General features: G+C 39.5%; 4 protein-coding genes across 21 annotated transcripts in view; 2 read left to right on the top strand and 2 right to left on the bottom strand.

Annotated features, from left to right (window-relative positions):
- The first annotated feature begins 968 nt into the window (after nucleotides 1-968).
- On the top strand, nucleotides 969-46249 carry prima1 (proline rich membrane anchor 1). Of its 2 annotated transcripts, none has more exons than XM_079887322.1 (4): nucleotides 969-1597; nucleotides 2576-2726; nucleotides 23874-24006; nucleotides 42711-46249. In XM_079887322.1, the coding sequence occupies exons 1-4, from the start codon at nucleotides 1517-1519 to the stop codon at nucleotides 42811-42813; spliced, it is 468 nt and encodes a 155-aa protein (XP_079743448.1). In that variant the 5' UTR covers nucleotides 969-1516; the 3' UTR covers nucleotides 42814-46249. The 2 variants fall into 2 exon arrangements, with proteins under 2 accessions (XP_079743448.1, XP_079743447.1); XM_079887321.1 differs by having other exon boundaries at nucleotides 969-1778.
- A 447-nt stretch (nucleotides 46250-46696) lies between these two features.
- asb2a.1 (ankyrin repeat and SOCS box containing 2a, tandem duplicate 1) lies at nucleotides 46697-76103 on the bottom strand. 17 transcript variants are annotated; one of them, XM_079887303.1, is made up of 14 exons: nucleotides 75646-75866; nucleotides 68378-68657; nucleotides 66390-66509; nucleotides 64458-64589; nucleotides 63380-63549; nucleotides 63128-63283; nucleotides 62607-62852; nucleotides 62356-62527; nucleotides 62145-62186; nucleotides 58653-59253; nucleotides 58416-58569; nucleotides 58227-58326; nucleotides 49457-49663; nucleotides 46697-46835 (listed from the first exon to the last, which is right to left on the bottom strand). In XM_079887303.1, exons 2-13 carry the CDS (start codon nucleotides 68647-68649, stop codon nucleotides 49495-49497), a joined length of 2334 nt encoding a protein of 777 aa, XP_079743429.1. In that variant the 5' UTR covers nucleotides 68650-68657; nucleotides 75646-75866; the 3' UTR covers nucleotides 46697-46835; nucleotides 49457-49494. The 17 variants fall into 17 exon arrangements, with proteins under 17 accessions (XP_079743429.1, XP_079743435.1, XP_079743434.1 ...); XM_079887308.1 differs by lacking the exon at nucleotides 46697-46835 and having other exon boundaries at nucleotides 48741-49663; nucleotides 58653-58746; nucleotides 64464-64589; nucleotides 75646-75868; XM_079887312.1 differs by lacking the exon at nucleotides 46697-46835 and having other exon boundaries at nucleotides 48741-49663; nucleotides 58653-59214; nucleotides 64464-64589; nucleotides 75646-75865.
- A 14564-nt stretch (nucleotides 76104-90667) lies between these two features.
- Nucleotides 90668-98494, bottom strand: asb2a.2 (ankyrin repeat and SOCS box containing 2a, tandem duplicate 2). The gene is made up of 10 exons (XM_079887320.1): nucleotides 95080-98494; nucleotides 94646-94876; nucleotides 94422-94526; nucleotides 93825-93994; nucleotides 93586-93741; nucleotides 93252-93497; nucleotides 92994-93165; nucleotides 91832-92402; nucleotides 91439-91592; nucleotides 90668-91321 (listed from the first exon to the last, which is right to left on the bottom strand). Exons 2-10 carry the CDS (start codon nucleotides 94867-94869, stop codon nucleotides 91194-91196), a joined length of 1926 nt encoding a protein of 641 aa, XP_079743446.1. The 5' UTR covers nucleotides 94870-94876; nucleotides 95080-98494; the 3' UTR covers nucleotides 90668-91193.
- An 11379-nt stretch (nucleotides 98495-109873) lies between these two features.
- The window catches only part of ppp4r4 (protein phosphatase 4, regulatory subunit 4), a 21032-nt gene continuing 9009 nt past the window's right edge, over nucleotides 109874-121896 (top strand). The window contains exons 1-8 of the mRNA XM_079887301.1: nucleotides 109874-110756; nucleotides 111763-111836; nucleotides 119533-119635; nucleotides 119765-119912; nucleotides 120550-120623; nucleotides 120742-120848; nucleotides 121021-121128; nucleotides 121550-121671. Of these exons, the coding sequence (XP_079743427.1) occupies nucleotides 110652-110756; nucleotides 111763-111836; nucleotides 119533-119635; nucleotides 119765-119912; nucleotides 120550-120623; nucleotides 120742-120848; nucleotides 121021-121128; nucleotides 121550-121671 (841 nt within the window). The 5' untranslated portion in view covers nucleotides 109874-110651. The remainder of the gene's footprint in view (nucleotides 110757-111762; nucleotides 111837-119532; nucleotides 119636-119764; nucleotides 119913-120549; nucleotides 120624-120741; nucleotides 120849-121020; nucleotides 121129-121549; nucleotides 121672-121896) is intronic.

Genomic DNA, 121896 nt, shown 5'->3' with positions numbered 1-121896 from the left:
TTACCATTTTCTAAACTATAGCAAATAAATTGTGATGTGAGAAATGTTAAAGATGTCTGAATAAATTTTGGTTTGACTGTATATATATATATTATATATATAAAATATACTGTTATGTATAGCTTATATATAAACGTATATATACATATAAACAAACATCTTTGATTTTTTTTTTTTTTTTAAAGATTGTATTAGATTGGAAAGATTGAAAGTATTATTGATGTTGTGCAAGCTAAATGATTGACATCCAGATACAAAACAGTACAGCCATACAGACTGTATGCTGTACCTCTGTACATTTACATTTAAGGTTGCCATTTCTGGTACAAAGTTATACATTAACAGAAAATATACATAAATGAAAATGTTCATATAAATGAACAGAATGTAATATCAATGTTCAAATAGTAGCCTATGCTGTGTTGCCTCCATGACCTAATAATTCAAAGATATAAACTTATGTAATATCACAAAGCACACGTTTTGCACTGGTCTAAACTAGTTTTAGCACCAATGCATTATGTAAATTAGACTGTATCATACAGTAGCCTTATTAGAAAGGACCAATGCGTTTGTTCCATCAACCAAAAATCATGATTCAGACACAAGCCTAATTGAACTAGAAGTGTTTATTTGGACTACTAAAACCTGCACCTCCTGTTCGTGACTTTACTACTTTGCCACTTTTACTGCCATTTACAATTGATTTATTTTGGCTTTCATGTCATTTTTAATTTATTGAAGTCTTTTAATTAGAACTTTGTTTCTGCTGTTAATCAAATCCCATTTGGATGGTAGGCTAATACATAGTATGGACACACACACACACACTAGCTACGTCATTTAATTTACCACGCAAGCCAAGCTAAAATTAAAATTCTGCCACCTAAACAAAAGCTGTGGATGGCAAACTGCCCCCCTCCCCCTCGGCTTTCTCCCTTACTGCCTCATGTGCTCTGTGTCTGTCTACTCTGCAGAGTACATTCAACTCGCCCCGAATACATGCTCACTGTCTAACGCCGTGACCTAACCAAACGTAACCCTTAGGGTCCTCGTTAAATAAATCTCTTTAGCTCAATCCAGAAGCGATAGAAAACGTGTGATTTCGTCGCTAATGTAAATGGCTATCACATTAACAATAGTGCGTTATCTTGACGCCCGTCTCTCACTGGACGCCTTCACGTCAGCTGGTGCTATAGAAGTAATGAAGAGGTGAATCCACAGTCTAGGGACCTATTTGAGCACCGGCGTCCGCGCGATTCGCCGAGTCAACGTATGTTCTCCGTGCTGTTTTGAGTGTCCGTAACTTCTGTGCCGTGTACTGACATCATTTCATCATGCCTGGCAAGAAATGAATCCTGATTCAACGCTCGACTCACATAGAATCGCGCGCGGAGAGAACTTTGCTTCGCAACTCTTGTGTGGATACGGCACGCGCCACGGCAGCGCGCGGAGGATCAACAACTTTCCTCAGAAACAGCGCTAGCGTCCTTCCTATGTCGCTTCAAACCCTTCCATGTCACCAATTATTGTCGCTCTAATTGGACGAGCATGTTTCAGACACCATATCTGCTCAAACTCGGGGAAAACATCGTTGGTAAGCCTTGAGAAGCGGATAATAAATGACTTTTATGCGCCTCAGACTCGCGTCCTCACCAGGTGGACTGTGAAGAGACAGAAGAGGAATGTTTATCCGAAATTCATTGCCGCTTAGTTTGGGTTTTTTGCCGCTTTTGTTCAGTCACTGTTTTCTCTCAGTATTTCTTCCGTTATTGCAGGTAAGTTGGAATTAGCAGTTCAATCGTTGATGATAATTCATAGTGAAGTACAATAACGAACCGTCGCGAAAATGCACGTGTGGATTATCTAACGTTACTGCGCTGAGATTGATCAGATTTATAAATATATAGCTATTATCTTATAAATTTACATTTAAATATATATATAACATTTATATTATATAGTTAAAGTCATTAGCCTACGACAGTTAAATCAGTATGCTAAGGTTTGGGGAATAACGTTAGTGTTTGAAGATTTCACTTGAATGCACTTGTTTTATTTTGATTTTATTCATCTAATAGTTGTATTTACTACTAGAATACTTTTTATTCTACTCTCCTCTCAGTTCCAGCACTGGTTAAAGTCATTGAAATTGAACTGTTTTCTGGAGACTTGGCTTTTGGTCCTTTACTACTGTCCCCTGTGACAACAGTGCTCACAAGACTAGCAAAAGTGTTTCCAGGATGGCCTATTAGGGGGAGGCAGTGTCAGGGTTCACCCCTCAATACTCCCACTCCTCCGGGGGTCCGAGGCTCTGCGGTGTGGGTGGGTGCTCTCTTTGAGAGACCTCAGCCTCCACACACCCTTCATTCTCCACTTTAGTGGGAGGGAGCTCCCATTCGCCAGCGTGCCGAGAGAAAAAAGAGAGTGCTTGTGGTGTTCTCTTCATTGTAAATTCTAAGTACTATTGCGAAAAATCTCTTTTTACTATGCAAGTTTTTGCTGCACTATACATGGCATGGTGATGAAAGTGACAAAAACACTAATCTAATTTGTGCTGTTTTCTTCACCCTAGTTTGCAAGAGGGGAGCTCCAGAAGTCATGCTCTCGAACCACAGTGGCACTGCTGGAAGGAAGCTGCCAGTTGCCATGCCAGTGTAGGCCCTACCCACCGTTACCGCCTCCACCCCCTCCTCCACCACCCCCAAGGCTCCTGGCACCAACTGGTGAGTAGCTCTGCCCTGTAATTATGTCTCTGCAGTCCTGATTCATAGTTTTCAGTAACGTGAGACCTGGAGGGCTAAACATCCATAGAACTGCTGCTCAGGCCTGTTAATTCTACATATGTTTCAAGCCATGAATATTTAGATAACCTCTCTAAAGATGGAAAATAAAGATATGTGAACAAACTGCAAGTTTTGTCCACATACAGTACCTGCCGCAGTATTTCAATCACTAAAAACAGCGCAAAGTTCTTAAACGCTTAACGTGGCATAATTTACTAAAGGTGCAGTCACATTTACCTTTGCCTGGTGAAATTTCACTGGTGAAATCCAGCGGGAGAGGGAATTTTGTGAACATTCATGTTCAAGTTGGTCATGAGATTTGCTGCATGACAAATAGAAAGCTGCTTGGTTTGAAAGTGACTTCATACATCGCTATGCTATAGACGGACAATAGATCTTTTTTGCCTGTAAAATTTTGCCTAGATAAATGGATTTAATAGGGCCCTAGTTAACCTAGATAAATGTGTGCTATTATTTGACGCATATCCAAGTGTTTGGGGGGAGTGTTGAAGCTAAAGTATTAGCGTGCTTGCACGACATGGAGGCGCTGTGCAATCATTTGTGTACTTTTATTTGTGTAAACTCACATCAACAACAAAACTTTGTGCTTTTTTCATTTAAAGAAAACAAACAAGATGTGCTTTCTGCCGTCTCAGTCTCAGAGCTCATCACAAAAATGAACCGCAATTCAGCGTATAGGGTACTTGCCTCACACACATGAAAATACTCGTGATATCTATAGAAAGCTTGAAATGTCTACTTTTAAACGAACCAATTCGAATCGAAAACATATACTCTCTGGTTATGGAATCCGTATGAAAGTTGCATTTCCTATGCATACTGAGTGTCCACTATATTGCGGAGTTGGTGAGTCAGCATCGTCAACTTTATCTTTGCAGTCGACACTGACTAAGAAAACACTAGTTTATTAATAAATAATTAAAATGTCTCCTTGCTATTTTTTTTCAGACACATTCATAATCATTACTTTTGTCCGTGCTTTGCGGCAACCTTTATGCGTGGGAATAGGCTATTATATTATGCCTATATATAGCCTATTAAAGGCTCATGGTTTAGTATCCCAACCCCTCAGCATATGTTTAAGTTATTTAATTAATGTAAACATGCGATTAGTTGACCAATGGCTTGAATTAATGACTACTAGTCTTTGGCCAGGGGCAGCCCTAGAACACAGTTTGTAAGCTCAAACACATTTCTCTGCATCACCTCTGAAAGGTAGCTTTCTGTGTCTCTCAAATAAATCTTGCAATCTAGGATTTCCTCTAACAAGTGTGATTTTTATCTCAGTTGTCATGTTGTCAGAATCTGCAGTGAGTTCAATCCCCAAAATGAATGAATTGGCTGTGGCTGCACGCTTTGCCAGAAAGACGGGCGAGTTCATTTAATCATATTTTTTCGCCTTCCTTTTGAAGGTAGCTTATAAGCAGTTTAATAGATTGCTCTTCTTGCTGAAACAATTTTCATTTCCTGACATTTCCCGTTTTGAGAAATGGACGTGGCCGGAAAGTACGTTGCTGGGCGCAATTGACACAAAGCTCAATCCGCTTTATTACAGGGGGAGGAAATTTTAGATTTGTCATCAGGGTTCCCAGTCAGGCGCTCAGGAAAGCCAGATCAATGAGGCCTTAGCATTGAAAGGGTTGTGAAATCAATCTGCCTCTAGAGTTTTAGCCTTCTTGTTTAAGCCTGAGTAATGTACTCTCACAACAACAGCAAGCTCTTTGGGAAAGAGAATTTTCATAAGAATTTATGAAAAATAAATTAGTATGTGCCTTGCATCGATACCTGCCTCATGCATACATGCTTGATACATCTTCAGATCTGAAGCGAACAAAATCAATGTTTACCATGAGCAGCCTGAAAGACTTTTATGTTTTCAGTCTGTGACATGAAATGTTTGAGGGCGAAATGCAACATAGCTATTAACAACCGTGCAAGGGCTGAGGATTTAACTGTAAAAGGCGGTTTTGATAAGTAACCAGTTGAAGGCTGGTGACAGGCTTTGCCTTTAGGGGCGAAATGACTTTAACATTAGCTTATTAAAATTATTCATGAGGAAGTTGCATTTAATGAGGACTCCCACACCTGTCGTTATTGAAGCAGTGATAAAAGGTTTAAACTGAGCAATGTATTATTTGTGCAAAAGGAAAGGCAGCTTCAGAGGGCCCGATTGCAATAAGAAGTGTTACCGCCCTAAACCTAATAGTAGGATTAAATGTCAATTTGACTTTGAATGAATATTGGTGGCAATAAAATAACAAGATGGTTTTTTTAAGTCGCCATTTATCACACATCGTCTTAACCAGTTAGTCCAATAATTTTCCACAATGGATAATGCAACGCTGTATTGCTCTATATTGTATTGTCTTCATAATAATCCTTTTGGAGCAGACACATAGTACTAATTGAACCCAGAATATTGCCAAATTGTACACATTTTTATCTCAAGATTAGTCTGAATCTATTTTTAACAGAACTGCTGAGGATGTAGATGAGGGGAAGTAGATTAGATGGAATTGCTCCTGGGCTCTTGGAAAAGAACACACTCTTTTAAGCCCAAAAAAGGGCATGTGTGGCAGTCAGAAACGCATGGCAAACTCAGCTAACCTTTCAGATGTGCTCATAGACACTAGGATTGTCGTTGTGACAAATTATAGTAGCCTAAAAGCCCGAAGAGCCCGTCTTCACAGGCTTTTACCTTAAGCTGTGAAGAATTTGATATTATTTTTATGGTGCTAACCTTTGTGCCAATCAAGATGTGGTTTGCAGTGGCAGTAGTGGTCGCAAAAAAGGAAGTAGGATTTCCTCTTTTTGACCTTTTCCATCATCTAACACGCACTAACTTAAGGTTAATCTTTAAAAACTTTAATAATAATAATAACACTTTTAAATGTTAATCTTTAGCAAATCTCAAATTGTACATTACAATGTTGTGATGTCTAAATTCACTTATAGCATTTAAAACAAGTGATTTTAGATTTTGTGTTTTTTTGTTTATTTATGAATTTTTTACAAAAAGTTGCTGCCTAAAAACAACAGGATATCACAGAGAGCTTTGAAATGGCAAGTACTTCTTTGCTCTTGTCAGCCGCTCTCCCTCCGGGCCTGTCGACTTGACTCCCCCTCCTGACAATCAAAGTAAGGGAGAGAAAAAGCAAAGCCTATGTCTCCCTGTCCGGAGGGCTGTTTTGTCTTGCAAGTGTATCTGCCTGTTTATGCTAATTCAAAGCATGTCAACATTAGTTAAGCGTTTCAGTATCTTTGGAATTAATTAAGTGTAGCCAAATCAAAAACACATTGTGACACAAAACACAAATAAAGCGAAACAAATTCATCTGTCAATATCTTCTCATCAGGTGAAATCATGGCAGGTGACAGCACATTTCTGAGATAACCAGGCAATGTTTTTGCTTGTACAGCATGACGGATTGCAGAAAATTCTCCCGCGTATCACAATTCTGAATTATTCAAATGTGTGGAAGTAGGATAGCTTGCTATAGGGAAAATTGCTGTGTCAGAAATGTAAAATTGTTCTACACAGTGAGAAGGCAGTCAGTGGCTCTGCTTCTGTGAAGTGCTACAATACATAACAATGTAAAAGAATAGGTGTACAGTTAAAGATTGGCATACTTAAATGGGCCTTATTATGCTTTTCGACTTTTTCAACTTAAGTTAGTTTGTATAAAAAATATCTGCAAGGTTGCAAAGCTCAAAGTCCAGTCAAAAGGGAGATATTTTATTTAACAGAATCCCCTTTTCAAAAACTATGACTTGTTTGGACTACAACATTTTCCGGCTCTTATGAAGTCACAATATTACTAATTTAAATAATCTGCCCCACGAAATACTCAAAAAAAGGCTGTTAGGTCTGGTTGAGCTGCATTAGAGCAGACACTATTTTTTTCCACAACGTTTCCAAAACTTTTTGTTTGTCCTTTGTTTTTTTTGTCCTTTCTAAGGCTAATGAACTTAGGGCCCTGTTTTTACTTTCTAAGGCTGATAAACTTAGGACCCTATTTTAGCGATCTAAGCACATGGTCTAAAGCGCATGGCACAAGTGCACTTAGGGCGTGTCCAAATTAGGGCTGTCGCGATAACCGCAAAATTGTAAAACCGCGCTACTGAGAAGCCAACCGCAGAGGAATGCAAGTAACCGTAGCAACCGCGATTTTCGCATGTTTTCTTTTTTCATAAGGCTATACCCTTCTTGTTTTGAACTTTGTGCTTGTGTATTGAATGTTAAATAAGTTAATAATGATAACAAGACTGTTTTTATCATGGTGATTTGTACAGAGGCTTCATTGATTTGCTCTTAAGACTTACAGACAGTAAATGAGAGAGATCGACTGAGCGCGTGCGATTACCTGCGTCTGTATTTGAGGTCAAGTCATATGCGTGAAAAGCTTTCCGTGTCCAAGGAAAGCGAAATATTTGTCGTGTCATCCTCTTAACGTTTAAGGGGATTTACCATGAATGGCATCAGCAACAGCGCTGGTCAGCATTCCACAGCGCGAGGAAGCCGCGGGAATCAAAAAGCAGCGAGTCATGCATTGAATCAATACCATTTAAGCGTCAGCTTCAGCGTTACCCATGCGACGCATTGCTGGTCAGCTCAGCCTTGAAAAGTGGAGCTTAACTTGTTTCATTACTATCTTTTAAAGAATAAGCGTTTTTGAACGTGTTCGTTGAATGAACGGTTTAATGATTCACTCAAAGACAGTCCATTGCCGTAACAATGTAATGCGTGCTGATTGACAGCCTTTCAATGCGCAGAGACGCTGTTTAGTTTCGATTACATTGGTTACTGAAAATGTAGGTTACTCGTTTTTGTGCATGCTGACCACATGGTAAAACCTATTTATATAGCAACAAATAAATATAAATATATCTAAATAAATGGCGATAATACCGCATACCGTGCTATTGAGCCACTCAAAATTACTGCAAGGGAAATTCCTTCACCGCGACAGCCCTTGTCCAAATCCACTTTTGCTAGTTTAATGACGGGAAAAATGGTCGGCCTAACCGGCACATGGTTGTCCCTATTTTCTAAATGAGTTATGGGTGTGTTTTGGGCTTAACGTGCAAAAAAACAATCAGAGTCTCATCTCCCATTCCCTTTAAAAGCCAGTTGCACTCGCGCCATGGCGGATTCGCTATTTACATGGTGGAGTTTGCAAGCGGAAAGACTGAATGCTTCACCAGAAATGAAACAGACCTGCTTGTGCGAGAGGAAAGTGCGCAAGCAGACTATCTACGGGACAAGCCGGATTCCACCATATCTTTATGGACACAATATTAATCTTTTACATTGTAATCCTTTTATTTTTAATATTTGGCTAGTTTGTGTGCTGCTGCGTGTCCCTGTGTGTAATAAGCGGAGTGTACGCGCGTTGTGGATCCGCCTATAGTCACATATTACAAATGCGCCCTTTAAAGTCCCCATGAAATCAAAATTGACCCTATTTACTTTGTTAGCGCATATTACTAGTCTTGTGATGAACAATTAATCCGTGCAAGTAAATATAAAAACATTTTTTTTTTTACCATGGTAATCTTTAATCAAAATCTGAAAAGTTACTTCCGGTCTGGAATGGCGTCTTTTTCTGATGACGTAGGTTTGACGGCTTGGTTTGAAAACGCTTAACCACTCCCCTCAAACCGTTAGTCTGTTATGAGCGAGAGATTGAGAGGAGGAGCGCTAAGTAAAACCCTGCCCTCTGTTCAATATTCCGTTTCACTTGGAAATACGTCACAACACTGGAGAAAAGTCGTTTGCAACTTCCGGTTCATGCGGACTTTAAATAACAAACAAAAATGCGCCATTGAATTTAGACCCGGATTTTGTTGGTCAATGGCGCAGTCTATTTCAGTTGCCTCAAAACAGCAACGCACCAACAATGCGCCTGAACACACCGCGTTCTCAGACCAGCACGCCCATGGGCGCAAATGCATTTTGCCATTTAAACAACGTGGCGCAGGACGTGAAAATGATAACTGCGTCAGACTGAAACTAGCAAAAAACAATTTACAACACACTGCATTGTGCCGAGTTTATGATAGGGCCCTTAGAGTGGTTAAAATATTTTTTTAAACACTGTTCAGGAACATTTATAACCCCAACGTTTATCTGTGCACTGCAGATTTTATGGAGAACAGCTTGTTTTCTGTTGCTTTTGTAAGCTATCGCTTTTGTAAGATGGTTTACTGTTTTTTTACACCACAATTAATCATGAAAACATATTCTAGTACACCCCAAAAACAAAATCAAGACTTTGTAAAAGGGCATAATAGGACCCCTTCACTCACAGTAAACTATTTTAGTGCCATTTTGTTTTATTTCTCAGTGAATGTGTAGTATTTGCAGCTGAAAGAGTGTGTGTGTGTGTGTATTTACAGTGTTTTCCAAGATGTAGAAATGGTCATGTATGTTGCCTACATTTTACATCACTACATTTTGGCTAGCTCCGATTCCTGTTGCTGCAGTTCATAGATTAACCTTCTTTACTATGTCAAAGTGTGGACTGCAATGCAGATGCTGGTGAGCCAGGCTTATTTTACACTTTTTGATTTAATTTCAATTTTGGGTTTCAGATGTTTCATTCTAGGGTTGTTCATAAATCTTTTCTAACAGAGGAAATTTCAAAGCTACCTTTCTTCATAGACACAAGATCTTGTCCGCTGTATGAGTACTGGACCATAGTGCAGGAGGATGAGGGGTGTAACTCCCGCTGATTTTTTCGCTGACTGTGAAATTGAGAAATTCACCTGGCATAGAGTAGAGAATCTGATGATTAAGGAGCCATTCACCTCTACTCACACACTCGTACATTCACCTTCCCTTCTGTCCAATGTGTTGTCAAGCTTATCTGCTAATGTTACATTGGACATTGGTAATTTGAGGAGCATTAGTAGATTGACAATCATTGGCTGAAAGCCATGCAGTTGTTGTATGCACAAGATGGAATGCTAAGCTGCAAATAAGTTCAAGACCCTCGAATAGTCTTAGCTTCGAGGCCATAAAGCTTTTTTATGTACTGCTGATGAATGCTTTCCAGTTTAGGTTAATTACATAGTAGAGAAGCTAATCACGATTCTCATGATGCAGCAGTTTGCATTTAGTTTTACTGTTTTATTTGTAGTGTGCCTTTACCTGTACTTAAATGCTATTTGAGAATATAATAAAAATCATAATAAGGTGTTTCATCAACTTTCAGATTATTTTCTGCAATGAAGAATCAATTTTAAGTGTCATATTTAGGGCTGCATGTTGCCAACTATACTTCACAATACAATTTATGATACAGGTGTGCAGATCCTTATAGTGTAGAGCAGGTAAAGCCCTAGGAGAAACATAATTGGATTTTAAAACCGTTGCTTTCAACAGTGCTATCTGGGATAGGCACATATCTTTGCAGATAAAACGAACTGCTCCCCTTTTAAGAATCAAGATTTAATGTTGTGAACTTTGTACATTGTGTCATGTCTTGGCTGAGTTGTTTTGCCACCTGTGTGAATCATTTAGTCTGCTTAATCTCCACCCTTTCTTACTATCGACCTTAAGCTTGCATTCAGATCTGCCTCTATGTCCCCAAAATCCAATCAACACCCGATGGATAGAAGTCCTCGCTCAACCTTTTTTTTCCGATAAGTCGTTTCACTTGGATGTACATCACAATATGAAAGAAATGGAATCTATCCTCAGATAGATTATCCGATTCATGATTTTGATTTCATGACATTTTAAATTCTAGTTAATAGAAAAAATCTGAAAAATCGCCCAGCCCTAGTGCACACACATCAGGAGCAGTGAGTGGTGAAAACACACACACACACACACACACACACACACACACACACACACACACACACACACACACACATACACAGACAGACACACACTGCAAACCGTGGACACCCACGGGCATTCAAAAAAGAATTCCCAAAAGAATATCAATAATCAAACCTAAAATAATAAATAAATAAAATTTGTTAAAGAGAACTAGAAGCATGTTGCAGCCATAATCACAAAGAACTGATAGAGTAAAATATTTTTTGAATTATGTTAAAATTATTAACAGAGGATGTCTGATTCAGTTGGGAGTGGGATCTCTGTAGCTACTACCATAAGGCTGATTGGTCTGTTGTTTGGATGTGGGTGTTACATTTATTTATAATGTTAGTATATAATTAAGAGAAGGACTCAGTTTAGACGAGAATCGTTACCTTCTACTAAAGTGGCTATTCTGAGCTGTTTCCGGGATCGGGCTTTCCTTATTGATTTAATTAGCTTTTTATGTTGGAAAGGATGCCAGCAGGCAGTTGAACGACCAACTGTTATTTCACTCAGAAACTTGGCAAAAGGTCTAAATCAATAATGAAAATGCACCAGGCAGCACAACGAGAAAATTAGCTTACGGTATTCACCAGAGGTCAAAATAAATTAGAAAAAAAATCCAGTCACAGACATTTCTATCTGGGTGGGATTAGATTTCAGTACTGTAGTCTGAGATGTTTGAAACATTTAGCATGCAAATTATGTAAAATAATATTTAACTCAAAACTTGACAATAAGTTACTGTGAGAAACATTATTTTCGTTGTTTTGAAAATATATTTTTTTTTTAAATCTGTAAAATTCTAGTATGTGCACGTGTGAACAGGAAACATTAAAGTCACGCAATATCTCTTTCTTGCTCTTGTTCTTCCTCTTGCACATCTAGCCCAATGCCGCTGAAAATGTCAGGAGTTGTGGTGGAATGTCAGGAGTCACGGTCTGGCTCAATCACATCCCCTCAAATGAACGGACGGGACGTGCTCGCCGGTCTGGCCTTGCACCAGGCTCCTAGCTTTAATTAAAGAGTGCTTTAGGATGTGTGCCAAAGACTGGAGTGTCGCCTTCATCGATCACCCTCACCGTCTCATCTAGCTTTCCACACCCCCACAGCTTTTGAATCATCTTTGTACATCTTTTTTATTTTTTCATTTCTCCACTCATCGTCATTGGATGATGGAGTGATGTTTTCCCGTTGATGACTAACTAGGTAGGATGGGGGAAGCAGCAGTTGCCTGCAGGCTCTGCACTGACCTTTGCTCGGATGCACTTTGTCATGAGTGTGGATGAGCCACCCACAGGGATGGAGGCCCACGATTGCTCCTTCCCTCCGCCTGCAGACTTTCCCATTGTACGAGTAGAGCAGAGGCCCTCTCTACCTGCGCTTGTGATCAAACGCAAGAAGTCTGTGGCTCGGGTGACAGAGGATAAAAGTGGGCACACTGGGGGCTCTAGTTCTGCAGAACGAAGGTCTCGGCATCTGAATATATGCAGAATCAAAGCCAGTGATATCCACTTCTTGCTTGTGGAATATCTGAGACCATTCAAGTACAAGCAGATGGTACTGCAACCAAAGAGAGAGTGAGAGTAAAAAAATGTGAGCCCATACTCTAACTGAGCATTAAGAATTCGTCTGGAGTTGAAAATTCTTGTAAATTACTTAAAAGTCCCTGACACTGCTCCTTGTTTGGCAGTCTACCAGAAAAATGTGCAGAGCTCAACTCAGATGGAGTTATTGTTTGTTTTTATATCTGGAAGCCTGTCAGTCCTCTTATTTTAAAATCAGTTTTGCCCAGGCAATCCAGAGCCATGTAACTCCATTAAACAGGAGAGCAGGTACAAAAATAGCCTAATCTAATAGGCCTGGTTCTCTCTGTCTTCATAAGACCAACCCTCTGATATGTCTGCTGCTCCTTTATCATCGACAGGAGATGCTACTATTCACAGTGTGCACGTTGCATCAAAATTTCACATGCATTAACATTGAATTAAGAAATTGTTTTCATTTGTGGTTTTGCTTATAAGACATTAAGTTTAAGTTTTAGTGTAGCTGTTGAAACATGGATTGATCAAATAAATGCAGAATAAGAAACTTATTTCAAAAACATAAAAAAAAATTGTACCTACCTAAAATTTTTAAATGGTAGTGTATGTTTACACATATTAGTAAATATTAAATTTTATGCAGTGTGAAGTAAATGGAAACGGATGTCAATTGAACATGCAATCTAATTTTATAGACAGTGATGCATTTGCTGGCATTTTATCGAAGTTTAAAGGGGTAGTTCACCCAAAAAAGAAAACTTATCCTCATGTTGATCCAAACCAGTATGGCTTACTATAAAAATAAGATATTTTGAAGAATATTTTTCCTTTTGTCCATATAATGGGACTGAATTGACTTTCATTGTATGAACACAGAGATGTTTGGATCTTTTGGTTTGACATGAGGGCGAGTAAATGATGATAGTATTCATTTTTGGGTGATCTGTTTAAGAGTCTAAAAGGCTCCTATTGGATCACAGTGTCCCTTTTCCCATGCGTGTCCACTACATTCCCTACAAATGCACAAGGATCCAATTACTGAGTTCATCCAAGCTAGACACTCATTTCCACTGGAGGTCATATCTTTCGGGCAGCCATCTTTTCTCGGTAAGAACATAGTGTGTGTTGGGCCATTTGAGACTAAGGAGTCTTCAGAAGACAGGCCTTGTCTTCCAGGCAGCCACTACACTCATTACCGAATATTAGTCATTTCACTCTTTGCTGTAAGTTATCAGACTGAGAGCATGTGCAGAAAGACACTGAGGGCCTAGAAGCAGACAGATCTTTTGTTGATATCAGAGGAAATAAAATCACTGCTGGAAAATGTGCTTGATCTTTGAAGTCTTAATGTATTGGCATTAAAGTTGTGTAATGAACCAGTATACATTCTTATGTAGATGTTTTAAAGTCACTCTGTGGTGAAAATCAAGTTTTTAAAGTTGTTTATATGTCTGTGTGGTGTTTTTAATATGCTTTAAGACAAACCATGTGCAAATTCAAAGTCAACACCATTGCTGAGCATTTTCTCTTTAAAACTGCAATGAACTACAGACAGTCTCAAAAAGGTTTGAAATCGCTGGTGTTTCTGACATCACAAACTACCTAGGAACCAATCATGTCAACGTGCCGGCAGGCTTTAGCATGTTGTCATTATGCTGCGAAGCAGGGGAGTCTCAAGAAAAGCCAGGTTATCCTGGTATATTTTTCTGTTAATATGAAAAATTGTAGTTTTAGCAATATAGCGGGTGTATGATGTATATTATGATGTTATAATCAACTATATGCCTTTCTCCACTGACGTTCTGAGTTGTTCAAAGGGTTTCTGATGATTGTTGGAACGTAGCTGCCTGACTCTGAGATATGGAATAGGAACATGGTTTGTGTAACATTAGTAACACATTATTAGCTGTTTGATAACATAGTCAAACAAAAGGCTAATCATATTAATTGCCGTTATGTGTCCGACATTGTAAAAGACCAACACCATTGTGCAGCGTTTACCTCAGTAAGTTGGCCAAGTGAATCTCTGAGCCGGTGTGAGTGAGTGGAGGTGGTGGGGCTAATTTTCATATTCATAGATCCGCGTATACTAAATGTAGCAAGGGTGTAGAGTTACATCCAAGCTATTTTAAGGCATGAAGAATTTTTTTTCACAGGAAAAAACATTTAAAAAGGTTATTTTGGTGATCAAAGATGAGTTTTAAGGGATACAATTATTGACTACAGGGGGACTTTAACAAATGGGCAAATTCACTTTTATATTTAAATGAGGTCACTGAGGCCTTTCTTTCTGCCTTCTTTATAATGTATTTTGATTTCTGGCTGTGTCATGGTTCATCAGTAAAGAATCTGACTTGATCAATATAAGAGTTACTTTCTGCTCTGTTGAATTATTTTCACAGTTATATGTTTGCGTTTTTCTGTCCGTTTGGGGTCATCGATCAGGATGATAAACCGCAAGAGAGAAGCCAATCTGAAGTTGCTGATGCATTGGTCTCGACCCAAGGGAGAATTATTCAGTGATTTATACTCCAAAGCTGCTGGCTAATACCTCACAGCCTTTTATTTAATGGGAGGTTTGAGCGAATGAGGAATAACAGAGCGATGTTTCTAGTATTTCTCCTGTGTAACAGTGTCACAGTGTACCAGTGCTCTTTTCTATTGAAATAATGCTGATTCCCGTGCTAAAGACTAAAGAACTCCTCTAAAGAACTAGAGATGCACCGCTACTTCTTAATCAGGAAGTTAATGAATGTCAAATTCTTCCCTCAGATATCAGACAGATTATTAATCGATACATGTTAAATAATTGGCAAGAAGAGTGGAATATATGCTAGAATAATAAACTATATGAAACTCATCCCGAAATTACAAACAGACTTTATATCACTCTTAAAACTAGACTTGATCAAGTGGTCTACACCAGATGCCATATGCTTTTTTGCTTAAAGGTGAAGACCCAAATTTGTGCATGTTTGTAAGATTCCCCTATCTGTTAAACATATTTTATTAGATTGTCCTGGACTTGATACAAGTAGAATGCTCTTTATGAAGTTACCTCACTTAAGGACTTAATTGTAAGATTAGGCTATGCCTGAAATGGTTTGGGATTTTTTTATCATATGTTAATTTAAAAAATCTTGTATAATATGACTTGCTGTTTTTGTTAGTTTGGTTTTTATTGTTTATGATATTTGTATTTTTGTAATTTAATTTTTGCCATGAAAATAGCTTTGAATGCTGACATGGCACTAAATAAATTAATCTGAATCTGCACCGATACTAACTGAAATGATTAGTCAACATTATCAACAACATTGACTTTTGATCTCGTATGACCTATTTGAAGGGCCTGCAATAACATGGATTGACCAGTGGGGCACTGTTGCGCAAAACTGTAATGCTGCCCTCCCGGATCCAATCCAATAGAATAAGACGCGGTGCTTTGTAGTGAAAACGAAGTCTAACCCGTAAAATGTGGGAAAGTTTAACATAACTACAAAAAAACGCTGTCATATGCAGGGCCACCAACTCTCACTCTTTGTTCCAAACTCACTCGCTGTTCTCACGCCACATGTCCCATTTTCTCACACAGTGCAAGATGCATCGTAGAGCAAAGAGAACAGACAACTCGTTGACAGATAAGACTGAACAGGTTATTTTTTATATAAAACAAAGTCTCAGCTTTTAAGTAGTCAGTTTTACTAAAATTTAAACAATACATGTGGTTTTGGCGCTCTTTAATGCAGTGTGACAGATTGCTGTAGCGCCCCATGTTGAGCGGCACATGAACCTATCATCTCTTCCTCTTTTCTACTATTACATCACAAAATAAACATGAATGAACATCAATAAGTATGTTGAAAGATACAGTACAACTTATTGAAATGAATCATCTCTAATGTAATCACTTAATCAGTTTCAACCGCAGAAAGACGTCAATAAAACAGCTTGCAAACAATGTCACAAAATGTTACATTTACCCCAGGTATACCAATAGTTTGGTTTTCTTAAGGAAAACAAAATCTCTCCCAACTAATGCGGTAAACTATACAAGGAACCCTCTCATTTGGTAGATTACAGTAATATTATAGGTTAAATTTAACAACAGAGCCCAAACTGTTATATTCAACTGCTATTTATTTTCAGATATAATAATTACACAAGTAAAGACTGAAATGTTTTATACGACTCATTTGGACATATGGTAGTTTTCATTAACTTGCTTAACAATGACGTAACTTATTCACTTATTGTTATATTAACTTATTGTTACTATGTAACCTGCCCACAAAAAAGCAAGCTGCGTCATGGTTTGTTTATAGGATTTGAGAACATCTAGTTATGAGCCTTTAATATGTCTATAGGCGTAATATATAGCCTATTCCACGCTCAAGTGCATGCTTAAAGCTTGCTGCGAAGCACTGGCAAAAGTACAATGCCGGTGTCAGAATAAATTTGTGGCAAAGAAAAGGAGACATTGCAATTATTCACTAATAAACTAGTGATTTCTTAGGCGGTGTCGACTGCAAAGATAAAGTTGACGATGCTGACTCACCAACTCCGCAATATAGTGGACACTCCTTTAGAGAGAAATGCAACTTTCATACGGATTACGTCATTACGTAATCAGAGAGTATGTTTTCAATTCGAATTGGTTTGTTTAAAAGTAGACATCTCAAGTTTTTGTGACGTGCTCCAGTTCACGGAGACTGAGACAGCAGAAAACACGTCCTGTATGTTTTCTTTATTTTACAAAAGCACAAAGTTTTGTTGTTATTGTGAGTTTACACAAATAAAAGTTTACAGTTTAAAATGATTATCTTATCTGTATGACCAAAAATGACAGAGTATTTTAAGTTGTTTCCACTGTTATCAGGAAGAAATGCAAGTGATTGCGGCGCGAATCCACGTCATGAGGTAAGCGCGCTAATACTTTAGCTTCCACACTCCGCACAAACACTTGGATATACGCCTTCTAATAGCACACATTTAATCTAATCTAACTTTAGAGTGAGCGGCCATTTAAAGTGGCCACTACTTTCATGTTTCAAATGATAAGCCATATTTCAAAGTTTATATACATCAAAGAATCCTGAAAAAAAAAGTGTCACAGATTCCCCAAAATCATTAAGCAGCACAACTTTTTGCTGCTGAAAATTCAGCTTTGCCACCAGGAATAAATTACATTTTAAAATATATTAAGATGTAAAACAGATATTTTAAATTTTAACAATATTTCACTATATTATTGTTTTTACTGTATTTTTGATAAAATAAATGGAGCCTTGGTAAGCATAATGTAATAATGCCAATGCAAAAGGGGTAAAAAAGACTGGTGTTTTCATTCCAGTCGCTATCATACAGACAGTATTTGAGCTACTGAAAGCTATTGCATGAACTTACTAGTAAATTTGGTTGTCAATCCCAAACACTTTCAAAAACCTTGGTTTAATAACAAATACATCTGAATCTGAGGCTTAATTATCAAAAGTATTTAGACAGAAAGGCAAAGAGAGGCAGAGAGGGAGGTATACAGTGGTTGAAAGTGAAAGACGAAGAGGTAGAGGAAGGAAGAGTGAGAGAGAAGAGGCAGAAGCCCTGTGTGCTCATGAGGGCAATGAACTTGTTAATTAGCATTCTCCTGTGGATTTTTAGAAGTACCATTTAAACTGCTCAGTAAAGCAGGGTGCCACTATCAGTTCTCAACCAGAGAAAACTCATCTGAACTTTAAAGTGGTGGGGAAGGTAGAGCAGCCTGAAGCACTAATATGTTTCTGGATGAAACGGCTGCGTAATGGTCCAAATAAAGCGCCTCTCGGATATGGAATGATAAATGGAGTAGAGCAGAATGCTGCAGCCTTGTGATTGGGCCATCAAGCTGTATTGGTGTGAGAGACCAGTTTGAGAGTGATAATAGTAAAAGTACTGTTCTCTACATTAGGGATGGGTGGGATGATCGAAAATAGCTAAGATACACTGCTGATCCAAAGTAGGGCTGTGCGCATTGACTTATTTGACAGTTGTTTAAACAAAAGTTTTGTAACCCGATAAGTCTAAAAGTAAGAACCCCTCTAATAGGGCTGGGCGGTATATCGAGTTTGTACGATATATTGTTTTTTGTTGTTGTTTTGTTTTTACACGATATGGAATGAGGCAATATATCGATACAGTAGTTTGATACGAGCACATCTGAAAAATAGCGGAGGACGCAGTGTGAGCTGCTGCAGTGAAAGTACATTTTGCAATTTGTCCTAAACATGACAAGCTTATATTAAGGGCTTCAAAATAACTGGTAAGATATAGTTACCAAGTTTAAAGCAGCTTGCCCTGTCAGATGCTCTGACAGATACTGTTGCTGACTGACTGACAGATAAATACTTGCACTGTTTAATGCGTTTGAGATGTGGTGCTTTCCACAGTGCTTAACTTACATTTCACAGGTATATTCTCCATCTGTAAATGTTAGAGAGTCAAACAAATATGTCCATTTCACTGTCAGGAGAGGATGAACCTTCTGCAAGTGAATTTCCGCTAAAATTAAAGCTTCCGTGAATTGCATTGCGCGTGCATGCGCGCCAAACAGACGGAGCACAATTGAATAGTAGCGCAATAATTCTGACTAAAATATACATATTGCTAAAATATTTGTTGTTGGGCAGGATGTGAAATAATTTCTTTTTTAAAATAAATACAGATTTTCTTTATCCAAATAGAAAAACGTAGAAAGTACCGAGATATTTATTGTATATCGCCATTTAACCAAAAAATACAGAGATATGATTTTTTTGGCCATATCGCCCAGCCCTACCCTCTAAAGACTTGTGTGTATATATGATCCATTTGAAACACTTAATCTATGAATCAATATAATAAATGCCGCCAAACGCAGCACACTTGACGAATAAAGCTCATTCTGATTGAGATTCTGAAGTTTAGTTATTTTTTCTGAGTTGAAGTGAATACGCAATGGGCATTTGCTTGCTTCGGCTATCACATCTACGTGCATGTGCTGAATATGGTTATGCAAGACTCTAGTTGAATTATGCCAGTTTGAAATGGCACAGCTTACATAAAACTTTTCTGTTTTATTTCTAATTCAAAATACTCCCGCACCTTGTTTGTCTTTTGAGCAGTCATTTCTGTGCTCTCTGTGACTGACACAAAAAAAACCGCATGGGATCTGAGGTAAAATGATTAGGCCCTACCTCTTAAGGTATTATTATTCCAAGTGTTATATTTTAATGTGCTATTTAAAATGCTTTTAAATATAAATGTAACACAGTTCAAGGTGCAGGGGAGAATGGGGAACCGGTGAACTGTAAACAGAAGTTTTAAAATAAATAAAACAAAAGTAAACGACGTGTGCTTCATAGCCGACTGCCGCCCATACGTAGACAAAACTCAATTTAAATGTCCCAGGCCTGGTCTTCTCTCGTCTTCCACTGTTGTTACTCCTCCTCTTATCCTTTGGAGCTCCTGGGACTCCAGACTGGTGCAGTGCGCAGTGACGTTCAGTAACACTTGTGCCACCGGCCTCAATCCTTTTCTACGGTACGCGCCCGGCAGTAATTTGAACAATGAAATATTGTGTATTTTTTTCTGTGTAATCACCTATTGTTTTCAGTGTCTAGTAGCAGCTGTACCGTTTAGTTGACTAGTCGACTAATCGTGCACATCCCTAATCCAAAGCCTGAAGTCTGGAACCCATGGACATCACCAAAGACTTGGTTTCCTCCTTTGCATTTGCAGCGTGTTTTGGGTCATTGTCCATCTGTACTGTGAAGCACCGTTCTCGAATCAACTTTGCTGCATTTGGCTGAATCTGGGCAGAACGTATATCCCTATACACTTAGGATCAGGGATGGAAATTAACTTTTTTGTCCACCGGCCACTGTGGCTGGTGGATTTCAAAATCTACCAGCCACTCAATGTTTTTACCAGCCACTTTCTTATTTTTAACCGACAATGTGTAACTGCATGTGAAAATTAATACCACTTAAAAATGAAAATTCTGTCATCATATACTCACCCTCATGTTGTTTCAAACCTGTATGAATTTCTTTCTTCTGCTGAACAGAAAGGAAGATATTTAGAAGAATGTCAATAACTTGACAGTTTCTGGTCTCATTGACTTCCATAGTAGGAAAAAAATATACCATGCAAGTCAATGAGACCAGAAACTGTCTGGTTACTGACATTCTTCTAAATATCTTCCTTTCTGTTCAGCAGAAGAAAGAAATTCATACAGGTTTGAAACAACATGAGGGTGAGTATATGATGACAGAATTTTCATTTTAAAGTGGAGTATCCCTTTAAGCAGTTTATTTAATCTCAAGTCTCAATGAAATACTGACATTTTCTTTTTCTCTCTTATACACTCTTTCTCTCTTATATATATATATTTCTCTTTTTTACCTGGATGTGGCATTTGGATGATTCGCGGTATTTTATGGCTTCCAGTTTTACGTTTTTAGTCCCAACAATGAAACTATTAGGCCCTGTTTACACGAGAACGCTCGCGGGTGAAAACGTAAAAATATTTTATCAGATGTGCCTTTCGTTTAGACGGCGACGGCGTTTTTGGGGCTTAAAAACGCAAAAAAGTGAAACCACCTTTCAGAGTGGAAATCTTAAAAACGCTCCACCGTCGCGTTCCCGTCGGTGCGTATAGCGCGTCCGGCGCGAGTGATTTCAATGTTAAGTTAAGGCAAAGATGTTTTCTCTGCAGACCTCTTAACCAGCTCTTAACGCCTGCGATGTAACGCCACATTTTTTTTTTTTTTTCTAAAAGTGTCCGCCGTCTGTGTGAAACAGTATGCTATTTTTATTTACCCGCCACGGTGGCCGGTAGGTGAAGCGAGTTTACCCGCCACAACACAAAATCACCCGCATTTGGCTGGTGGCGGGTGCTAATTTCCATCCCTGCTTAGGATTCATCCGGCTGCTTCTTTCTTCTGTCACAACATAAAAAAACACCAGTGGCCCAGTGCCATTGGAATTGCCATGCATGCCCATGGTGTCACACTGCCTCCACCGTATTTACGGATGATGTTGTGTGCTTTGGATCATGAGCTGTTCCAAGCCTTCTCCATACTTTTTTTCCTTCTCCATCCTCCATACCTGTCATTCTGGCACAGGTTGATCTTAGTTCATAGTCCAAAGAATTCTTTTCCAGAACTGGTCTGGCTTTTTTAGATGTTTTTTTTTCTATTCTTGAGGCTTATTAATGGTTTGCACCTTGTGGTGAACCCTCCGTATTTGCTCTTGTGAAGTATTTTCTTGATTGTAGACTTTGACCATAACACACCGACCTCCTGGAGAGTGTTATTCACTTGTCTGGATGTTGTGAAGGTGTTTTTTTTGTTAGTTTTGTTTGTTTGTTTTTTTAACCATGGAAAGGATCCTGCAATCATCTACCACACAAACTGTTGGTTTGGCCACTCCTGATGTTCCTGCTATATCTCTGATTGATTTATTTTGTTTTTGAAGCTTAATGATGGCTTGCTTGATTTGCATGGAGAGCTCTTGACAGCATGATGTAGGTTCACAGCAACAGCTTTCCAATGCAAATTTTAAATGGGGCTGGGCATTGACACAAATTTCACAATTCAATTTAATTTGAATTCACAAGCTTGCAATTCGATAAGATTCAATTTAATTCAATATCGATTAGGGATGGAACGATTACCGGTTTCACGATAAACCATGATAAAATGTCCTGACGATTAGTATTATCGTTCATAATTTAATTATCACGAAAACAGTGTTCGATTATCGCGATTTTGAAAACAAGGTAAGTTATCAGGTAAATCCTGTCCAGGCAGCATCAGTCTGACGCAGCCGCAATGGAACATTGTTGTTTTTTTGTACGAGAAAACATGGCTGAAAGCAGTGACAGCGCTCGGGAGATTTATCACCCAAAAATCTTCCCCGCCGCGGCTGCAGCTTCTCAGTGACGTCTAACGATAACAGCGAATAGTACGTACTATTCGCTGTTATTGTTAAGCCCCACTAAAGATATAAAAAATATTGTAAAGCACCATAAAGTTTTCGTGCACTATATTCCAAAACTTCTGAAGCCGTTCAATAGCTTAATGTGAGGTACAAATGGATATTTAAATTGCCAAAGTTAATGGAAACTCATCTCTCCTCAATCCTCATTCTCCATTCAGCATTCAAACAGCGCGTTGCCTTCGGTTACGACAGTACTTTACGATAGTACAGAAGTAACGTTACTTTATCTCGCTGGAGTTTATGTTTCTAAATCATAAGTCTTTCTCCCGGGTGTCAGATCACACTTGAGTAGAGAGCACTATGAATTGTTCTTCACGCACACAGTAACTGAAATTTACAACTGTTAAAAGAAAAGGCTTGATAAATTGTTGAATAGATATGATACACTAAGCATCAACATCTATTCTCTTCCCCTTGTTTTCTGAACTTTTCAATGCGAACTGACTCAGTGTTGCTTCAAGCGCATCATTCTGCGCACGGGATGCGCTCTGGCACTCTATTGAAGCCTTTCATATTAGGCCTATAATACTTTTGTCCAATAAAATATTAATATTATTAATGGTCTTTCTTGTTCTGTCCTATCTATCAAATGTTGTTGCCTCATGAAAAAGCTGCGCTATACATTTAAAATACATTTCTTTTCATTTATATGTAAATACATTGATGAAAAATGAATGTATTTTATAACAATACAAAGAGCAAAGTGGAACATTTTACCTTTTATTTGTTCCAAACTAAATGTTTTTTTTGTTGTTTTTTCACTATAATAACATTTGCTGCTTAATTATCCACTAACCTCATTTCTTCTTGAAGATTTTCATCTCATTTTAACAAAACCGTGATGATATTGATAATCATGATAATTTTGGTCACTATAATCGTGATATGAAATTTTCATACCGTTACATCCCTAATATCGATGAATTGGTGTAGATCAGGTTCAGTAGATGGCAAATTTTCTCAAGGAAAAAAATCTCTTTTAACTAATGGTGTAAACAGGGAACCCTAGTTGGTACATCACTATAATATTAAAGGTTAACATTTACTAATTTGTTGGCTACTTGTATTTAAATTGCACATAAGGGAGTTTTTATAATAACATTATAAAATACATTTTCTTAGTTTCTGGGTTTTTTTTTTTTAATAAATAAATATTTAAATGGTGCTGTCAAAATCATGACGAATTTATTCAGAAATAAATATTGAAGAACAGGTTAAGTAAAAGTACAATTAATATGCAATGTAGTGCATATATTTAGCAAAATGCTCTAGATCATTTTACCAGCTGGCTAATGAGTTTTGAATGGCTTACGTGACATTGTTTTCATGCTGTTTTATTGACGTCTTTCAACATACCTTCTGATTTTCATTCATGTTTATTTATTTTATACTTTTTGCTTGAACTGAGGCGTGATCTGTCATGCCATGGATTTAAAATCTGATCCTTTGTTTCATATCAGAATTGACAAAGCACAAAGCTTATTGCGATTTATTGGGTGGGAGGGGAGGTACGATACAAATCTTTAATTCATCAGCTGAAAACAGCAGAGACTGAAATATTCTTGGGATTTAAGAATCAATATCGGTGCTTCAAAATGAGAATTGATTATAATCGAGAAATCCATTTTTTTTAACCCAGCCCTATTTTTTAACACTTTGTCTCTCTTCTAGTGGCTCCCTCCACTGTATCCCCCATAATACCCTGGAGGAGAGAGATGGAGATCTTAGTACTGGGGACAGTAAGCTGTGCATCTGTGGTCTTTCTCCTCCTGACTGTCATCATTTGCTACAAGGCCATCAAGAGGTAAGACTCAATAGTTTTAGATATTTTATGACAAATGTGTTAATTTAGTTGATTTTACTTGTCTTTTGTTCTCAGAAACATGTAAATGATAATTGGGTCAATATAAAACATTGACTTTCATAGTATGGACAATTAAGTTTTTAAAGCCTACAGGTAAACAAAGAAGATTCCATTAACGTTTTATCTGTGTCAGCTTCATGCTTCCTTAATGTAACAAGATAACAAGGCTGAGAAGATGATATCTTCTTATCTGAAACATGAATTGTGAATGTTGTTTTAGTTGAACTGACATGAAGCTGTCGTCTTCCTACATTAGGAAAAACAATGACAATGATTTATTCACCTCTGTCATGGTGAAGGAATTTCCCTTGCTGTGATTTTGAGTTGCTCAATATTGCAATATGCGATATTATCAACATTTAAAAATATATATATTTTTTTACTATATCAGTAAGTGTTACAATGTGATCAGCACTCAGGAGGACGAATGAGATTCAAAAACAAAACAGGCTTTATTAATGATCCAAACACTCTGAATGAACCCGCAGGAGAATAACGCAAACCACACAATGCATAAACGGGAACTGACCAAGAACATCTGAAACACAGGACTATGTAAACAGGGGTTGTACAAAAGAAAGTAAACTAGACCGATAACTATAGAAACAAACGAGGATATAATCAGTAACCAATGACACTGAAAACTAAACAGAGCGGCGAAACAGGAACTAATGGAAACCGAACAGAATGTCTAAATTAGGGTCCACATAACAGAACATAATCCTGACAATAAGCTTGTTGGGCTATATGTATAACAGTTCCAATCATCGACTCTGACTGGACGAAAGTCTTTGTAAAACTGCTGATATTTCACCAGTATCAGCACTGCTTGTCTTTGCGCTTTCTAGGCTGTCAGTCAGTGCAGGTTACATAGTAGGTGAGTGAGTCCATTAAACCATTCATTCAACTAATACGTTCAAAAATGCTGATTCATTCATTAATGAAACAATGTGTTGAAATTATTTTAAGGCTAAAGCGACCAGCAACGCATCGCCAGATTAACGCTGAAGCTGATGCTTCAATTATTGACCAGCACTGGTCATGGGAAATGCCCAAAACGTTGACATGATGCTAAGACAAAGATTTTGCTTTCCTCTTCGGAAATGGCAAACTTTTTTTCACAAATATATGACTTGACCTGAAGAAGGACAGACGCAGGTAATCGCACTTGCTCAGTTGAGCTCTCTCTCATTCGCTGTCCGTTTAGACTTGTTTAATGCAAATCTACGGAGCCTCTGTACAAATCACAATTATACATGGAGTGTTAAGTAAAAATGAGCCAGTTGGCAGAAAAAATACATTTCTCACTATTGTTATCATTATTTGCTTATTTAACATTAAATACACATGCATGAAGGGTAAATCAAGATCAAATCACTCCTCTGTGGTTGGTTTCTCAGTATGGCGGTATTACGATATTGCGGTTATCGCAACAACCCTAATGTGTTTTGCACTGATGGCGCAGTAGAAAGCATTGCGTGGTGTGCCAGACTTAAGCTGCTCTTTTGGTCTGGTACCAGTGACATGCTGTCAAGGGAAACCTGAGAGGCCTGTCAAATCAGCTGCAGACAGGGAAATGGCCTCAGACAGCCCAAATCACTCACACAGCAAAAAAGGAAAGAGGCTCCCAGACTCTCTTTGAAACACCCAGGGCAATACTACAATAACACATAGATTTCACAGATTTATTGTTATTTTGCATTGTGATGTATCATATCTCTTTTTCTTTTAGGTAATCATAAAAGCTGTCAGGTTGGTGTCACAGCATTTTTTATGGGAAAAAAATGGACCTTTAATATATACCACTATATCACTTTCTGCAGTAGCTTCAACACTTTTTTGTCTATTTTTTTATGAGCTGTAGTGTTAACTCAAAACAATTTTGGCTACATCAAATTGTGAAAACCTGTCAATGTAATAAAATCTCATAAGATGTCAAGCCTGGCCATAATGAGAAGTTAGACACAAGAGAGCAACTGAGCTATATCATGGAGTTTTATTTGCAGTAGTACAGCATGTCATTGGAACTTTTGACCATTTATTATTAGGATTTATCGCTACAGGTGTTACAGCAACTAGAGCTGCACGATTCTGGCTAAAATGAGAATCACAATTTTTTTGCTTGGAATAAAGATCACGATTCTCTCACGATTCTGAAAAGCTTTATTATTTGAAATATCTACAAATCTTGAACATTACCATCACCAAACAAGATAGAAACAAAATTAAACATAATAATACTCTTGCATCAGTCAAATTTAAATAAATGCAGTAAACAAAAAGAATGTAATATTTAAATAAAAAAAAAATGACAATTAAACATTGACAACATTCAAAGGTATTATGCCAGGCTAGACCTATTAAAGATTCTTAGCAAGAAACACTATCAACATTTTTGGGTATGGTGTTGCGTTGAATAGCGTTGCTTTTATAGACGTTTGTTTCGTCTGGCCGCTGGTACTTTGTGATTGAGCAGTTTTGTTTTTAACCATCTCATATTGTAGTTTAAGATAAGTTTTTAATTGAGATAAGTTTATAATAACTTTGCTTTTCATTTATTACTTAAAGCTCACTTGAAGTTTTTCGATAGCTACTACATTAAAAACTACTAGCCTAACTGATAAAGTTCACACATTATTTAAAACAAGTGAACAGTCAGTAATAAAATAAGAACAAATACACAATACAAATTACAAGCAGAGATGAATACTAAATAACAAAGTTTACAAAGTCTAACAGTATATTCAGGTACAGAAATTAATAATTATATATAATATTAAGTGTGTCACTTTAAGACCGACTGCACGGACCGAAAAAAACTGACAAAATTAGTTTCTTTCTCAGCTGTTCACATATGACATAAACGAGACAATACTTGTCGAGACGGTCATTTAGACCGGTATTTTGACAATTTTGTGTTTATGTGTTCAAGGGCAAGGAAAAGCGAAAGAAGAATAAATTCTGCATTTGAGAGCTTTCTGACACGCGCCTTGTGTAATGATGGTTAAATTTAGCAGTTAATCCGCGAATCACGTGTGCCGAATCGAATCTAGTGCGATCCGTTCCATCCCTAGCACGTTATCTCGTTGAATATCATTGGCAGAATCATAGAAATGCAGGATTAAGATCGCGTGGGGGGTTGAATCGAGATAGCGATCTTTTAACGATTAATCGTGCAGCTCTAACAGCAACCAAACATTCCTCAGCCTTACACACGCTCCACCTATGGGCACACTGCTGACACAGATAACTGATCTAACACAAAATAGATTTCTTTATGTACATAATTACTGTATGCAGGAAATATTAAGCATGAACGTATATATGGGATTATTAGCATAAATTGATACAATAAATATTACAATGCATAAAAGGCTGATTGTTATATTTCACAAATTGCATTCAAATCCAAGGTTTACCATGCATCATCTTGCTCGGAGTAACAGTGTAAATGCTTGGAAATAAAGCTTCATATCTTTAAATGGGGATGTCCCGATACCGATACTGGCATCGGAGATCGGGCCGATACTGTCCTCATAAAAATTCGCCGATACCACGGACATTTTGCGGCATAGGAAAGTGTAATGTCGGCGGTTTGGGCTCATTTTTACATGGTTCGTACAAGATGCATGTGTATAGTAACATAGCTGTGGTGTGCGAGCTGATAAGAGAAAAACGCGCAGTGGATTAAGTGCGCAACGACACAGACGCGCGAGCTGGTCGAGCACATCCCTTTAAACAGACATCAGTGGAAAGTTTGTTCAGTCGGATGTCAATGGCAAAGAAAATAAAACGAGGCATGCAGCTTATTATTAACGTTAACTGACGAGAGAGCGAGCGAGCGAGCGCACTTCTGTTGAATGCTCTTGATTGCTGATCGTTCACTCATGACATGTTATTTGGATTAAAACTAAATCGTATATGTAAGTAAAGTAAAACATGAACTGTTACCTGATTTATGTATAACGCGTGGTTCCCTACATTATTACAGTACGTGTGCAGCCTGAGGTCAAGAAGTTCCATGAACGCAAACATCCAAAGTGCGCGCCCTGCAAACCAGCGTCTCAGCGTGCGAATACTGAATTAAATTCTCTTTCACGTCTTGCGCTTGTACGGACGAATTCACACAAAATTAGGTAAAAACGCCCGTCTTGGCGAGTATCCTATAGTAAACAAAGTCGGTTATTTCAAATGAACGTAGCCATGTTCAAATGCGGTCCGAGCGTTCGGTCTTAAGGGGCAGCAGTTTGATAATCCTGCTTCTGTGTTTTAATGTTAATCAAACAAAGGACAAAGAAATTACTCACTGCTCTTGACTAAATAGGCTACCCTTTTCAACTTTACAAAAATATCCATCTATATATAATTTATACAGTAATGAATATGCTTTTTTCACATTTGATTACTTTATTCAAATTTCTGTACCTGTTAGATCTACCCGAAAAACTCTAAAAACACTGTTTATTTCATTTGTAGCCTTTCTTTGTTCTATTGTATTTATTTGTCCCATTTGTAATTCGATTGTTTGTTCTTATTTTGTTACTGACTGCTTACTTGTTTTAAATTCACATTAATTAGGCTGCTAGTTTTTGTTGTAGTATCAAAATTGGATTAAATAATTGATATTTCACTGGTTTTGACAAACATTTGAACCGCTGACCCGATCCTCAGCACTGAGCCCTGCTGAAGCAGCTCTAAATATGTGCTGTACTATTAAATGAAAGATACAATCTGATAGAGCAATAGAATGAACGGTGACAGTAACAGAAGCTCATACAATGCATTTTAGCAGGCTTAATTAAGCATGAAAATAACTGAAAGAAATATATATATTTTATGAACAAATTAAGCCAACTAATATGATTTATATTCTTTTGGTTTATCTACTAATACATTTTAAAATTACATATGCAGTGAAAATTCAGGGATCGGTTACGGTATCGGCGAGTACCAAAAATGAAAGTATCGGACTCGTTCTGCAAAAAGTGGTATCGGGCCATCCCTATCTTTAAATCAATATTTATTTTTGTTTCTCTGAATAAGTTGTGAAGTGTGTATATTATTTCCTATTTTGTTGTTGGCCAACATCCACTTCAGACTCTTGGAGATTTTGGAATCTGTTAAAGAGCCACAGGTCAGCTCAAATCCTATGGCTTTTTATTAGCATGACAGTTTTAATTAAGTGTATATGTGACCCTGGACCACAAAACCAGTCACAAGTCGCACGGGTATATTTGTGGCAATAGCCAACAATACATTATATGGGTCAAAATGATCAATTTTTCTTTTATCCCAAAAATCATTAGGATATTAAGTAAAGATCATGTTCCATGAAGATATTTTGTAAATTTCCAACGGTAAATATACACTCTAAAAAATAATTCTGTGGCTTAGTAAATATCACAGTAATATTTAACTTTTATTAACTTAATAAAATCTCTGAATATCATTTACTTGATTGTTTGAGTTAAACATACCAAAATAATTGACTAAAAATCCAACAGTTAATTTTATCTAAAATTATTATTTTTTTCACTAAAAGAGTTTAGTATTTGAATAACCAATTATTTATTTACTATACACTTAATATATTTGTGAAATTTCTATCAAAATATTTGAGAATGGAAAATTAAACTGATTTGTTTTAAGAACCACAAATATTATGTAATTCAAATCAATATTATTAATATATTTAACACACTCTTAAGAAATTGAGTAAGTTTACTCAATTAAAACAATGCACCCCTCCCCCACCCTCTGACGTGACGACAACTCATTGGTTGAGTGAGCGCGGGCGGCCATGGGCTGTTTGAACTCTCTCCAGTCTCCAGAACAGTTCTCTCTTCTCTTCTCAGCGTCACAGAACTGATGCATTTCCTCTGTGAAATTCAGGTGTGTGTATGTTTTATTTTGTTTTATTATATAAAATCATTACTGTGCTTTAAATCATTTTATTTAATGCAAAACAACATACTGGGATGCAATGTGAGTCACCTAAACAAGTGTCTGTCTTTTCGCTGATTGAAATGCCTGATGGCTTGCATAAAACACAACTTTATTCCTAAAGATAATGAATATAACTAATTTGAATGATAAAATGTTCTCAGAACTGTGCACTGTTTGTTTATTGGCAGGTTATGGAGTCGCAGCATCTTTCGGATATGAGTGAAACGCAGGACAGCGGTCTGAAGTTCGAAGTTCACCTGTAGAGCGCAAGTCCATCTCCGGCACGAGAACCAGCGCTGATCCGGTGGAAATTGGATAACAGACCGGTTGATTACACATGAATTAGGCTACCTGAATGTTTAAATGCTTCATTTTTACTTCTAAAATGTTTGTTACATGAGTTTAAATGTAGGCAATATTGTATATATGTTAAAACAGTGTAAAACATGCTGTATTGATGTAACGTTACTCATCGACAATAAAGGCCAGTGTCATGTATACCGGTGGTTGTATGGAATAGTAATTTACAAAGGTTTAGAGAAAATAAAAAAGTTAATATTACTCATAAATAAAAACAGTTAATGTTACTCATAAATATAGTTTTTTTTTGTTTTTCCCCAATTATTTCTTCTCAGTTTTATTTGTTAATGTACCAGATGCTGTCAGATCTACTTAATTTTTTTGCTTACATTTACTCAGTTTTTTAAGTGTAAAAATGTTTCACCAAAAAAATTTAGTAAAACTTTTTAGAGTGTATCAAACATTTATTTTTGTGAGTGAATGCAGCACAATCGCAAACATAAATGGACAACTTTAAAGGCGATTTTCTCAATGTCTCGATTTTTTAGATAAATAGTTGTATCTCGGCCAAATATTGTCCTGTCCTAACAAATCATACATCAATTGAAAGCTTATTTATTCAACTATCAGGTGATAAATAAATCTCAATTTCAAATAATTGACCCATGTGACTGGTTTTGTGGTCCAGGGTCACATATATTGATGATCTTTTTATAATTTGACTAATGTTTAAGTCGTTATCTTTACTTTAAAATTTGTTAACAAATGAGGTATCTCATCTGTCAGCTGATCTGATATCCGCTGCTATAATGAAGACTCAACTTTTAATAAGTAGGGGAAATTCCTGATTTGTAAGAATGTACAGGGAGACTTCAGATATAAAAATGCTGACTTGCTAGGTAATGTTTTCATTCAATTCAGATGGTTTCCTATTAATTACTTGGATAGAATGTGAGGAAATAATCTGGAATACCAATATGGTGCAGTGGCTTCACTTTTTATGATGTCATGAGCAATCCAGCCATTTATAAGTTTAGAGGTTTTGACCCTTAATTGACCCTAAGGTTTTGACACTCTTTATTTGGTGGGCCAACACAGGAGGCAACCAACAGATATAAAACATCACAACTCATGTGAGTCTCATGCACGTGATAAACAGGTTATTCTCATGACCAAAATGGAGAGAAATTACTGCATTAATTATTACTGCATCCAAGGCCAGAACTGATTGCTTCACCCCAAAAAACAACCACCACCAGAATCCATGTGGTAACTATCGCTGGACTATATTTGGCCTGGTTCATGTCATCCTGAAGCTACTCTCATTAAATTGATACTATTCAGATTTTCAAGTGAAACTAAGTGGAGGTGGAATCCAAGCTGTTAATGTTAAAACATTCCAGTCTTCTGGAAATTAATCTTTTATTTATGAAAGCTGTGGAACATCCCCTCCTGGCTATTAAATGGGGACTTGTTATGAGCTCTCTGTTTTGGAATCATTTCACTTGGTAAATTCGTTTGTTACACATTGCCTCTTTTTTGCCTGAGAACTTGGTATAAGGAAGCCAACTCCCAAAGGAAAACCCAGCTGGCAGCTATTTCTCCGCTAATGAGCTTGCCCAGTCTGCCAAAATGAAGAGAGAGAGACATGTTTAATGCCTTCCTTTATATGCATGCGAACACATCATTTAGCTATGCCCAATGACCGATGCACCGCGAATGGTGCTTCTTCAAACACTCGGTAAAATGTCCCAGTGAAGGCTCGGATTATTACCCCAATCATTGCTTTATGGCTTCTGCATGCTGAAGACCGGTGCGGCTCACTTATTGTAATGAGTTTAATGGAATTAGAGGCACTGGAGGGGAAAGCTAAAGCAGTTTTGTTGAACAGTTGCTCAGTGCATATAGTGAAGAATAGATCTTAGAGGAGAGAAATGGGGTGCTTCTTGAATTTTTGACCGCTTTAAATGAATGATAAAGCATCCCGGTCATTGAACGTTAGTGCAATTATGATAACGAAGACTCTAAACAAATGGACTTTCAGAACCCTCAGTCTGGATAGGATGTGTAAACACAACTTCAAGCTGTCTTTTTTCTTCTCTTAGCTCTGCTGAACATGCAGCACTGTTAAATGCTGTCATGCATAGTTACAGTCAATACATCCTAAAATAACTTTTTGGGTGAACTTAAGTCACATTTGAAATGCTAATTAGACTCAGGCTTGGATTTAAAGTGCTCTAAGAGACACTAGGGCTAAGAAGGCTAAAATTGCCTTTGTAATATTAATGTTCTTAACAATAGTGCTGTGATAATGTGTAAAATGTATTTGCAAAATGATGTACTATCAGCCTTTGTTTTTATCCCCTGCAGGGTAAAAATGTGCGCATACACCATGGATGACTTTTCTTATTAATATTTAATATTTGAGTGTATTAGTTTAGAATGATAAACGTTTCTAGGCATTTCTAAATGTTGTTCTATTGGGCAACTTCTGTTATGCAGTACCTTTTGAACTCTCTAACTTCTGAAAAAAAATCTTGTGTTGTAAAACAGAGACCGTGTACTGAAGCTAAACCCCTAGACATTTCAAAAAATGTCAGATTTGTCAACATTCGTAGCATTTGTGGACAGTTGTCTAGATAGTGATTGTAAACCAAAGGTAAAGAAAATTACGTTGTGTTTATGAACGGGGATCAGTCGTGCCAACATATGAATTGTGATATTGTGATAAATTACTGATTAATATGATTAATGACATCTTGAAAAAAATGGTTACATATTATGTCCACTTTATTAAAGGTCCCGTTCTATGTGATCCCATGTTTCAAACTTTAGTTAGTGTGTAATGTTGTTGTTAGAGTATAAATAATATCTGTAAAATTATAAAGCTCAAAGTTCAATGCCAAGCGAGATATTTTATTTAACAGAAGTTGACTACAAAAAACGGCTGGATTGGACTACACCCCTCTACTTCCTTCTTTAGTGATGTCACTAGAACCGTAACCTCCGCCCACAGGAACACAGGCGTATTGATGGCGAAATGTCAACAGACGTGGTTGATGTTTATCTATAATCGGATACCGCAAAAGTTTAATTTGAAGTTGTTAGTTTGCTCTGTCCATTTCACCACGGACTGTTTTTCTAACCTGGAATAATATCAAGCAGACTTCTCTCAGCGTTTCATACTGACGAAGGGGGCAATTTAAACTATATTCCAGCAAGCGGTAAGTAGTGATTTAATATGGAAGTAGCGATCACTCTTCACATCGTTCGTTTCTCTTAGTAGGATGAAAATAATCTTACTTAAACTGTGATTAATATACAGAAAGCGATCAAAGAACAATCCCTTTCCAATCGCCCAAGCTGTCAATCACACAGCGCGAGTTTATCTGGACTCTTGCCAAAACTCGTTATGAAATCAATGCCGCTGTTACACTGCACAACGAAGCTCTTACTGTATTTATATACCTCATGTTTGCATTGGTGAAATCATTAGTGAGAGTGCAGAAACTGCGTTGCAATGATAAGATCTTTCACGCGATCAACAGACTGTCATCTGCTCAATGCTCATCATCACTGCAACCTTTTATGTGATGGGAATAGATCTAAATACTTAAAAAACTTCTCACGATTCGTTAATCCAGATAGCTGTAATAGTAAAAACGTATGATAGCTGTAATGGTAAAAGTTTTCCAGATAGTTCCACATGTAATGCCAGATATTTCATATGCAAGCATGTCAGCCAATCACAGCAGAGGGCGTTTACACTGAAGTCTCACAGCAGACACGCCCCTTCAAACAGAGTGTTCAAACCAGGGAATGAAATCAGGCTAGGAAATATGCCTTTTATTTCTAAATTATAACAATTTTTGATCTAAAAAACATACTAACATTATAAGGGCACCCCTGGAAACATTATAAAATAATAAAAATAATCCATGGAATGGGACCTTTAAGATATGATGAGGACATTACCATGTACTGCATAACAGATCATTTACAGTACATTATCCATTGAACCTACTGTCATGTGGCAACAATCTCAGCCCGCTCTGTTTATTTTCAGAGGAAATGAATACATTCTGATGCATATTCCAAAGAGCAACGTTATAAAATATTTACCTCTACCTGTAATGTTTTGTGTAGCTCTTCGCCATGTGTGTACTACACGTCATGTATTATTGAGGGCCCAGTTCCACATTTGGAGGTGAGGATGTGGCTGTTTTTGGTACTGCAGCGATATTTTTGGGCATATTTTCAACAAGAAAGGACAAATTTGCACCACCGAGCATCCAACCATGTGTTCACCAAACAGGAAACCTTTGAGTGTATAATCATTTTTCTTTGTATTCAAAGAAATGTTTTTTTTTTTTTTTTTTTTTTGCCTACCTTGCATCCAAACCTAAAAAAAGGAAGTTGCACAGATTTCTTATCATTTTTATTTCACATTATAGAAATATTTACAACATAATTTGTTGACATTTTACATTTAATTTTCATCTCATCACAGCATGTCTCTAACCAAACTTTAAATTCTTCAAAATCAAATAGGAAAGGCTGAATCAATAATTGCTTAATCTCTGTCACTGCCGTATAAATAATCTACAGCATCTACTGTACACAGGAAGAGAATGGCTCTATAAGATATGACTTGTTTTTCTAACTTCCATCCAGATCAGCATTTATTTCAGTCCGAGAGACATTTTCGGCCCACGTTTTCCCACAGGATTTATTTGTCGACCTCAGAGGAGAGGTCACGTAAGATCCAGGCAACCGAACAGTGTACTGAAATGTCTGGGGAATGGCCACGAGGACCTCTCAGGTGCTGCTGTTCATCAGTGAGAAAAGGTGGTAAAGAGAGCAGAAACAGAGCGAGAGAGGGTGTGCGAGTGAGTACGCTCAGTGCTGATTCAGGGGAAAGATAAAAGAGTTTCAGCTTCCCGTCCTGGCACGTTACATAAGTGGTCCACAGAGAAACTGGGCGACTGTCAGGGCATCTGCACATGGTGCAGTAGAGCAACACGACTCGAGGGACATCCACACGACTGCTGGAGTTGCCATGAGCCTTTAGCAGGTTGGAGGGGGGACAGAAACAAGCTCTCAGTGGAAAATTACTGTTGAGCTGAAAAGGCATCAACAGTAATTGTATGCAGTAGACTTCCAGACAGAGTGTATGTGAATTAAGAAGACTTGCATGATGTGATCAATCCAAAGAGTCTTTTTTACCTGGAGATTCTTGACTGTTCAGTATCGAGTCTACATTTTCCATTTCCATCGAATTGTTCATCAGTTGTCTAGCGGTCAAGCGTCAAACAGACGAAGACCAGTCCTTAAGTGACCTCGATATGCACCCAAGGATTATGTGACTGTTTTATTTCTCCCCGAGTGTTTATCTCTGAAAGACAGAGGGAAGCAAGATCTTGTTTTCTTCCCATCTCCCTCTTCCCCACTCCACCCCTCAAAAATCAGATGAGGCAGAGTTTTTCCCATGTGTAAATCATGCAAAGCGAGAGGATGTCTTTATAGGAAAGCCCTGCAGCCTGGGGCATCTTGTGACAGATGGCCCCTGCAGAGCTACGGGATTGTCTCATCAGTCCTGCCCAAGAGACAGAGACTGTGTTTATCACAACAGATGAGCGCAAGCTACCTCTAAACATTTAATCAATCTTGAAAAGACTTGGTGGAATTCATTTGAAGGTATAGCTGTATTTTTTGCTCAAGGTTTGAAATACTACAGGGCTCCAGACTAATTTAATGATAAGGGATTTTTAATCATAAAGGTAATTTAATCATAAAATGACTATTATTTAGCACTAATAAGTGCAGTAACTAATAATATTACTTGTTTATTTTTTGGAAATGCACATTTGACAGTAAAGCAGTGAGCATGAGTTGAGATGTTTATAATAGAGAATTCTCTGCAGCAATTTGAATGCTTTTCACTAGATCTTGCAGCAATGTTATTAATAATGCACCTAATTCGAACACTTTTCACTGGATCTCCCAGCCAGCGCTGTGTAGTAACTGTGTCATGTGATCGAGATCGACTGGCGAGTAAACCTGTTCTGAGCTCGCATTACACTGTCTAATATTGGTCCGAGCTGATAAACTGTCCATGCTGCGCAGCTCAAATGAGAAGTGTGGTTTCATTCCGCTTTCGTTTTGTTTGGCGTTTGATGTTTTTCATATGCAAGAGAAATAGCAGCTCTGGGTGGTGGCATTTAAAAAATTAAAAAACATTTACATTCTGGAGCCCTTTAATAGATCTTTTCTAGAAGCTGAAGAGGATGAAACTAGGTCTATGTTCAATCCATCAACATAGCAAATAGCCTAATTATTATTTAAAGGGATTGTTCTCACAAAAATTTATATTCTGTCATTTACTCACCCTCTTGTTGTTCCAGAGTGTATGGCTTTTTCTTCTTCTGCAGAACATAAAAGAAGATATTTTAAAGAATGTTTCAACTTTTTGCCATGGGCCCTATAGGGAGAAAAAACTTTTAGACAGAAATTACAATTTTGGTGTTTTTGAACTATCCCTTTCAAATTGTTATACTATACATTGCCATTCAAAAGTTTTTTTATGTTTTGGAAAAGTCTCTTTTGCTCACAAAGGCTACATTTATTTAATAAAAAAAACCAGTAATATCGTTAATTTAAAATATCTGTTTCCATATTGTAGTATGTTGAAAATTCAGCTTTACTGTCAAATTCACATGATCCCTCAAATAATTTTAATATGCTGATTTTGTGCTCGAGAAACATTTCTTATCAATGTTGAAACCAGTTGTGCCTCTTAAATGTTTTTTGCAGGGTTATTTGATGCATGTTGATAAGTTTGAAAGAACAGCATTTATTTGAAACAGAAATTATAGAAGTCTTTACCGTCACTTTTGATCCATGTAATGCCCCCCTTTGCTGAATAAAATAATTCATTTCTGACCCCAAACTTTTGAACAGTAGCTCACATCCAGGGGTCCATCGGTGGATGTGGTTGCATCATTGCTTTTTTGCATAAATCAAGTTGACAAAATTGTCAACTCCTGATGAAAATGAACACCCCTTAGATCATAATTAATAGGTTTACAGTCATTCTGTCTCTTTGATTTAAATTTCACAGAGACAGTTCACTATGTATGTACAATATAGCTCAGGCATGGCCTTGTCATATCGATAGAACACACAATTTATCACATTCAAGGGATGGATGTTGAAGCCGTAGCTCAGCTCCACACTCAAATGACATTTAATATGAGTCAGATGAAAAAATGCTCTTTATCTTATTCTGTCTGCAAAAGCAGCCTGCCTTCAACAAGTTGCTATCTCATATGTGTATTTCTCTGGAAGAAACAGGTCAATTTTAATGAGCTCAAGCTCTGTTTATGAAATTAGACTTGTCCTCTAGACAGACCCCAGAGATCTGCAGACAGTAGAGATGGGCTTTGTAAAGGTCAGGTTGTTTTCTTTCTCATGATCATTTTCATTTTTTCCTGACCTAATCGTTAATGTGATGTGGAATCTCTCGTATTGGTATTTAGAATTTTTATTCATTATTGTTCAAGTTTTTGGTGAGTTTACTGTTGAACTTACTAGCCGCACACTTTTTATGGGTTTTGGCATTGTTGAGTGTACCAAGTTACCAAGTCATTATTTACTGTCATTTAATTACTTTTCCTTTGAAAAAGTAAAGTAAGGGATTACTCTTAAATTTACTGTAATTTAATTACAGTATACTTCTGATGAAATTGCATTAAATACTTTATAGAACAATTCTATATAAAACAATAGTGAATTTAACATCAATATTATGTTTTTAAATGTTTTTAATTTAACCTTCTCCCTTTAAATATTTTGGTCAGTTCAAGAATAATTTATGCCATTTTATATTATTTATTTGAAAGAATTAAAAGAGCAGTTTTATGTCTATCATTGTATTGTTAAACTGGTCAAGGTTGATATGGGATAGTATATAGAAAGTAATAAGTAATGTAATACTTTTTAGAGAGATTTATTAGTACAGTAATCGAATTATACAGTTGAAGATGTAATTAGTAGCTAGTAATTAATTCGTTTTAGTAACTCAGTAACTTGGCCGACACTGGGTTTTGGAAGCGTTTTCATCTAATTCACATTTATTTTCTCCACAAAGTTATAAGCCTTGAAACCCAGCCATCTCTGGTGGAAAATAAAAATTAAATTATATTTGTTTAACAACACTTTAATAAATGGGAGGATCTTTGAATACCATATGTACCGTATGTTAATAATTGTGACTTCAGATGCAATCATGCATGTCTTCCCATAGAACATTAAAAAAAAAAATGTTTTATGTAAAGTTGGCTTTTGCCACAAAGTTTGTTGGCTATTGCCACAAATATACCCGGGCTACTTGTGACTGGTTTTGTGGTCCAGGGTTACTTATTACAGAAGATTTCTGTTTCAAATAAATGCTGTTCTTTTGAACTTGCTAATTATACAGTTTCCACATATTAAGCAATACACAGTAGTGTATATCGTAGTATTTATTGCATTGTTGTGCTGTGTTATTTCCTAGTTAGAAGTTTGATAGAAATTTCAATAGTTTGTGAATTTAGTGAGATTCACATTGTCACTGCATTGTCAACTTTAGTGTCGTTTCCATGGTAAAAGGCTTTTTAGTGGATTTCACTTAAACTAATTCAGATTTTCTAAAAAAAGGAATCGGACTAATGGCTTCTATATAGGCACACGCTAGCACTTAACCTCTGAGTTATATTAGGGGTGTCTTGAAATATTTATTAGGTATTGTTGAAAATCATTTTCACAATGGAGATTCTGACTGGCATCTTCACTTCTGGAAGCCAGCCGTTGAGCCCTATTGTACGGACGTGTCTTTCTAGAGGTGACGTGGTTGCTTGGCATCAGTGTACTCCATTAGCTTATTGAACATTGTTGATTGCTGCATTCATGTCTGCTTTTCGTACATCTGTTCCATCAATGCATCCTGACTTTGTGAATGCTGAAGCATATGCCTGAAAAATGTGTATCCCTAGCATCCATCTCTCAATATAACCAGCTTTTATCTCAGGCCCTCTCTACCAATAAGTCAATATGTAACATGATTTAACAAAATCTCAACAGATTGAATCTGCATGCTCTGCTGTTTGGGCAGCTCTGGGTTTTAATGCAGTTATGAAGGCAATTGGCTGCAGGCAGGTTGTATATTTCAAATTGTAATAAAGAATGGACAGGCCGGGTGCATACCACAGCTTTTTAAGTCTAGCAGCCATTACGGCTTGCGGGAAGTCATTTAAACTGCAGAATAACTCACTTTGATAACCTGTGCTGCTGTTTATCAACCCAGACTTTGTTAGTGTCTCAAGGAGGGTCCAAAAGTGCCACATGCACTTAGGCTTGCAGAAAAATAGAACAAATACAGTACACAGAAAACATTGTGATTCAAATTTAACCTGCTTTAGGTCAGGTAAAAATGGGGCATGATGAACCTTAAAGGAGAACAGCAATCGATTGTCGAGTTCACGCGCGTGATCATAGGTAACTAAACCTATGCGCGTGAACTCGACAATCGACTACTGTGGACTTCGACCGAAAACAGGAAGAAAAAACAGGAATGTGCGCTGGCTGAATTAACATCACTTTTATTAATATCTTTCACATCTACTGCAGTCAGATTCACCCGTGTTCACTCTGAAGGAATCGCTCACATGGCTGGGCACTTGTAATGACACATTAAGGATGTTAAGAGGCTTAAAGCAGGTTTAAAACTTGTCAATAAGTCAATAGGGTGCAAATTTTAAAAAGAGGATAACAAGGTGTAGGCAACACCGATTTTTGTCGTTGTTCTCTGTACTGACAGCACTCCAAATTTACAAAAAAATGAGCTCAATGTTAAAATTGACCAGAGTTCTCCTTTAATTTATTCCCTTGATCATAGATGGCACAAAATCTCATCTCAACACTTTTAAAATATAATAGTTAATGTAATTCATGGGGTTATTATTCAGTAATGGTGTATATTTCAGACATCTTTGCTTTAAAAACTATAGGCTAATTATTCAATTTGAATTGTTGCTATCATGACATATCTTTGTTTAAAATTGGCAATTAAATATGTAAATATTCACATGCAAATGTTGAATAAGTTTAATAATTGTATAAGTTTCATGATTTCAATTAATTAGGCATGCTTTTTGATTACTAAAATATTTATGGTGTAAAACAGGTCTGGCAGAGAGCTTTATTACTCAGCTTCTGAAGACTATGACAACACCACGTATCCGTAACACGCCCGCTCCACGACACGAGTAGTTTCGGGGGTCTCTGAAAAAAATTGTTGGGGAAACACTGCATGCCTGTATACAGTGGGGAGAACAAGTATTTTATACACTGCCGATTTTGCAGGTTTTCCCACTTACAAAGCATGTAGAAGTCTGTAATTTTTATCATAGGTACTCTTCAACTGTGAGTGACGGAATCTAAAACAAAAATCCAGAAAATCACATTGTATGATTTTTAAGTAATTAATTTGCATTTTATTGCATGACACAAGTATTTGATACATCAGAAAAGCAAAACTTAATATTTAGCACAGAAACATTTGTTTGCAATTACAGAGATCATATGTTTCCTGTAGTTCTTGACCAGGTTTGCACACACTGCAGCAGGGATTTTGGCCCACTCCTCCATACAGACCTTCTCCAGATCCTTCAGGTTTCGGGGCTGTCGCTGGGCAATACAGACTTTCAGCTCGTTCCAAAGATTTTCTATTGGGTTCAGGTCTGGAGACTGGCTAGGCCACTCCAGGACCTTGAAATGCTTCTTACGGAGCCACTCCTTTGTGCTCTTACTGAGGGAAGGAGGTTGTTGGCCAAGATCTCACGATACATGGCCCCATCCATCCTCCCCTCAAAACGGTGCAGTCGTCCTGTCCCCTTTGCAGAAAAGCATCCCCAAAGAATGATGTTTCCACCTCCATGCTCCACAGTTGGGATGGTGTTCTTGGGGTTGTACTCATCCTTCTTCTTCCTCTAAACACGGCGAGTGGAGTTTACACCAAAAAGCTCTATTTTTGTCTCATCAGACCACATGACCTTCTCCCATTCCTCCTCTGGATCATCCAGATGGTCATTGGCAAACTTCAGACGGGCCTGGACATGCGCTGGCTTGAGCAGGGGGACCTTGCGTGCGCTGCAGGATTTTAATCCATGACGGCGTAGTGTGTTACTAATGGTTTTCTTTGAGACTGTGGTCCCAGCTCTCTTCAGGTCATTGACCAGGTCCTGTCGTGTAGTTCTGGGCTGATCCCTCACCTTCCTCATGATCATTGATGCCCCACGAGGTGAGATCTTGCATGGTGCCCCAGACCGAGGGAGATTGACCGTCATCTTGAACTTCTTCCATTTTCTAATAATCGCGCCAACAGTTGTTGCCTTCTCACCAAGCTGCTTGCCTATTGTCCTGTAGCCCATCCCAGCCTTGTGCAGGTCTACAATTTTATCCCTGATGTCCTTACAGCTCTCTGGTCTTGGCCATTGTGGAGAGGTTGGAGTCTGTTTGATTGAGTGTGTGGACAGGTGTCTTTTATACAGGTAACGAGTTCAAACAGGTGTAGTTAATACAGGTTATGAGTGGAGAACAGGAGGGCTTCTTAAAGAAAAACTAACAGGTCTGTGAGAGCCGGAATTATTACTGGTTGGTAGGTGGTCAAATACTTGTGTCATGCAATAAAATGCTAATTAATTATTTAAAAATCATACAATGTGATTTTCTGGATTTTTGTTTTAGATTCCGTCTCTCACAGTTGAGTACCTATGATAAAAATGACAGACCTCTACATGCTTTGTAAGTGGGAAAACCTGCAAAATCGGCAGTGTATCAAATACTTGTTCTCCCCACTGTATAAGTCAGAATACATTTTCCATTTCAGATTAACCTCTTTTATTGGGATTTTGTTTTGTTTGACATTGGTTATTCAATTATTTAACTAAATTGTCAAAACAATTTTAAATAGAATAGTCGATTTAGTATATAACGTTAATGACACTTTAAAATATATATACATGTTAGTAAAAACAAATGCTTAATATAATTCACATTTTGTGCTGTGACTACTTAGCAAATGCTTCCATTCATTTTCCTTAACTCACTGGCTGATGCATCAACCTCCTGCACATGCTAAACTTGCGTCTAAATATGAAAGTAAATGCACATTGATCTTTAGGGGGCCATCTTAACCCTACTATTGGCATTTTCTATTCCTAGTTTTCCGTTTTGCCTGTTTGCCTTTGAGATGTTGTATGTCATTTGACTTAGCTCAGGCCTCTACAACCGATCAATAGCATCCTCACTTTGAGCAAAAATAGTTGTTTGAAGTGTCCTCTTTTTGTTCTCTTTTCCAGGAAACCCCTCCGAAAAGAAGAGAATGGCACAAGCCGAGGGGAGTATGCCATGAGCTCACGCTGTAAACAGCAGGTAGTGGAAACCAATAACACTGGAGTATAGTGGCCATGTTACAGCAAGGCATGTACAGCTGAACATTCTGTTCGCTACAGCACCACCGTCTCTCTGTTTGGGTTTATGAGAAGGACGCAAGGTATATTATGAATTTAAGAACTGTAAACCGCATGGCTGCCCTTCTTGGGACATAGAATGATGTTTAAAGAAAAGACTGTATAGGCAAGTATAAGCAGGCTTTGAGGAGACTTGGAAACTCCTAGCAATGTTGGCAGCTGCACGAGTATCACGAGACTCAACCTGATGACAATATACAACACCAACAAATAAAATAAACGCATGCACTTTCTGTTGAATGCAATGATGTTTTTAAATTCTTGTCTTCTTTTGTCTTTAACTCTGTCTCTGCAGTGTCCCTCATTGAACATTAAGGGTTCTCTCACCTCATGTAGATTGTGTAAATGTGTTGAATGGATAAATTACGCATTGGCCCCATTGTTTTAATAGAGTCTGTTAGAGCGTCCAAATGGATTGGTTCATCCTTCACTTGTGTACCAAATATACAATAGAGAACAAGAAAACATCCAGAAATGTGTTGCGGTTTGTGTTACTATGCAATTGGAAAGGATAGAGTTTTTGAGGTGCATGCTGATAATACAAAAACACAATGCTAGCGTTAGCATTGCTATTAGTTAGCTGATTGAAGTTTGATCATTCTATAGATATGTATACATTTTAAACAAGCTAAATATGGCTGATGTAGCCTACATGTGAAAAATATCAATCATGTTTCATGTTATGGCTGATAAATAGCTGATATTAAAATCTATACTTTTTTTGTCTAATTATAAAGATAAAAGACACCAAAAACTGAAATGTATAGTTTTTGTGAATGTCCAAGCAATGTCTGGCTGCTTAGACAACATTATGTACAGTATGAAATATGGATTAACTATTACTTTTGAGATGAATAATTGTTTGAGTAGTTGAGATTTTAAAGGTCATAACATAGGTGACCTCTCTAACTTTTTTAATAATATAGAAGTTTGGCTTTCTGTGTTATATATTTATGTAATGGACACAATATGATGGATGTCCAGAATCAGTTTACCTTTCAGTAGCCACACATTCCCGTTCTCAAATATGTAACATTTGTATATGAAAGTGGTCCATAATTTTGCACCAATTAGATATATTGCAAATGGGAAGCAAGAAATAAAATGATAAAATGAAATTAAACACTTTTTAATAAATGTTCAATTTCAACTTTAAATTATTTGTTTTTTTCTAGAACTTAAAGCAATGAGGAATATATACATTTTTACATTAGTCATTTCCTCTAACAGAAATCAGTGAGGTTAATATTACAGAAAACAGTGCTCTAGTGTAACTGGATTTGATAATCATGTCATCATTTGTGGCCTGTTGTCCATCTCGAGTCTTGGGGATGCTTGCAAATCATTCTAGATTCACATCAAGTCCCTTCTTGACCCCTCTGGCAACTCTTAAAATCTAGGATGGTACTTATCATACTTTTACTAAGATGGTTTATAGCTATTTTTGAAGTGGTTAATACTGTGATTTCATGTGGGTTAGTGGATGCTTCAAAGATCTATCAAGGTGATTCATCAAACAAGCTTAACCCTAAATTTAGCTTGTAATGTCACTCTCAATCAGACCCTCTCTATTGTTTATTTTATTTTATTAGAACTGTATATCCAGTGTATCTAAATATCTGTTTTATAGACAGGAGCTTGTTGTATTTAGAAAACAGTGATGCAATGTTCATGCATAAAGTAACACTGAACTATGAATCATAATATAAAACCATATACAACTGAGCAATGATGTTTACATAAAATACAAGCTTATGTAAACAAACATCTCTCTTCATATCCTGTAAAACATTCTCACACTCTACTGTACAGTCATTCACCCGTTCAACAAGATATACGTACTGAAGATATATGTGTATTATACTGTACAAAGATACTCAGAATTGTATTGCATGAATGTACATATCAATATTTGCCTTCTTGACAGTCTATCGTGTGTACAGAGTAAGAGAAAATGTTTATAGGGATAAGTATAAATCGATGTGTCGTCAGAACAGAATAAGTGTTATTGTTTGTCTGGAACAAGCCATTAATGTATATTTGAGTAATCAGAGGTTGTTGCACAATGTATGCATCACATACCAAAATGTAAAACAATTATATATTGTGCATTGAACTAATTTAATTGCAACTTGCTGACTTTTTTTAGTTTTAAATAAAATTGTACTACTGAATTGTATCTTGTGCTTATTTGTCTGCAAAAATCATTTGGTCTCTAAGTTAAACTGGAAGAATAATTCCATAATTCTGTACATGTGCATCTTTCCAGACTGAAAATAGTAGATAGGCTATAATATGTCAACAGCGTATGCTTATAAATATCTGATTTCATTACACTGTTGATGCCTGATATCTGTCAACCTTGGAACGCTTTGTGGTTTTATGTAGTGGATAATTATATTCCATTAATTGCTATCTGAGATATAATTATCTCTATATAATTATTGTCCTAAAAATATCCTATACCTAGCAACAACAAGGCCTGGTTGGACTCTTTATAAAAGAGAGATTTCTCTCGCGCGCATATAAAACGATTTCTTTTATTCTTTTTCTATTTAGTAGAAAATTTTCCTTTAATATACTATTTGGGTGTATAATATTTGTTTTTCATTTTATTCAAGTTAAAGTTCAGCCAAGACAGTTAAAACCTCCATGTCAGGCAAGGGTGAATCCGTTGATGGAGTTAAATGAGAGAAACTGTGGGGAGAAAATGTTATCGGCTCACCTCTGTCTGCCGACACACCTTGCTTGACAGGTAGTTTAGAAAAGTGGAATATCAAGATGTCTTTCCAATAAGAACCACAGTGTAAAGATATTTTCTCTGTGCTGCCAGATAAATTACCCCAGTGTGGATAAGGATGATAAATTGCTTGGAGAACCTGAAGGCCGAGTCTGCTGTCTGTCAGTCAGTTTCACGTGAAAAAGCTGATGCTTTACAATGTTTACACTGTCAATTAGTCAGGCACCAGTGCGGCTTCTAGTCAGTCAAAGTTATTTGTCCGCGGCTTCATATTATTCAGACCCAATGCTCTCATTGTACATCACAGGTCTCTGAAATGTATGTAAAACACTGAAACTCAGAAATAAACAGTTCAGGTTATAAGCCATTTTCATATATACAATGTTAGAGAAGATTTCTATTTTTTTTTTAACTTTCTATGAATCCTGAAAAAAGTAGCATGATTTTTAATTCAAATAGAAAACTGTTATTTTAATTTTAATTATTCAAATATCTTCATTTTAATAATATTTCACAATATTACTATAATAATTTACGCTTTTTTGATCAAATACATCCAGCCTTGGTGAGCATAAAAGACTTGCATTAAAAAAAAAAATCTTACATTCTGTATACATATAAATGACTAACAATAAATAGCCTAAATAACTCATAAATAAATACAAATATTTATGAAAGTGCCTTAACAACGATACCTTATATTATTATACATATATTATAATAATTATTTATTAAATAAATAAGTGTGTTTCAGTGCAGGCATTCATGAATTCATCAACAAGTTTTCATGTGCATAGCTCCTTTTCCTCCAGGCAATCATGCATTTGCCGCTGGCAGAATGAGTAGTTGATTCTCTCACCTTTCAAAGCTTCCTCATAATCGCCCTTTATAATAGGTGACCCAGTATTAATGCAGTGCTGATCTCAAGCCGTTCCTTGAGATTGAGAGGACATATAACATAGCACAAACCCATGAAGATAGTTGAACATATACACAACTATCTAGGTGCAGAACATGTTAATAAGAGAGGCATCTCTAAATGAGAGAAGCTAGGAGAGCTGTTCTCTAACTTCTCCATCAGACGTGCCATTTGAAGATAATGCAATGAGACGGCTGGGGCCATTTGGAGCACTGATGCGTCTCTTCTCCACCGAGACTTGACTTACACGGGAACAAAGCCAACCCGACAGCCTGTAAATCGCTCTACTCAGCTCCTGCTCATGGGAAGAGAGAGAGATAGAGAGAAAGGGGTCCACTTTTAGACGATGACACAAATCTATAGATATATGACTTCATCATGACAGCCCTGTAATCGATGATTCCACCGAGAAATCATATGAAAATGATAGATTGAATTAAACTTTGCTCAGTGTGCATGCACAACATTTGTAATAAGTAAACAGAACACTAAAGAAGCTTTGCTTTTCTGTCCGTGTCATTGTAGAGAGAGCACTGACTGCGCATATTATATTGTCAGGATTTGTAGCACTGCATTCAGCCTGAGTTGGGACAATAACAAACTCAACCGTGGCTCCAAAGCTGTGGCACAGCTGAAGCTAAGGCCTTTTGGGCCATATGGATCAAATGAAATGGACTGGAGGGGATAATCCTTCTGCTGTCCCCATAAACAAAACCAATGCACCACTGCTAATGTGGCTGCACCCATTTGCATCTCATTGGTCCAAGCCTCAGAATCAACAACAACAACATCTGTGAAAAATGCACCTCTCTGTTGTACAGGCTGTTCTTTGAAGAGATGTTTTCAGACTTGTTTCAATGGTGAGAAACCTCAACAAGGTTACCATCAGTTATTGGTTTCAGTTCAGTCTTTTTCCACCCAGAACCGGGATGTAACTATACTGTGCGTTACGGCATGCGTTACAGTTAGTTCTATTGCACACATTTGATTGTATAAGCTGATATAACAATGGGCCATTGTCCATTGTTTTTCTTTAGTTGTGTCCCGAATGACACGCTACACTATGCCCTTATATGCTATATGAAGACTTCAGAAGCAAAAACCTAGTCTAAAATTTTTCTTTTATATTAACATTTTTATCAGGCTCCTATGTATAGGTTTCTACCCAAGTACCGGCATTTCTGAATGGGCTGAGGCTGGGATTTAGTAGTGAAAGTATTTGATGAACGTATACTCAATATTATTATCTCAGAGGTGGCTTTTAGAGGCTTTTGCATGGGAGGTCTTCATATACAGTACTTAACCATGTATTGTATGATAAGGTTATTATTTTGTCATTCAACAGAGTCTGACAGCCCCTCCCTCTCCGCTACATATATTAAAGCTGCGACAGTGCATGAAGTGTTTTTTTATTCCACTACCAGTTAAGTGGTTAAGTCAAGGAATCATCCACTTGACTGATTTGTTCAGTAACGATTAATTTAAAGTCAGTGGTGAAAATCAAGCTTTTAATGTTGTTTATATGTCTATGTGGTGTTTTTAATATGCTTTAAGACAAACCATGTGCAAATTCATAAGTCAACTCCATTGCTGAGTATGACTGAGTGTGTTTCTGACGTCACAAACTACCTTGGAACCAATCAAGTCAACGTGTGATCATCAACGAGTGGATCTCTGAGCTAGCGTGAGTGAGTGGAGCCGGGGCTAATTTGCATATTCATAGAACCGCGTATACTAAATGAGGCAAGGGTGTTGTAGAGTACATTCAAGCTATTTCAAGGCATTAAAAAAATTAGGGAAAAAACATTTAAATGTGTCATTTTGGTGATCAAAGATGAGTGGATAAAATCATTGACTACAGGGGGACTTTAAGAACGAAACAAGTGATGTGTGTTTATGAGCTAATCATTGAATCATTCATTCAAACTATTCGTTCAAAATTACTGATTGAGAGGAATGAAACAACCTGAGTGAGTCGAGTCCTCTCAACTGATTTTTTCAATACCTCTGATTCATTTAAGAATGAAACAATTGGACTGTCTTTATAAGCAAGTCTTTGAATCATGCACTTAAACGATTCATTCAGAAATGAAAAACACCTCGTGTGTTGTTCAGGAACGCATTTGCTTTGGCTTAGTTTGGAGCTATTTTTATTAGCGGAGCAAAAATATAGTGGGCAAAATTTGCAACAATGTGAAATACTATATATCTTGTTTATTGAACTGTTGAATAAAAGCAATAGCCTATCAGTCTCAATCTGGATAGACAGTAAAAATGTTTTATTAGACAATAAAACATTTGACGAGAGCAGCCCTGTAAAAATGTACACTGTAAAAAATTGTAATTTTAACTTTAAAAGGCTGTAAAAATGCTACAGTAAAAACATGTTAATTGGTTAACAGTAAGTTCCCTTACAGATCTAACTTTACGTAATTTTACAGTAAAGCACAGTTAAATGTGCCATTTTTGGAAATAAAAAAGAACACAATCAAATAATTGTCATTCCCAGAATTCCCTGTAAGATTTTAATTTGAATAATTATTAAGTATTTATTTTTGTAAATTACAGTTTTATATTGTAAAATGTACAGGTTGTGTTGTAAATGTTTACATTTTACTGTATTTTTACAGAATTATTCTGGGGACAACAACAAAAAACAACAGGTTTTTTTCTACAGTGTATGTTTTGAGGTAGGTTTAGCTTTCATTTCATTACCATTTGACTGCATGAAATAAAACCGCAGTCACACTCTGCAGTTTTGGATGCCTGGGGAAAAGTCAGCCCTTAAACAGCTCTAGTGTCAACCGGTGCCAGAGTGTGATGGAGAGCCCTACAACGCTCCTGCCTCTTCTGCCAGCACTTTTTGAAGATTTCTGGCCATTTAAAAGAGTTTGCACAAAACAAATGGCCACTTACCCCTCTCCCCCATGCCCCTCTGACAGCGAGGTGTGTAATCAATGTTCAGCGTTGACCTTTCTAAGGCCATTCATCCACATAAATGCCGCAATGGAAAACTGATGAACAAAAACAAAGCTCAAGACCGAGTGTTGTGGTTTGGCCCATCTCACAAATTTTAATGATAGTGGGCAGTTGTGGGATAGAGTGATGACGGGTTCCTGGGCTCTGAAAGGGAGAGAAAAAGAGAGGGAAAAAGAGAGAAAATACCTATAAATCAGTGATGAAATCATATGTGCTTTGTGTTAGTTTCATATTTCTTCTAGGTTAAACTGAAATATGCATTTCTATTAATATACAAAGAAATATTACACTATAGGCTATCAAATGTTCTAATATATTCAAATATTACTACTAAATGATAAGCATACAATACACAACAAATGTCTTTACTCATGCATCAGTGCAGCAACACCAATTGTCTTATCTGGACCCTCTAGTTTTCTCAATTTATTAGCTATGGAGTTACATTGCCACCCTGTGGTTATTTTATAAAGACATTAAATAATTACCAAAAACAAAACCTGTGAATAGTGTTCACTTTGGCTTAAATATATTTCTAAAATAGACTTTTTTTTTTAATAGTCATTGAGCCTGGTCCAACATATGTGATTTAAACTAAATTATTAAGGCACAATTTCTGTCGCACATATCTTTTAATTGCAATCAAATATAATATAACCAGTTTGTTAACAGCTGAAAACTATATTTAAAATTGTATCTAGCAATGTCAATTCAATTTTTTGTTTTGTTTTATATAATATATCTGAATTTTATGTAATATTATATTTAATACGTAAAATTAGATTAGAAACCTCATACACAAACACAATAATAATAAATAAATAAATGAATACAAAGTAATATAATAAATAAATATGATACATTTAAACAATCCGAAAAGTCAGGACAGAATGTTGATGTACATGAGATACTTCAGGAGGAACTTCAAGCAGAGCATAGCATTGGCTGGAAAAGGAGTAGACATACTGGGAATCTGGGCAATGCCATCAGTTCTGCTCTCAACAAGCAGTCTGGCCATCTGGAAAGAGCCTTTTCTGGCTGACATCAAAACTGACCTGAAAAAGTTCAGGTCGGGGTAGCACCCACCTTCAAGGGCATACAGACAGCTTCGGTGTTACTATTACTGACAACATTATGTAAATTAGTAACTAGTAAAAAAAAAAAAAAAAAAAAGTATCTATTTACTATTTATTTCATATCATAGCACCCACGGGAAAAACACGTCTCCAATAATTTTAACCAATCAAAAATATTGATTGAGATTAAGGAGGCTCTGATTGGTGGATCATCTCACATCAGGTTCTGGCAGTAAATACATAAATAAATAGCAGTTTGGATGCTGGATTTCTGAAGTCACAAGCAATGAATGAATGAATGAATGAATGGATGGATGAATGAATGAAAATACTGAATAATTTCCCATACGTGACGTTATATGCTACTCTGAATCGTTTGAGTTTTTAACGAACAAGTTTTTTTAAACGTTTTTAACTAACACGTTTTCTTTTCGTCGCCATACATTAATTAACACAAATTAGTTATTAAAAAAAAGTTACTCTATATTTAATGTATTATTAATTATATTTTGAAAAAGGTATGTAAAATGCAGGGGTATTCAATTAGGTTAAGTAGTTTGAGTAAAAGAACTGGAAGAAAAAGCTGTAGGCCAGCTTTTCTCAATTTGATGAGTAAAGGGTAATATTTCTGTTCAGGTGATATCTCCCAAAAATGAATATTTTATCATTCATTTACACGAGAACCTGTGATTTTGTGTCAATAATGTGAAAGCAGATATGCAAACAGTAGCCTATGCTTTAACTTGTAGTTTAAAGGTACACCATGTAGGCTAACTTTTTTTCTTGCCCTCATTCTCTGTGGTAAGCCTATTATAAGTGTTTATAATTTAGACCTAGTGGGATGGTGTACCGTCAGATCCGTAAATAAAGAAAAGTTGCTCCGGGCCACTTGGACATGTGTATGGTGTAGGAGTGGCATTGAAAATATGTAGCAGTATATCAACATTAAGTGGCATAGCATCTTACGCACAGAAGCCATTGGCAAATGCTGCTGTGCTTTGTGGCACGTCTGGATTTTATTGGCTTGTGCCAGTGGAACGTCAAAAGATGCGCTTGTGCCACTAAATCATGTGACGTGCCAGTGGATTGCATCATGCGATACTTGTACATGTGCCAGTGGATTGTGGCATGTGCCACTAAAACTTGTGACGTGCTGATGGATTGGGTCCTCCTCCAGTAGTGACTGACAGAAGAGTTGAGCAGTTATACTGATCTATTTGTAATACTAAATCCTAAATAGCCAAATTTAGTGATTTAAAAAAAATATATATAATTGTACTATGTAAATATATATATAAACAAGCAACATATTATTAATTAAATGTCATACTGCAGTTAAGTGCGTATGTTACACAATCTACATAATGCTCCGGCAAACAGCGGCATTATTGGGAGGTGCCATAACATATGGCGACATGCTCCGTAACAATGTCAGTGGCACGACGCAATCCATCGGCACGTCACAAGTTTTATCCACTGGCACATGCCAATGACAACCGGATGTGCCACTGAATGTGTCACTAAGCATAGCTGCATGTGCCAGTGGTTTCTGTGTGTAAGATGCCATGCCACTTAATTGTTAATACAGTTTCTTTGTCACATTCACAATGACAGAGAATAGCACGCTAAATATCGAACCTTCGGGGAATCACGTTGTTGTTGTTGTTTTTTTAACGCCTAATAGAGGAGAGTCTACTGGCAAAAAAAGAACGCAACAGTCACAGAGCTCGTAATAAAACGAGAATCAGCATTGGCTTGGCTTTCGGAGATAGCGAGAACTGAGGGATTTTAAAAGTGTCACGGAGATGGTGTTTTTTTACTCAACGGGTGAGTAAGGAATTTCATTGAACAGATAAACTGTCACATATAGCTCTCCAGTGTTTATCCTTGATAATTTTTTCGATTATTAAAGGAGAAGTTCACTTTTAAAATGAAAATTCTGTCATCATATACTCACCCTCATGTTGTTTCAAACCTGTATGAATTTCTTTCTTCTGCTGAACAGAAAGGAAGATAATTAGAAGATTATCAGTAACCAGACAGTTTTTGGGTCCCAATGACTTCCATAGTAGGAAAAAAAATACTATGGAAGTCATTGGGACCCAAAAACTGTCTGGTTACTGATAATCTTCTAATTATCTTCCTTTCTGTTCAGCAGAAGAAAGAAATTCATACAGGTTTGAAACAACATGAGGGTGAGTATATGATGACAGAATTTTCATTTTAAAGGAGTCATAACCTGCAATTTTCACTTTTCCACGAGAATCAATGTATGTTATGATTGCCTAACGATTATACACTGGCCGGGAAGCCGATATTTAAAAGTGAAGCGTTTGTTTACCTCAGGGTAAATAAACCAGCGCGCGTGCACGCGCACTCAAATACGAGATTTTGATTTCAGCCCCGTCTTGACGTCATGACGGGGCAGGATATACCATATATGGACACCGCAAACCTATGCCGCGGGAAGCCCGCCCCTCTCCCCCTCATATTCAGTTCAGTCGAGAAAGATGGAGAAACGAGTACACACCTGAGTTGCTCTGTGGTTGACTGCCACAAACAACATGTAAATGTGTTTTCTCTACCAAAAACGGACCAAACTATCAGGGACCAGTGGATGAAATTCATTTTAATGACGCTGTCCCAACAACCCTTTCAACTGGCTTATCGTTAGGAGTCTGCGCTAAACAGTTCACACAGGAATCATACACAAATTTGGGGCAATATCAGGCGAAGTTGGCCTCGAAGCTCTGTTTGGAAAAAGGTGCAATTCCAACCATCAGAGACTTGCCTGAAATTGAAACGGTAAGACTGAGTTTTTATTGCTCTACTGTGTGTAACAAACAGCAGCTAACTGCTAATGCGGCTATTGTATGCTAGCGGGAGTATTAGCTTCGAGGTAAACATGGGGAATGGCTGCTAACGTTACTTTGCAAACAACAAATGACTGAGATCATCATGAATTCGGCTATTGTATATTGATTGCCTAACGCTTATATATGAGGCACCGTCTAGTTTGTGTGTGTGTGTGCTCGCGTCTTATACGAGTATGTGCGCGAGTTTGTGTGTGTGTGCTCGCGTCTCATATGAGTATGTGCGTGGAGAGTTCATATACATGTATGTGTGACTACTTAGTATGTATGCAAGCGTGTTTCATATATGTGTGCGTGAATGAAGTTTGATTTAAGCTCTAAACGGCGCCTCATACTTATACACTGGCCGGGAAGCCGGTCGCGGCCAGGTCGGGTTCATTCACAACTTGCGCCATGATGTCATTTTGGAATGATATGCTAAAGCGTTACCTGCGGCGTCAACCCCCCTCCTTCCTGCCACCAATCAACGCGCCCCTCATTTGCATTATTAAAATGACCGTCCATGACAGCCAAAATATCGCATCAGATCTCGCGAGACAATAATGCCTTCAGAAATAAGGGTCTGAGGAGCTCTGTGTTTATTTTTTTTCCACTTTTCTTTTTTAGAAGGGCCTAAAAGACTATAATACAGCAGTATGTATCCAAGGTAATACTAGGTTATGACTCCTTTAAAAGTGAACTTCTCCTTTAATAAAGCTCCACATGCCCCACAGCTTTGAGATTATAGAAGAACCAACTTGTTTTCTCTTTAGTTGTAAAGGAATAGTTCATCTAGATATCAAATTTCTGTAATCTTTTTTTGTAAACAGTGTTCATTGTAAAGTATTATATATTCTATTGTGAAGGGTTATTTCATTATGGGTTGTGCCAGTAGTGCTGTACTGTAATTTATTTTCAAGGAAGTATACTGTTCCTATTACAGGGTTGCCAACTCTCACGCATCTGGCGTGACAGTCACGCATTCAGCCTCAATCTCACGCTCTCACGCTTAACAAAGAAATCTCACGCTAAATTAGACATTCTTCTGTGCTGTATTTTTTTCCACTCGTGTGCACTAAATTTCAGAATTGCTATAAACAATTCAGGCTCTTAACTACTGGATGGACCACTATTTATGGCGAAAATTAGTTAAAATCTCCCGGAATCTAGAGCGAGCACGCATGCGAGACAGAGACTAAACCGTAGCGCACACACGGCGTACGGCAGCGTTGAGCATTGTAGCCAATAGGCCTATATCACGAAAAAATTGAAGACCGGAAGTACGTCTTTTAGTAGGGATACGGCTCTTCCGGTTAGCTCTTTACAATGGCGGAGTCCGATAGATTCCGCTGGACCAAATCTCTCCGCAACCTGCCTGAAGTCACATATGATGATGTGGTTCGGATGGTAAATGAAAACTCTCAAGTGGAAAAGCGTGAAAGCTGAGTTATGGCTGTCTGTGTCCTGACGCAGAGCAACCCGGTACACTACTACAACAACAGCGGTGGGCCGTTCGCCAGTTAGGTAAACGTTTCTATGGTAACAGCGAGTTGGACCAATCAGCAGACGTTGCTGCTACGCTTAGGATTGTGGGTAGTGTAGTTTTTTTCATAAGATCGCGGATAAAACATGTTTTTCTTAAAACAATGTTGATTTCATACGAACTTATAGCTTCTACAGGAGCAAAAACCTTCGTTTCACAACCTCATAGCTCGTGGTCATTCTACCTCGGATGGTTTAGACATTATGGCTGATAATCTAAATACTTATGGAGAAATACTGTTGACCGGAAGTTCTGAATCCCTACTCCGCGTTCCGGAAGCAGGAAGTGTGACATAGGCCTATCACTGACATGTCTGTTGAACGCATTGGCCAATCAGAGGCGTTTAAATGAGTCGCTGTCCTGAAGATGTGTTTTGCGCGAGCTCACCGAGTTCTACACTTTCGCAAACCTGTCATTATTATTGCCTATAAACTTAAGATGCAAATAAAAGATTCACTGCAATGTATTTGATATTCTTGATGCTGTTCTGATACGCACCGCTCTGTTTAGGACGACTAAAAGTTCAGCGGTCTAGCTCTTCAATGTCAGAATGATTAAAGAAGTGAACGAATGCCTGGCAAAATGTAAGTGGAAAACATTTAATATGTGACTGTTTTACAATAGAAATGTTCAACTATTTTGAACATAGTTGAAAATGTCCCCCCCCCCCCCCCCCCCCCCCCCCCGTTGGAGAAGTCTCACTCTGAGCTAAACTCAAAAGTTGGCAACCCTGCTATTAATGGGTATAGCTCAGTGGTTCTCAAACTTTTTGGCCACGCTGGTGCTCCCCAGCCCACCTCTGACTACCAAATATTTTCACAAAAAATTATAAAACACCTGCAATTTCACTTTGCAATGCCATTTAAACTGTCACGATCCCTGTATCATGGTTCCTTGTTGTGGACTCTTATTTTGAAATGCATTTTCTGCTCTACTTATATCATTACTTCCCCTTTCCTGTTTAGTTCCTGTTTACCTTTGTCTTGTTTGTTACCATAGTGATTCATTCCATTGATTCAATTCCACAGTTTTAAGTGTGCCTTGTTAACCTGTTGTTATCCTGTGTATATATTCCCCAGTGTTTCACTCTTGGTTTGTCGGTTGTTGTCTTTGCATGTTGTGTGAAGCTGTTGAGTTCCTGCTCTTTTAATTATGGTTCCTGCTCCTGGTTTTGACCCTTTTTGGTTTCAATAAATACTGCTACAGCTGTATTCTCACCTCTCTTTGTCCCTGCTGCCTACACGTAACAGAAACATTGAAAAATATTACAGCAAGAGAAAATAATAGATCAGAACATAACTTTTAATTTAAATAAACAAAAAATTTAAATACTGCAGTGATGCTTTGTATGAACAATATAATCAGTGGCTGCAATGAGCTGTTTTGACAGCGTCTCACGAGCTCAGCTTCTTGTACGTTCTCGCCGGAACACAGTAGCAGCTAGTGAAGACCAAAAAATACTATATGTAATTTTTATACTTTGCCCAAAAAGGTAGAGAAAAATGAAACTCTATGCTATCATTAATCAAGTTGTTCAAACATATGCATTGTCACAACTAATAAAGCACTGACTGAATCAGGGAAATTGATCCCATTTAAAATGTAGGCCTACTGTATATAGAATTTAAAGTTTGAAGAGTGTGATGCATTACTGAGTATTGGTTCGTTTTGCAAGCAAACAAAACATTAAAATTCTAGAAAAAAAATTACACCCAACTAAGAAAACTAGTCAAAAGTAAAAATACAAAACTATACACAAACATCAAGTATATTTCTTAATACAAAGAAAATATCTCAACCAGGGGTGCATCTGGTACTCACTAACAAAACTATGGGTGCTCCAGAGGGGGAACAAAATATAAAAAATGGTAGATGGATCCTGTTGTAAAAAAGAGAAGAAAATCCACATCCAGGCACTCACATAGTTAGAAAGGCCTTTATTGTAAGATAGGGCTACATCTTAAAAAACACCAACGCGTATCAGCCCAAACAGGCCTTCGTCAGGGTGCTAGACACTAGAGAGTAAGAAGTAGCTAAATAGATACACCTGTGATCAGGGTTTGAAATTAACACCCGTGGCAAAACGAGTTGCCCAAAAATCAACTGTAGCGAGTAATGCTGTCAAATCACTAGCCAATTTTGCGTGTTACTTATGTTTACTTACTTTGCTGGGGAAGTTTGTGTAAGCCAAATCTGCACAGATTTAGCACAAAAACCAAACTTGTGAGTCATCATGATAAATACAGCCTATTGTGCAGGATCTGTGCATATCTGGCTTACTTGAACATGCACGTCACTACGCAACAAATACCGGCGCACTTGTTCATTTGCATTTAAGAAATAGCGAAGATTAAAAAGCATTTGGTTAACAGAAAAGACACTGTTATTTTCCAAAGTCCTACATTTTTTGATGTTCTTTGGGATGTGGGATGTTTTTGGTGAAAAGGATGAGGATGAAAGAGGAAGGGAGGAGATTGCTGGATGACAGGATTTTGTTTGAATAAGAAATGAATGTATGAAATCCTATTATATATGTATGAAATTTTATATATAAAGCTGTGACATAGTTAATTTGGTGTCTTTTTTTGGGGGGGGCTAGAAGTTCTGAATGGCCGGTAACCTAAACAATTAGTAGCCAAATTGGCCGGTGAGTGAAAAAGTTAATTACAAACACTGCCTGTGACTATAGATGTTCAGGATATGACAGTTTTAACTCTCAAGAGACATCTAGTGGTCAGGTCCTAAAATGTATAGTCACAGGTGCATCTAGTGCCTGGATGTGGATTTTCTTGTTTTACAACAGGATCCACCTACCATTTTTGATATTTCTTAATACGTTCAATACATTTCTACTACATTGCAAATCTGTCATTTTTGGCACCAATAACACCCCATATAATTGTTTTTTTTCTAAGCATACATATATAGACAAAGTACTATGTAACCACTAAATTTATTTAATAAATGTTCCGTAAAATTCTGTTTATGTCTGATAAAAACATTGATGGCCTTTTTCCACTATTAAGCAGCACATTTGTTTGTTATACTTGTGCAAATATTTACTCAGAATGTAAATGGCATTTATTCTATAAATTAAGCTCAGTGCAAGTTCTGTAAACAGAAGTTTATGATTTTCTAATGTCATTGTTCTCTCTGTACTCTGTGTAAGAGATAACACTCAAAAGCAGGCTTAAAATTCTCGCTCTCGTTCTTGATGATTTATGAATTTGATCAACCTTGGAGGAACTGGAAGCTTGCAAATTTTCTTCAGTCTATTGATACCAAGCAGTTTGCGGATTTTCAGTCTGCAGAGCTGCATGAGTGGGCGTGGAGGCACTGCAATCAGAACCAGCAAATGAATACACAGGTGACTAAAATAATTTGCATATATGAATAATTTAAGCAAAAGATATGGGTGCGCATACTTGATTTCTCTTTGATGCCTTGCCACTCGTGATAACTGTCCAGATGTTCAATGAGTCGTGCACAGAGTTTCACATGCCCAACATAGTCAAGCAGCACATCTATAATCGGTCCTGCCCAGCGGGAGTAGGTTTCGGTGGAGATCACCTCACAGAACTAGTAAAAAGGGTATAACATGTGGTACTATACACAATTCAGAATAAAAATTATACTGTATGTATTGGCTTCAGGCCACTCACCTGAACACAGGTATTTTCCGTAGTTTCATCTACATCATATCTTACGTTACGCCTAGTCTTTATAGGAGGATGAGGATTGCTGCCATAAACACAACTGAAACATGACAACGCATCACAGCCATTATCCATCAGATACTTCAGTAAGGTCAGATATTTCAAACAGAACATAACAGCAGCTGGAAAGGTAGTTGGGTGAGTTGGGATGTAGGCATTGACATTAGCACCATGTTGCACCAGCAAAGTCACTGTCTGTATGCAACCCTGCCTCAGGGCCACCAGGAGCGGGTTGAACGTGTCCAGGTTTGGGTTAGCACCAGCCTCCAGAAGCATGGTGGTAGCATCAATGTTGTTGTTCATGACGGCGGAGTAGAGAGCTGAGCTGCGTCGATCTTCATACATCATAGAATGATCATCAGACAATGTGGCATTGACATCAAAGCCGGCCTCGATCAGTAACTCGAGGATATCATTTCTGTTGCGCTCCGCTGCTAAATGGAGAGGGCTGATACCTGTACGTCTCACTCTGGCCTTACTTGTGGCTGGGATCAGCATGGCTACAATGCTAAAAACGAGACGTTTTGTGTTCTTGAGTGTTGCCTTGCTAGTGTGCACCAAAATACAATTGAATGTCATGTTACAATTTGACAACATTAGGGTGAAATAACCATTATAAAATGGGAAAATTATTTCATAAGAAGACTATTAATACATGTAAACCTTTTAAAAAAGCTTGTATGTATAGTGATTAGCAATAATGAAAGTTTAGAGAACCAGTTCTAGGGTTGGGAACCGAGAATTTGTGTAAAAAAAAAAAAGAATGCAGAAGTGGACGACATTCGGGCTTATTAGGGGCCGTTCACACAGTTTTTAATTCCATTGCGCTGCATTTCCATTGTTTTTTAATGTAAACATTCATGCACAAGATGGACGTGTCTGACAGTTGCACTCTCATCTTACATCTTTTGCAGTGTCTCGTGCGTTCTAAAAACAATGTTTGAGTTCAAGTTTAGAAATTCAACTTAAAGTCCCCATGAAATCAAAATGGACAATTTCTATTTATTATAAATGATTTATTCGTGCATATCTTTAATCAAAATAACTTGCAACGATGTCTCTTGTGCTTTCTGATGACGTGTCAACTGGCACGAGGATGGGACAACTCAATCAGATCATCCAAGGTAGATGCTATTTCCAGAACATAGCTTTCATTCTGTTTACGGTCAGCCAACCCATTCAGGAACGTCCCACGGTGCCTCCTCGTTCCAGTTGCATTGAGCAGCCAGCTTGCGAAACACAGATCACAGATTGATTACCTTGTTGCAGCTCTGCCAACACCCGTACCGCTTCCAGAGACAGCCCGGTCAAACACCTTCTTCAGTTCATCGCGGAACAGGTCATCCCCATTGAGCTGCTCGGCCAGTCAGCAGCGTGTTCACCAAAGCCACTCTAGAGCCCTCTGATGGGAAGGCAGACGGCTGGAGAGCAAAAAACAGAGAGCACTTAGCCAGAAATGAACGGCACGATTTTGGATCACCATAATAGGCAGATGATGGCGGTAGTTGAGGTTCGCTGTGACGGGCAGTAAGATCTCCGATGGGAGGAACTGACATTAGGTTAGGCGCAGTGAACGGGTTAGCTGCCTCTGTCTTCAGTTGCTGGAACTGGGCAGACAACTCTGCAACCTGTGCTACCAAAGCCTGAACCCTTCAACCCGTCGCCATGATCTGATCCTCTTGGCGTTCCATACGAGCGTTGTTGCTGTCTCTCAGCTCAAAGCACTCACTGGATCCATCTTGGTCAGATCGTTACTTCAAGGGAAATAACAATTGGATCCAGTAGCAAATGCAGTCAAGTAGGGTGTTTATTAAACATAAAATAAATACAGAAAACTGAACGTAGATGGTCAGGGGTTGTAGAGCCGTGATGATGAAGTAACAGGCTTTGGCAGCACAGATCAAACTGTAATGGGATGGAGAAGCAGACTGCTGACCAGTAGAGCCAAACAGAAATCCAGAAATAGTGATGACAACAGGTAATCCAAACAAGAAACAAGAACACAAGAACAGGGAACACTAGACGGCAAAAGAAACGGCAGGACATGAGCAACAAAGATCTGACAAAGAATGGCTGCAAACACAAGGGTAGATATAGGGGAGAACGAAATGAGTACCAGGTGTGGTTGGCCTGTCAGCGCAATGAGTTGCCGGCAACACTGACAGCCAACCAGGCCAGAGACAGAAACACAAAAAATATAACACACAGAAACATGAACCGTGACAATGAGATCACAGCAATAGCAAACCACAACGATTCAACAATTCAATCAATTCCTGATGTACAAAACCAAGTTCGAGAAGCTGTTTAACTCGGATATACATTACAATAGGGAAGAATAGATTATCGCAACTTCCGTTTCATGGCGACTTTAAAAACGCATGTCTCACACTAGACTCTGCAAAAGACACAAGACGGTCAAAGATGTCAGTCTAGCACATGTTTACATAAAAAAACAACAGAAAAGCAGTGCAGTGGAAATGCAAAAACACATTCTGTGTGTGAATGGCTAGACGTACCATATAGGTTATTATAACCAATATAGGTTACTTCACTACTTACTAGTTTCCTTCACTACATATTCAATGGCGCCGCACACCTCTACTGAATCTACAGGGCAAATAGTGAATAGAGTAGTTTGATTCCTATGAGTTGGTTCTAAAAACATCCAGTGCAGTGTAGTCCAATTCCTAAACGAATGACTCTTATTGGGCAGTCTTGGCCTAATGGTTAGAGAATCAGACTGGTAACCCGAAGGTTGTGGGTTTGATTCTGAATAGTGGCAGGAAATGACTGAGGTGCAATTGAGCAACACACCTGACCCTCAATCACTCCCTGGGTGCCACAGCAAAATGACTGCCCACTGCTCCAGGTGTGTGTCCTTGGTTTGCAGTGTGTGTGTTCACTACTCTCTGACTGCTCCTGATTTATGTGCCCTAACTTGGATGGGTTAAATGTAGAGGAAAAATTCCAAGTATGGGTTACCATACTTGGCCTTCAGATGTCACTTTCGCAAGAATTGTTTAACATGTATTTATTGTGAACATTGTATAATCATTTGACAGTAAAATGCATTTCTTTTTTCAAATATATATTCCTTAAATATACTAAAATATTTGTTAATGGAGTTGTTAAGGAATTTAAATTGTTAAGAGGAACCAGAACCCGGGATCATTCAATTCTTTACGATTCCCATCCCTAAACATCTCATGCTATCAGGAATTATGCTATGGGATGATTAGTTTAACTGTTAGGCGAGAAAAAGACCCTACACACAATAAACTAGAAGAGTTAACAAGACATGAAGAAATTATCTTAAATGGTATTTTGCAAATAAAACCATTTACTACTTGAGTTAGCTTGAGTTTTCAGGTGATAGGTTACAGGATTAGCACCCTCTTGCCACAGCATTGCTGTAAAGAACCCATTGAGACTTACTTAGTTTCCCTGGCATTTTTGTAGGTACACCCGAGGACTTTGCTGAAAATTAATGCAAGATCATGAGATATACTAAACCTAAACTCTTAAGAACCAATGGCCTTCGCATACAAATAAGTAGTTTAGATAAACTATGACCTGAGAACATTTCTCCCAAAGCAAATTCATTCATTCATACAAATTCCTTATTAAGTGAATTCTTAATTCATACCCATCATTGCCACGCTGGGCAGCAATATGGATTGGCATCAGTCCTGTTTTGCCCGGCTTGTTGGCGTCTGCATTTTGAGATAGAAGGAACTCTACAACGTCCTCATGGCCATTCTTACAGGCCTCATACAGCGCTGTGGCTCCATCTGCAGCCTGGCTGTTGAGATCTGCACCTGATTAAGTTGAGATGCATTACATCACAAAGCAACAATGAAATAGAAAGGAAAATGACAGTGAAGTGAAAGATGTTACCATTTTTTAAAAGCATGCGAAGTGCATCCACTTTTCCACTTTGGGCAGCAACAAAGATAGGAGTAATTCCATACATGTTGGGCATGTTGACTTTGGCTCCAGCTTTCACTAGCATCTCACAGATTTCCACATTGTTTCTGCAAACACTCTCATGGAGAGCGGTCCAGCCTTGAATACAGTTCTTATTCACAGAGGCGCCGTAATTCAGTAACATGGCAACCATTGCTGGGTTCTCCTTCTCACAAGCTACGGACATGTATAGAAATGATACAATTTCCATCACACCACTGAAGGTCTTATTCAATGTAAAACAAAATATATTTTTGTGGATCTGGGCTGGTATGCCAGGCTTTTAAACCTAAAAAAAAAGTAATCAATGTAAGGAACTAGAATTAACAAGAATTCAAATAACTATTTTTTAACAAAAAAGCAACATCAAGATTTAACTAAATGTTTTGGGGAGGAAAAAATCTTGAACTTTGAAGGGTCAAAGGCCATGGATGGATAGATGGATTGGATACCTTTGTAAAGGGGAGTCTCCCTCTCCACATTGGCAATATCAGGATCAGCCCCATTCTCCAGAAGACTCTCCACACATGCAAGGTGCTCCATGGTCACAGCTAACATTAAAGGAGTTTTCCATTTCAAAGTGCGGTGGTTAACCATGCCAGGTTGAGCTGTGAGAATAGTGTTCATGATAAAAGCCAGAACAATCAGTTAGAGCATGACTAAAAAAAGTTAAACTGAGTAATTTTCAAATGAGCACACTCTACCTCTCAGGAGAATTTTAATGCATTGATCTTGTCCACAATATGCCGCCTCGTGTAAAGGAATCCATCCATCTTTATTTGCTGTAAGAAGGTTGCAACTAGGTTGCTTAACCAATAGCCTCACTGTTCCTACATCACCGTCCAAAATGGCCTTAACAATAGGCTCAAGCTCCCTAGAGAAGACACCGCTTTTATTTTGATGCATGAATTGCTGCAGGTGAGATGATATGCATTGTGGTAAATATTAAAATGTATATAACATATCAACTGTTCCATGTGCAGCCTGATGTCAATAGTTATACCGTTAACAAGTTTGGAGTCAGTAAAAAAACAAACATTTTTATTCAGCAAGGATGTATTAAAATTACCACAAGTGAAAGTAATGTTTTTTAATGCTTAAAACAAAAGTTCTCTATTTCAAATAAATAATGTTCTATAGAACTTTCAATTCATTAATTTAGGTTTCCACAAAAATATTAAGCAGCACAACTGTTTTCAACTCTGATAATAATAAGAAATGTTATATGATATTAGAATGATTTCTGAAGAATGAGACTGGAGTGAAGTCTGCTGAAAATTCAGTTATGCCATCAGAGGAATAAATCACTTTTAAGATATATTAAAACAGAAAACAGTTATTTTAAATTGTAATAATATTTCACAATATTAGGGTGAATTCAGGTTGATTAGGACACTTTTTCCAAATCAACTCAATGGCAAAAAGTGTCCCACTCACCCTGAATTCGTTACTGTTTTTACTGTACGTTTGATAAATAAATGCAGCCTCAGTGAGCATAAGAGACTTCTTTCAAAAACATAAAAAAAATTATACTGACCAAACTTTTGAACGGTAGTGTACATTTTTGTACATTTGGATATACCATACACTGAAACATACAATTAGGACATTCTGACCACAAAAGCTAAAATGTAAAACTATTAGCTCTAGAAACGTAAAATCTTTCATGAATCCTTTATATTTAATATAATATGTCTTCTGCTGTTGTAGCCTATCTGCTTCAAGGTACAACATATTCTGCATACCTCAGTTGTAACGAATGATTGTTTTAAAAAAATGTACTGTTGCCTTTCTATCAGGTCGAACCAGTCTGGCCATTCTCCTCTGACCTCTGGCACCAACAAGGCATTTTCGCCCACAGAACTGCCGCTCACTGGATATTTTCTCTTTTTTTCGGACCATTCTCTGTAAACCCTAGAGTGAAAATCCCAGTAGATCAGCAGTTTCTGAAATACTCAGACCAGCCCATCTGGCAGCAACAACCATTCCACGTTTAAAATCACCTTTCTTTCTCATTCTGATGCTCAGTTTGAACTTCAGCAGATCGTCTTCTTCTTCTCTTGATTAATGGCAGATTGCAAACAACTTTAAGGTGCATACCGCCACCTACTGTACAGGAGGGTGTAACATCATGCTATTTTAAGTGTTCTCATATTCTACCCATCAACCCTTTAAGAAATTTAAAAAGTGCCATTCTGGTGATTCTTATCCCTTGTCCCTCTCCTTCTGTTCCCAGTATCCCCATCAGATTCCACTCCCGCCCTGCTTCCTGAACCCCATCTTGAAACGCCTGTCTTTCCATCTCATATAATATACAGTGCAATTTGACATGTTCAGCATTTTCTTTAACCCCACAGTTTTCACAGTATTCACTATTCCTTTTCCCCATTAAAAACAAGGTGTCATTCAATCCTGTGTGATCCACTCTCAGTCTTGTCATTATAATCTCCTCCCGCCTAGTCCTTTCCTTATAATTTTTAATACTGACAGATTTTTGTATTTTATGATATCCCCTTCCTTTCGTGTCTTCTTCCCACCATTATGAAAGTAAAATAAAGACAAATGTTTTTGAAACAAAAAAAAAGCTTGTTGAATTGCACTAATTGGAAAAAACTAGTCATTGCATTAACCGTGCTTGCATTTTAATGCATTGTATTTTTAGGGCTTGCATTTTTATGGGCTGAAATTCAACATGGTTGAATATTTAAGCTGTGAATATTTCAATTCAAAACATTTCACACATATTTTCATTATTAAAAATTCATTTTCACCTTTCAGATTTCACTTCAGAAATGTTCATTCTGTTTAAAATACAAAATATTCGACAGGCAATTTTCAGTCCATTTTATTTCGCCTTACAAATTCGCTTCCACAAATTCAGTGGTTCAAATTCAACAGCAAATTCGACATTTGACATCTGGGAATGGCAGGAATAGCAGTAGATTACCGACTAATAATCTCCACAGTGATATAAAAGACCAAACTTGCACCTTATTGGGGATATCTACAGGCAAGCAGAGTCAAAATATGAACGTAACGTTCCCAGATGTCAAATGTCGAATTTGCTGTCGAATTTGAACCACTGAATTTGTGGAAGCGAATTTGTAAGGCGAAATAAAATGGCCTGAAAATTGCCTGTCGAATATTATAGGTTGTATTTTAAACAGAATGAATGTTTTGGAAGTGAAATCTGAAAGGTGAATATGAATTATTGAATTTTTAATAATGAAAATGTGTGTGAAATGTTTTGAATTGAAATATTCACAGCTTAAATATTCAACCATGTTGAATTTCAGCCCATAAAATTGCAAGCCCTAAAAATACAATGCATTAAAATGCAAGCACGGTTAATGCAATGCCTATTTTTTTTCAATTAGTGCAATTCAACAAGTTTTTTTGTTTCAAAAACATGTCATTATTTTACTTCCATACACCATTTATGCCATATTCTCATACCTTTCTTTCTAATCACTGCTTTTCTAGCAGATCGCCTTGACCATGTCTACATGCCTAAATGCACTGAGTTGCTGCCATGTGATTTGCTGATAAGATAGTTGCGTTAACAAGTAGTTGAACTGGTGTACCTAATAAGGTGGCCATATAGGCTATAATATATTTATCAGCTTCTATGAAAACGTACAAATAATCACACTTTTCTTTACAAACGTTATAATGAGATCATACTGTCATGTGGGTAATTAGGTTATCACTCACTCTTCAGGCTCAGGTGCGACCTGCATAGTTCCATCATATCTTCGATACGCCACCATTCGCTTGCCAGAACCAGTCACAAAGTGACTCACCGAACACACACCCTTTGGTTTTATTGTTTCGCTTTTGGAGAAAAAAGAATTGCATTCAGATGGGTAAGGTTAATTTAATTAAATCTCCTTAAATCTCTACCTATTGCACAATCACATTTTCATAATAATGTTCATAATTTCAAATTAAATTACCTTTACATGTTATCTTTGAAATTAAATCAAAATGCACAACTGGAAGCCTAGAGGTGGATGCAGACAAGTAGATTGGGGCACAGCAAAGGATAGTGTCTATTTTTATGCATAGTGGCATGTGAACTTGAACTATGCTTGCACTTTATAAAGTTTGCCTTTAAATGAAGAGGAACAGGTGTGAAGCAGTTGTGTCAGCCATTGAAGAAGCTGCAGTAGGCGTCTGTAAGTGATCTTGTTACTCTCCCCATGAGCTGCATCATCAAAACATGACTAGAAATTTCATGAAGCAACATGTGTCTCTCTCTTTTACATTTAAATGTAGTCTAGTTGTTAAGTTAATGTATTGCATAAATCACATACTGAAATATCTAATCTACACTATATTGCCAAAAGAATTGGGACACTCCTCCAAATCATTGAATTCAGTTGTTCCAATCACTTTGATGGCCACAGTTGTATAAAATCAAGCACCTAGGCATGCAGACTGCTTCTACAAACATTTGTGAAAGAATGGGTCGCTCTCAGGAGCTCAGCGAATTCAAGCGTGGTACCGTGATAGGTTGTCACCTGTGCAACAAGTCCATTCGTGAAATTTCCTCACTACTAAATATTCCACAGTCAAATGTTAGTGTATTATAACAAAGTGGAAGCAATTGGGAACAACAGCAACTCAGCCACGAAGTGGTAGGCTATGTAAAAAAACAGAGCAGTCTCAGCGCATGCTGAGGCACACAGGGCGCAGAAGTCACCAACTTTCTGCAGAGTCAATAGTTACAGACCTCCAAACTTCGTGTGGCCTTCAGATTAGCTCAAGAACAGTGTGTAGAGAGCTTCATGGAATGGGTTTCCATAGCCGAGCAGCTGCATCCAAGCCTTACATCAAGTGCAGTGCAAAGCATCGGATGCAGCGCCGCCACTGGACTGTGAGTGACGAATCACACTTCTCTGTCTGCCAATCCGATGGATGAGTCTGGGTTAGGCGGTTGCCAGGAGAACGGTACTTGCCTGACTGCATTGTGCCAAGTGTAAAGTTTGGTGGAGGGGGGATTATGGTGTGGGGTTGTTTTTAAGGGGTTGGGCTTGGCCCTTTGGTTCTGGTGAAAGGAAATCTTAATGCTTCAGCATAGCAAGACATTTTGGACAATTTCATGCTCCCAACTTTGTGGGAACAGTTTGGGGATGGCCCCTTCCTGTTCCAACATGACTGCGAATCTGCACAAAGCAAGGTCCATAAGTCTGGTGTGGAGGAACTTGACTGGCCTGCACAGAGTCCTGACCTCAACCCGATAGAACACCTTTGGGATGAATTAGAGCGGAGACTGCGAGCCAGGCCTTCTCATCCAACATCAGTGCCTGACCTCACAAATGCACTTCTAGAAGAATGGTCAAAAATTCCCATAAACACACTCCTAAACCTTGTGGAAAGCCTTCCCAGAAGAGTTGAAGCTGTTATTGCTGCAAAGGGTGGGCCAACCATTTTTAACCCTACGGATCAGGGATGGGATGTCACTAAAGTTCATGTGCATGCAAAGGCAGACGTCCTAAAACATTTGGCAACACAGTGTAGTATATTTATCTGATATCTAATATCTAAAGAATTTTAGCTTGAAGCCAATTTGAAAATATAGGCCACACACTAAAGGTCAGTGTGAGTAAGATGTTCTAAGCGCTGGTTATTTTTATACTGGCAGTGAGAGTTGATTTATGATGGTACCTCATTTCAACTTGCAACCACATCAACTGTACCTGGGTGGATTGGCAGGACACGCAGTTGGTTCTAGTTGCTGCTGGGGACGACGATGTGATGGTGGAGCTTGGCATGGTAATGTTGGCATGTTCAGAGCAGCAGGGTTATTAAAGTTTTCTGACCCCGGCCCAGAGCTCTGGGCATCAGAAAGGCTCCGCTCGATTGCCAGCTGCATGAGCTCATTATCGGACAGGTTGCTATAGAGACTGTAGTCAGCAAATTCCAGGTTGGTTCCTGTGGTACTTGGCATAGACACATGGGCGACTGCCATGATGGACCCTAAGACAACCAAAACATTCATTATGTAATGAAACTGGACTAACGTGTATTATTGCATATTTCATTTGCTTGATTAGGAGATACAACTAAAGGATTTAAAGCTACAATATGTAAGATTTTTGTAATAAATTATCCAAAAATCACTTGCACAGTGTGATATATTTCCTGCAGTTGTGTACTTACAATATCCCAAAAGTTCCCAAAGATTTTTAATTTCAGAGAAATTCCAATTTTAAATAATGGCTCGTCCCTGTCGCACTGTCCCACTTGTTGCCTCTCAATGACGTAATATCCGCATTATCCCTGGTTTCCGCTCGTACTGCCACAGTAACCATGGCGACAGACGTGGACAACTGCGTAATATCTAGCAGCACGCTCATGCTGTTGTTGTATCGTTCAAACATTATGGACCATGGCTAGCAGACTTTGGGACAAAAGGAGAACTAAAACGAGGATCAATATCAGCGTGGCGTTTTCGAGATGCCAAGAGCTCCACGTCCGCGACAAACTTCAACTTGACAGAGACACGCAAATGTACATAAAACTAATCAGTATTATATAGCTCAACATGATGAAATGTTAGAATATGATCAGTATATTATTCTAATGTTGATCTAGCTTACTGCTAGTCTCATACAGATGAACTAACACATAGAATAACATTATGACTTTCAACACACTCAAATGCAGTTTAGTGTGATACTGTAGACCAAGTGAAACAGCGCTGTGTTACCTCACAAGTTTAATCTGTCATATAAACTGACCTGTGTGAGTAGGAATTCAGCACTTGCGGGTAGTTCGGTAGAATGAAATGTCCTTATTCCTTTATATCCGCGGGACTCGCGTGTGGCGCTGATATCTGTCTCTTACTAGCAATCGCGACCTGCTTCATACCACAGTCATGTTAAAAAACATGAATGTTTTCACTCATCCATAAACATTATTAGATCCATCAGCATGATAGGAAGTCCCATCATTCCGCTTATCACTGCGTCATCAACCTACTCCTTTGTTATTGTAAGAGGTTAGTGACCCCTAGCGGTGGAAAAATTACATATTGTAGCTTTAAATCTGTCAGATTTTATTTTTTTAGGTAACACTTTACAATAAGGTTTCACTTGTTAACATTACCTAACAATGAACAATACTTCTACAGCATTTATTAATCTCAGTCAATGGTAATTTCAACATTTATTAACACATTTTTAAAATCTAAAGTTTTATTTGTTAACATTTGTTAATGCACTGTGAAGTAATGAACAAAGAATGAACAAATACACAGTTCTGTAGATGGCGCAGGCTAATAGGTTCTAAAGGCCCCGATATACTTAAAAGCGAAAACGAAGTACGAACTGCTATGAAGTCATTTCAAACAAAATCAGGCCAAAACGAACTTTGTGTGGAGTCCAAAAAAAGTTTGAAAAGTTTGCTACGGCTGGTAAACGCTTTGTAGTACCATTGGTCCGTGCCGTGTGCACTGATGCTCCGCCTTCTTTCACGTGTCTTTTCCATATTTTTCAGTCTTTTCCAGTTCATTTCTCCTCAGAGTCAGTTGAGATTAGACGTGACCCATGATTGAAAACATGAACACACTGGAGAGCTGCTTTATAGTAGAAAATTAAGTTGTACTTCTGTTTTCTCAATTTTGTTTGAGATTGTGTTTATTTTGTTATTGTGAGGAAAGCGTGCAGCACATATTTACATATTCATCTAACCGTCGCTCTCAGCAGTGTGGGCGGCGTCAGATGTTCGATAACAGTATATTGCTGCTCACGTATTTCGAATTTCGTTTTACCACTAAATGAAGAACGAAAAATAACTTTGCCTTGAGTATATCGGGGCCTTTAGCAATCACATCATTCTCTCTAGGGCACAGCTGATTGGTTCTTGCTGTATCAGGCACAGCCGATTGGTTCTTGCTGTATCAGTAGCCAATGAGCTCGCTACTCAACCTTCAAATACTTGGTTAGCATTTGCTGTAGCAGCGCAGCGCACTTTCAAAATTCCTCTGAAATTCAACATCTAAGATAAGTGAACGGTCATTCTCGTGCTATCACATTATTGCGTGGTCTGCCTTATTAATTCTTCATGAAGTTCATACACAAGGTTTAAAATCATGTGTCATGTTAACAGTCCTGTTTTAATGCTTTGAGTGAATTACTAAACATATTAGCAGCTAGTATTTGCTATAAGGAAATCATTGCCTTGAATATTTTTTTCGTTTGATCAGCAGCAGCATGTAGCCTATAGCAAATTCAGATTGCAAGCAAATATTATCAACAGCAATAGCACGCTAGCAGATGTTGTGGTGAAGTATAAAAACACTGCTGTGTCTTGCTTAATTGAGTGAGATGAGTCATGTGTTGGCTAACAAGTTGATCATGCAATGTGAACATTTATCATTTCAATATGTGAACAAATATTCACTTTAATTACAATACGGAAGTATGCAATCAGCTGCATTTCCATCAGAATTAGATTTTGGCCATATATACAATCTCACAACTACAGGACAAACTTGTTGGATACTTCCATCGTCAACATATTAGTAGGCTAAAGGTAAGTAGATCATCCACCCACATAGCAAACAGTCTTGGCTTGAATGCGGCCTCATGCTGGCACTGCTCCTGTTGGCAGCGGCATGTGTCCTGTCAGCCAAAGCTGGTCCAAGTATGGCAATGATGGCACAGCATGGATAACAACAAACAACATGAGGGCCGATTGTTGATGGAAGGCAACAAAGTAGCCCAATGGCCAGTCAAAAGAAGCCCAAAAATAGTCTCAGACTCAGACGTCACGCCCACGGACCATTGTCTGAATGTCTGATGCATATGGCACACTTTTCTGGAAACACTTCAGGAGTTTTCGAAAGGTCGCGATCTGATTGGTTGAATTCTACAGGATGTCCGGGAGGCGTGTGTGTCAGGTTCTTTATCGGTCCACCCGAAAACAAATGCCGTGACGCCAAAACCCCTCGTGGGAGAAGAAAGCCGTTGTGTTTACAACTGTGACAATGAGCGCTTACCCGGCTCAACTAAACGCTGGATTTTCAAAGTTTGCGGCTCCATTGTTGCAGTAAACTTGCATAACATTCTTGAATGAATAATTTATTAGATGCACACTGGTCTGTTATTGTAGGGACATCGACATTATATTGTCACACCCCTAAACATGACGCGGAACAAAACGAACTGTGATTGGTTGCATGTCAGTCAAACGTCCTCTTGGGTGGTCCTTGGCCAAGAAAAGCTGCGATAGAGAAAGTCTGGCTACGCGAGACTACCCCAAAAATAGCCCAATGCTAATATTATTTTTTTCTCCATTGGGCGCTCGAATTATCCATTGAATTTGTAAGTCTGGGGGGTGTTTTGGGGGTGTTGGATTGGCGAAATCGTACCTACGGAGGTGGAAATGAACTCTTAATTAAGATTTTTATTTTTTACCCGCAGTAACAACTTAAAAGTAGCCTGATACCGTGGGAAAACCGTGGACTTGGCAACACTGGTTGAAGATGTGTGGCACAGATCAGTCAAGTTATCATGTGGCCCAAATCAGGCTAATGACCATAGGGACACTTTTTAAATTATTATTTTTTAAAGGATTCCAAGATTATTTCTTATGAGAAAGAGACATATTTTAGCCAAACATACTGAGAATAATTCATAATTAAATGCATATTTGAAAAACAGAATAATTAATTGCAGTTTAAGGCAGATGACTGATTTACTTAATATGAAATGATATAATTTCATTCAAATAACTCAGACTACACTTTAAAATCTTAAAATTAATAAAATGTATGTAATCATTAAATGTTATACAATATTTATTTTGTGGGACATATAAGGAATTTTATGAATATGCTGTGCCCCAAAAATGACCATAAAATACACTGCAAAATTGTATTTGTGCGCTGTAATCCAAATCTTCGGAATCAATGTGATTGCTTTGTGTGAGAAATGGACCCAAATTTATTCAACTATCTTTGTCTTCATCTTCATCTTCATCTTCAGTAGCGATAACAGTCAAATCCAGCACTCATTAAAAGTAAAACATTTGTTCAGGGAGCGTTTGGACAAATTAAATGCGTGCTTTCACGTGTCTGAAATCGCCCCATATACTCTCATTCCCTATTCCCTACATTAATGTAGTTCACTTGAGTGAGTGAATGAAAACGAGTGAGCGATCTATTCAACGTAGTGAAGCCTCTCCTGTCATAAGTCACCTCAGTTTGGACTTTCCCTGCGTCTCAATGTCCATGCTATCCATCCTAAACAGTATGTGAGATTAAAAGTGTGTCCTAAAGCATAGTGTGTTGAAAAGAGTATGCCAGAAGTCCCCGGATGGTCTACTATTTCCGGTGGATTTTCGAAATGAAATGTGAAGGATTTTATCTTTGACAAGATGATTGACAGGTCCGTTTGCGTGACGGGATGAATGTAACTAAGTGACAGAGAGCAACCGTTAAAAATTGTATGACGTGATAGTATGTCCTAAAGCTTGTCTACTCTTCTGCTACACACTCAGAAGTATGCACTCACAAAGAGTACATACTTTTAGGGCGTAGAATAAGTAGGCGAATTGAGATGCAGCATGCGTTTTCATTTGCACCATTTCTCCCTGCCTTGTTTGTTGTCACAGTTACAGATTTGATTTCGTCACTCAGTTCAGGTGTGCGTGTTTAATCATTATTGTTTTCAGCTGTATATAAGTTCTTGTGTGTTCTCCTTTGGATTTAGTTGTGGATGTTATTAAACACTGTTTTGAACTTGAAGCTTCTTCTTTGTATGCTTGCTACTACACAACCGTGACAGAAGACACGACCTAGAAGTGATTTACGTGGTGATATCTGTTTCAATAATATTTTCCCCTCATCTTGTGTGTTTTTGTGGATTTTGAGTTTTTTCCCCCTCTCATCGTAGATTCTCCCTCATTTCAGTTATTGTGCCTTGAGCATGGAGATCCCTCCCTTGAGGCACACACAGTATGGAAGACTTCCTCGACCTTGCTCATCAGTTGAACTTCCCAGACAACTGCCTTTGTTCTTTCCTTTTCATGGGACTCAACATTGTGACAAAGGCTCAGTTGTCCGGGGAGGGTCCTCGAGGGAGCTTCATTGAGAATGTGGAGTTGGTGCTGGTATCCTGTGGATTATCACTGACCGTCGGACCAGCTGACGACGACACCAGCCCCACTCCAGATCCAGTGCCCAGTCAGATACCGTCCCACTGCGAGAAGCAGCAGCACGAGCCCACCACAGACAACGAGTCCGAGTCTGCCTCAGCCGTGATGTGAGAGCCAGCGCCAACGGAAGTGACCGAGCAGAACATCACCTTAGCTGAGTGTGTCTGACCAGGTCAGGTGTGTGACCCGACTGCACCATCCATTGCTGTGGGAATCCTTTTGGAATACGAGTGTATGGAAGTGATCACTCCCAACCCTCCCGCCACTGAGAGTGAGCATCTACTGGACTTGGATTTGGACATCTACTGGACTTGGATTAATGAACATTTGTGTAATCACTGCGGCTCTGTCACTGGCGCCAAGGTCTTTGGCATCTTCGTCTGCGTGGTGGACTTCTTCTCCAATGTCACAGTCACCTCTGCTCGTTCCTAAGGTGGCGTCAGAACTCTCTCCACTACGGCTCCTCCCTCCAGCGACACCGCCATGGATCACAGTTCTGGCTGTGATCCCATCTTTCCCTGCTCAAGGCCATTCCCTGGATCACACCACCTGCACCACCCTGGTCTTTCCGTTTGAACCCTCTCCCGGACTCTCGTCCTCCACCTGAGCCTCCCCCTCCAGGCTTGATTTTATAAATAAAAATAAAATGTTTTTAGATTCTGTGTTATATTGGGCTAGATAAGGCACAGGTGTGGCTCAGTTTTGGGGTTTCTGGTTAAAGACTGTGAATCGGTACCAATATTAAAACTTGTTCTGGCCCAGTCCAGGGCTAGTTAATGCATAGCTCTTGTCTTGTATTGAGATCTGGGCCACCCAAGGACCATAATTCATTGCTGTATGTGGGCCGAGCAAAAGCTGGTTGTGTGGACAGGAGTTGGGCCAGAGAAAAATTGCTATGTGGGCACTATATCAAGAGAGGTAATTAATAGTGTCAAGGCAGTTTTCCAGGTTTCCTCAAACGAAAGCAAGAGCACCCTCAGTTAATACTGTAATATCATATTGGTGAAAAAGGTTTGTAGAAAACGGTGCGTATTTGTGTTTGCACTCCAGAGAATGTCAGATTTTTCTATTTGCGGTGTGTTTTGCGAATATTTGCAAAGAAACTAAATTTATGAGACCTTTCAAATATGACATTTAATTGTAAGCTTTTTGAACAGCTTTTGAGAATTTGATGTTTCCCCATTCAAAGAGATAGGAGTTGTCCTTGCATAACTTCTGCCTGAGAGGCATTTCAAAGTTGGCTGTCGAGTGAAATGACTTGTCTTAAAGGGACTTTGCTGCGCATCAGTTCAGAGTCATGCATGCATGCCCCCTGTTCATTCATTCATTGCTCCAATGGCACATTCATTACTGCTAACGCCGTAAACTAATTAGCAGAGTGTTTTTATAGCATTGAAATGAATGTAACTGTATAAAACAAGTATTAAAACCAAGCGTCGTGTTTTACAGTTTTGCATTCCATGCAGAAATAAATTACAAAGCATTTAGGCTAAGCAGCAGCGATTACATTATCATGTTTATACAGCAGCAGCAAGCATTTATGTAGTTGCTGTGAGAATACAGCAACAAAGCATTGTGGACATGAGAAAACGTTTAATTTGTACACACATTCAAACTTAATAGATTTCTCAAAATATCATCTTTTATAGAAGAAAGAAAGTCATACAGGTTTGGAAAGACATGAGGATGAGCAAATGATGAAAGTATTTTCATTTTTGGGTGAACTCACCATGTTAAGTTTATATATCTTAACACTATAAGATAAATAACAATCCAAAGCAAACAACAAATAAAAAAAGCTTACCCCCTTAAAATGTTTTCCCCTTCCTTAACTCAGTCAGATTTCCAAACAGAGAAGTTTTTTTTGTTGTTGTTCCCCAGTGTCTAGTGGCACACTCGACGCTTGCGCTGGGACTTGTTTAGTTCTCTGCAGAGAAGCCTTTGACTGTCACCCCACACCAGACTGTTTAGAGAATGTTATGGAGAGGACACGTGACATGTGCTAAGATTATCAACCTCTTAGCTAATACTGTTCTTGAGGAGTAGCAGACCTGCAGTAGATTACAAAAAAAAGTCTGTGGGCTCTGCTCTGACTACAGCAGAAATGTGCTTCCAGACATATATTATCTGAAAATACCCAGTATAAAATTTCTTGATTGGTGTGTGGATTTATTAAGATAATAAAACAAATTTATCTTAGTAATTTAAGACTGTATGATGTAGCTGTAAATAATCTTAGAACTTACCTTCATACAATGGCTTTGTCTAATGAAGCCTTTAGTGCCTAACTGGGTTAAATTGTAAGGCTGTTTTTGCTGTGTTAGGTTACAAGTGCGTCAAGGCTACGAGACAAAGTGGACATGGGATTGCATTGTGTGAATACCTTATTCCTTATTTATAGGTAAAGCTGTTATGTTAATGTCAAGCACACATAATCAAGGTTATAAACTCACATCATACTTTTGTTTGGGCTGATGTAACAATTTAACCCTTTTTAGTTGCCATTTTGGATAATGGATGAATAATTTGACAAACATTATCAAAAAGCAAGAAGTTTGAGGAACATCCACAACATCCACGGTAACATCCGTGGTCAGTCTGCAGTTTGGCACTTTTGCATTTGTGTCCCCTTGTTTTATTACAAGGCCTTTAATGGGCCAGAAATGTCTTGGTTACTATTGCAATCTCTGTTCCCTGACGGATGGAACGAGACGTGTTGCTGAATGCTGACAATAGTGGTCACACTAAAAGGAGCAGGCATCCACTCATTCAGGTTTGTGCTGAGGAGTCGAGAGTGTGTCCCGGTCCCTGTGGAAAATGGCACAATTGCTGAACTGATTTACGAGGTAACCAGATGGGAGAAAGAACAATACAGAGACCATTAAAAACTAGACTTTTATGCATAGGCTGGCAAAGGGGTGGCCAAGGCTACTTTAGGGGGTCCATAGAGCGTGAAAGAATATTATGTGTAATAATTACTTATTTTCATTGTTTTGACCCATGTAACATTGTATTCTAATAAATAAGCTGCCAAAAATTTTAGATAACAGTAAAATTTCAAGATTTCACAATTCTTGGTTTCAACCACAGCAAAAACTACAAGCCTAACTAATATAAATTTAAAACATTATTGTAGAAAAGTGACACGGCAGTAATAAAATAATAATAATAATAAACAGAAACAGTAATTCAGGTCATCATCATAGCTGTCCATCGTTTCCGATGATGACGCTTGCTTCGGGGTTAGGGAGGGGATCAACGACATTGCCGTTGGTGCCACTTCTCGTGGGCGTTGAGGCCGATCCTTGAGCCGCACACTCGTCCGCAGGTGGAGCAGGGGAAACCAAAGGACAGAGGAGCCCCAGCTGCCCTCTGGTGTCTTTGTCTGCGTCTCTCGGCTCTCCGCTGTTGGTCTTTGTTGTGGATTTGTGAAACTACTCGGGCACAGGTAACCTGCCAGGCTGATCTGTCCTGTGCCAGAGCTTCAAGCTGCATGGGGTTGATGTTGGAATGCTTTAAAAGTCCCTTGGTGTAGTCCTTATAGCGCTTCTTTTGTCCACCAGCTACTCGTTTGGCGCCTTGTAGTTGGCCATAGAGGACTTGGCGAGGCAAGCGGTGGTCCGGCATACGGATGGTATGCCCTATCCATCGTAGGTGTTTCTTAGCCACAGCGGCTTCCATGCAGATAGAATTGGTACTCTGTAGGATTTGCGCATGTTGGACTCGGTCCATCCAGGAGAGGCCGAGGATCTTCTGGAGGCAGCGGATGTGGAAGGATTGCAAGAGTGGGATGTGTCGGCTGTATGGAGTCCATGTTTCCGCCCCATAAAGCAGGGTGGAGACACACACAGCATTATAGACAGCAACCTTGGTGCTGACCCTCAGATTTCGGTTTTCAAAAACCCTACTACGAAGGCGACCGAATGATGAAGAGGCTTTTTTGATACGGGTGTGTATTTCCATATCAAGGGAGCAGCAAGAGGACAGAGTTGAACCAAGGTAGGTGAACTGATCTACATTTTTAAGTGGAATGCCGTTTATATGGAAGCTGGGGGGTGAAGAGGTTTGAGAGAAGATTTGGGAAATAACTTCAGTTTTTTTAATGTTAACCTGAAGACCAAAGGATTGGTAGAGACTGGTTATTGTGTTGAGGGCATGCTGCATGGATTCAGGACTATGTGCTAGAATCGCGCAGTCATCAGCATATTGTAGTTCAGCTATGCAGCAGGATTTGGTCTTTGTGTAGGCCTGCAACCTCCGGATGTTAAAGAGGCTTCCATCAAGGCGGTATTCAAGAAGAACACCATCCTTGTGTCCTAAAGCACAATGAAAAAGGTGAGTGACGGCAGAGAGAAGGAGGTTGAAAAGGACTGGAGCCAAGACACAGCCCTGCTTCACCCCAACATTTACATTAAAGAACTCTGACTGAAGTTCTCCTGTGGTGACTCTGGCTTGCATCCCATTGTGCAGCTGCTGTAGAATGGTGAGGAACTTGGGTGGTACCCCAAGTTTGGAAAGTTGTTTCCAGAGCATCTCACGGTTGATAGTGTAAAATGCATTACTGAGGTCAATGAAGGCTATGTGGAGGTCTGTGCGCTGCTCTCTGCTTTTTTCTAGCAACTGCCTTAAGACAAAAATCATGTCAGTGGTGGATCTAGTCTTCCGGAAGCCACATTGCGTTTCCGGAAGTGCAGCTTCTGAGATGTACTTAACTAGCCTATTGAGCATGATTTTTGCCAGAACTTTCCCTGCGATGGAGAGGAGGGAGATTCCACGGCTGTTGCCGCACACGGCTCTGTCCCCTTTTTGTTTATAGATGACCACAATATCGGCATCCTTCCAGTCTTGTGGGAGGGTCTCACATTCCCAGATGTGACAGATGAGGAGGTGCAGGCGGCGTGTAAGGAGGTACCCTCCATGTTTGAAGACCTCTGCCGGAATGCCATCAGGTCCAGCACTTTTATTGTTTTTAAGACTCGCAATGGCTTGGCGTGTCTCCAGGAACTGAGGGGGATTGTTGAGGTGTGTGACTAGTGATAAGTCGGGGATGTTATCCAGGATAGAAATGTCAACAGGGTTATTGAGGTTGAGGAGAGTCTCAAAATGGTTTGCCCAGCGGGTAAGGATCTCATGGCGGTCCTTGAGGAGAGTCGAGCCATCAGCTGAACGAACTGGAGCAATCGCTCTCTTCCTGGGGCCGTAGAGAGTTTTGATGGCATCATAGAAGCCCTGCGAGTTGTTGCAGTCTGCCATGCGCTGTATCTCTTCTGCCTTCTTCACCCACCAAGTGTCCTCCATGATCCGGAGGGCACGCTGGGTTGCAGATCTCGCTGCATTAAAGGTGGCTTTCAAGGTAGGAGATCCAGGGCAGGACAGGAGAGCTTTATGGGCATCATGTTTTATTTTGAGGGGTGTCTGTATCTCAGCCGAATTGCTGTCAAACCAGTCCTGGTGATGTTTCCTCGACTGGCCCAATGCCTCTGAAGCTGCACTGTGGATGGCTTGGCGCAGAGTTGGCCAATCGGCTGATTCCTCCGGGATCTTTTTGAGGTTATCAGCGAGGAGCTGTCGAAGGAGGTCTCGTGAGGTGGGGCTACTGAGTGCTGAGCAGTTGATTTTTTGTTTTGGAGCTGTCCTCTGACCACGGGGGCTAATACTCATGAGGAGTTTGGATCTGACCATGCGGTGGTCAGTCCAACACTCTGCTCCGCGCATGACTCGAGTGGAGAGGACATCTTTCCGGTCATTTTGACGGACTATTACGTAGTCGAGGAGGTGCCAATGTTTTGAGCGTGGGTGCTGCCAGGTGGTTTTGAATCTGTTCTTCATCTGAAATATGGTGTTGGTGATGACCAGTTGGTGTTCTGCACAGAGAGAAAGGAGCCGGAGGCCGTTGTCATTCATCTTCCCAACTCCGTGCCGGCCAATTACCTTATCCCATACCAGGTGCTCTATGCCCACTCTGGCATTAAAATCTCCCATGAGGATGAGTTTGTCTGTGGCTGGTGTTTTTCTTATGGCAGAGTCGAGGGCAAGGTAAAAGTCCTCTTTGATGTTAGACTCGGCAGCAAGCGTTGGTGCATAGGCACTAATGAGGGTGGCAAAGCATCCTTTTGCAAGGGGGATGCGCCAGGTCATCAGCCTCTCATTGATGCCGACAGGGGATTCAGGGATAAGCTGCAGCAGTTTGGACTTCACTGCAAAACCAACTCCATGGGTCCGGCGAGTTCCTTCGGGGACCCCTTTCCAGAAGAAAGTGTACCCTGCACCAACCTCCGTCAGGTCTTCACCTCCATGAAGTCTGGTCTCACTGAGGGCTGCAACGTCGATGTTGTACCTTGCTAGCTCTAAGGCCACAAGTGCTGTTCTACGATGAGGCTTGTCAGGTGTCTCAGCCAGGTCCAACAAGGTGCGGACATTCCATGAAGCAATACTCAGGTGTCTATTTCTTTCCTTCGTTTTTCGACCGCATGGTGGGATGCTCCGGCGGTTGCGGTATACCGCCCGGAGTGTATGGGGCAGACATTTTTTGAACCACCTTTTCCAGGTCCTTCCCCATCTCAGGGGTGAGCAGCGTGGTACTGCTCAGTCGCAATAGAAGCTGCCGAGGCAATGTGCTGCTCCATCCCACAATTGCAACGACCATCACTCCATTGCCGCCTGTGTGCATGGTTTGGCTAGGCACTCCTAGCCACATCCTTGGCCTGTGCCTGCCACCATTCCACATCGCCACAGGACTTTTAGGGGGGTAAAGGTGGGGGGGAGCAAGGGGAAGCAAGAAGCTTGCACATAGGTAAGGATTAAGGTGAAGGTGCAGGTGTGCATTCCACACTCCCACCATCTTGGCTCCTTCCAGAAGGATCTCCGGTGGCATGAGAGAACCCATGACGACCTTCGTCTGAAAGGAGTTGCAGGGGGCTGCCGGTAGCCCGGTCTGCTGGGTTCCGCCTGTGCCTGTCCCCAAAGGCAGATTTGTCATCAGGGTTTACTCCCCTAGCCACTGTACCCCTCCGGGTTTACCCACGTGGCGGTGGGGCTGCCTTCTTCAGACTTTGCCACCATTATGGTGGTTCTCTCACACCCACCATTTTCCGGCGACTCCATCGTTGAGGCGTTTGGGATCACTCTTGGTCTGGCCTCTACCCTTTGACCAGTTCGGCATGGGTGGCCCTACCAGGAGTACAAGACTCCCGCCGACATAGCTCTAGGGGTCACGGAGGCACGCAAAGTGCCCCACCACGATAAGGTGGTGATCCGTCGAGACACAGTAATTCAGGTACAGAATTTGAATAATCACACATAAAATAGCATCGCATAATCTTCACTGTATAAATTAAATATAGATTAATCCTTGTTAAAGCTACAAAAGTTATTCACTCAAGATCAGTGAGTTATTTATTTTCTTTTGTTCTTTGATTAACTTCAATGACACAGACAGCAGCAGGTAGGCTATATTAGGCTGCTATCACATTAAGACCAAATGCAATATATTGCATCCAATATATTGATGCAGTGACTGCGACAAATCAGACACATTATTATTTGTTACATGTAACAAATAAGCTTTAAAGCCTACTATTAGTAATGAACCATCACCCGAAAAGAGCCACTAGAGCAGAGAAAGCCTCAGTCACCAGGGCTTCCATCAGATAAGACTGTTTTATTGCTTGGAAAAAATGTGAAAAGCAAGGAAAGACACATTGCCCTTAAACAGACTTTCCTGCATTAATTTATAGACATTTTTTTCTATAAATGAACATGCATATCCCAAGGACAGGTATCTATTATTACTGTATATTGTCTCATGTATTGTATTTTGTTCTATGCCTGCCTTATGATAGAATTATTAAATAATGTACCCTTTTCCTACTCAGTCGAAAAATCACTTGAGACATGTACATTCATGTATATGATTTCACTATATGATCATTCTTTTATAGTGTTTTGCCTATGTATTAATCCCTGAATGCATAAAAGTGTTACTCGATTATTCAAGATCACATGTTTGGTATACGAATTTGTATTTTAAAGACCTACGTGATTGTGCATATTATATGTTGAATATGCAACATATTAGTATTCCAAGAATCTTTAATAGTTTCTTCATCAGCACCCAATCCAGTTACATATGCAAACAATCTGCTTAAGGCAAAGGATCGTAAAACGTTTCCTTCCGAAAGCTTAGGCTAACATTGGCTCACTGACCCATGGAAGTAGGACCTCCACACAGAGTTAAAAAGCTCTGTCAGAGTGACCGCCCGCTCTCTTCCCTCTTCTCTGCATCTTCTGTGTGCTGTTCTGCGTAGCCTCTCCAGCGTGCCGGCAGGCCTCAATCTACAACCAACCATGTGCATACTCGGGAGAGAGATACTCTCTCCCTACTATAACAGAATCAAACTAACCACGCAAGTTATTCCGTAACAACAACAGTTATTCCGTAACAACAACCCCTTTGAGCTAATTTGCTACATGACACATCTGATTTCTTTCTCAACTGTTTACATTCGGTTAAGACGGCTATTTTGCCATGCTTTTATGTGTATTTGTCCATTTAAGCACAAGAAGGGTATTTGTGCACTCTCTGTGTGTGCGCTATGGATGAAGCGCCTTATGCCTCACACCAGAGGCATTGCATTCTCAAGTTTAAGGTGGCAATATAAAACAATGAATCAGTCACCATAGAGGCAAAAAGTTCACTTTAAGAATGAAAAAAGTAGCGTTGATGTGTTTTGCTGTAAAAGCTGTGCGAACGGAAACAGAAAGGACAATCTATATTTATCTCTCCAAAAGCACAGATTTTATAAATACACAGAAAGAAAAACATTGAAAAATGTCTGTACACACTCTTTCAGCCTAGGGTGAATTCATTATGCCCTCTGCAATGAGCAGACAACGAGTGTGACCTCAGCGGTCATTGTGCAGAGACAAGATGTCATGCCGCTTGAAAATGTGTTTGTTTCAGCAGTTCAGTATGGTTTGTTTATCTTGTAACCATAGTAACTTAGTACTAGTGCATGTTGGGAAACAGGAAGTAAAATTGCCATGCGGTAATCAGCTACAGGAATGTGCGAGCTCTTTCAGTCGTTTCTGAGTCGATCGCTTTTCCTTCTCCCTTTTTGCTAAGGCAACGTCTGTAAGTATTTCTCATCGTGTAATATTTGGTTACTGCTTACTTTTAATTTTGTAAGATTATTGAGACGGCTAAATTAGTCTTGTTTATTGCTGCTGGTTGTTTTTACTAGCTTGATTGTGTTTATCATATAGGCTACACTGCTATGTTAGCTAAATGGTGCTACTTACACGGTTACTGAGTATTTGGGTTTGATTAATAATATAGACATCTCATTGTACTGTATTGCAGTTTCACAAAATTCCCAGTAAACTTCATGGAAATGAATCAACTGTATCCTGGAGTTTCTTGGGAGTGTTTAAGCTGAATGGAACATAGCCCATGACAGTGAAAAGACGGCATCACAGCTAACGAGGGACACAAGGATTGCCGTCCTACAGAGCAACTCAATACCAAGAGATAAGCGGCTAACGCTACAGCTCCCTGTCAGCTACATACTAGCTTCCTTCTCCTGATATTGAAAACGCGGTGAGTCACAATGTCACAATGTAGCAACAATAAAAAAGGAAATGGAGATAACCAGTCTGAGACTGTGCGCTCAAGAAGCAGTCGCTCATCTGGTACATCGTCCAGCTCGAAGATTAGCATGGCCGTCGCCATGGCAAAGGCAAAGGCTGAAGCAGCGCAAGCTAGAGCGGTACATGCGCTAAAGGAAATTGAACTTAAAGTGGAGCAGACACGAGTTCAAGCGCAGAATCATCCGCAACAGAACATCAAGTAGGATTCCTCATCTCCTGCGCACCCGCCTGCTCACAGGACGCCTTATGGAGGTAGCTATGACCATTCTACGTCCACTGGAGACCTCATCAAATACCTTGCTCGCAGCCGCCTGGTGACTTCAGGCATCACCGCATATGATGACCAGCCAATGAACTATTGGGCCTAGAAAACATTGTTCCTGAATGCTATCGCCGATCTAGACTTGTCTGCTGCAGGAGAACTCGACCTCCTCACCAAGTATCTGGGAAAAGAGTCAGCAGAACAAGTAAGAAGGATAAAAACAGTCAACATTAAGGATCCAGAAACTGGACTGCACATGGCATGGGGGCGCCTCGACGAAATATATGGCTCGCCAGAGGCCGTCGAGCAGGCTCTGTTCAACAAACTAGAAAACTTTCCAAAGGTCACAACAAAGGATCCACAGAGACTCAGGGATCTAGCCGACCTGTTGTCAGAGCTACAAGCTGCCAAGGAAGACGGCTACCTTGCAGGCTTGTCATACTTGGATACCTCCAGAGGAATTAAGCCTATCATTGAGAAACTGCCATACAACATGCAAGAAAAGTGGCTTTACTTTGATCTGGTTGTTGCATGGCCGTGAGAAGAGCATAAACGATCGCAAACAGCTTTTGAAAGAGCATTACATCTGCTTTCGCTGTTGCTCCTCCACAGAGCATCTTGCAAAGAACTGCACTGCTGAGTTAAAATGTACAGAGTGTGAGAGCAATGCTCATGTGACAGCGCTCCACCCCTGCCCACCTACCTGGAAATCTAAGTCGTCCCCTTCCACTTCAGAGGACGGCGGCGAGGAGGACAGAGCAGACATCCAGGAGGTCAAGTCGACGTGCACTCAAGTATGTGGTGAAGGATTGAGTGCCAGTGCCAGATCTGTTTTGTCAGCGTGTTCCCAAATGGATGCAGGGAGGAGTCCAAGAGAATGTACGCCATACTGGACGAGCAGAGCAATCGCTCCCTGGCGCAGTCGGAGTTCTTTGAGGTTTTTAAGATCTCCGGAAGCTCCTACTCATATACTCTCAAGACCTGTGCGGGGCGTTCAGAGACAGCGGGGAGGAGAGCCAGCGGTTACACTGTGGAGCTGGTGGACAAGAAATTGAGCATTCCTCTGCCTACACTCCTCGAGTGCAACCAAATCCCTAACGTTCGCTCCGAGATTCCTACGCCGGAAGCAGCCTACCATCATGCCCACCTGAAGTGCATCGCCGACAAGATTCCGCCTCTGGATCCGGACGCCAAAATACTCCTCTTACTGGGTAGAGACATCTTACAGGCACAGAAGGTCCGAGAGCAGATAAGCGGCCCAGGAGATGCACCGTTTGCTCAAAGGCTTGACCTAGGATGGGTTGTCGTCGGTGATGTGTGTCTTGGAGGTGCCCACAGACCACTTGAAGTGAGGAGTTACAAAACAGCCATCTTAGAGAACAGTCGTACGAGTTATCTTCAGCCATGCAACAACCAGATCAGAGTGAAAGAGGTATTTGATCAAGTGCCTAAAACTCAGCATCATCCAGCACCAACCTCCACCCGTGGCTTAATGATGCTCAGTGGAGACTGCCTGGGGAAGACTGTCTTCGCTCGTACTCCCGACGACCACAGACTAGCTCCATCCATGGAGGATCTAGAGTTTCTGAAGATAATGGAAGCTGAGTGCTATCAGGAGAGCTCCAAAAGTTGAGTTGCACCTTTACCCTTCCGGTCGCCAAGACAGCGGCTGCCTAACAACAGGAAACAGGCTTTCGACCGTCTTGTCTCACTCCGGCGCTCATTGGAAAAATGACCACAGATGAAAGCCGATTTCCTAGAGTTTATGGAGAAGATGCTTAAGAAGGCACACGCAGAAGTTGCCCTGCCAGTGCAGCCTGGACAAGAGTGCTGGTACCTGCCCCTGTTCGGTGTGTACCATCCTAGGAAGCCAGATAAGATCCGTGTGGTCTTCGACAGCAGTGCGTCATGTGAAGGAGTGTCACTCAATGATGTCTTGCTCACTGGCCCTGACCTTAATAATAGCCTGCTAGGTGTTCTTATGAGGTTCAGGAAGGAACAGGTGGCGATCACCGCCGACATCGAGCACATGTTCCACTGCTTTGTCGTTAAGGAGGACCACCGCGATTTTCTCCGCTTCCTTTGGTATAGAAACAACGACCCTACCTCCGACATCGTGGACTACAGAATGCGAGTTCACCTTTTTGGGAACAGTCCCTCGCCTGTCGTTGCAGTGTATGGTCTGCTACGGGCAGCTAAGGAAGCAGAAGCCGACTATGGCAGTGATGCAAGAAGATTCATCGACCGCGAGTTCTACGTTGACGACGCTTTAAAGTCCTTCGGCACAGAGGAAGAGGCCATCAGCGTCCTCGGGCGAGCACAGAAGATGCTTGCAGCTTCTAACCTCAGGCTGCACAAAATTGCTTCAAATCGACTGGCAGTCATCGAAGCATTTCCAACCGAAGATCGCACCAAGGACGTCAACAACCTAGATCTCTTTGTTGATGATCTGCCCATTCAACGTAGCCTTGGACTGTTCTGGAACATGCGCACAGACACCTTCATGTTTCAAATCAAAGATGATCAGAAGCCATTCACTCGCAGAGGGGTTCTCTCAACCGTGAACAGCCTCTACGATCCTCTAGGGTTCCTTGCACCCATCACGGTTCATGGAAGACTGATACTCAGGGAACTCACCACGCAATCAGAGGACTGGGACTCACCTCTTCCCAAAGACATGGAGATTGAGTGGACTAGATGGAAACAGTCACTCCAAGACCTAGAGGGGCTCCAGATACCACGCCCTTATATGTCCTTCTCCATCGCAGGTGCGCTAAGAAGAGAGCTCTGTGTCTTTGCAGACGCATCAGTCAAGGCCATAGCAGCCGTTGCCTACATCAAGGTGACAAGCCACCAAGAACAGACTGAGATTGGCTTTGTCTTCGGGAAGGCAAAGTTGGCCCCCAAACCTGGCTTAACTATCCCTAGACTTGAGCTCTGTGCGGCTGTACTCGCCATTGAGATCGCCGAGATGGTAGTCACAGAGATGGACACAACATTCGACAACATCACCTACTACACAGATAGCAAGGTTGTATTAGGGTACATCCAGAACCAGTCAAGGAGATTCTATGTCTACGTACACAATCCAGCGAATTGATCAAACGAATCCATCAATCACCTTGTTCCGGTCAGTGGAAGTACGTCCCAACGCACCTCAACCCAGCTGACATTGGGTCAAGAACTGTGACACCAGCTTTGCTTAGCAGCACAACTTGGCTCAAAGGACCAGCCTTTCTCCATGATGCATCTTCGCATTCACCTGAGCTTCAAGAGACTTATAACCTTATTGACCCTGACACTGACTCTGAAGTGCGTCCTCAGGTGGTGACAAGTCTCACACATGTTACCAGAGATGTGGTGCACCCACAACGCTTTGAACGCTTCTCCAAGTTCAGCAATCTCATCACGGCCATAGCGCACCTCATCCACGTGGCTCGTTCCTTTGCCCACTCCACCCAGAATGAATGTCAGGGCTGGCACATCTGTCACTCTACAGAGGAAGAGTTGCTAAGGGCCAAAGTGTGCATTGTGAAGAGTGTCCAGAATGAGTGCTATGCAGAGGAACTTAAGTGTATCAACTCAGGATCCAACATCCCATCTTCCAGCAGCCTGTGGAAATTGAACCCCATCATGGACCAAGATCAACTTCTTAGAGTGGGAGGTCGGATTGGACAGTCAGATCTGAGCACGGACGAGACTCACCCCATCATCATTCCTGGCCGACATCATCTCGCAACCCTGCTTGTGTCTCACTATCATGAAGCAGTGAAACACCAAGGAAGACATCTGACCGAAGGTGCCATTCGAGCGGCGGGGTTCTGGCTGGTAGGAGCTAAACGCTGCATCAGCAGTCTGCTTCACAGATGTATCACTTGTAGAAGGCTGAGGGGAAAGACCGAACATCAGCAGATGGCAGCTCTGCCAGCAGAACAGCTACAAGTAGCACCTCCTTTCACCTACGTAGGTGTCGACGTCTTTGGACCATAGGACATTGTCTCATGCCGCACAAGAGGAGGAGTCTCCAACTCTATACGATGGGCTGTGATGTTCTCATGCATGTGCTCAAGGGCAGTTCACATCGAGTTAATTGAAGCAATGAGTACCAGCAGCTTTATCAATGCCTTGAGGAGGTTCTTTGCAGTCAGGGGCCCTGCAAAGCAGATTCGCTCTGACTGCGGAACTAACTTCGTCGGCGCCTTTCGTGAGCTGGAGATGGACAAGACTAATCCAGGCTTCAACAGTGTGGAAGAGTACCTGGACACACAGAGCTGCACCTGGGTATTCAACCCGCCCCACGCATCTCATATGGGTGGCACGTGGGAACGCATGATTGGCATTGCCCGCCGTATTTTGGACTGCATGCTGCTTGAGCAGAGGAGGTCTCACCTTACACATGAAGTTCTGACAACACTTATGGCCGAGGTAGCTGCAATCATGAATGCTAGACCGCTCATCCCAGTATCATCGGATCCGGAATCGCCTGTCATCCTCACCCCAGCAATGCTCCTGACTCTCAAGACAGGCTCTACTCCTCCTCCTCCGTCAGGAAGCTTTGAGGAAGCGGATATCATCAGAGAGGAGTGGAAGCGGGTTCAGGGCCTAGCAGACATGTTTTGGAACAGGTGGAAACATGAATACCTCAAAACATTGCAGCTTTGGCACAAATGGCAAGGAAAAAGGCAGAACCTCCAGGAAGGAGACATAGTTCTCTTGAAAGACAACCAGGCAAAGAGAAATCAATGGCCTACGGGCATCATCACAAAAACCTTTCCAGGAGAAGATGGATTGGTCCGGAAGGTTCAAGTGGAAGTCGTCAAGGATGGAACCAGAAAGACTTTTTCTCGGCCCATTAAAGAAGTGGTTCTGCTTCTCTCTCCAAAGACTGATTCTGTTAATTAATGTGGGCTCTTTAAAGACCCCAAGCGGGGAGTGACATGCCGCTTGAAAATGTGTTGGTTTCAGCAGTTCAGTGTGGTTTGTTTATCTTGTAACCATAGTAACATAGTACTAGTGCATGTTGGGAAACAGGAAGTAAAATTGCCATGCGGTTATCAGCTACAGGAATGTGTGAGCTCTATCAGTCGTTTCTGAGTCGATCGCTTTTCCTTCTCCCTTTTTGCTAAGGCAACGTCTGTAAGTATTTCTCATCGTGTAATATTTGGTTACTGCTTACTTTTAATTTTGTAAGATTATTGAGACGGCTAAATTAGTCTTGTTTATTGCTGCTGGTTGTTTTTACTAGCTTGATTGTGTTAATCATATAGGCTACACTGCTATGTTAGCTAAATGGTGCTACTTACACTGTTACTGAGTATTTGGGTTTGATTAATAATATAGACATCTCATTGTACTGTATTGCAGTTTCACAAAATTCCCAGTAAACTTCATGGAAATGAATCAACTGTGTCCTGGAGTTTTTAAGCTGAGATGCTGCGTCATATCATTACGCCTGCTGCACCCATGGTACAGCAGCAAAGTTTCTTGATTATTACGCAGGAATGAGATTATAGTTCATAGCCATATCAGCCTAGAAAATCGCAACTTTACATTTTCCGTCGGTCTTAGTACACAACGTAACTATAGAAGAGTCAAGTTTTAAATAGGAAAAATATCCAAACTCTTTGGTCATTTTTTTGAGAGAGATGCTAATGGTCTTGTCCGATTCAATGATCTATGCTAGGCTATGCTAAAAGTGGTACCGCCAGACCCGGAGATCGGCTGAATGGATTCGAAAACGGTAAAACTCAACTGTTTAACTCTGGGGGAGTTGTAAAATGAGCCTATTTAAAAAAAAAGTGGAGTATCCCTTTAAATTTGCACCAGGCTGTAAAAAAAAATTTCTGCTGTAAAGTTGGGCATTTTAACATATGGGATTGACTCGCTTTTGCAGCCTGTCTCTAGTGGCCAGTCGATGAATTGCAGTTTAAGTCTCTTCCGTTGGTTTCAATAGAGAAACAGGAAGGTTGCCGCTTGGTTCTAACTCTATAGCGGTTTGCCTGAGCATACAATCAAATGTCTTTCCCTACTAATTTTTGCATCTGTCTATGTGTGCATTTCAGTTTTTTTGAGCGGCTGTGTACGCGCAGTGCTTTATCATGAAAACATTATGAATGGCGGCAATGCCGACGTATATAGCAGATTGCGCAAGCAGCACAATACCCTCTCATGAGAACAGCGGCACAGCTGGTGAATATCATAGCAAGGCAATGAACGCCGGCAACACTGACCTATATAGTAATTAGAGTAAACAACACCATACACCTTATAAAAGCAGTGGTACAGCCGGGGATTGATCATAAAAAGCAACTGAATGGCAGCAGCATCAGCATTCATAATGGGAATGTAAGCAACACTACAGGTCCTAATCGATACAACGGCACAGTTGATGTATACGATATGAAGTCACTGAGTGGTGGGAGTGCTGGCCGGTTAGTATAGACAGCACTACAATACATTACTGAAAACAGTGGCTTAGTGTTTATACAGTAATGCGTCATGATCCCATGGAGGCTGAGGCTGTTTGTATACGACAGCTCATGTCCGCCCGGGAGCTCGATGGATCCCATACAGGCGTTGCAAATCTTTTTGAGTTCTAGCTGAAACGCTGAATAGGGAACGGTGAAGAAGCGTCATCCACTTGAATCAATGACTTGACGGCGAAAAAGAAAGGCTTCTGACTTGCGTTGTGTGGAGGAGAATGATTCTAAGGAGATGTCATTCTGCACCATCTTACATAGGGAGTGATCCCACCCCTGATTCGTGCTCTTGAGGCCATTGCAATGCAACAGCGTTGTTCCAATCAGGCTTCAGTATTTCTTGGAGAAATGTGTTTCCCTATAGCGTCAGTTCTGACGCAATGTTGAGAGACCAATATTGAAAGGGAACACCACAAACGTACAGGAATACTGCAGAGTTACACAAAGCTCTATAATATGACAGGTTACATCAATGTTAACTAATTTACAAAACAAATGTACAATACCTACACTGTGTACAGTACATCTTCATGATATTAAAGCAGAATAAGAAAACATCACATAATATTTCATTGTGTTTACAACAGATTAAAGGCCAGAAATATCCACTTATAGTCACATTATAAAAAGCCTTAAAGTGCAAGTAAATTTGGTTATGCAAATAAAATTACATATTGCTAGAAATCCAGCCCTTCATATACTGCCTTTGCTTGTGTGCTAGTTCTGACTTTTTAAACTGTATGTATCCTATTTACATTTTAATATTATTCTATTTACATGTACAAACATGTATTGAGAATTCTGTACAAATAAAGTAATTATGCTAAATGGTGTCTATTTTCAGGTCTCAAGTTTTTAAATCTGTGATTACCCCATGTCTGTAACAAAAGAATTCAAATCAGCAAGTTCTGTAAACAATTCAGATTGGTGTGACGTTCATCACAGGATATCCTCAAATGATTCTCATTCATAACTCAAAAACTTGATTAGTCTCCCTGGTAGAGGAAGAGATTTGATTCGCCTCAGTCTGGTGATTCCCATTCGCTGACGAATCTTGAGTCTGCACAGATGCATCAGTGTGCAAGGAAGAACTGAAATAGAGAGGTTTCAGTTTTTCATTTTTAGTTCCAATTATTTGAAAAATGTATTTAATTGCACATCAATAATTTTAGATTCTGCAAATGAAGAAATTAGAAAGACTTTCTTACCTGATTTTTCTTTAATATGGGCCCATTCTTTGTAGCTGTCTAGGTACTCAGTTATTCTAGAGCAGAGTTTAACATGACCCACATAGTCAAGAAACATGTTTATCATGGGTCCCGCCAATTCGCTGACTGAGGGAGGAGAGATTATCTCACAAAACTGTAAAAAAATTAAAATAAAATTTATTTGATTTTACAGAAAATAGTAAAATTATACAATTGAATATAGAGTGTAATAAATATAATAATACGATTAAATTCTATATTTTATTTTATATTTTATTTTATAAAATATAATGAAACAATTATATAAACTTACAGACAGTTTTATTCTAAATGTTTTAAAAATGTGTAAAACATTTTTTTTTTTTTTTTTAAAAACAGTGAAATCATCTGCACCTGTACACAGTAATCTGATGGTTCGTCATTCAAACAATATACTCTTTCATGTCCATTCCGTCTTAGTTTTATGGGGGGATGAGGATTACTGCCATATTTACAATTAAAACATGATAGTGCATCGCAGCCATTGTCCAGTAGATACTTCATCATCAACATGTGCCTCATACAGAAAGCCAAAACCGCTGGGAAGTTGGTGGGATGAGTTGGCAGTAGGGCATTGACATTAGCACCATGCTGTACCAGTAAGGCCACCATTTCCATACTTCCCTTCCTCACAGCCACTAGCAGGGTGTTGAAAATGTCCAGGTTGGGGTTAGCACCTGCTTCTAACAGCATAGTAGCTGCCTCAATGTTCATGTTTGCCACAGCCGAGTACAGAGCCGTGCTGCGACGATCTTCATGCATTTTTGACCAGTCATCTGACAGCGTGGCATTGACGTCATATCCTCCCTCAATCAACGTTTCTAGAACATCATCTCTGTTACTTTCTGCAGCAAGATGAAGAGGACTGATGCCGGAGTATTTCACTTTGGCCATGTTAGTTCTTGAGATTAGTATGGCAACAATGCTGAGGAAGATGAGAAAGAGAGGTATTTATTTCTTCATGAATAAAATTCTTCAAGGTCATTTTCAATATAATCAATAACTGAGATGCCAGTTAAGTTTGTATGAAATGAGCATGAGTCTATGGCGTGATAGGAGAGACACGGAAGTAGAGCCAGTTACTGATGAGTGGACTTTTATATTGCTGCGGACAATGGTGAGTGAGGATACTATAGAGTGCAGTTGGGTTCCAGAAGTAAAAAATCCCATTTATTTTCTCCATATAGGGGACTTTAGATTTTTAATGAAGAATTATACATTTTGAAAGACAGACCTACTATGAGCTCCAAGGCTATTAATCAATGGTATATTTGTTAAAGTCATCAGTTCACATTATTTCAACTTATTTTTGTCAAACAGCCATGTTCAGCAGTGGAATTCCTGGTGAAAAACTACATTGATTGAACATTGAACATAGCATGATTCTGCAAAGAAAGCTCCACCAATCAGATTTGGAGCTTTCAATCAGAACCAATCAAATTTACGTAATCTCAAGAGCTATGTGTAATAAAGAAAAATATGGGATCTACTTATATAGTGTAGTAGGCTTACTAACCTCTCATGACCATTCTTTGCTGCAATATGAATAGGAAGTAATCCAGCTTTGTTGGCTTTGTTAACATCAGCTCTTTTCTTCAAGAGGATCTCAACAACTTCATCATGGCCATTCTTAGAAGCCTCAAACAATGCAGTTGCATGATCATTTGCCTGGGTATTAATATTACCTCCTAAAGAACAGGTAACTTGGTTAATGCTACTAGATTAAAGTAAGTAATAGATTTTATCTCTTGTCTTACCTTACAAAAATTCTTACCTTTACAAATTAGGAAGTTAAGCACGTCGACAGCATCACACTGAGCAGCTGTAAACAGGCTGTCAATGCCATAAACATTTTTGGCCCACAGCTTTGCCCCTGCTTGTACCAATATCTTACAAATCTCTAACTTCTTGTTCCTCACTGCTTCATGTAGTGGAGTACCACCTTGAATACAGGTTTTGGTTGGTGAAGCTCCAAATCTCAAAAGAAGCTCCACAATCTCTTCATTAGGTCTCTCACATGCTGTAAAAAAAATCAACAGTGATGGTTCATACCTCTTTCTGGTCATTTGTGCAGTTGTTGAGAGATATCATGCTAAACATATGTTTACCTTTGTGCAGTGGTGTCTCCCACTGGTTATCTGCAATGTTAGGATCAGCTCCTTGCTCTAAGAGGTGCAATACACAAGAAACATGTTTGCGACCCACTGCCAGAATGAGCGGTGTCTGTCTTGTGTTTGTTTGTTTGTTGATTGTATCTGGTCTGGCTGTGGGAGAGATGGGATACAACTGTGATTTTGAAGAATGCGATTCTGGACTGGACATGAATCCGAATTGATTCATTCATCACCTTTGAGCAAAATCTTGAGGCACTCGATATGGCCATAGTATGCAGACTCATGAAGCGGTATCCAGCCGTCTAGATTGGGTTCATTGATATTTTTAGATTTGGAATTAATGATTTCTTGTACAGCCATTGCATCTCCTCTCCAAATGGCTGAGAGAAAAGGGTCTATATCACTGAAAGAACAAATAAGAGAATCTTAAGAATAGGACTGTTATCTCAATGGATGAGATTAATCCATGAGCATGATATTGCTATTATCACTATTGACCTATTTTTGTAAGTTACAACGTTGCGCCAGTAGGTGGCAACAAGTGAGTCATTCATTCAAACAATTAGTTCAAAAACAATGATTAATTCATGAAGGAAACAATACAGTGTGCCATTCATTTAAGCATTTTGGAAAAGCAATGATGAACAAATTAATGGGAAATATTGTGTCTGAAATGTAAGTTACTCAATATTAACCTGCTAATTGAACTGTTGTACAAAAGCAGCATTGCACTTGAAATTGTGCTGTTGGTCTTAATATCAGTAATAGGTCGCTGCTAATCGGAACAACAGCACACACACAAATTGAATGAGATCTTTCCTGCCACTCACTTCACATTCTCCACAGTGACCTGCAGGTGTCCATTGTGCCTTGTCCAGGCAATCACCTTGTCTTTGTCCTTACTGAAGAAACGATCTTGTGTACGCATACTCTCACTGAAAGGAGGGCAGCAATAAAGTTTCATTATAGAGACGTAAGAGTGATTTTTTGTATGTGATTGTTTACTTGAAGCATAGTTGTGCATAACAAGATGAAAAATAAAATAAAAAATCACCTGGGTGGGTTTGCTGAGTTAGGGTGAAATTGTGGTTGTTGTGTAGGGACAGCTGGCTCTGTGTGGGCATACAGTTGTCGATTCTGCCGTGGAGTTAAATTTGTATCGGCTAGACTTCGTTCAATAGCTATCTGTAGCAGCTGTTCTTCAGACAAGTGTGCATACGCACTGTAGTCCTCTAGGTCTTCATTTATTGTCCTTGGAACAGCCATGGCTGCTGCCATTTTGCACCTGTGATAGTAAAATGCTCAGAAATTTTAACCCCGAAAAACATTCAAATATTGTAGGCCTAGTTCTAATCAATCAAACTGTCAAGACAAATTAGCTTAAAAATACCAGGTTAATAAAAAAATAAAAACCTTAAATCTTTGGTTTCATAAGTCCTAACATCAACATTATAATTCATTACTATAATCATTAAGAAGTCCACCTACCTTTCTGCAGAATATCAACAATTATTAATGTGTGCATGTGGTTCTCCTCCTTCTTCTGTACGGCAGTTGCTGCTGCTTGCTTTATGAAGAGTCTGATTTTACGTCATGATGTAAACAAAACTGAAAATCTTATAAATATATCTGCCTGGCTTGCATGTGATTCATTATATCATATCTGGCCTAGATGTGACATGATCTTCTTTGCTTATGGGCCAAGAAACGGGAAGAGCAGAAGAACTATTGGACTGGTTTACTTTGATTTGAAACTGGTAAAATCACCTTTTCCCTGAACTAGGAAATAACATTTAACCACAAATTGAATAAATTTGCTATAAATCAAACTTTGCAGCACTGGACTTCATTCAGTAGCCTAGTTAAATGTGCAAAAACAGGAATATAATATGACTGATTATATATAAATGTGTTTCCTGCTTATGTGAAATAATGGCTGTTTTTATTTGTACACTGTATTTGAAAATTATACTCTATAATAAACTGTGCTGTAAAGATTTACATTGTGTCCTATGATGACCACTATACAGCTTTCTACATGCATTAATTACAAATGTACTGTCACATTTCTTCATGCGTAGATATCAGTATGTGCTCTATGCTTGAGTGACCCTATTTTCAGAGACAGCTGTCTCTGAATGCTTGAATGTGCAGGAAACCTCTCTGTGACTTTGTAAACAGCTCAGATGGACACTCACCTCCTGTTCTATTACATGACTCATGCGTTTTAATCTGTAGTGGTGTGGCAATGAAGGTATCAGCTTCAAAACAGTGCAAGTAATGAAATCTCAAGGTAGATATAATGCTTATAAACCATATTTCTGATCATCTTTTGACCCAAACATGCAGTTCTGTCTATATATTGGTGGAATTCAAAATTATTGATGTTAAGCCATTACTTAAGGCAGCAAGAATAGTCTGCATGTATGCAACTGCTTTTCACTGTATTATGTCTCAAAGTTTTATCCTTTAACTCACTAGACCTGTGAGGTTAACACATTCAGTATTTGTTTACTGTGTAACCTTGTACTCCAGTTATATCAGATCAAATGCACATGATTATCTTTGCTTAATGTTATGAACAGCAGCTACGCTAATTATTTTCCATTTGCTTTTCTTTTTTATCTCAGGATGCCCATCCCGAGGTAACTAGAGTGTACGTCAGCTCCAGTTTGGATCCAGCCTCTTACGAAAACTTCAGATGACCCAACACCTGTGAAGAGACGCCGCCAACTCTTGCGAGGACTTTAGATGACGCAAACTCTGAATCAACATGCACCAATGCTAAATTTTCCTTATTTGTAATCATAATGTCCACAACTCGTAATAATTCCTTCAAAGAGCTCATTGTTTCTGCCTTAAATTATACTAGCTAACTGCGTGATTTGTATAGGCCAATACATTTCTGAAATTACAGCCACCTCTTGTAACATATCACTCTAAATTGTAATGTAGACACATGCATTTTCTTTAAAGCTGCTTTGAAACGATATGTATTGTGAAAAGCGCATTATTATTAATTCAATAATTAATTTATTCGTTCAAAATAGGATGACTATTTTGAATTTATAAATGATTGAAATAAACGTATTCACTCTAAAAAATGCTGGGTTGTTTCAACCCATGGTTTGGTCAAATATGGACAAACCCAATCGTTTGGTTTAAAAATGAAATTTAAAAATTTCAACCAACGTTTGGATTTGTCCATATTTGACCCAAACATGGGTTGAAACAACATTGTACAGTACATTGGCACCACCATGTGGTTAAAATATGTCTAACATCCAAATCTTTACCTGTAAGATTAAAGTGATAGTTCACACAAAATGCTGTCATCATTTACACACCCTCATGTTGTTCAAAACCTGTATGAGTTTCTTTCTTCTTCTGTTCAAAAATGTTGGTAACCAGCATAGACAGTATATAAACTGGACACAGCGACCCCATTTGATTCAACGGAGACAAGTGAAGTCAATTAGAAGCACTTACTTCCTGATGGTCGAGCGTACTGCGCAGACTCAAACTGAGCTTGACAACGTAGATGTGACGTGAGCAACCCGTCTGTCTTCTTCCGAAATCTCAATCATTCCCTTCCGAATCTTGCAGAGATGGAGAGCGTGAGTAGGAGGTGTCCATGAGCTAGGAGCAGGATTAACTTTTGCTAAGTATTCTGATTAATTACTTTGTCATTTTGCCTCCACGTCCCCCCGATTGCGCGCAAGCTTCTCCTCCTGTCCATACGGTAATTTCTCAACTGTGCGACAGAGAGTCGCGTGGTTATGACGCAATCGTTAGCCTATTTTTTACAAAAACTGCTTCTGGCCATAACCTAAGATACAAGGTAATGGAGCCTTTTATACATTTTCGTGTTTCTTTAGAAATAAATAATGGATAAATGGAGTCTTTAAACGCCTCAGATGTAAAGTTATTCGCTGTCAAAGTGACGCCAAAATGAATGGGAGTCAATGGGATGCTAACAGCAGGTGATGGTCTGCTAGCCAATAGCGGCGCCCGTGGAAACGTCAAAATAATATGAAACCCTGCCCCCCTGGTAACCAGACAGTTGACGGTTCAAATGTCTGGTTACCAACATTCTTCAAAATATCTTCTTTTGTGTTCAACAGATTTAAAGAAACTCATATAGGTGTGGAACAACATGAGGGTGAGTAAATGATGACAGAATTTTTATTTTTTGGGTGAACTATACCTTTAAATATACCTCTAAAATTATACCTTTATTTAAAAAAATAACTAGCAGTACAAATCATTACAGAACTCCTCGTATAATAAGCAAGCTTTTTCATATAACTAAACTAAACTAAATATTGGATTTATTGAAGTCAAAAATATATTTAAAAAGACAAAATCAACCTGAGAGAATCAACCGACTAAAGTAATTCAGGTAGAAATAGCTCCTTAACAACAACTCCACATTTACACTATTTACAATATAGGTTATGCAGTAAAATAATGTTTGCCATGCATTTTTCATTTACAATAACATTTTATTAATCTTGGATGAATAATTCGAGTCACTGATTATCAGTGAGGACCTTCCTTTGCTAGACGTAAGAGAAGCCCAGACATATCGTGAAGTCATGACTGGACATTTAGTTTGATATATTCAGAGAGACATTCAGATATCTGAGACAGCACATGTTGAGAGGATTATGTACAGTTGACTTGTCAGTCTAGCAGTGATATGAGAAACTTAGGTCAGGGGGAGGATGCCTGGATTCTTTGGGATCCCAGAGGTAGGGAGACTTACCCTTTCCAGCTGGCCTGATATGACCTGTTATCCAAGAGGGATATTAAGTATAGTGAAGATCACTGGAGGTCAAAGTAACATTTATTTCCTTCACATTTACTTGTAGCAACATGTGCTTATAAATAGATCTGTTAAAGGCCCCCTGTGGTGAAAATCAAGTTTTTAAAGTACTTTACATGTCTATAGTGTTTTTTATATACTTTAAGACAAACCATGTGCAAATTCATAAGTCAACGCCATTGCTGAGTATTTTCTCCTTAAAACTGCAATGAACTACAGACAGTCTCAAAAACAATCGCTGTTGTTTTTGATGTCACAAATTACCTTGGAACTCATGCCAACGTGCCGGTGGGCTTTGGAATATCATTAACTGCGAAGCAGGGGAAGACCCCATGGTTATATATTTTTGTTTGTATGAAAAATCGGGTACAGTTAGCAACTGAATTTGTATATGATGTATATTACGACGTTATGAGGAACTCTATGCCTTTCTCCACTGATGTTCTGAGTTGTTCAAATCGTTTCTAAGATGCAGATTTTTAGAAGACAGCTGTCTGACTATGAGATGACGAACAGAAACATGGTTTGTAACACATTATTAGCTGTTTGATAATGTAGCTAAGAAAAAGGCTAATCATATTAATTATTAGAAATACCAATGTGTTTCCACCACCGTTTGTTGACGAGTGGATCTCTGAGCTGGAGTGAATGAGTGGAGGCGGGGCTAATTTGCATATTAATAAATCTGCATTTACAAAAGGAAGCAAGGGTGTAGAGTTACATTAAAGCTATTTTAAGGCATGAATCATTTTTAACGTTTAAATATGTAATTTTGGTGATCAAAGATGAGGATAAAATTATTGACTACAGGGAGACTTTAAAGGGTAAATAAACCCCTGGTCAGAGCCTGACTCCACCAACTGGCAATATTTGAAAAATGCTGGAAAAGTGGGCAGAGCCCAGTGGAGTTTAGTTACCCTTTAAATAACCAGACTCCGGCATGAGTTCTACAATGATAATTCAGTAGACATTTTACAGACTCAATTTTGAGCCTAACAGCAAACTTCCCATCCTTTGCAACAACGAATTGCAATGATATTGCATTACTTTAATCCATACGGTTAAATGTGTAGTTCCCTTTCGTTCAGTCACTAAGAGTTACATCAGTGAATGACGAAATGGGGGTTTCGGTTAGAAGCCTATCAGTTTTAGAAAACGAGCATGCCGCGACTCCGCCCCACCGCGTGGGTATAAAAGGAGGAGCTGTGGCAATCTCGCATTATGTTTTTGCTTCGGAGCCAAGAGTTCTCTTCACTCCTACAAGCCATTCTGAGTTGTTCACTCTTCGAGACGAGCTACTCTCCAGGTGTTGGTGTGACAGCGAATTCCAGCGAGTTCACACTGCCTGCTGATCTGTGCAGTGATCTGCCAGTCGTGTGTTTCTCCCTGGGTGCTTCAGCACTCTGCAGAGTTTTTCCTCTACCGCCTTCGCCATCCTGCAGGTTTATCAGGCACAGATGCTCAGGGACATGCAGGAAGGCGCCCTGGGCTGTGCCATGGAGGTGGCCGCAGGAAGGCGCCCCAGCCCGCTCCAGCCCCGCAGCCTGCCAAACGGCGCTCCTGAGACAGGCTGCTCAGAGATGACAATCAGTTCTTTTCAGGAGATGGTAGCAGGACCACTCCTTCCCGCGGTGGAGGGCTGGGGGAGAATCTTTTGTTCTCCACCCCCCGCTGCTCACCCCTCAGCGGGCAGAACCTTATTGTGGTTAAAGAAAGAACTGACACACCCATCTCTGAGCCCCCAGAGCTTTCGGATGACAGTGCGCGCTGCTCACGAGCCTCGCCACTCTCGTCCCCCTCTGTCGCCAGACCCCTGGCAGAGCAGGCCCCCTGTGGAACGCTGGTCCTTCCCTGGCCTCCTCTGTCAGGACGCGGCAAATGACCGCGCCCCCACACCGGGACGCTATGCCTCAAATGTCTGGGACGGTCATTCCGCCTCGCTGCCCCATCGAGGGTACATCTGTGGTTTGCATGACCCCGCTGGTTCAGTTCTTGGGAGCTTGGTTAGAGCTTCCCAACCTGTCCCGCTGGGTCGCGAGAACCATCAGGCTCGGCTACGCAATCTAATTTGCACGGTCTCCTCCCCGCTTCTGGGGAGTCCGTTACACCATGGTCGGTGGCAATGCCCCTGTCATGCGTGTGAAGGTCACCAACCTACTGGCGAAGGGTGCGATCGAGACTGTCCCTCCAGCCGAAATGAAGTCCGGCTTCTACAGCCCCCACTTCATTGTACCCAAGAAGACCAGTGGGTTACGGCCAATCCTGGACCTGCGCGTCTTAAACCGATCCCTTCACAGGCTTCCGTTCAAGATGTTGACAGCGAAACGCATTTTCAAATGCGTTCATCCGTTGGATTGGTTTGTAGCGGTCGACCTGAAGGACACATACTTTCATTTTTTCCTTCTTCCTCGACACAGACCGTTTCTACGGTTTGCTTTTGAGGGGCAGGCATACCAGTACACGGTTCTCCCATTCGGGTTAGCCCTGTCTCCTCTTCACGTCTTCACGAAACTCGTCAAGGCAGCCCTTGTGCCACTCTGGCAACACGGGGTTTATATCCTGAACTATCTCGACGACTAGCTGATTCTGGCTCACTCTCGAGACTAGGTTTGTGAACACAGGGACCTGATGCTCCGGCACCTTGCCCGTCTGGGTCTTCAGGTCAACTGGGAAAAGAGCAAACTTTCCCCAGTGCAGAGGATCTCTTTACTCAGTATGGAAATCAACTCGGTCGCCATGTGTGCGCAGCTTACGAGCGAGCTCACGCAGTCTCTGCTGACTTGCCTGAGACAGTTCGAGGGCAAGAGTGCGATTCCACTGAAGTTATTTCAGAGGCTCCTGGGGCATATGGCATCCGCAGCTGCAGTCACGCCGCTCGGATTGCTTCATATGAGACCGCTTCAGCAGTGGCTTCGCAAACGAGTCCCGAGGTGGGCATGGCAACCGGGCACGCTCCGAGTACCAGTTACTCCGGCCTGCCATCAGACCTTCAACCCGTGGACGAACCTCAGCTTTCTACAGGCCGGTGTGCCCTTAGAACAACTTTCCAGGCATGTTGTTGTGTCAACAGATGCCTCCACCACGGGTTGGGGTGCCATGTGCAATGGACCTGCTGCCGTGGGCTCCTGGACAGGACCCCAGCGCCTTTGGCATGTCAATTGTCTCGAGTTGCTGGCGGTATGAGCCATTCACATCCCAGGAGAGTTGAACCGTGAAGCCGACGAGCTCTCACGGTTTCAGCCACTTCCTGGGGAATGGAAACTCCCTAGTTGGTTCAGCTGATTTGGGAACAGTTTGGCGACGCACAGGTAGATCTGTTTGCCTCCCATGACTCTTCCCATTGCAGCCTGTTTTACTCCCTGACCAAGGGCACACTCGGCACGGATGCACTGGCGCTCAGCTGGCCGCGGGGCCTCCACAAGTATGCGTTTCCCCCAGTTAGCCTTCTTGCATGGACTCTGTGCAAGATCAGAGAGGACAAGGAGCAGGTCATATTGGTTGCGTCTCATTGGCCCACCCGGACCTGGTTCTCTGAACTAGTACCGTATTTTCCGGACTATAAGTCGCACTTTTTTTCATAGTTTGGCTGGTCCTTATATTCAGGTGCGACTTATATATCAAAATTAATTCAGACTGAGATGAACCAAGAGAAAACATTACCGTCTACAGCCGTGAGAGGGCGCTCTAGTTGGCGGAGTTGTTCAAAAGCGACACCAAGGATGAAGAAAATGATGTGGAATGAGATCGCGGGAGCTTGGTGAACTTGTTTATTGGTAACTTGCTTGTTGGGCTCGCTGGCTTATGTTAAATTTAGCCTATTCAGCCTCCCAGGTATATGTTCTTAATGCTATCGTGTAGCTGAATAACTGTTAATGTGTTACGTTAACATACCGGACACCTAACGTTATTCAGCCTGTTGTTCTGTGTAGTTGAATAACTTGCCTTTCCAGATTAAATGTCTGTTCTTGGTCTTGGATTTTGTGAAATTAATTTCTAAATAAATGCGACTTATAGTCCAGTGCGACTTATATATGTTTTTTTCCTCTTCATGACGCATTTTTTGACTGATGCGACTTATACTCCGGAGCGACTTATAGTCCGGAAAATACGGTACTCCTTACGACAGCACCTCCCTGGCCAATTCCTCTGAGGAAGGACCTCCTTTCCCAGAGACGGGGCACCCTATGGCACCCTCGTCCCGATCTATGGAACCTGTGTGGCTTCTGGATGAGACGAGGCAGGTTTGAGTACCCTACCACCTCCGGTGGTGGCTACCATCACTTCTGCTAGATGCTTGTCCACGAGACATGCCTATGCGTTGAAGTGGAACCTCTTCGTCACCTGGTGCTCTTCTCCCAGAAAATGCCCCATCAGTGTGGTGCTTTCCTTCCTTCAAGAGGGGTTGGAGCGAAGGCTGTCTCCCTCCATCCTCACGTGAACCTGAGACCCCGGCCTGGATACGTGCCCAAGGTTCCCATCACTCCGTTCAGAGATCAGCTGGTGAACCTGCAAGCGCTGCCCTCGGAGGAGGCAGACCCAGCCTTGGCTGACAGACCCTCCGTGCTTACGTAGACAGAATGCAGTGTTTCAGGACCTCAGACCAGCTCTTTGTCTGTTATGGTGGGAAGCTGAAGGGAAAGACTCTCTCCAAGCAAAGGTTGTCTCATTGGATAGTGGACGCCATTGTCTTGGCTTACCAGGCGCAAGGTCGACCATGCCCCCTTGGTGTGTAGGCTCACTCCACTTGGAGTGTGGCTTCCTCTTGGGCTCTCGCACATGGTGCCTCGCTGACAGACATCTGCAGAGCTGCAGGCGACACCCAACACATTCGCGAGATTCTATAATCTTTGAGTGGAGCCAGTGTCCTCTCATGTACTCGCCACTAGTGGCCCGTAATAGGACCCGCTCGGTGTCATCGCTTGCTGCGCCATTCCACTCCATGGACTGGATGCGTGCGCTATTTCACTCAGATGAGTTCTTCCTCCAAGACCCTGAGTTCCTCCTACACTTATGATGCCGTCACCAGAGTGCTGCCCGGTTGCTCAGCCCTTGTGATTGGCTAGGTGTTCCATGTGCATGGTTCCCCCGTTGGGTGACCCCCACATGTGTATTTCCCTTCGTCCGTGCTAGTCTCACGACAGGGAGCTCAGTCTTGTGCAGGGCACTGGATGACAGCCGATGTGGCGTGATTGCATTGGGACCCCCATTTCATCATTCACTGACGTAACTCGCAGTGACTGAACGAAAGGGAACGTCTCGATTACGTCCCTCTCCCAAAACCGCTGGAATTGCCTGGAGTTCAGTCTCGGCTCCACAGCGAGGAAACATAATGCGAGATTGCCACCGCTCCTCCTTTTATACCCACGCGGTGGGGTGGAGTCGCAGCATGCAAATTCCGCAGACCCAAGGCATTTTCATGCCATTGGCTCGTTTTCTAAAACTCGAAGGTGATAGGCTTCTAAGCGTAACCCCCATTTCGTCATTCACTGACGTAACATCTCTGTTCCCTCCTCAGGGAACGAGGGTTACATACGTAACCGAGACGTTTTGTGTAGTAATATGTACGGTGGCCCAGTAGCAAAGCAAACAAGTTCACAACACAACGAAAACAAGCCACAACACAACGAAATCAAGCCACAACACAATGAAATCAAGCCACAACACAAAGGGATCAAGCCACAACACAACGGAAATAAGCCACAACACAATGAAATCAAGCCACAACACAACACATAAATGCTCCCGACCACTAGGGGGCTCTCGGAGAGCTGTAAAGTTAGTTTCCGTGCCACTGTTCTATAGGGTGGGCAGTCTTACAAAGATAGCAATACCACGACAATTGTATATCGACATGAATTATGAATTCAAAATCACCTAGGTGAATAATAGCTGCACATTTATACTCGAGAATGCTTTGACGTGCTTCCAAGACGCATGATGCCAAAGGGAACATCTGCAAATTCCACCAAGTGGTTAAAGGTATAATTTGTATTAATTAAAATGACTTTTATAATTTAAAATTGGACATGTTCTAATTCCAAAGCTTGATTGTATTGGTAAGACTTAAAGACTGACTTACTACTGGTGACATTTTGCCAATACCTCCCTTCATGCATTTACAGTAAACAACTATTTTCAGGAAAAAAATACAATAATACATGTTGTTTTTTTTTGTTTGTTTTTTTCATGTTCCAAAGGAATACTAACCAAAATGACTTACTACAGTTGAAATTGTGCCAATACCATCCTTAATGTTTGTACAATAAACAGTTATTTAAAAAAATACTGTAAGGGAAGCTATGTGCAACTTAAAGCTGCAGTCCGTAACTTTTTTGGGTTAAAAATTATCCAAAATTTTTTTTTTTACAAGTACATAACCAGCCAGTGTTCAAAACTATCTGCTTGCCTTAGCTCGATTCAAAACGGTAAGGTTGTAATAATGTTTTTAATTCCAGTGGTACTGGTGGATTTCCGTGGGAAATTCGAGCATGTATTTGCATCATTACGTCACATCTGTACACATAAGAAGGTGTCCTGGCTAGTAGGCTATATTGTGTGTAAGGATGTTGGAGGTGGAGATTTATAGCCTTTTCTCATAGCACTTGATATAATTAAACGTATCAATTTGATGGCGGATCCAGAAAGGTTCAAACGACAATCACCAGTGACAGCTGGAGATTCACCCGTTGTAAAATGCTAAAGACTTCGTTCAGACTTCGGAGTGGCTACAGAAAAAAAGAGACTGCAACCCATGCGAAAACAAGGATAAATATCGGAATGGCTTTTGAAAGTGTTTTGAGGGGGTTCAAAACGGACGCAGAAACTGCTTTTTTTTCTGCTGGACAGGTAAGAACCAGTTCTAAGGAACATTAGTTTGTTGGTATGACAATTAGAAATTAGAATGCACAGAAATGGAAACTGAACTACAGGTAGCCCTAATACACATTAAATGTAGTCACACAATGCTGATGTTGTTCACATTAACAATTTGAGAACAAAGTATAATTTGCAAGGTTAGACGTGATATGATAAGCAGTCACTAGATTTAATGATTTATTGCAATGCTTTTTTCCCCTTAGTTGGTCAGAACAAAAGTGGATGTTACTTGTTCAGACGACATTTTCCAGTGAAAATTCTTATGTTGGTCATATTCCAAAAAGTAGAATCTGTGATTCTAAATGACAGTATCCACACGGCGCGGTGACTGACAGCCGCCCATTCTCCTCAAAACATTGGATTTATCCGCACTGTGCCGTGCCGAGGCACAACCCATGTAAAGTTGGGATAATAAAGTTGGGATAAACCCATGTAAAGTTGGGATAATTCCGCAAATAACTGTAATTGCAGATTTTGAACAGAGATGGCGACAAAGAGGAAAAACTACGGGTGTTTCTCAAAACCAAGAATGCAAAGAACGGACTTGTGTTCTTGGGGAGAACGCTCTTGCTAGTTGTTCTTGGAGCACACAGAACGCTGCTGACAGTTTGAGACAATGTGTTCTTGCTGGTATTGCGCAATAATACCCCCGCACAGACGCCGTCTGCAGTACCCAAACATAACGAGAATTATTGACGATAACAGCCAGGCTTTATCGCCCAAGCCTACCCTCAACTCAGTCGAGTCTGTGAGCAGACTGGCCGGTTGGCTCGCTAGCTAACTTAACACCCGCAGGCGCTTATGGAGATTCTCACTTCCGAAAACGTTTGAGCACATTTTCGATTCGCCATACATTTTCGTAAAAATGCCAATATTTCAAATCTACACAGTTGATTTCTCGCATCAAATGTTCTCAGAAGTGAATTTAGTGATGAAATAGCGTACGAAATTATAGAAAAACTTGAAAAAGTTTTCCTACAGAAAAATGACTGTATTGACCTGCCTCTCCTTCCTCGAATGCCGAAATGAATGCTGGGATATTTCTGCCATCAAGTTCACACAAGTTACCAACCGATGCATCCTCGGTAAAATCATAGACAGTATATAAACTGGACACAGCGACCCCATTGGATTCAACGGAGACAAGTGAAGTCAATTAGAAGCACTTACTTCCTGATGGTCGAGCGTACTGCGCAGACTCAAACTGAGCTTGACAACGTAGATGTGATGTGAGCAACCCGTCTGTCTTCTAGTAGCTGTGCCAAGTGAAATCTGAATCATTCCCTTCCGAATCTTGCAGAGATGGAGAGTGTGAGTAGGAGCTGTCCATGAGCTAGGAGCAGGAGAAATTTTTAGTAGGTATTCTGATTAATTACTTTGTCATTTTGCCTCCACGTCCCCCCGATTGCTCGCGAGCTTCTCCTCCTGTCCATACGGTAATTCTCTACTGTGCGACAGAGAGTCGCGTGGTTATGACGCAATCATTAGCCTATTTTTACAAAAACTGCATCTACGGGGCCATAACGTAAGATACAAGGTAATGGAGCCTTTTATACATTTTCGTGTTTCTTTAGAAATAAATAATGGACAAATGGAGTCTTTAAACGCCTCAGATGTAAAGTTATTCGCTGTCAAAGTGACGCCAAAATGAATGGGAGTCAATGGGATGCTAACAGCAGGTGATGGTCCGCTAGCCAATGGCGGCGCCCAGGGAAACTTCAAAATAATATGAAACCCTGCCCCCCCTGGGTAAAATGGGCGTGTCAAGAACACTTCCGGGATTTTTAACCGTTCTTGCCAAAATGCAAACTTGTGTATTGGGACAGTACTTGGGCCACAAAAGATGACGTTTCACAAGAACAATTTCTTTAGAATTTTTTTTTTTTTTTTTTGTTACAAAATTACCATAATTTTTCATCCTCAAAGCTTGTAGTAGGTTTCTATGGGTAAGACTGACTTACTGGTGAAATTGTTCAAATTTTGAAAAAAAACAACAACAAAAAAACAAGTATGTATAGTACAGAATTATTTTTAGAAAAAATACAGTAATTCACCCAAAGGGTTTTTTCCATGTTCCAATGGTTGTAGTACATTCCTATTAGTGACCAGACAGACTGACTGAGTACAGGTGATTTTGCATTATTCACCTGTAGTAAGTCAGGCTGGTCACTAGGAGCATACTACAACCTTTGAAACCGTTTTGGTGAAATAGTTATTTTTTATAAAAATATTTGTTTACTGTAAATACATTAAGGGAGGTGTAAGGCCCGCTATATTGGTCCAATTGCCGGTTCGCCAATACATGGGGAAGGTATCACGTGTTCTGTCCTCACTCATGCAAAGTATTGGTTGGTTAAATTTGTAATACATTAATCATATGTATTTACTCGTTAATTCATCTGACTCCATAAATGAAAGGTTTTAATAATATCTGTGCCTCACTAAAAGTGAGCGAATGTTTGACTATTCCTTTTAACCATTAAATGAACAATGTCAAAATCAGTTAGAATAATCACATTACAATTTAATATTTCAGATATCAGAGATCAATTCCACAATCAATTCAAATATCTAGTACATGGTTATACACTGGTTACACCAAATAATCTTACCCAGCTTGCACCTGAGATAGAGAGAAAGGGAAAGAGAGAGAGAGAGAAAGAGAGAAAGACCACCTATTCCATTCGTATCCAGCCAAGAAGAGAGCCCCGAGAGCCGGAGCACACCTTACCTTTATCCCCTTGACCAGGTGACATGGGGGATGGGGGAGACCACCCTCAAAATGGCTTCTTATTCAACAAAAGGGTGGGGGTGGGGGGGGTGGCATTATCTGGACCAGTTTTCTCTAAACTTCTATAAACCTTATTTCCTTTTATTTTATCTATCTGGATATGAGATATCTGTACCACTCACTTTGAGACATTTCAAATTATACCAAAAACATAACAGTCAATGATAAACATTCACATTAAACCATGTTCTTGTGTGAGTTCTTCGTTGTTTCTGAGAGGAAGTGAACCTCACTTCCTGTATGGGGGACCCCCATACAGGAAGTGAGGTTCACGGGGGAGGACGAATGTTAATTAGCTAGCAGGGCTCTTTTGTCTCAGACCCCAACCAGTATTTTCAATCTTACAGAGGTATTGTCAATATTTCACCAGTAGTAAGTCAGTCTGGTCACTGGGAACGTATTACAGCCAATGGAACATGAAAAAACCTGTAGTAAGTCAATCTGGTTACCAGGAACGTATACAATCTATGGAACATTAAAAAAAATAAAAATAAAATAAAATAAAATAAAACTTTTGGTGAAATACAGTAATTTTATTCTAAAAATAACTGTTTACTGTACATACATTAAGGCAGGTATTGGCAAAATTTCACCTATAATAAGTCAATCTGGTCAAACTCATGTTGTGGCTTAATTTTGTTGTGTTGTGAACTTATGTTTGCTTTTTTCGTTTGTTATGCACTATTGGGCCAACGTAAATATGATGCTACACAATAAAAAAATTGCTAAAATGCTTTGGTACTGTAGTTCTAATGTTGTATGCATTGCATCTATTTCAATAAAGGGTACTTGAAGTCCAATGTAGTGTAACTGTAGAAAAATTGCAGTTCAGATTTGACTTCCCCTTAATTTAATTGCATTCGCCGCAGGGCAAATATAGTTCAGTGTAATGCAGCTGCAGTTTAGGACACAACATTTTATAGTTCAGTGAAATACAAGTTTAGATCGATACAATACATAACTGAAGTTCTGTCAAATGCTGCAAATGATTTTTATAATACACCTGCAGTTTAACAGCTGGACTGCAAACATAGACTGCAGTTAATTAAGTCAGCATAAAACGTTGCGATAGTCTTTTCTTTCCATATTGTGATGTATAATCTGAGTAAAACGTTATGGTTTGCTATTGCTGTGATCTCATGTGAGTGACTGGTTGTCCTAACCTTGCGTCAGTAATCAGAAATGTTGTTACAAGAGGGAGAGAAATTGATTAAAAATGATGAGGGCTTTCATGGTGACTTTAATGACTCCAATAAGGTAAATGTAGCAATTTTCATGTGCCAGCTTTAAATAAAATGTAAAAACTGTGGAAAGTAAAAAAAAAGGTGGCAAATTAAACTTTACCTTTTTTTTTTTTTTTTTTTTTAAATGTGGTAATTTCAACACAGTAGGCTATTAGGCTACTGCAGTTTCCATTTTTACAGTGCAAGTGTGATCATTAAGACGCTGTATTAATGCAGTTTTCACTTTTACAATGTTTAGTGTGGTTAAAAAAAATGCTGTGTCCAAGTTACCACACTGTGTGTTAAATGTGCAAGCCTGAATTACTGAGGTAGGCACTGGTTTTACACAATGAGTAAATCGTCACAAATCTAAGCCGAAGGTTTACCCGGAATTAGCCATATTTAGAATATTATGCCGTAAGTGAACGTAATCAATTACAACACAACTGTCGAAACCATTAGTTGTGCTGTTCTGAATCCATTTCGATGACGAACCTCGACACAACGCTCTGACGTTCCAACCGCTCAGGAGCTGTGGCATGCTGTCTCCATGGAAACCTGTTTAGTTGGTGCAGTGCGTTTGCGTGGTTTGAATATTCCTGCTTGCTAGCACATCCACAATATAAAAGACGTAGCTTTTATGAAATGATCCGTTTACCATTTGAGCTAGATTTACAGAGGATTACTTGAGATGAGTATTAAATAGGCTAAATGCACGGCTTTCTGGAGAGGAGCTTTTTCGACAGGCCTTTTTTCCCTCCCAACTTTGTTGTCGTGTCATTAGCGAGCTAACGTTAACGGAGGCAGGTGAACAGGTATGTGCGACCGGGTTAAACCGCGAATGTAGTTCACGTTATATGCTGATGTTAGTGCGATCTTCCATTTAGGACCCATCATGAATATCAGGTATCTCTTCTTCATATGACAACAGCCATATCTGAATTGTTTTCCCATCAGCGGGGGGAGGATTTTATTATTGATCATCAGCACGCGCTGACCACAAGCATTCGACGTCTCGAGCTGCTCCAGTTGGAAAACGCACATCAAATCCACCTTTTCCTCGGAAAGTTAGCAACACTTTTATCGCAGGAATCCCTTACAATGTGCCGTCAGCGCACGCGCGTCTACTGAAAGCGCGTGTAGAAACTGCACAAACAATTGAACACCACGCAAATAAATTAGTGCTAGATCAAGCTTTGCTACCAGTGGGACGCGTTTGTCGTGGGAGGACCATCCTCTCTTCATCAAAGAAATCACATCAGTCATTTACTGTCAAGGAGCCACAATTATGACAGGACTTTGACATCCGCGTCTGACACATTGACGAAGACACTTAGGACAGATGTTTGTCAGGAAAATGACACCGAGTCAGTCCAGTTTATTTGGAGAAATAGATGACCTGCAGGACCTTACTTTCATCGAGAGACCCATACGCAGGAGCCTGAAGGTATGTATAATAGCTACCATTTTCTTCTGTCAATAAATGACTGCATTTTAAACTATTTGTTTCGTATAATATTCATTGGCTGCAAAGAATACCGTGATAATTAGACATTTAATGATTCAACACTTATGTCTAACAGTGGAGTTTTTTTTTTTTTTTTTTTTTTGACGCTGCAGATGATGTCTTTAGGGAAAGACTAAAACAGAAAACATTCACGCTATTTGACGTTTTCGCTTCTTTTGTTGCGCGCGCCACGACCTTTCGACATTATCGCGTCGTACACTCTATTATCTTTATTTGAAGTAGTAACTGTTCTAGCATCCTTTGGGGTGGACGGGGGTTGCCCACTTCAGTCTGCTGAGTGACGCAGTTTCTGTCAGCTGTCCGCATCACTGCTTCGCCTCCTCGTTCTCGCCACTGCGGAATAGAGGATTTCCACTTCAAACCATAACGTTATTCCCATTACTAACGTTACCTCAAATCCTTTCATGTACAGCGGTAGCAGCGTATAGTTGTGTGAACGTCGTGTTGTGGGTCTCTGTAATCATGTACCTGGCAGCAGTGAAGTTAAGCATGGATACTCCCTCATCTCTCAGCATCACGTATGCGGGAATAATGCAACGCCTACAGAGGGGGCGGGTGTTTTCTGTCCCTTATCTTTTTTTAATGGGGAGGTTCCAAAGAAAAGCATCGTGGCTCTGAGAGCCCTAAAGTAATAGACTAGGCACCTACACATGGCTCCCGTCCCCCACACTATCTCTTCCCACGCAGTCCCTCATGCCTCGCATCCTGCCTCCCTGCAAGCCTCCTCACATATTTGGCTGAGTCATCTGTAATGGAATCTTGCCCAATTCCTGGCCATTCTTTATTTAAGATACACTACTTTTGAGAATCTTCGCCTTTGCTATAATGGAGATGCTCAACATTTCATGCTAATAACTTTTATTTCCTTCTTCATTAAAGCACTGTGTGTTTGGTAAAGTGCAGATCTTGTTTCCCCCATTTGCAGACTGCAGAGGAGATTGACAAGCTCACTGTGGATGAAGATCTGAATGACATAGAGCGAGCAGTCTATCTTCTCAGGTAAAATATGACCCATTTGTGGCACTGGTACTATAATAAATTATTATTTTTTTATGGCTTGGTTTGTTGGTTTTGATTTGTAATTGCTAACTCAGCAATCAGCACCCCTAAAAATGTGTAAATACACTTTTACGTAACCATTTGACATCATTAAAATGTATGAAAGAGGTGGGGTTTAATTAAAAATATGAAACACATGCACGGATTAATTGTTCACTATACGATCATTAAGAATTTTCATTTTTATACCCTCTTTAAAGTTCATTATATATTATCCATCCTTCTAGTCTCAATCATTGATCTCTGTTCCAGTGATTTCATTTTTTTTTTTTTTATTATCACTATTATTACTGACTGATATACAATTTACTGACAACTAGTTGCAATTTTTATTTATTAAAACAAGTTATCACTTGAGAAAGATTCAAACTTGCAACCTCTCAAGCCACATCATCTCATGCTCAGGTAGGGATGGATAAGTTTATTCACTATTCCATGTTTTGCATCATTAGTCAAGTCTCTGGAACCCAGATTGTCTAAGTCAGTTGTGCTCAGTGCTCTTTCTTTCCACTTGACACTTGGTTGGAAACGGTTTACCCGTGCCAGCATTGTTGGCTACAACTGTTTAGCCAAATCTTTATCCTGGGTAAGCTGACCGCACAACAACAACAACTCAATGCTTGCTGACTGGCACAGAACATCCAGCTCAGTGGGTCAGGGCAGGTAGTGTCATCGCCGCTGTACTAGTCTTATGAATAATGGATCCCTTGAATGGTCTCTCATTGATATCTAGGCAGAGCTAACTAACGGCATGCTCATCTCGAAGGACTTTGGGGAGTCACCACTCTTAAGTTTCCATGTTACTGTCGCTCAGATGCAGGTTTAGCAGTGATATGGTGTTATCTGATCATTAAAGTTGAATGGGTCTGGTGCTGATTACTGGGGAAGCGGAGTTAAAATTTGATCAGATTTTCCCAGAATCATCTAGATCTTACAATATCATGAATTTATAGTTAGCAAATGGACATGCTTGGTCAAACTTTGTCTTGTGAAGTTTTAGTCAAGACAATTTTAAGAATATTCCAAGCTGTTTACAAAATTCCAAACAAATATTATATCAGAGGAGACAATTTTAATGACTAGATTGTAATTGTCTGCTTGTGTTGCTCTTATTCCTGTTTATCAGCATTACGAGAAATGTTTAGACAGCATAAACTATCATGTTTAGAGGTCCTTGAAAATATATATTCATCTTGATATTGATATCTTTGTACATTTGCATTAATGCTTTTGGCAGTCATTTTTATCTTAAGTGACTAAATTCCTAGTTTCAGTCCCTGCATTCCCTGGAAATCAAACATATGACCTTGATGTTGCTATAGCCATGCTTTATTGTATGAGCTACATGAATGCTGAGTTAGTATAGTTATTATAAATATATATATATATAGTATATATAGGTTTCTTGGTACTAGAGCAACATAGCAGTAGTTGACCTGTAATATCTGGTTACATAATGTATGCCTCCATTCTATGCAGAGATGAAAACTAAAACGCTTGGACCAAATATCCAAAACTCTTACATGTTAGACTTTTTGACCCAAAACTCAGACACTTCCCTCTTTTGGAAGATCTGATATTGTCCCTCTTTAACCTAAAAAACTCTACATTACACCTTGCCTGTGCTAATTAAATGCCAGAGTCGGTCCACAGCCCGACTCCCTCGGGTGGCAAACTAGTTCTGAGAACAGTTTAATTGCCCCTGTTCGTTGTCATTTGGCACGTAAAAGCAGGCTGCCAGAGTAGAGAGTGCTTGTTAAGAAATGGATGAATGGTTAAAAGAAGAGGTGTTTCTGATGTGTTGACACCTCATAGATTATGGTTACACAAACATGGTGCCATCTTAGTGAGGCATTTTTAGCAATTTGCAAACTTTAGGATGTTTATTTTGTATTGTATAAACCAATATCATATTTCAGTGTATCAACACAGTTGTTGATGCACTTAATTCATTAATAGTATCTAGTTGTTTGTCTTCTGTGACAACAATGTAATTGTTTGCTTGAATAATCCACCTTGATAATCAAGTAACTGCTGAGTCAACTGTCAGGCTAACATGATGCCTAATTTCATGATATTGTTATTAATCTCACTGTCATACACAATGCTTTTATATTTTAAATTCCTTGCATACTGTCAGGTTAACTTCAGTAAAATGTTATGTTATTTAATTGTTGTATTTAATTTTAATTTGAGTTTTGATCAAAGTAATTTTTAAGCATTAAGGTGCAGTCACATTAGCAGTATTTCAGCGAAATTTTGCAGACAAGAAAAATCCATTGTCACAGAACACACTTTCAAACCAAGCAGCTGTCTATTGGTCAGTGCTGCGAATTTGCATGACCAACTTGAACACCAGTGAAATCTGCATGGGGAACTTTTTCACCCTCAAGCAGAACTTCTAAACTAAAGGTGAACTTGTTATCATTTACAAGAGGCACATTTGGAAAAAAAATATTGTATGTAGTTAAAGTTTGCATATCATTGGGCATAATTCACAAATATGTATACTCTATGCTGCAACAATATGAGAGATTATAGAACTCTGGAATTGTGCATTTCAGTGACAGTTTGAGTAATAGGTAAACACTCTGAAAGTCTAGGTTCTGCTGACCCGCTTTAAGGTACAGTGAGTGAGAGATTTTTTCATTCTGGTGTGCTGATGTCAGGAGCAGCATCATATGCGTCAATGCTCTTCCTGAGAGTCATACTGATGAGTCTGCAGGGTTTTAGGACATGATTTTTGTGGTTTGTCAGGAGTCAGGACTTGTTTCTTCTTAGGGCATTGTATATTCCAAAGGTTTGGTTACCATGGCCCTGTTAGCACTGCTGGTAGAACTACAGTTCTAAAAAAAAATGGGTTCTAAAAGCATTTTTTGTGTATACGTGAATTGGTCAATCTTCAAAACATTGATACTCCAGATACAAGGGTATTATGGAATGAAGGATGTGCACAATTGAAAAGAAAGTGTTATTCTTTCGAAATGTAGGGAATGAAATGTTTGTTCACAGCCAGACTGCACACAGCTTGTGTTCTTCACTTTTTTCCCCCAGCATCATCATTGGCCCTGTTGGGGTTGGAAGGATTAGAGAGGCTGCCAGTTGTAAACTAATTGCTAAGTGGGCTTTGTTTAGGTTTCATTACAGTCCTGCTGGCTCAACAATCAACTGCCGACTCATTTCTTTTGGTGGGGGAGAAATCAAACAGTGTGTCACTTTTTGCCACTGTGTTGTCTGCTCGAGCTCTTTTGTACGGAGGGACATGGTGAAGAAAAAAAAAAAATGTTGTCAATGCTTATGTGTTCTCTCGCAAATGTTTTGTGTTTCCCCGAGGAACTTTGTGTTCCCTTGCAAAAACGGTAGCGTTCCGCTGAGAAACTTCATTCAAACAAAAGGTTTACGAGTGAATGAAGTTTCTCAGGGGAATGCAAAACGTTTTGCGAGAGAATGCAAAAGCATTTACTTTTTTCTCATATTTCTTTCCACCACTATTTAGGGGCTTTGTTCTTTCGCTCTCTCCCAACTACATGAGCTCAGCTAGGGTTTGATGTGAATTGTTTCACAGTTTCCTTTCCAAAATAGGCCTTTCTAAACATATTTTGTCATATAACCACCCCATAGGAAAGGAAGATTGTAAAATGAGATAATTCAATTATTTCTCCTAGCTAGCAAAGATATTAAATGGAGAGTGAATGGAGATATTTTTGGTTTTTATATTTTCTTCTTAGAAATGTACCAATGTAATCTCACATTTGTCTCCTCCTCTAGGAATTCAGATTTGCCAAACTCTGATAAGCAGTCAGAGATTTTTTGATAAGAATTCAAACATTCCTCACCAGATTCTTCCTAAATCAAATTATCCAAGCCAGTGTTATTTCTTTATTTATTTTGCTCTATTCATTCAATTTTATAGCTCCATTTAGTATGTTAACAATTACCTCATTTGTTTCTATTTTTCTATTCATTTTAGAAGAAACATATCAGAGATCTCCATTAACTCTCTTGAGCTATGAAAAAGGAACATCTAAATTCATTAAATGTTCTTCTGGGTTTAGGCCATTGGATATCATTCACTCACAAGGGAAATCTAATTACAAATGCGAGCGTAGCTCTTTTTACTTTCTGACCACTTTCCAGCTAGGACCTGTCCGGAACAAACAGAGACTCAAGGCTCATGGCAGTGGGATTGTGTTTCCAAACCATTCAGCACCTGGTCTTTAACTGGTTATCTCTTTCATCCTCCTGTAGATGCCAGCTGCTTCTCTCTCTTTGCATGGTACCTCTGTCGTTAAGTGTATAAACACAGGCATTGCTAAGGTGCTGCACATTATTGACCATATTCAAGAAGTGCACAAAGCATGACCACATTACTCCCTTCTTAGACAAACTTGGCAGCAGGTCAGGCTGTTTCTTGGTTATTAAATAACCCTCTGCCAACAAAGGACACAGAAGGACAACTTATCCCTGAAAAAGTAATGAATACCTGTTTATAGTTCATTATTTAGAACAACAGCACACACGAGAGACTGATAGACATGGGAGTGTTCAGACAGAGAAGGACATCTGGGAGGTTCAGCTGGACTAAGCTTCAGAGGGTTCTGCTTTAATGGTAGAAACAACTAAAGCACAATGGTTCTAATATATAATCAGAACATGTGGGCATTTTCTTCACCTTTATGGCTACATCCCTTGCACATTTCATCCAAAATAAAATGGCAAAATTGTTTAAAAAGAAAATTGAAGGTGCACTAAAAATGGTTATTTTCATGGCTATGTTGTGCTCTCTTTTCTTCCTAATCAGCCAAATGTTTTTGAAACTTACTGACATGTATTGGTGAAAAAGTTTTGAATTGTTTTGCGCATTTTGAATTGTTAGAATGACTGGTCATGTGATCTCTAGATGGTGGCCACTATGAGGGGGTGAACCGCCTTATTTAGAATAAAGTAGCTTATTTTTAATGTATTGTTTTATTTTTAAGCTACTGATATGGCTAGAGTACTCATCCCATGTGACTGTACATCATTTCTGTCAAAAGGATTCAGGTCTAGGTCTAAAACTAGGTCTAAAGTGGGTAAAATGATTTTGTGCACCTTTGAAGTTCTTTAAAGAGTTTTTGGTCAACTCTTTTAAAGAACCTTTAAAGAAGCTCTTCATATTGACTGCTGGAGACAAGATAATGGACCTAAAAGGAAAAATCACAAGTTTTATCACTCAGTGAAGCTTCAATGCTGGGCACAGCAGTAGTTCACTGGCACTTAAAGCATTTACATCAGAGGCATTTAGCAGACACTCCAATGCTGAGCAACATACAAAAAGGGCTTTGGTTACACATCAAAGACCATTGTGATCAACAGATGGCAAGCACGCAACTCGGAGCATCATTTGCTACAGTAGGAAAGAAGTGCTTCCTGAACAAATGAAACCAAGTTTGAACCAGTACAAAGAAAGCTCATATACATGCAATAAAACTAGTGAAAAAAAGCGAACATAAGTTTACAAAAATATGCAAAAACCACTAGAAAAATGTTTGGAATTTTGTTGACTTGTGTACTTACTGAATCCCAAATGTACATTTCTGTCATTAATTACTCACCCTCATGTCGTTCCAAACCTATAAGACCTTAGTTCATCTTCGGAACACAAATTAAGACATTTTTGATTAAATCCAAGAGGTTTTTTAACCAGCCATAGCCAGCAACGTCATTGCAACTTTCAAGGCCCAGAAAGGTAATAAAGACATCGTTAAAATAGTCCATGTGATACAGTGGTTAAACCTTAATGTTAGAAGTGCGACAAGAATACTTTTTGTGATTCTAGGATCTATGTCAGAACGCCGGCTCATTATTGGCCAGCTCCTGCATCAGCATCACTCGCATACATCATGGTGCTCATGTGAACAGCATCGGCCAATAATGAGTCTCATTGGATTGCTTTCCATCTGCTGTGAAGGTCTCTCATTCATGAAAATCCACGCTCATTCATGGCATCATCAAGCAACGCCTTTTAGTCTTAGTCTTGACCCTGCATATGAAGATTGGGATTGAATAATTGTCCTTATAAATCCCCCCAAAAAATCTCTAATTTCCCTATTTATGCAGCCAGCAAGGAAACCCGTGAAAAATCTTGGTTACCATGGTTACCCATTGTTCCAAAGGGGAAAATATCTTGTAGATTTTTGGAACAAAACATTGCAAAAAGTTTGTGTGGACAAGGAGATTTACACTTGTAAATAATGGCAAAAAAAGTGACTTTCTGATGAATTCAGTCAATAAGGGCCTCATTTTTAATTGTACAATTATGACACAATTATCTTTTTCAGCAGCATTCAACACACCTGGGGCCTCATTTATAAACGTTGCATACGCACAAAAGAAGGGGTACGCCGCTCTCTATGCAATAATTGGTATTTATAAAAAGCAAACTTGACGGGAAAATGTGTGGTCCTTCACGCAAACTCTGACCCAGGCGTACGCACAAAAACGGGTGAAATGAGAAATGGCGACACTGTCGGCAGATGGAAGAAACGGAAGAAAAGTGTGTGAAACTGTAGACTGTTGTGTAAAAGAAATGGCAATACTGCCTCTCATAAATAACATGAAGACTTCACAAAGCAAGTCTTACAATTAACAGCCTACACGAACACCTGTTTGATCGATTTGCAGTGTAAAACAAACAAAATCAAACGAAGATTACAACAGAAATGCAAATTAACACATATTTGCAAAAAGAAAAGTGAAATATGTTCTGCAATAATATTGGCATGTTATGCAATTCATCCTCATAACACATCTGTAGCTTGTCAGATGCAATCAAATGGATGATAATAAAATGTCCGACCATTTCTTTTATATTTCGGCCACGGTCCGAGGTTGTGAGACTGCAGCATTAATGGCGTCTGCAACCTTTTGCCACTCAAGTGCCTTTTTGGCATTAGTAATGCCCACACTGTGCCCTCCAAACAACATTTTACTCCTCTTTTCCACCTCGCCAACGATAATTTCTACTTCACATTAAGTGAAGCTACGTTTTTTGGTTTTCCTCTCTGTGTTTGCCATGATTTCGCAATCGATGAATATTAACTTGTGGGCGTTTCAAGGACTATTTATGGGCAACTATGGGCGTGACATGAAGCCGCAAAAGCTGCGCTACATTTAGAATTGATTGTGATTTATTAAGGGAAAACTGCGTTGGATGTGCGTGCGCACGGTTTTATAAATCCGAATATTTCTGTGCGTACGCACATCTTATGTTTCATCCGTACGCCACTTCTGACGCAAATCCTACGCAAAGTTTTATAAATGAGGCCCCTGACCTTTTTGGATCTTCTTAGTTTTGGTTACCTGGACTTTCAATGGAGGGACTGAAAAGTCTCAGGTTTCATTAAAAGTTTTGAAGTTTTTTGGGGTTTAGAATGACATGAGGGTGAGTAAATGATGACAGAATTTTCTTTTTTGCTGAACTAAAGAATTGCAGTAAGCAAAGCAACATTATTACAAACATCATAATATATATCTTAAGAAATTTCAGAACTTCTTAAAAGGTTTTTGTGAATCTGGCCTAGTGGCCTATGTTTTTTTGCTTTAGGCCATCATCTGTTGTTATTTATATCATCAGCCATATTTCTATGTTGTTCAGTTCTGGTGAGGATGTCCAACGGGCCAGTGTGATCATTAACCTGCCATTCCTGGTGCGTCAGAACCCAGCAGAGACCTTCCGCAGGGTGGTGCCAAAAGTCAGGGTAGGCCAAACCATGTTTCTTTCATTGAGTACATATCAAAAGATTTTTGGATTTGAGATCGTTCTATGACTTCTTGATATGTACTGTTTGTGAATGATCATACAGAGCTCCCTCTTCTACCTCCAACAGGAAGTGCTTCATGTAGCTGGGGCGGATATGCAGCTTGCCGCAGCAGGATCTTTCCTGACCGTCCTCCAAGATGACATTGTCCTCATCCAGACACACACCCACTCAATCTTGCAGATAGTTCTACTAAATCTTGACCACAGGGACACAGGTTGTCATTCTTTAAGAAAGCTTGTAAAGCTCCTGTAGAAAAGCATATATTGTACATTTGATTATTTTGGATTTTTTTTTTAATTGACTGCTTGAATCCTTGAAAGTCTTGTGATTGGAAGATGATTTAACGTACACTACTGTTCATAAAATGGGGTCAGTAAGATGTTTTTTTTTGTAAAGAAATTAACACTTTTATTCAACAAGAATGCGTTAAATTGACCAAAAATTATAATAAAGACATTTGTAATGTTAAAATATTTCTGATTCAAATAAATGCTAATGCGCAACTGTTCATTTAACATTATAATAATAAGAGTTAATCAGCATATTAGAATGATTTCTGATCATGTGACAATAAAGACTGCAGTAATGGCTGGTGAAAATTCAGCTTTGCCATCACAGGAATAAATGACATTTTAAAATATATTCAAATAGAAAATCATTATTTGAAATTGTAATAATATTTTGTATTTTTGCTCAAATGCAACCTCGGTGAGCATACGAGACTGCTTTAAAAAGCCAAAAAAAATTCTTACTGACCCCAAACTTTTGAATGGTAGGGTATGCGAGAGTAAAATATACACGTTTCTGTATATCATGGACACCGATAGATACTTCATCTTTATTTTTAATAGTGGTCAGCAATGCTTGGTTGGAGACGTTGTTGTCAGCAATCGATGCTTTACCAAAGGAAACTATCAGGCAAGAGGTAATGACAACTGCATTATTTCTCCTGCCTATCATTTCTAAACCTATGGGATATGTCTTAGGGATCAGCTGTTAGTGTGAATTAAAATTAAGTTTGCTTTGGTTGGTTGTTTGCACAGATTCTGAGTCCTCTATTGTCGAAACATCAGCTCTCCCAGTCTGTCCCGGCACGTCTGGCCAGCTGTCGCATTTTAGGAAAAGTTGTTGGCAAGTTTGAGTCATCAATGTGAGTTCTACAGTTGAAACACCACTTGACCAATCAAATAAGATGACAGAAACAAACTGTTTTTATGAAACTCCCAATAAAGAATAATTCTCTTCATAAAGTAAAGATACACTTAGCTACACTTTGTTGCTTTTTTGCTGACTACCGTGTCTACCGTGGCTTCTCTCTGCAGAGTGAAGAAGGACCTTTTGCCATTGATCAGGTCGCTATGCCAGGATGTAGAGTACGAGGTGCGCGCCTGCATGTGTCGCCAGCTGGAGAACATCACCAGGGGAATTGGGTAAAAAGATATAAAGCAGAGAGACATTTTGTTATTTGAATATCTAATGCTGCTTAGTCTGAATGGCTTACTCCTGTATGGAAGAGTCCTGACCTTGATTCACAGACATTAGATAGAACACTATGCAGAAAAACACAGTATATTGTATAATACATGCATATTGTAAATATCGAGTAAAGCGTATATGATTTTACGCAAGTTAAAGAAATTCTTCATTTCCTTCCATTTTATTAACAACTTTATTGTTTTTGCTGCTTCTTCCAAATTTGAGAGATTTTCACTGACATGTTTAAACCTAGGGATGCAAGTCTTTCACAATGTGACAGACTGATGTGTAGACTTAAGCACTTCTCTTGCTAAACTAAAGTTTAGGAAGAAGTCTAACGTTTTATGCAAGCTTCACTGATTTGTTCTGTCCTAGACTGGACCACACTAAGGTTGAAGTGCTCCCTGAACTGGTTGAGCTGGCCCAAGACGAAGCCAGTACTGTGAGACTTGCAGCTTTCGACACCATCATCAACCTCTTAGAGATGTTTGACAGTGGTAAGCCACTTACAGCCCTTCTTGAATTAGTTTGATTCTTATGTTAGTTATTTTATTAAAATGACAATTCATGTAAATTCTTTAATTGATATTTTAATAAAAATGTACTCCATATGTGGATACATATATTGTTAGTTATTGTTTTTCTTGTTTTAATATATGAAACAAATTTTTTAAAGGATATTCCCAATGTTTATATCAGCTTTTCTGCTGTGGAAGTCAGAC

This window comes from Squalius cephalus, assembly GCF_949319135.1.
Source record: "Squalius cephalus genome assembly, chromosome: 12".
Lineage (NCBI taxonomy): Eukaryota > Metazoa > Chordata > Actinopteri > Cypriniformes > Leuciscidae > Squalius > Squalius cephalus.
Note: the sequence above shows the minus strand (reverse complement) of the source record. Positions and strands in the feature narration are given on the sequence as shown.

Coding starts and splice junctions, on each gene's coding strand:
- asb2a.1 (XM_079887303.1), bottom strand. CDS start 68,649: ATGGCAGTCGCCCATGTGTCTATGCCAAGTACCACAGGAACCAACCTG. Junction 63,550..64,457: donor GACCTGATAGAAAGGCAACA/GTACATTTTTTT, acceptor TGTCTTCTCTAG/GGAGCTTGAGCCTATTGTTA. Junction 58,327..58,415: donor AGGCATCAAAGAGAAATCAA/GTATGCGCACCC, acceptor TTCTGATTGCAG/TGCCTCCACGCCCACTCATG.
- asb2a.2 (XM_079887320.1), bottom strand. CDS start 94,869: ATGGCAGCAGCCATGGCTGTTCCAAGGACAATAAATGAAGACCTAGAG. Junction 93,995..94,421: donor GTCACTGTGGAGAATGTGAA/GTGAGTGGCAGG, acceptor TTGTTCTTTCAG/TGATATAGACCCTTTTCTCT. Junction 91,593..91,831: donor CATCAGATTACTGTGTACAG/GTGCAGATGATT, acceptor ATTTTTTTACAG/TTTTGTGAGATAATCTCTCC.
- prima1 (XM_079887321.1), top strand. CDS start 1,686: ATGTTTATCCGAAATTCATTGCCGCTTAGTTTGGGTTTTTTGCCGCTT. Junction 1,779..2,575: donor TATTTCTTCCGTTATTGCAG/GTAAGTTGGAAT, acceptor TCTTCACCCTAG/TTTGCAAGAGGGGAGCTCCA. Junction 2,727..23,873: donor AAGGCTCCTGGCACCAACTG/GTGAGTAGCTCT, acceptor TCTCTCTTCTAG/TGGCTCCCTCCACTGTATCC.